Raw genomic sequence first — 144,179 nt, 5'->3', positions numbered from 1 at the left:
TCTCTCCACATCTTTTCTTACCTTCCGACTTTTTCAACGGCTTCAAGGATTATAGTAGAACCCTTTTTTTGGCCGTGGAATTGCCCATGCCATGCCTTTAGACAATTCTTCCAACTCCAATGCATGCAATCTATTGAGCCAAGCATACCAGGAAAGCCGCGAGCTTTGTTCATCTCCAATAGCCTTGCGGCGTTTCAGCATTGGGAGATCTCAAATACTCCTGGCCAAACACTTGCACAATTCCGACTGCGAAGCGCTTGACACACATGATGGCTTGGCTCTCACCCATAGCCAAGTGATCAACGACTAAATCAGCCGGGATACCGTATGCCAACATAGGCAAAGCGGTTGTCACCTTCTGAAAGGTGCTATGCCCGAGCTCTTCGGCGGTATTCCTCCTTTGTTGAAAAAGTCGGTCATGGCTCGCTAGTTTCTCTGCAATGCGCCTGAACAACTCGGTGCTCATCCTAAACCGGCGATGAAAATACGACTCGGGGTATGTGGGATTCTCCGCAAAATAATGCCTGATCAATCTGTTGTGGGCATCAATCCTATCCCTCCAAATTTTCTACCGACCCATAATCGAACCACCGTGCTTCGGTTTTTTATTGATGTGCATAGCTAGGATCATTGCAAGATCCTCCTCCTCTTCCATATCAAATTCTTCTTCGGAAGAATCATACGATGAACTCATCTACAATGTTCAATACTATGCTATAAAAACTACAATCAACATGCACCAAATTCATGAAGTTTGAGCAATACATACCTTGCAGGCGTTTTGTCGAACACCTTGCGGGCGCCGAGCGGCAGCGAGCGCCCGGGCGCTGTTCGTCGGAGGACGGACGCGCGCGAGGGGCGGCGGTGACTAGAGGGGGGCGGAGGAAGCTGCCGTGGCGCGGGGATAGGCCGGGGAAGCGCTGGAACGGTCACCGGATGGCGCGGGCGGCGGTGGCGCCACGGCTGGAGGGGGGTGAGTTGCGAGCGAGCGCGTGGGAGCGGGCGCAGCAAATAAGCGGCGTGCGATGGAGTTTCGGCCCGCACACTGAACTAGATATGCCGCGCGCACGGTTTTTGCGCGCCCGCTGGAGCCACTATACCGGTTGCGCGCGCGCTAAAATGAGCAATTTTGCGGCGCGGCGCTTGTTTGGCGGGGCTGTTGGAGATGCTCTGAGGCGGCCAAAGTATTAGAAGATGGTACCCCGAGCGGGTTTTCTATAGAAGATGGCTACAACTACAAGCCAGACAACCCAAAAAGTTATCCATGAATAGGGACATGAGATGAGAAGATAAGCTCTGCATTTTTAATCTACCGATCCAAAGGCGAAGAAGAGATAATTGAAGGCACCCTATGGTGGAAAAGCCTTCTACCCCAACCAATTTTCACAAGTCGTCTTCACCCACCATCCATAGCAGGAGGCTGGTAGTAATAGTTTGCTCCCGAATTGAATGTTTGTTTGTCGCAAGCGAGCACACGAGATTATGCAAACTATACTGTTCATGTGAAAATGGATGACTTTTCGACGGGAGTATAATCTTTTTTCGAGGGAAGACGGGAGCATAATCTGGTTGCCTTGGCTCGAAGAAACAGTCACAAATTTCGTTTAGGTCGATGCTTGCCTTGCTTTTCCATGCACTTTTTTGACAAGGCAGTGGGCCTGCTCAACCATATGTTCCTACATCCACTTTTGAGGCAGTAGTAATTCGTAAGGGCATGCAGATGCACCTGCACGGCCGCATGACTGCTTCATGATCCGCAAACTCATGAGATTCTCCGCATATTTTAAGTTTTAGGTTTTGAAACTTGATGATTCTATCGTTTGCTTCTATTGAGTTTTACCCGTCGAAACTTGATGAGGTTTTCAAAACTCGTCAAGATATATTTGAAATGGATCTTATATCAAAGCCCTCATCACAAGAAACACGAATATACATACGGAATTTAATTTGAGCTTTTGGTTCAGAAGATACAAAAGATTCAAATGTGAAAGCAAAAAAAAATTTGGGTTGGTGTCCTCGCCCCTACGTGCCATACTGCCATAATTCCCCTTTCACTATCGAAGGTCAATCTCTGAAAAAAAAGTTGAAGGGGCTGGGTCTATGCTTTGGTGGACAACCCCTTGACCTATCTCGGCCCAAATGTGAATTCATATGCACGGCAGCACGGGGTGGCGTATGTGGCTGGACTAGTGAGGGCTAGGATCTGACATGCCTTGCGGTTCTCACCTGGGCGAGGGCACCGTAGTGACGTCATACGGTTTTAACTCATATGCACATGTGGAAGTGGCCAGGGCACCTTAGTACTTGATGTAAAGCCGGACCTTTGACACACACCGCCCGCAACGTCTCCATGCTCTAAGGCCCTCTGTGGCACCAAGGATGCAAGAGTCTTTTATTGTCTTGAGGGTTTTATTTGAAATCCAAATCGAAATGCAATTTGGGGTAAAGCTAAGGAAGCATGTGTGATTAGAGGTTTGGTGCCCTATTTGGTACCGGGGAATTAGTCATTTGCAAGATGCTTCTGATGCAAAGACCGTCAAATCTCATTTATCAAAGTAGCAGCCCTTAGGGGCTGAAAAAGATCCAAGGTTTCCCACAACAAGCTTGGCCATGTAGAAGAGACGAAGGGAGAAGTTCCGCTTAGCCTTTGCTCCTCTTTGGTAGAACTACCTCTGTTGTTTGCCAGGATGGCTTGCTAGCAAAAATGCCTTCTTAGAAAGTGGCCGAGCATCACCCATCTCGGGTCCGCCGCCAAAACTAGCTGCCACCACAAGAAGATCCCCCACCCTCGTCGGGGACACCGTCTAAGGTAAAGAGAGATGATTGCGGATAGGGTTGTGTTAGCCCTCGCGAGAGCGACAGGGGGTGGGTGAGGGCAAGTTTCGGTCTGCGACTCTGGAAGGTATCTATGGAAGTCATAAAGCAAACATTTAAAAAAAGTGTCACTCACGGGATGTTATTCAAGATGATAAGCGCCTCTATTTTTATAGGGTATGTCCAATGGGTAACCTCAAATCTACATCGAAGCCTAGGGTTGCTTTCGGAAATTTACAGGGACACGTAGATATGGGGGCACCTGCCAAGCCCTGCCCGGGCGCTCGATTGACTCGCGATTCGCGAAGTAATTGAATCCCACATGAGGGCAAAATAAGTTTTAAGTTTCAACATTCAAACTTATGATTTTGCATCTAATTTTTTTGATTTTCTCACTCGCTTGTACCAAATTTCATAGATAAAACTTTAAGCGGTTTTTTTGTCAGTCGTAGGCACAAAATACGTGACTTTTATTGGTCGCTCATATTAAGTTTCAACATTGAAAGTTAATATATTTTTAAAAATCACCAAAATATATTCAAAATGGGTCTTGTATGAAAGCATTAGTCATGAGAAACACGAATATGGAACATAAATTAATTTAAACTTTTTGTTAAATACATATAGAAATTTAAAAATCGGAAGTCAAAATGAAAAGCCGGTGCGAGGGACTCACTGCCCTGCGACTTACATGCCCTAAATCCTCATCCGGGTTGTTGTATTTTTCCTTTTGTTGCTGGTCATGTCCTTATGAGTTGCAATGTTTCTTTTCTATGAATAGTAATTATTGTTGATTATTGGAACTGTGTGTGTTTGCAATCTTAGCCATATCTTGATCAGATCATGTTGGATTCAGGGCTCCGCAGACCCAAGAAGGTTCGAACTCTGGGGCATGTGCGAAGATCTCAACCAGCTCAAATCTCAAGCTCGCCATCCCACAACCTAGCCTCGTCGAGTTCGCGTGAGCGGAGAAGAAGATAAACACAGCAGTTTGCCCAGGTTCGGGCCACCTTGTGGTGTAAAACCCTACTCCTGCTTTGTGGTGGATTGGCCTCACGAGGAGGCTGAGGATGAACTAGTACAGAGGATGAGCAGTCTCGCGAGGGCTCAGGTAGTGTGGGTGGAATGAATCAGTCTCCGGCCGATCTCCCCCTCTACGGCGGTGGCTAGCCTATACTTATAGTGGCCTTGGTCCTCTTCCCCCGAAACTTAGGCGAGAAGGGATTCCACAATGCCCATTTGAAAGGGGACAAGAAGTACATCTAATCCTGACGAAAGGTAGTCTTCGCCCGCAAAGTTTCTGGTCGTGACGCAGGGGTGGGCTCGGCGATGACATCCGTCCTGCCGAGCTCGTGGTCTTGGTCTCGTTGCACCGGAATGGAAACCTTTAGGAGATTCCTTGGGAACCCGCATCTGTCCTTGCTTCCTTAGCACCGAATGGGAAACTGCCTCCTCTGTGCCCGTTGGAGCCCGCCTGGCCTTGGTCGTCATGGCTCACGTCATCGCAGCCTCGTGAGGCTGGTCCTGCATAGAAATCTCCACTCCTCGGGAGGCAGGCTCGGAAGCTGCTCCTTTGGGAGGTCTTGGTGTTGTCCACCTCGCGAGGCCGGGGCCCTCGCGAGACGGTCTTGACTTGGGGGTCCTACAGTTGGGCCGTACAGGCCGTCGATGAGCCCGCGCGCTGGGCCGTAGGCAGGCAGATCTGGGTACCCTCGACCCCAGAATGCCGATAGGAGCCCCCGGGCCCAAGGCGCGCACGAGCTGGCTTCCAGGCGAAGCCAAGGACGGAATGCCGAAGCACCGTGGGCCCCAATAGCCTGCGGGCCAGATTCGACGCGTGGCGCGCGACGGGGCGCGGATGCCTCCACTTCCCCACGTCGCCTCGGCAACTGCCCAGGCTGACAAGGGACTGGCGCACGCCTACGGGGCCATCATTGCCCGAATGCAAAGGGGCGAAGGTTGGCCTCCGCTCGCCTATAAGAGGGCGAGGAGAGCGGAGCCCTAGCCCGTCTTCATCTTCTTGCTCCTCCATTCCGCACCCTTGCTGCAGCACCCATGGTGCCGGTGAGAAGGTTCTCAGCCGCCAAGAAAGGGAAGGCTCCCCAGGAAGGACCAGGCTCGCCACCATCCAAGAGGGGGTGTCGTCGTCCCTGCAAGTCCGTCGTGATGCCGGTGGCGGTCCCTCAGGGGCGCGGGCGCACCCCCTCGGGCATCCGCATTGCCTCCAGCGGTCATGGGAAGGGTCCCTCCCACGGGACCGGCCGCGGTCGAGGTGGAGGGCTCATGGTGGCCACCCGTCAGCTGCGCCCACGATCCCACAAGGCTGACGTGGCCCGAGAGTTTCTGGTGTGGGTGGAGAGGCCGGAAGGCACCTGGATCCACTTCTCGCGCTTCTTCACGGAGGAGTTGCCGGCCGGAGGGCCCGACAGCTTGTGGCTGCAAGCCGACGGCTGTTTCAGCAAAGCCTCGTGGGTAGAGGTCGAGGTCACCCCCGCAGGCAATGTGTTTCTGAACCGTGGGTGGCAGACATTCGCCCGCACCCGTGGCCTGCGGGGGAGGTGTACCCTCCACTTCAAGTATGACAGAGCGGCCACGCTCTTCGTCAAGGTCTTCGGGTAAGAGGGCAGGATCTTGGGGCGCTGCCCAGAAGGCGATGGCAGCGACAGCAACCATCTCTCCGAGGACGACGGCCATCGCGGCGGCAGCGCCCTCCGCGGTGAACTTGCCCTTGGTGACGGCCGCGACACCTCCAGCAGTGGCGGCGCCTCCCCCGAGGGGAGCAAGAGTGACAACGACTACGACGAGCCACCACATCACCGCACCCATACCAAGGAGGAGGGTGAGGCACCACGCCGTTGGGCCCCCGTCAGGGAGGAGGAGGACTCCGACGATCGCGGGCAACGCCAGAGCCGGGCTTCGGGAACATTGTCCCTCAGGAGGCTGATCCTTTTGTTTGTTTTTTGTTTCGAGCATCCAGAACCATGAAGGGCCCCACGGGGCGTGTAATGAACCGCGGCGCTTGCACCTTTATATTATCGTTTCTTGCTCTTATTCTAGTATCTACATAGTTACTAATTGAAGGGTTCCTGCCTGGCGTGATTAGGATAACTTAGCTTGGTGTGCTTGTGACCCTTGGCAGGTCCCTGCGTCGTCGGGGCGCACCCCTCCGGAGCCTCGATCCCAGGTACACCCCTGGGGTCCCGAGGAGGCTCCCTCCTCACGGGTCGGATCGTTTCAGGGCCTTAGGAGGCTCACAGCTCGCGAGGTCCCTTGGGAGCTCATGGGGTTTCGGGGCCTCCGGAGACGCCTCCGCCAGGTGTTGGACCTCTCGTAGGTGTAGGCAGCACTTGACGTGAGGTTCCTTAAAAATGAGCCAATCCGCGGCTTCTTTTTCTTCGGACACTCTTTCTTGGCGCCCATCCTGCGTCCAGAGCCCCCGAGCGTGGGTCGATCTTCGCTGGTGTGCCAGGTCGCGATGCCTGACAAGGCCAGGAGATGGACGCTCCTGAGGCCAGGGGCCGAGAACCACACTTGTGAAGGAAATATGCCCTAGAGGAAATGATAAAGTTATTATTTATTTCCTTATTTCATGATAAATGTTTATTATTCATGCTAGAATTGCATTAACCGGAAACATAATACATGTGTGAATACATAGACAAACAGAGTGTCACTAGCATGCCTCTACTTGACTAGCTCGTTGATCAAAGATGGTTATGTTTCCTAACCATAGACATGAGTTGTCATTTGATAAACGTGATCACATCATTAGGAGAATGATGTGATTGACTTGACCCATTCAGTTAGCTTAGCACTTGATCGTTTTAGTATACTGCTATGCAACTCCCGATTACCGGAGGAACACTTTGTGTGCTACCAAACATCACAACGTAACTGGGTGATTATAAAGGTGCTCTACAGGTGTCTCCAATGGTACTTGTTGAGTTGGCATAGATTGAGATTAGGATTTGTCACTCCGATTGTCGGAGAGGTATCTCTGGGCCCTCTCGGTAATGCACATCACTATAAGCCTTGCAAGCAATGCAACTAATGAGTTAGTTGCGAGATGATGCATTACAGAACGAGTAAAGAGACTTGCGGTAACGAGATTGAGCTAGGTATTGAGATACCGACGATCGAATCTCGGGCAAGTAACATACCGATGACAAAGGGAACAACGTATGTTGTTATGCGGTTTGACCGATAAATATCTTCGTAGAATATGTAGGAACCAATATGAGCATCCAGGTTCTGCTATTGTTTATTGACTGGAGACGTGTCTCGGTCATGTCTACATAGTTCTCGAACCCGTAGGGTCTGCACGCTTAAAGTTCTGTGACGATCGGTATTATGAGTTTTTTTGTTTTGATGTACCGAAGGTAGTTCGGAGTCCCGGATATGATCACGGACATGACGAGGAGTCTCGAAATGGTCAAGATGTAAAGATCGATATATTGGAAGCCTATATTTGGACATCGAAATGGTTCCGGGTGAAATCGGGATTTTACCGGAGTACCGGGAGGTTACCGGAACCCCCCGGTAATAGTATGGGCCTTGATGGGCCATAGTGGAGAGAGAGGGAGGAGGCCAGGGCAGGCCGCGCGCCCCCTCCCCCTCTAGTCCGAATTGGACTAGGAGCGGGGGCGACGCCCCCCTTTCCTTCCTCCCTCTCTCCCCCTTCCTTGTCTCCTAGTCCAACCAGGGAAGGGGGGAGTCCTACTCCCGATGGGAGTAGGACTCCTCCAGGGCGCGCCATAGGGGCCGGCCCTCTCTCCCCTCCTCCACTCCTTTATATACGTGGCCAAGGGGCACCCCATAGACACACAAGTTGATCATTGATCTCTCTTAGCCGTGTGCGGTGCCCCCTCCACCATAATCCACCTCGGTCATATCGTAGCGGTGCTTAGGCGAAGCCCTGCGTCAGTAACTTCATCAACACCGTCATCACGCCGTCGTGCTGATGAAGCTCTACTGGATCGTGAGTTCACAGGACATCACTGAGCTGAACGTGTGCTAAACACGGAGGTGCCGTACGTTCGGTACTGAGGATCGGTCGATCGTGAAGACGTACGACTACATCAACCGCGTTGTCATAACGCTTCCGCTTTCGGTCTATGAGGGTACGTGGACACACTCTCCCCTCTCATTGCTATGCATCACCATGATCATGCATGTGCGTAGGAATTTTTTTGAAATTACTACGTTCCCCAACAGTGGCATCCGAGCCAGGTTTATGCGTAGATGTTATATGCACGAGTAGAACACAAGTGAGTTGTGGGCGATACAAGTCATACTGCTTACCAACCTGTCATACTTTGGTTCAGCGGTATTGTTGGATGAAGCGGCCTAGACCGACATTACGCGTACGCTTACGCGAGACTGGTTCTACCGACGTGCTTTGCACACAGGTGGTTGGCGGGTGTCAGTTTCTCCCAGTTTAGTTGAACCGAGTGTGACTACGCCCGGTCCTTGTTGAAGGTTAAAACAACACTAACTTGATGAAATATCGTTGTGGTTTTGATGCATAGGTAAAAACGGTTCTTGCTCAGCCCGTAGCAGCCACGTAAAACTTGCAACAACAAAGTAGAGGACGTCTAACTTGTTTTTGCAAGGCATGTTGTGATGTGATATGGTCAAGGCATGATGCTATATTTTATTGTATGAGATGATCATGTTTTGTAATAGAGTTATCGGCAACTGGCAGGAGCCATATGGTTGTCGCTTTATTGTATGCAATGCAATCGCCCTGTAACTGCTTTACTTTATCACTAAGCGGTAGCGATAGTCGTAGAAGCAATAGTTGGCGAGACGACAACGATGCTACGATGGAGATCAAGGTGTCGCGCCGGTGACGATGGTGATCATGACGGTGCTTTGGAGATGGAGATCAAAGGCACAAGATGATGATGGCCATATCATATCACTTATATTGATTGCATGTGATGTTTATCCTTTATGCATCTTATTCTGCTTTGATTGACGGTAGGATTATAAGATGATCTCTCACTAAATTTCAAGGTACAAGTGTTCCCCCTGAGTATGCACCGTTGCCAAAGTTCGTTGTGCCGAGACACCATGTGATGATCGGGTGTGATAAGCTCTACATTCACATACAACGGGTGCAAGCCAGTTTTGCACACGCAGAAATACTCGGGTTGAACGTGACGAGCCTAGCATATGCAGATATGGCCTCGGAACACTGAGACCGAAAGGTCGAGCGTGAATCATATAGTAGATATGATCAACATAGTGATGTTCACCATTGAAAACTACTCCATTTCACGTGATGATCGGACATGGTTTAGTTGATTTGGATCACGTGATCACTTAGATGATTAGAGGGATGTCTATCTAAGTGGGAGTTCTTAAATATGATTAATTGAACTTTAATTTATCATGAACTTAGTACCTGATAGTATTTTGCTTGTCTATGTTGTTGTAGATAGATGGTCCGAGCTGTTGTTCCGTTGAATTTTAATGTGTTCCTTGAGAAAGCAAAGTTGAAAGATGATGGTAGCAATTACACGGACTGGGTCCGTAACTTGAGGATTATCCTCATTGTTGCCCAGAAGAATTACGTCCTGGAAGCACCGCTAGGTGCCAAACCTGCTGCAGGAGCTGAACAAAATGTTATGAATGTCTGGCAAAGCAAAGCTGATGACTACTCGATAGTTCAGTGTGCCATGCTTTACGGCTTTGAACCGGGACTTCAACGATGTTTTGAACGTCATGGAGCATATGAGATGTTCCAGGAGTTGAAGTTAATATTTCAAGCAAATGCCCGGATTGAGAGATATGAAGTCTCCAATAAATTCTACAGCTATAAGATGGAGGAGAATTGTTCTGTTAGTGAACATATACTCAAAATGTCTGGGTATAACAATCACTTGATTCAACTGGGAGTTAATCTTCCGGATGATAGTGTCATTGATAGAATTCTTCAATCACTGCCACCAAGCTACAAGAGCTTTGTGATGAACTATAACATGCAAGGGATGGATAAGACAATTCCCGAGCTCTTCGCAATGCTAAAGGCTACGGAGGTAGAAATCAAAAAGGATCATCAAGTGTTGATGGTCAAAAAGACCACCAGTTTCAAGAAAAGGGTAAAGGGAAGAAGAAGGGGAACTTCAAGAAGAACGGCAAACAAGTTGCTGCTCAAGAGAAGAAACCCAAGTCTGGAGCTAAGCCTGAGACTGAGTGCTTCTACTTCAAAGGGACTTGTCGTGGAATTGTCACGGCAGATGTCCTCGTGCAAGGACTTAGTCGTGGAGCCATCGCAGCTAGGAAGCTTAAAGGGGTTAAACGGGACAAGGAACACGAGGGTTATACTGGTTTGGCCCCTTACGGTGAAGGTAAAAGCCTACGTCCAGTTGAGGTGGTATTACTTAGGGTTTCGATGACCAGGGAGCTTAATCGCTATGCCCGGCTCTCGATCTGTTGTCTCTCGTCCTGAACCGTCGCCGGGTCGTCCCTTTATATAGAGAGGTTGATGCCCCGCGGGTCTCAGAGTCCCGGCCGGCTTATAACAGTATCCGGCTCGGACTCTTAACTACTCTTGCCTTACATTACAAGTCTTGTCATAACGACGGTTTATCACTACGGGCCTTAAGCTGCCTCCGGGTCTTAAGCCCACTATTGATCCGCCATCCTCTAGCCTGGTACTGGGCTTCACGTGATGATCATTATAACGTAACCCGGCCCCTCCTGGGCGGGTGACTCTAATGGTTATATCCTCAACATTAGGCCCCAGATTGATTTGAACCGGTTCATGTCAATCTTCAACCCCTTTGAAAGAAAATCTTCCGACTTCTGCTTGTGCAAAGGTTATAACCCGCCGTGACATCATCTTCTGGATTCTTGGTAACCCGCCGTGACGTCATCTTCCATTAAATTCATTTTTTATTCCGTCATATCCCAACGGATCTTATCTTTAATGACCATCCCGAAAATCAAGGCGTTTCTGTGGCGAGATAATCGCGTCTTGGCCTCCTCGTTTCTCGCGCCCATTTATCAGCCGTCCCTTATAAATAGGCCCGGCCCATAAGCCTTCGTCACTCTTCTCCTCCATCGTCTTCCTCCTCTGACGCTCCAGAGCCCGAGCTCCGCCGCCGCCGCCACACCCCTGGTCTTCGTCAACCTCGGCCGCTGCATCACCCTGAACCGGTCCAGAGAAACGACGGCAACCTCCGCATCTCATCAGTGCCGGTAAGTCCTCGCCACTCCATATAGTAGATTCGCATTAGGGTTCTGTCGTTCTTCCCCTGTTCTTCGTAGTTCATCTCGAGTTCTTCACAGTTCTTCCACCGCGACCCCTTTTGATCCGGAAAACAGGGTAGAACTCCAGCGGTAGTGGTTTCGCACTCATTTTTATGCTAGTAGATCCCTTTTGTCTGCAGAAAGACCTCGTTCTGAGCTCATGAACTTCTCTGTATCAGCTTTCTAGGTCTAGAAATTTTTTATTTTTGGACGATCGTTTGATCCAAAATAATCCCTGCAACCTGTGAAACCTGTTTGTACAACACTTAGACAAAAACCTGCATCTGTTAACCATGGCGGCTCATATCTCCGGCTTAAAAGAGGCCATGCGCTGTGAAATTTCCGGCTTATTCATGATAGTGTTTTAAACAACTTGAATTACTTATGATATCCACAGCGGCTTAGATAACCCGACACACTTAGCCATATATCATTAGGCCCCTTCATAAGCCGCCATCTTGAATACTGAACTGAAACCTTCCTCCGGCTTATATTTGAACCGGACATTTTCTTTTGTCATAGGCCTTCGTCTTTCACCATGCCGCCCAAGGCTCCCAAGGCACCCATTACGTGCAACTGGATGAGATCCAATGTTACTGATAATACTTTAGATGACTTCGTGAAGACGGGTTACCTGCCTAAGAAGGAGGTCATGTCCTATCATGCCCCTGACCCGTCCGAAGAAACACCTCAACCAAGAGACGGAGAAGTTGTTATATTTGCTGATCACATGAGCCGGGGCTTTGCTCCTCCTGGCTCAAGATTCTTCAGAGATGTTCTGAACTTTTTCGATCTGCGACCTCAAGACATTGGACCCAATTCCCTGTTGAATATTTGTAACTTTCAAGTGTTCTGTGAGGTATATCTCGGAGAAGAGCCCAGCCTACTGCTCTTTAGGGAGCTGTTTTATCTGAACCGCCAGAACGAGTGTGCCAACGGGCCTAGCTTGGAACTTGGCGGAATTTCAATCCAACGACGGAGAGATTGCCTCTTTCCTTATGCTGAGCCGCCAAGCCACCCAAAGGACTGGAACCAGACATGGTTCTACTGCCAGGATACTTCTCCGGCTGATGAAAACCCTCTGCCCGGCTTTCGCGCCCTGCGTCTGGAGTCAAATCACCCCCTGCCAGACAAATTATCTCAAGCTGAGCGACAACCGCTTATCCCCACCATCAACAAGATTAAAGCTCTTCTGGGAAACGGCCATAACGGTGTTGATCTGGTCCGGGTCTGGATTGCTTGGCGGGTGATTCCCTTGAGCCGCCACCCCGGCTTAATGTGTGATTACACGGGCCGGAAGGATGATCCTCTGCGGCACAGCCCCAACGACCTACCTGAGGACGTCGTTGACGACATGACTAAGTCCCTTCTGAACGAGAGCTTAGCAGACTGCAGGAGGACAGGCTTAAGTCCCTTCTGCAAAGCTAACCCGGCTCCGGCGGTAAGCTACTGATCTGAGCACCTCACTTTCCATTTTAACAATTTTCATCTTAACCTCAAGAAACCTTTGTTGTATTTTTCAGGCTAATGATAAGTTCTGGAAGGTCAAGTATGATCATGAGGCTGCTAAAAAAGCCAGGAAGGTTAAGAAAGCCGCCAGGAGAGCCGCTCCCCGCAAGAAGGGGAGTAAGCCTAGCGCCTCAGACCTGCTTCAGCTGGATGACACCTCCGAGTCAGAGGTAACCCTTCACTCTTATGTTCTTCTCTTGTTTTTTGTTTGTTCTTAACCACCTTATTGACATTGATTATCAGCAGGAGGACACCGGAGCGAGTAACCCGGTGATTGAAGAGGTAACTATACTTTCCTCCGACTCGGACCCCTTGCCAAGGCTGAAAGTCCGAAGAGTAACCCAGAAAGTAAGATTTTCCCATCGTTTAGCTTATCAAGATCCTCAATTTCTTTTGAAGCAACAGATTCATGAGAGCCGGAGGCAAACCCGGGCCAGCAAGGATGCAGACCTCTCCTCCGGCTTACCCGAAGCATCAAGGAAGCGTTGGACCGAGGTTATCTCCAACTTATATCCTTTTCATCCTTTGGCAGGCATCACTCGCCAACCACTCAATTCTTCTGATTCAAACTATCAGGAAACTTCACCTTCCTCTGGTGACTCCATGCAATCTAACTTGCCGGCTTTCAAGACTGCACCCGGGTAATGATGATCATCTTATTTCGTGCTTATCTTACTCATGTTTTTGCACTAACCTTTTGAGTTTCAGTGCACAAGCAAAGCTCAGCAAGAGGGCAAAGAAAAGTCACCCGGTCGAAGAACCGGTCTTGACTTAACCCAACGCCTCCGCTTCTGAGCCGCCGTCTGCACCAGCTCCAGAAACCACCGCTCCAACTGAACAACAAGCCATGGAGAGTTCTGACAACCCGGAGATCCCTAGCTCAGCTCAACCGGCCGATGACCCGGATGTGGTGATTACCCAGACCGAATATGTTGAGCCGGGAAGACCCACTGTGCTGGCCGGATGCTCTGCTAAAGAAGAACTGCTGGAGCGCCGCAGGGCCAGACTGGATATCACTGACTATGCTAACTTGAGCATTGGAGACATTGTTTCTGGTTATATTGGTCAAGTGCACAACAGCCGGGACCTGGAGATTGACATGGTGAAGCAGATACAGCATGAGGTACAACTCTCTTGCTTACTCCATAGTTATCCTTACCATGCTAGCCCCCAAGTCTATTACTTATGATAGAATATGTTGTAGACTTAACTTCCGGCTTACCTTCATGAACCGGCACTTATAAATAGAATTGTTCAGCATACATTAGCCCCCAAGTGCCAAGTGTCTTTGCTTGCAAAGTGCTTGGGACTTTAATGTTGCACGATAACCACTCAAACTGTAACCCGGAATTTGTACAGGCTGCCTGCAATAAATTTGAATCGGAAATCTCTAAGCTGAAGAACCGCCTGAACACTCAGGAAACTGAGACCCGGAAGGCCAATGCCAAGTTTGAGTTCAGTGTTGCTGCACAAGAAAAACTGAAGAAAAAATTTGAAACAAAAAGAAAAACTTGGGCCGACGAGAAGACTGCCTTGCTCAGCCGGGCCGAACAAGCGGAGGCTGCTCTTACTGAAAGAACCGCCGAACTCTCCGGCTTAAAACACCATGTGTCACAGATGGTCTCCGCAATCTTCGGTAAGTTATTCTGTAGGCTTTTAACAAATTTACATTCTTCATGTCTCATAAGTCCCACCATTGCCACCGGCTCACCTGACGTTATTATGCAGGTCCCAGAAGCTCCAATCTTAATCGAAACGTGCTGACCAAGCTGAAAGCTGTTTACACTTTGGTGGAGCAACTCTACACCGGGTCACAATGTGCTTTAGCCATTCTGGCTCTGTCCAATGAGGTTCCCACCCACCTGGCAGACGTACTCAGGCGGCTTGCCGTTCTTCCTCAGCGCTTCCAAGAGCTGAGACGGGCTTCTGCAAGAGCCGGAGCTATAGCTGCTCTGAGCCGGGCCAAGGCGTTTCTCCCGGAGCTAGACCCGGCCGACGTCGCTCTTGGATACCCCAGCCTGAAGGAAGACGGTACCCCCTTTGACCAGAAAGACTTTGCCGCCTGTGTGAAGAGCATGCGCCCGGTGGCCACCTTGATTGGGAATGACACCGACCTTACCAAATATCAGCCGGGCTATGACGCGGAGAATGAGAGGGTCCCCACTCCACACTATGAAGCAATCAACCTGATCCCTCCGACTCGTAAGCATACCTTCGCTCCTGACCCGGCCAGGTTAATTGATGACGAGGCTCAATTTGAAGCTTTGAGCGGCATTGACTGGAAATCATCAACCTTCCAGGTCATGGAAACAGCCGGAGGAGCGGAGAGGGATGAGCCGGGAGCTTCAACCCAACAAGCACCTTGATTTCTTAGGCGGCTCATGGTTACACCTTAAAAACAATGCCTCACCTTTTGGACTCGGGGAGTCTTGTAATAGAGTAGGACAAACACTTAATTTTTTCGTGCCATCGTGCACGTGTAGAATGCTTAACTCCATTGAAGCTGCTCCTTTATATTCCTCCGGGTTATGTTCGATCATCTACTTTCCTTAAGTTAAAAAGCTGTCTTTAATTGTCCTGCATAGAAAACAAATCACAAGTCTCTGGGTGCTTACCGCACTGAGAGTCATATACTTTACATATAACCCGGAATATGAACCAAAGTCGCCAAAGACCGGCCCTCAATTATATCCTCGAGGTAACCATAATAGCATACTTACAAGCCTTCAAGTATACTTCCGGTTTATGTAACCCAAATAATGAGGTTGAGAACTCAACTCCGGTTCACCAGCATCGATAATGCTTATTGTGTGCTATCAACATTGTTAATCAAAGTTAAGCCGACGGAGTAAGAACCGCCCTTGCACACTGTTGATATGATCAAAACAACTTGTTGCAAACCAAAAGATCAAAACTTAGGGGCTTCTGATTCGAATACGACCAGAGAACCGTCCCAAAGGGGTTAAGCTAAGATTCGAATGCAATCATATAGCCCCAAGTGGCTTCGGCGTTGCCGATCAAGAGGGTACCGACAGCTATGTTCTCTTTGGTTCGAATACGACCTATGTTTGAACAGGAAGCCCCCAAATGACCTTGAGAGTTGTTTAACGACGCTGATTCGAATACGATCCACGTCGGTTCCCAAAGGGGGTTGAGCTATGATTCAAATATGATCAAGAAAAACTCCCCAATGAGCTCGGCAATTTGCCAATCAAGTGGGTATCGACAGCTATGTTCTCTTTGTTTCGAATACGACCTATGTTTGAACAGGAAGCCCCCAAGTGACCATATTGTTAACGGCTGGATTCGAATGCGATCATAAGCCGGATCCACCTCCAAGTGACCATGCAGTGCTGTAACACATTTACCTTTGGAGGAGAAAAGGACAGAGGTCATGCTTTATTATTTATCATAATATATACATGGCTATAGAAATATGTACATTATGAGAGCCGGTGGCTCAAGTGTAATAAGGCCGAAGCTGAGCTATGTTCCACGGCCGACGGGTCTCTTCCTCCGACTTACGTGAATCTTTGTGCTCCCAAACATCGATAAGGTAGTATGACCCGTTGTGCAAGTTCTTGCTGACCACAAAGGGCCCTTCCCAAGGCGGGGATAACTTGTGTGCATCTGTTTGACCTTGGATGAGCCGGAGCACCAGATCACCTTCCTGGAAGACTCTGGACTTAACCCGGCGGCTGTGATAGCGGCGCAGGTCTTGTTGGTAAATCGCCGAGCGAGCTGCTGCCACATCACGCTGTTCATCCAACAAGTCTAGAGCATCTTGGCGCGCCCGCTCATTATCCGCCTCAACATAAGCCGCCACTCGAGGCGAGTCATGACGGATGTCGCTAGGGAGGACCGCCTCCGCTCCATAAACCATGAAGAAAGGCGTGTAACCCGTAGACCTGTTAGGAGTAGTATAGATGCTCTATAACATGGAGGGTAACTCCTCCACCCAACAACCCGGCGTCCGTTGCAAAGGGACCAAAAGCCGGGGCTTGATGCCTTTCAAGATTTCCTGATTGGCTCTCTCAGCTTGACCATTGGATTGAGGATGAGCCATTGATGAAACATCAAGCCGAATATGCTCTCGTTGACAAAACTCCTCCATGGCGCCTTTAGACAGATTGGTACCATTGTCAGTTATAATGCTATGTGGAAAACCAAAGCGAAATATCACCCTCTTCATGAACTGAACCGCTGTGGCTGCATCACACTTACTAACCGGCTCTGCTTCAACCCACTTTGTGAACTTGTCGACTGCCACCAAGAGGTGGGTCTTCTTATCCTTGGATATTTTAAAAGGCCCAACCATATCAAGCCCCCAGACCGCAAACGGCCAAGTGATTGGAATCATCCTCAATTCCTGAGCCGGCACATGAGCCCGTCGCGAGAACCTCTGGCAACCGTCACATTTACTGACCAAATCCTCTGCATTGGCATGAGCCGTCAGCCAATAAAAACCATGACGAAAAGCCTTGGCCACAAGGGACTTTGAGCCGGCATGATGGCCACAATCCCCCTCGTGAATTTCGCATAAGATTTCTTGACCTTCCTCAGGGGAAACACAACGCTGGAAAGTTCCAGTGACACTACGACGATGCAGCTCACCATTGATAATTATCATTGACTTAGACCGCCAGGTTATTTGTCTGGCCAAAGTTTCATCCTCAGGCAATTCTCCCTAGGTCATGTAAGCCAAGTATGGTATTGTCCAGTCTGGGGTAACGTGGAGAGCCGCCACCAACTGTGCCTCCGGGTCAGGGACAGCCAAGTCGTCCTCTGTAGGCAACTTAACAGAAGGGTTATGCAAAATGTCCAAGAAAGTATTAGGCGGCACCGGCATTCGCTGAGAGCCCAGCCGGCCTAATGCATCAGCCGCCTCGTTCTTCCTGCGATCGATGTGCTCTACTTGGTAAGCCTGAAAGTGTCCAGCAATGGCATCAACTTCGCGGCGATAAGCCGCCATGAGAGGGTCCTTGGAATCCCACTTGCCTGACACTTGTTGAGCCACTAAATCTGAGTCGCCAAAGCACCTTACCCGGCTCAAGCTCATCTCCTTAGCCATCCGAAGACCATGGTGCAAGGCCTCGTACTCAGCCGCATTGTTAGTACAGGGAAACATCAACCGTAGCACATAGCAAAACTTGTCACCTCGAGGGGAAGTTAATACAACTCCAACCCCCGAGCCCTCCAATTGCCTAGACCCGTCGAAGTGAATAGTCCAGTATGTATTATCCGGTTTCTCTTCAGGCACCTGCAGCTCTGTCCAATCGTTGATGAAATCCACCAATGCTTGAGATTTGATAGCAGTGCGTGGCATGTATTTCAGACCATGAGGCCCAAGTTCTATAGCCCACTTAGCCACTCTTCCCGTGGCTTCTCTGTTTTGGATGATATCTCCTAGGGGAGCAGAACTAACCACAGTGATAGGGTGACCCTGGAAATAATGCTTAAGCTTCCGGCTTGCCATGAATACCCCATAAACAAGCTTCTGCCAGTGTGGATACCGTTGTTTGGACTCAATGAGTACTTCGCTGACATAGTAAACCGGTCGTTGAACCGGATACTCCTTACCCTCTTCCTTACGCTCCACCACCACAGCCACACTGACGGCCCGTGTGTTAGCGGCTACATACAGCAATAAGGGCTCCTTGTCAACAGGAGTAGCAAGGACTGGGGGCTCAGCTAGCTGTCTCTTCAAATCCTCAAAAGCAACATTAGCAGCATCATTCCGGATAAAGTCATCTATTTTCTTCATCAACTGGTACAGTGGCATGGCCTTTTCACCCAAACGGCTTATAAACCAGCTCAAAGCAGCGATGCGGCCCGCCAGACGCTGGACGTCGTTTATGCACGCCGGCTTAGCCAGAGAGGTGATTGCATTGATATTTTCCGGGGTAGCTTCAATGCCTCTGTGAGAAACCAGAAAACCCAAAAGCTTGCCTGCGGGTACACCAAAAACACACTTGGCCGGGTTAAGCATCATCTTGTAAACCCGGAGATTATCAAAGGTTTCTCTAAGATCATCTGCCAGGGTCTCCTTCTCCCTGGATTTAACCACGATATCATCCACATAGGCATGAACATTGCGCCCAATCTGGTTATGAAGACAATTCTGCACACAACGCTGGTAAGTCGCCTGTGCACTCTTGAGCCCAAAAGGCATAGACACATAACAGAAGGCTCCAAAGGGAGTGATGAACGCCGTCTTCTCCTGGTCCTTAACTGCCATTTTAATCTGATGGTACCCAGAATAAGCATCCAAAAAACTTAAGCGCTCACAACCCGCCGTAGCATCAATAATTTGATCAATACGGGGGAGAGCAAAAGGATCAGCCGGACAAGCTTTGTTTAAATCCGTGTAGTCCACACACATCCGCCAGGTGCCGTTTTTCTTGAGCACGAGCACCGGGTTAGCTAACCATTCTGGATGAAAAACTTCAACAATAAACCCGGCCGCCAAGAGCTGGGCCACCTCCTCACCAATGGCTTTCCGCCTCTCCTCATTAAACCGCCGAAGGAATTGCCTGACCGGCTTAAATTTCGGATCAATATGAGAGTGTGCTCAGCGAGTTCTCTAGGTACACCTGGCATGTCAGAAGGTTTCCATGCAAAAATGTCCCTGTTCTCACGGATAAACTCGATGAGCGCGCCTTCCTATTTCGGATCCAGATTGGCACTGATGCTGAACTGCTGAGATGAGTCACCTGGAACAAAGTCAACAAGTTTAGTCTCGTCAGCTGACTTAAATTTCATTGCCGGCTCATGCTCCGTGGTCGGCTTTTTCAAAGACGTCATATCTGCCGGGTCAACATTGTCCTTGTAAAACTTCAACTCCTCTGTCGCACAAACAGATTCAGCGTAAGCCGCGTCACCTTCCTCACACTCCAAGGTTATCTTTCGGCTGCCATGAACCGTAATGGTCCCATTGTGACCCGGCATCTTGAGCTGCAAATACACGTAACACGGCCGTGCCATGAACTTGGCGTAAGCCGGCCGCCCAAATAAAGCATGATACGGACTTCTTATCTTAACCACCTCAAAGGTTAATTTTTCTGCCCTGTAGTTGTACTCATCTCCAAAAGCCACTTCCATCTCGATCTTACCAACTGGATATGCCGACTTACCAGGCACCACACCATGGAAAACAGTATTGGACTGGCTGAGGTTCTTATCAATCAACCCCATACGACGGAAGGTCTCATAATAGAGGATGTTGATGCTGCTGCCTCCGTCCATGAGCACTTTAGTGAATTTATATCCCCTCACCTGAGGAGCCACCACCAGGGCCAGGTGACCCGGATTATCAACCCGGGGAGGGTAATCTTCCCTACTCCACACAATAGGCTGCTCAGACCATCTTAAATAGCGTGGAACCGCCGGCTCAACAGCATTCACAGCCCTTTTATGAAGCTTCTGGTCTCGCTTGCACAGACTGGTGGTAAACACATGATACTGTCCACCATTGAGCTGCTTTGGATTGGTCTGGTATCCCCCCTGTTGCTGCTGCTGATGACCCTGGCCGGACTGCTGATTAAAGCCCCCTTGAACATTCTAAGAATTGGAATTTGAACCGCCGCCCGGGCATGAAAGCCGCCAGCGCCTGAGCCGCCGCCCGGGCCACTGTTGCCACTGAAAGCATTGGAATTTTGAAAGGCCTTCATGATTGCGCAGTCCTTCCACAGATGAGTGGCCGGCTTTTCCCTAGAGCCATGCCTTGGACAAGGCTCATTCAACAACTGCTCAAGGGTCGGGCCTGACCCGCCGGCGCGGGGAGGTGGTCTCCCCTTGCGCCGGTGGTTGTTGCCCTGTGAACTGGCATTGGCCACAAACTCCATACTGCCATCAGCCTTACGCTTGTTACCTCCCTGGTTCGTCGGGTTATGCTGGGGGCCCTTGCCATTGCCATTCCGTTTTCCCTTCCCTGTCCTTTCATCATCCGACGCGGGATCCTTGGTACTATCAGAGTCGGCGTACTTAACCAGAGCCGCCATCAGCGTACCCATATCATTGCAATCGCGCTTGAGCCGGCCGAGCTTCATCTTCAGGGGCGCAAAACGACAATTCTGCTCTAACATTAAGACTGCAGAGCCGGCATCCATCTTATTAGATGAATGTATTATCTGTTTGACCCGGCGAACCCAATGGGTTGTAGACTCACCCTCCTGGTGCTTACAATTAGTCAAATCCACAATTGACATAGACTGCCTACAGGTATCTTTGAAGTTTTGGATGAACCGGGCTTTTAGTTCAGCCCAAGACCCGATAGAGTTCGGTGGCAGTCCTTTCAACCAAGTGCGGGCAGTCCCATCTAACATCATGGTGAAGTACTTGGCCATTGCCGCTTCGCTGACCTCCAGCCACTCCATAGCCATCTCGTAACTCTCGATCCATGCTCCGGGTTGCAAATCAGCCATGTAATTAGGTACCTTCCTAGGCCCCTTGAAATCCTTGGGCAGACGTTCATTACGGAGAGCCGGCACCAGACAAGGAACACCTCCGGTCCTCGCAGGTATACCCGCATCGATGGAAGCCGTCGGATAAGCCGGGAGTGGCATAATGACCCGTCAACTGAGCTGCCTGCTTCGCCTCTTGCCGTGCTCTGTCTGGGTCTACCGCGTTAAAGGCCCCATTATAAACCGGGCCGTGGCCAGGAGGCAAGTCACGGCGTCGGACATTGCTTGAGCCGGTCGCTGAGACCATGTGCCTGCTATAACTCGGGCTCTGGCCTGGATGAGGGGTTGAATGAATCCTGTCCCGGCTATAAGAATATGCCTCCTGTTGCGCCAGAGCCGTCTGAAAGAGCTCTCTGACCCGGCGGGTTTCAACCGCCGTTGGAGAGTTGCCCTCGATTCGGAGAGCCGCCAGTCGCGCTGCCGCGGCGACCCTGTTTTCCAACGGGTTGGCATAATGACCCGGTGGTATGGGCACGTACTGAGGCAGGGTAGTGTTCACCCGGGGAGGCCCCATCACTTGGGGCTGAATTGGCGTTCCAGCTCCGGGCGCCGTGATCTCTGGCGGGTTACTGGGCCCTGCACCAGGCGTGTTGAAGAGGTTTCGAGGATCGTAAACCGGAGGGAGTCGAGATTGAGCCTTTTGATGCCTCCTTCTCATGATCTCATTGGACGCGTTCTGATCCATCGTGAGCCGGAAAGACTGCGCTTGAATTAGCTGAGTCTGGGCGTCGAGAGCCGCCCTCTCTGCAGCCATCCTGATCCCTTCTGCCGCCAGATCCTCCTTGGCTTTTGCTAGATCGAGCTTTAACTGTGCCACCTCCGCGTCATGCTGAGCTTGATCCGCCGGGGCGACCGTAGCGGTTAACAGGACCGTCATCTTGTCTGTGAGATCCATCAGCACCTGAGCCGGTGAGGGCACAGGGCTTCCTGCCCCGATGGTGGGGTTTTGAACAGGTTGTGCGCCAGCCATGAAGATTCCAACCCGGCTCGGCGGCTCAAAGGGGTCCGGAATACCGTCGCCATCGGAACAACCCCTGAGCCTGCCATCTTGAAGTTGGTAGAACGAATCGGTCTCCTCTGTGGATGACTCACCGTCAGAGCAAGCGGCCGTCTCATCACCAGATCCGGATCCTTCAGAGAGCCCTCCATGGACGCATCCCACGAAAGCACGCTTCAAGGCAGGCAAAGTCCGGGCGGGTTGTTGTGCACGTTGAGCCGTCTCGATGAGATCGGCGCAGAGGTCCGGCTCAGGGCCCGGCTCACCAATCTTGCCAATAAAGACATGGATTCCGCCGAAGGGGACCCGGTACCCGTACTCAATTGAGCCGGCGTCGGGGCCCCAGTTTGCATCGTCGATGTAGAGCTTGCCGCGACGACTCTTGGTCATCCGGCCCACAGCATATCCCTTGAGCCCTTCGAAGCTGCCCTTCAAGAACTCAAATCCACCGTGCGCTGGCCCCACGGTGGGCGCCAACTGTCGTGGAATTATCACGGCAGATGTCCTCGTGCAAGGACTTAGTCGTGGAGCCATCGCAGCTAGGAAGCTTAAAGGGGTTAAACGGGACAAGGAACACGAGGGTTATACTGGTTCGGCCCCTTACGGTGAAGGTAAAAGCCTACGTCCAGTTGAGGTGGTATTACTTAGGGTTTCGATGACTAGGGAGCTTAATCGCTATGCCCGGCTCTCGATCTGTTGTCTCTCGTCCTAAACCGCCGCCGGGTCGTCCCTTTATATAGAGAGGTTGACGCCCCGCGGCTCTCAGAGTCCCGGCCGGCTTATAACAGTATCTGGCTCGGACTCTTAACTACACTTGCCTTACATTACAAGTCTTGTCATAACGGCGGTTTATCACTACGGGCCTTAAGCTGCCTCCGGGTCTTAAGCCCACTATTGATCCGCCATCCTCTAGCCTAGTACTGGGCTTCACGTGATGATCATTATAACGTAACCTGGCTCCTCCTGGGCGGGTGACTCTAATGGTTATATCCTCAACAGGACTGGTCACTTGAAGCGGAACTGCCCCAAGTATTTGGCGGATAAGAAGGATGGCAAGGTGAACAAAGGTATATGTGATATACATGTTATTGATGTGTACCTTACTAAAGCTCGCAGTAGCACCTGGGTATTTGATACTGGTTCTGTTGCTAATATTTGCAACTCGAAACAGGGACTACGGATTAAGCGAAGATTGGCTAAGGATGAGGTGACGATGCGCGTGGGAAATGGTTCCAAAGTAGATATGATCGCCGTCGGCACACTACCTCTACATCTACCTTCGGGATTACTTTTAGACCTGAATAATTGTTATTTGGTGCCAGCGTTAAGCATGACCATTATATCTGGATCTTGTTTGATGCGAGACGGTTATTCATTTGAATCAGAGAATAATGGATGTTCTATTTATATGAGTAATATCTTTTATGGTCATGCACCCTTGAAGAGTGGTCTATTTTTAATGAATCTCGATAGTAGTGACACACATATTCATATTGTTGAAGCCAAAAGATGCAGAGTTGATAATGATAATGCAACTTAGTTGTGGCACTGCCGTTTTGGTCATATTGGTGTAAAGCGCATGAAGAAACTCCATTCTGGTGGACTTTTGGAATCACTTGATTATGAATCACTTGGTACTTGCGAACCATGCCTCATGGGCAAGATGACTAAAACGTCGTTCTCCGGAACAATGGAGCGAGCAACAGATTTGTTGGAAATCATACATACTGATGTATGTGGTCCGATGAATATTGAGATTCGCGGCGGATATCGTTATTTTCTCACCTTCACAGATGATTTGAGCAGATATGGGTATATCTACTTAATGAAACATAAGTCTGAAACATTTGAAAAGTTCAAAGAATTTCAGAGTGAAGTGGAAAATCATCGTAACAAGAAAATAAAGTTTCTACGATCTGATCATGGAGGAGAATATTTGACTTACCAGTTTGGTCTTCATTTGAAACAATGCGCAATAGTTTCGCAACTCACGCCACCCGGAACACCACAGCGTAATGGTGTGTCCGAACGTCGTAATCATACTTTACTGGATATGGTGCGATCTATGATGTCTCTTACCGATTTACCGCTATCGTTTTGGGGTTATGCTTTAGAGACAGCTGCATTCATGTTAAATAGGGCACCATCTAAATCCGTTGAGACGACGCCTTATGAACTGTGGTTTAGCAAGAAACCAAAGTTGTCGTTTCTTAAAGTTTGGGGCTGCGATGCTTATGTGAAAAAGCTTCAACCTGATAAGCTCGAACCTAAATCGAAGAAATGTGTCTTCATAGGATACCCAAAGGAGACTGTTGGGTACACCTTCTATCACAGATCCGAAGGCAAGACATTTGTTGCTAAGAATGGATCCTTTTTAGAGAAGGAGTTTCCCTCGAAAGAAGTGAGTGAGAGGAAAGTAGAACTTGATGAGGTAACTGTACCTGCTCCCTTATTGGAAAATAGTTCATCACAGAAACCGGTTCCTGTGACACCTACACCAATTAGTGAGGAAGCTAATGATATTGATCATGAAACTTCAGATCAAGTTACTACCGAACCTCGTAGATCTACTAGAGTAAGATCCACACCAGAGTGGTACGGTAATCCTGTTCTGGAGGTCATGTTACTTGACCATGATGAATCTACGAACTATGAAGAAGCAATGGTGAGCCCAGATTCCGCAAAATGGCTTGAAGCCATGAAATCTGAGATGGGATCCATGTATGAGAACAAAGTGTGGACTTTGGTTGACTTGCCCGATGATCGGCAAGCCATAGAAAATGAATGGATCTTCAAGAAAAAGACTGACGCTGACGGTAATGTTACTATCTACAAAGCTCGACTTGTTGAGAAAGGTTTTCGACAAGTTCAAGGGGTTGACTACAATGAGACTTTCTCACCCGTAGCGATGCTTAAGTCTGTCTGAATCATGTTAGCAAATGTCGCATTTTATGATTATGAAATTTGGCAAATGGATGTCAAAACTGCATTCCTGAATGGATTTCTAGAAGAAGAGTTGTATATGATGCAACCAGAAGGTTTTGTCGATCCAAAAGGTGCTAACAAAGTGTGCAAGCTCCAGCGATCCATTTATGGACTGGTGCAAGCATCTCGGAGTTGGAACAAACGTTTTGATAGTGTGATCAAAGCATATGGTTTTATACGGACTTTTGGAGAAGCCTGTATTTACAAGAAAGTGAGTGGGAGCTCTGTAGCATTTCTAATATTATATGTGGATGACATATTGTTGATTGGAAATGATATAGAATTTCTGGATAGCATAAAAGGATACTTGAATAAGAGTTTTTCAATGAAAGACCTCGGCGAAGCTGCTTATATATTGGGTATCAAGATCTATAGAGATAGATCAAGACGCTTAATTCGACTTTCACAAAGCACCTACCTTGATAAAGTTTTGAAGAAGTTTAAAATGGATCAAGGAAAGAAAGGGTGCTTGCCTGTGTTACAAGGTGTGAAGTTGAGTAAGACTCAATGCCCGACCACTGCAGAAGATAGAGAGAAAATGAAAAGTGTTCCCTATGCTTCAGTCATAGGCTCTATCATGTATGCAATGCTGTGTACCAGACCTGATGTGTGCCTTGCTATTAGTTTAGCAGGGAGGTACCAAAGTAATCCAGGAGTGGATACTGGACAGCGGTCTAGAACATCCTGAAATACCTGAAAAGGACTAAGGATATATTTCTCGTTTATGGAGGTGATAAAGAGCTCGTCGTAAATGGTTACGTCGGTGCAAGCTTTGACACTAATCCGGACGATTCTAAATCACAAACCGGATACATATTTATATTGAACGGTGGAGCTGTCAGTTGGAGCAGTTCTAAACAAAGCGTCATGGCGGGATCTACGTGTGAAGCGGAGTACATAGCTGCTTCGGAAGCAGCAAATGAAGGAGTCTGGATGAAGGAGTTCATATCTGATCTAGGTGTTATACCTAGTGCATCGGGTCCAATGAAAATCTTTTGTGACAATACTGGTGCAATTGCCTTGGCAAAGGAATCCAGATTTCACAAGAGAACCAAAGACATCAAGAGACGCTTCAATTCCATCCGCGATCAAGTCCAGGTGGGAGACATAGAGATTTGCAAGATACATACGGATCTGAATGTTGCAGACCCGTTGACTAAGCCTCTCTCACGAGCAAAACATGATCAACACCAAGGCTCCATGGGTGTTAGAATCATTACTGTGTAATCTAGATTATTGACTGTAGTGCAAGTGGGAGACTCAAGGAAATATGCCCTAGAGGCAATGATAAAGTTATTATTTATTTCCTTTTTTCATGATAAATGTTTATTATTCATGCTAGAATTGTATTAACCGGAAACATAATACATGTGTGAATACATAGACAAACAGAGTGTCACTAGTATGCCTCTACTTGACTAGCTCGTTGATCAAAGATGGTTATGTTTCCTAACCATAGACATGAGTTGTCATTTGATAAACGTGATCACATCATTAGGAGAATGATGTGATTGACTTGACCCATTCAGTTAGCTTAGCACCTGATCGTTCTAGTTTACTGCTATTGCTTTCTTCATGACTTATACATGTTCCTATGACTATGAGATTATGCAACTCCTGATTACCGGAGGAAGACTTTGTGTGCTACCAAACATCACAACGTAACTGGGTGATTATAAAGGTGCTCTACAGGTGTCTCCAATGGTACTTGTTGAGTTGGCATAGATTGAGATTAGGATTTGTCACTCCGATTGTCGGAGAGGTATCTCTGGGCCCTCTCGGTAATGCACATCACTATAAGCCTTGCAAGCAATGCAACTAATGAGTTAGTTGCGGGATGATGCATTACAGAACGAGTAAAGAGACTTGCCGGTAACGATATTGAGCTAAGTATTGAGATACCAACGATCGAATCTCGGACAAGTAACATACCGATGACAAAGGGAACAACGTATGTTGTTATGCGGTTTGACTGATACAGATCTTCGTAGAATATGTAGGAACCAATATGAGCATCCAGGTTCCGCTATTGGTTATTGACCGGAGACGTGTCTCGGTCATGTCTACATAGTTCTCGAACCCGTAGGGTCCGCACGCTTAAAGTTCTGTGACGATCGGTATTATTAGTTTTTGTGTTTTGATGTACCAAAGGTAGTTCTGTGTCCCGGGTATGATCACGGCCATGACGAGGAGTCTCAAAATGGTCGAGACATAAGGATCGATATGTTGGAAGGCTATATTTGGACATCGGAATGGTTCCGGGTGAAATCGAGATTTTACCGGAGTACCGGGAGGTTACCGGAACCCCCCGTAATAGTATGGGCCTTAATGGGCCATACTGGGGAGAGAGAGAGAGGAGGCCAGGGCAGACCGCGTGCCCCCTCCCCCTCTGGTCCGAATTGGACTAGGTGGCGGCGCCCCCCTTTTCCTTCTTCCCTCTCTCCCCCTTCCTTCTCTCCTAGTCCAACTAGGGAAGGGGGAATCCTACTCCCGGTGGGAGTAGGACTCCTCCAGGGCACGCCATAGGGGCCGGACCTCTCCCCCCTCCTCCACTCCTTTATATACGTGGCCAGGGGGCACCCCATAGACACACAAGTTGATCATTGATCTCTCTTAGCCGTGTGCGGTGCCCCCCTCCACCATAATCCACCTCGGTCATATCGTAGCGGTGCTTAGGCGAAGCCCTGCGTCAGTAACTTCATCAACACTGTCATCACGCCGTCGTGCTGACGAAGCTCTCCCTCGAAGCTCTACTGGATCGTGAGTTCACGGGACGTCACCGAGCTGAACGTGTGCTGAACACGGAGGTGCCGTACGTTCGGTACTGAGGATCGGTCGATCGTGAAGACGTACGACTACATCAACCACGTTGTCATAACGCTTCCGCTTTCGGTCTACGAGGGTACGTGGACATACTCTCCCCTCTCGTTGCTATGCATCACCATGATCTTGCGTGTGCGTAGGATTTTTTTTAAATTACTATGTTCCCCAAGAACTTGCCTATTGGCTCGCTCAGGAGCGTCGTGCGAGGATCCGGACGCCAAGGCCTTGGCGAGGTGTGCGCGCGGGCAGACCTGCGGCCATTGTGGCCTGGGATTCCAACGTCGTCGGGTCTGGCCCGAGCGTTACACCGTGCCCAGCCCCTGCTCGCGGGACGCGTAGGAGGGAGCAATGGGCCACTGTTACTTCCTTAATAAACGAGGTTCAAGAGGGAAAACACTTCAGGAAAAATCTTGACCCCCCATTCGAATAAAGATGCGGAAACTTCAAAATTCATTCCAAGAAGTGGCAAATTTGGTTATAAGAGAAAGCAAAGAACAGTCGCGTCCGGCACCTAAGCTACTATTCCCACCAGTGTAGAGCATGGGGCCTCCACTTGGCGTGGGCGTAGTCGTTGTTTGACTGTGTCATCCGCCAGCGCGGAGCATGGGGCTTCCACTTGGGCATGGGTGGGAGTGATGTAACATCCCAAATTTTCAATTTGGAATGTTATACATAGATCATCATTTGCATATCATGTTTTGTTGCATTTTGACAAAATCCTCGATAAATCCTAAGCAACTCAAGGACCCTCGGAGAGAGAGTTGGGGATTTTCTAGAATTTTCTTATTTGATTTTTCAAACGAGATTGGATTTTTAATTATTTTTCTCTCCGGAAAAATATTTCAATATTAAATAAACGAGAGGAGATAATATGACTTCTCCAAAACATTCAAATACTGGAGGAAAAATGTTAAAAACATTATTTGGGATTTATTTGGATTTTATTTGCAATTTTATTGCATTTAAAAAAATATGCATGTTTTCAAAATATTTATTTTTGATTTTAAAAATGTTCACCCTATTCTAGATTTTCTAAATAGACGGGGACAATTTATTTCATATTTTTCTGATTTTTATTTATTTTTCTACGCAATATTTTCCGCGGAACTTATTTAAAAAAAAATACGCGCCCGCGCCGACTGGGCCGAGCCCAGCCGACGGCCCGCCCCGTCGCCTCTCCTCTTCCCGCACGCCCGCCGCCGCCGGAGTCCGAGCTCGCCACGGGAGCCGCCGCCGCCTCGGGTTTGCCCCTTCCCCAAGCCGCCCGCACCCCCCTCCATATATACCCCCCCTCCGTTTTCCTCGCCACCGCCGCCGGAGAAGCCTGCCGCCGCCGCCCGCATCTAGCCCCGCCGCCGCCGCCTTTTTGCCTCGCCGCCGCCGCCGGGAGTCGCCGGAGCCGCCGCCCCGCCCGCCGGAGCACCCCCCCCCCCCCGAGCCCCGCCGCCCCTCGCGCCCGAGCCCCGCCCGCCGGAGCCCTCGCCGAGCCCGCCGCCGAGGTACTGCCGCCGGTCGTCTCGTGTTGACCGGTTTTCTGTAAAAAAAACCTTTTGTTTAAAAAAAACCCTAGATCGGTTTTTTTTCGGTTTTCTTATTTCGCGAGCGTTCACCGAACCATTCGTTTTAACGAACGCGTTCATCGGTTTTTCTCTGTTAACGAAAGTTCATTATTTAACCGTTCGTCCGTTTTCTTTTTCGTCGGATTTTCTCGTTATTTTCTCGGATTCGATTTCCGATCGAATTTTCAAACCTGTTTAACTTTTCGCTCGTTTATCGGAATCAGGTGATTCAAGCGCCTAGAGTTTCATCTCGAAATTCTCTTTCCGTTTACCTACTCAAACAAGTTTTTGCTACAGTAAAATTTGACCTAGATCCAGATTAGCAAACAAAGTTTCTTTCCTTCGCCGTTTGACTTTCGTTGCTCTTTTTTCGAGTTGATTCTTTTTGCAAACCGGAGTTCTTAAGTTGAACTTTCTGGTTGGATCTTTCATTCGAGTTTTACCTGTGCATTAGATGAGTACTGATTGTATGCTTGTTTGTTTGCGATAGAGTACCCGGAGTGTGCCGCTTGTTACTTCGACTCGCTAGGTTTTGCGGATCATCAGCAAGGCAAGTAACACTTTGATCATACCCCGTTCATACCCAGTTTTACTGCATTAGATCTGTTTTCCTCAAACACTTGCATGATTAGGATCTAATTAAATTGTGGGTATTGGGAAGTAGTTGAGGTAGTAGCTATTACCTGTTTTTCTTATCAAACCCTTGGGAGTTACTTCTACGTTGCTTTTATATTGCCATGCTATGCTCGTAGACGTGGATTGGGTTTGAGTGATATTCACGACAGATGTGAGATTGTTAATAATGGTTCAACTTAAGGTGGCAACTAAAACTCACATCTGGGTGGATTGAGGCACCTGGAGAACCCAGTGTTGTCTGTTTGTATAAGGACCGCCACCCAGGCTCAAAGGGATCATAAGATTATTCATGCTAGAAACTTCCGTGTGCAGCCACAAGCTATTATGGGCTCTAGCATAGCTGAGTAGGTTACAGGATCTCTTGAAGAGGTGGACTAGCAGATGTAGGGGAAAGTAGGTGTACCGGTCCATCCAGAGTAGAGTGATTGTTTCTGAAAGACTGTGTCTCGGTCATCCGTTTCTCAAACATCATGCAGTGCGAGAATCAAGCGGAGGCGATCGAGTCTTGTGGGGAAAAGTGCACAAACATCTGCAGAGTGTACAAACTGATCATGATTAGCCGTGTCCCCGGTTATGGACAACTTGAGTATCTAGTATCTGGATTATCATTTGAATCTCATCACCGTGATACTTATAATTAATTTTGTTGGGTTAATGATGACACTTAATTGGGATTGAGTTGGAGGTACCTTCTCAATGTTTCAACCACCATGATAGTTAAATAAAATTTATTCCTTTGCAGTAGGATAAAATTGGCTTTTCGCAAAAACTGTAACCATAGAGCCTTTCCACCAGCCATATATGCATATAGTATAGCATTATCATTGTTCATTGCTCTCCATGTGTTGCTTTGCCAGCATATTCTATGTGCTGACCCGTTTCGGGCTGCAACGTTTCATGTTGCAGACTTTTCAGACGACGAGTAAGGTGCCTTAGGTCGTGGTCTTATACTCAGTGATGCCGCTGGAGTTGATGGACTCACTCATCTTCCAAGTCTTCCGCTGTTATCGTTATTAGATGGCCTTAAGCCATGTTTATACTTAATCTCTTCGGAGATATTCGATGTAATAAGTGTCTGATTGCTACTCTGTTATAAATCCTCCATTTGTACTGTGCGTGTCAGCATTACTGATCCAGGGATGACACTGGTGCACAGCAGCACAGGCCATTTGAGGTCTGGTCGCTACAAAGTTGGTATCAGAGCACACGCTGACTATAGGACACGACCACTAAGTTTAAGCCCTAGAAAACTTCTCTCTTCTCATTTCTGACCCCTCTCCACTTTCTACTCTTTTAGGAATGGCGAATGCAAGGAGCAATTTCATGCGACCAGATGAAGACACGCCGTTTGGACGACACTTGAAGGAAGTCACCAAGTACTTGAACATAGGAATACCAAGCATCACCGGAACCTACAACGCCACATTTCCTGAAGAAGAGAGCTGGAAGATTCAAGTTATCATTCCAGGAAGAACGTTTGTGCCAATTACGGAACCCATGAGATTGGTTTACGAAGCACCGACTTGGAGTTTAGGGAAGAGCATGGCCGCACACATCGCCATGGGACGCATTGGAGAAGTCTACCACCAGGAGCTTAAGGATACGATTTATCAAATTTGTGGACGTCGAGACGCGCAATGGGAGATGATCAGGACCAAGAAGGATGGATCAATTGCAGCTTTCATCCAGGAGCAGAACCAACATATTCGACGCCAGGAGAATCAGATATGCACGGACAAGGAAGAACTGAAGACGGCATTCACGAAGATCAAGGAACTCCAAGAAGAACTCAAGACTACATGCGAAGATTATTTGGAGGAAATCTACGCACTAGTCGGGAAGATTGACGACCTGGAGAATAAGATTGGATCATCCATGGGAAATCCAGTGCCAAAAGCAGAAGTCGACGAATGCACTTGTCCGGATAACTACATCATCATCGACGACACCGACTCGGAACCAAGTGAAGACGAATGGATTGATGAAGCTGGAGCAGACATCATGGAGTCTTCAACGGATCAGAATTTTTAGTAGACCACCATATCAGTAGTAGTTTTTCCCCCATTTAGTAGTATAGTTCAAGCACCTTGTAACGCTAGTTAGATCGATTGTTTTGCCTTGTTTGGATTGATTGAGTGATATTGATTGAATTTGTCTCATGAGCATATGGGTAGTGTTTTCCCTCTAGACCTCATTCTATTCTTAATTCTCATCTTTTCTAAACCTATCAGATGCCTCCGAGACGCGACACCGGATTTGTTTTCCCGCTAGAGATCACCCAGTTGATTCAGCAACAGAATGCCCTGATGCAAGTGTTAGTTCAGAACCAAGGCAACAACAACGACAACAACCCACCGCCACCACCACCTGTTGATCACTTAGCCCGTTTCTTAAGGCTAAACCCACCGGTGTTTTCCAGTAGCACCGAGCCGATTGTAGCAGATGATTGGCTCCGCAAAGTTGGAAGGGAGTTGACCACTGCAGGATGCACAGATGCGGAAAGAGTGCGTTTTGCCGCACATCAGCTTGATGGACCCGCAGCATCATGGTGGGAGAATTATACAGCCACGCACCCTATTGACACTGTCACATGGGACCAGTTTCAGCAAGCTTTCCGTACAGCTCATGTTTCAGCAGGAGCTATGGCTATGAAGAAGCGTGAGTTCCGCAACCTACGCCAAGGAGGACGCACCGTAGGCCAGTATGTGGAGGATTTCAGTAAGTTAGCACGTTATGCACCAGATGACGTTGCTACGGATGCTGCCAAGCAGGAGAAGTTTCTGGAAGGATTGAATGATGAGCTGAGTATGCAGTTGATGGTAGCAACTTTCAACAACTACCAGGAGCTGGTAGATAGAGCTCTCATGATTGAAGGGAAGCAACAGCAGATTGAAAACCGCAAGAGGACATATGGACAAGGGAAGTATAATTCTGGAGCCCAGCAGAAGCCACGATTTACCCCGAAGCCGGGAGAATAGTTTCAGCGTACCCATGGAGGAGGTAGTTCGCACAACCATAATGGCTCCAAGAATGGTAATGGGAATGGAGGAAACGGACAGAACCGCACCAACCCATCTACCACAACCAAGAGAGATCTAAGTCACATTACTTGTTTCAAGTGCCAGAAGACGGGACATTATGCAACTGATTGTCCCGAAGCCCAAAATGGAAATGGCAATGGAAGCTCTGGGAAGAAGCCGAACCCGTTCAACAAAGGACATGTGAACCACGTGAGCGTGGAGGAGATTGAAGCTCAGCCTGATGCAGTAATAGGTAAGTTTTTGGTTAAGTCATTTACTGCAACTGTTCTTTTCGATACGGGTGCATCGCATTCATACATATCTAGGGGATTCGTAAACAAGTTTAAGATGTCCACCCAAGTTCTCAAAAGCCCCATGTTAGTAACCTCGCCAGGAGCAGAGTATAAGGCCACCCAAGGATGTTTTCAGATACCGTTGGCCATTGGAAGGCATGTTTTCCCCTCAGACCTCATTGTTTTGGAATCACAAGGTTTGGATGTGATTTTGGGAATGGATTGGCTATCGTTGTATGGAGGAAACATCGATTGTGCCAACAAGACGATTTTTCTTACCACCCCGGAAGGAAAAAGGATCAAGTATGTATCCAGACATATGCTGAAGAGGACTCAAGTGAATTCCTTATCAGGAGTTGTACAGGAGGAAGTACGAGTGGTGAAGGACTATCCGGATGTATTTCCAGAAGAGTTGCCAGGCATGCCACCAGATAGATACATTGAGTTCTTGATTGAACTTTTGCCAGGCACAGGGCCAATATCTAAGAGACCGTACAGGATGCCCGCAAAGGATTTGGAGGAAATTAAGAAACAGATCAAGGAGTTACTGGATAAAGGCTATATTCGCCCAAGTTCGTCACCTTGGGGATCACCAGTACTTCTAGTGGAGAAGAAAGATGGATCACTAAGGATGGTTGTTGATTACCGAGGATTGAATGAAGTGACCATCAAAAACAAGTACCCACTGCCGATGATCAATGATTTGTTTGACCGCCTGCAAGGAGCTAAAGTATTTTCCAAGATCGATCTACGATCAGGATACCATCAGTTGAAGATTCGAGAGCAGGATATACCCAAGACAGCATTTACCACCAGATATGGATTGTATGAGTATACCGTTATGTCATTTGGACTGACTAACGCACCGGCCTATTTCATGAACCTGATGAACAAAGTGTTTATGGAGTTTTTGGATAAGTTCGTCGTGGTGTTCATTGATGATATTTTAATCTTTTCCAAGGATGAAGAAGAGCATGAGGAGCATTTACGATTGGTACTTGAGAAGCTCAGAGAACATCAGTTATATGCCAAGTTCAGCAAATGTGAATTTTGGTTGAAGGAATTTGGATTCCTTGGACATGTTATTTCTGGAGAAGGAATAGCAGTAGACCCTGCCAAAGTTGACACAGTGACAAGTTGGGAATCACCCACGACAGTTGGAGAAATCCGGAGTTTTCTTGGACTTGCAGGATACTACCGGAGATTTATCGAGAATTTCTCAAGGATTGCTAAGCCCATGACCGAGCTATTGAAGAGGGACACCAAATTCAATTGGACTGAGGAATGTGAAGCTAGTTTCCAGGAGTTGAAGAAACGATTGGTTACATCACCAGTGTTGATTTTGCCAGATCAACGCAAGGACTATGAAGTTTATTGCGACGCTTCTCGTCGAGGACTTGGAGCAGTGCTTATGCAGGAAGGAAGAGTTGTTTCCTATGCTTCACGACAACTTAAACCCCATGAGAAGAATTATGCTACGCATGATTTGGAATTAGCAGCCGTGGTGCATGCATTGAAGACATGGAGACATTTTCTCATCGGAAACCATTGTGAGGTGTACACGGATCACAAGAGTTTGAAGTACATTTTCACGCAGAAGGAGTTAAACCTCAGACAGAGGAGATGGTTGGAGCTCATCAAAGACTACGATATGAGATTGCATTATCACCCTGGAAAGGCTAACGTAGTAGCAGACGCGTTGAGCCGCAAGAGTCATGTCAACACCCTCATGACAGGAGAGTTACCTCAGGAGTTAGCCAAGGACCTTCGCGAGCTATGTTTGGAAATAGTCCCAAGAGGCTATTTAGCGACATTGGAGATTCAGTCTACCTTGATGGAAAGGATCAGAGAAGCTCAGAAGACAGACAAGGAGATTGAAGAGATAAAGGAGAATATGAGCAAAGGAAAAGCCAAGGGATTTCGTGAGGATGAGCACGATACCTTATGGTTCGAGGACCGTGTATATGTGCCAAATGATCCGGAGATCAGGAAGTTGATTTTGCAAGAAGCCCATGATTCACCGTACTCGATTCACCCAGGGAATACCAAGATGTATTTGGATTTGAAGAATACTTTCTGGTGGACCGGAATGAAGAAGGATATTGCGGAGTTTGTAGCAGTTTGTGATGTATGTCAGAGAGTGAAAGTAGAGCATCAGAAGCCAGCAGGATTGCTACAGCCGTTGCCGATACCCGAATGGAAGTGGGATAAAATAGGCATGGATTTTATCACAGGATTACCCAGGACTCGTTCAGGCTATGACTCGATATGGGTTGTAGTCGACCGTTTGACGAAAGTAGCTCATTTCATTCCTGTGAAGACCACTTACACCAGTGCTAAGTTGGCAAAGATATACATGACCAGGATAGTATGTTTGCATGGAGTGCCGAGGACCATTGTATCAGACAGAGGAACCCAATTTACCTCAAAGTTTTGGAAGCAGTTACATGAAACATTGGGAACCAGGCTGGAATTTAGTACAACATTTCACCCGTAGACAGATGGACAGACCGAGAGAGTCAACCAGATTTTGGAGGACATGTTGAGAGCATGTGCGCTAGATTATGGATCTAGTTGGGACGACAATTTGCCATATGCAGAGTTTTCATATAACAACAGTTATCAGACCAGTTTGAAGATGGCCCCTTTCGAAGCTTTGTACGGAAGGAGGTGTAGAACACCGTTGTTATGGGACGAAGTTGGAGACCGTCAGTTGTTTGGGCCAGATTTGATTAAGGAGTCTGAACAGAAAGTAAAGTTGATTCGCGATAGGCTCAAGGTAGCCCAGTCCAGGCAGAAGAGTTACGCTGATTCTAAACGCAAGGAGACAGTTCACGAAGTCGGAGACAGAGTGTATCTTCGAGTATCACCACTTCGAGGAGTAAAGCGTTTTGGAGTTAAGGGAAAGTTAGCGCCTCGTTTTATCGGACCATACAGAGTGTTGAAACGTATGGGAGAAGTTGCCTACAAGCTGGAATTGCCCGAAGGATTGTCTGAAGTTCATGATGTATTTCATGTTTCGCAGTTGAAGAAGTGCCACGCAGAGATGGCTGAGATACCACTGAGAGATACTGTGCCACTGGAAGCGATTCGGTTGGAAAGTGATTTGACTTATGAGGAGAAACCCGTTAAGATTCTCGAGTATGCCAGCCGAGTTACCCGCAGCAAGGTTATTAAGTTTTGCAAAGTCCAGTGGAGTCACCACACAGAAGATGAGGCCACCTGGGAGCGAGAGGAAGATCTATGGAAAAACCACTCCCACCTGTTTTCTAGCCAACCCGAATCTCGAGGGCGAGATTCATCTTAAGGGGGGTAGGTTTGTAACATCCTAAATTTTCAATTTGGAATGTTATACATAGATCATCATTTGCATATCATGTTTTGTTGCATTTTGACAAAATCCTCGATAAATCCTAAGCAACTCAAGGACCCTCGGAGAGAGAGTTGGGGATTTTCTAGAATTTTCTTATTTGATTTTTCAAACGAGGATTGGAATTTTTAATTATTTTTCTCTCCGGAAAAATATTTCAATATTAAATAAACGAGAGGAGATAATATGACTTCTCCAAAACATTGAAATACTGGAGGAAAAATGTTAAAAACATTATTTGGGATTTATTTGGATTTTATTTGCAATTTTATTGCATTTAAAAAAATATGCATGTTTTCAAAATATTTATTTTTGATTTTAAAAATGTTCACCCTATTCTAGATTTTCTAATTAGACGGGGAAAATTTATTTCATATTTTTTCTGATTTTTATTTATTTTTCTACGCAATATTTTCCGCGGAACTTATTTTAAAAAAAATACGCGCCCGCGCCGACTCGGCCGAGCCCAGCCGACGGCCCGCCCCGTCGCCTCTCCTCTTCCCGCACGCCCGCCGCCGCCGAAGTCCGAGCTCGCCACGGGAGCCGCCGCCGCCTCGGGTTTGCCCCTTCCCCAAGCCGCCCGCACCCCCCCTCCATATATACCCCCTCTCCGTTTTCCTCGCCACCGCCGCCGCCGCCCGCATCTAGCCCCGCCGCCGCCGCCTTTTTGCCTCGCCGCCGCCGCCGGGAGTCGCCGGAGCCGCCGCCCCGCCCGCCGGAGCACCCCCCCGAGCCCCGCCGCCCCTCGCGCCCGAGCCCCGCCCGCCGGAGCCCTCGCTGAGCCCGCCGCCGAGGTACTGCCGCCGGTCGTCTCGTGTTGACCGGTTTTCTGTAAAAAAAACCTTTTGTTTAAAAAAAACCCTAGATCGATTTTTTTTGGTTTTCTTATTTCGCGAGCGTTCACTGAACCGTTCGTTTTAACGAACGCGTTCATCGGTTTTTCTCTGTTAACGAACGTTCGTTATTTAACCGTTCGTCCGTTTTCTTTTTCGTCGGATTTTCTCGTTATTTTCTCGGATTCGATTTCCGATCGAATTTTCAAACCTGTTTAACTTTTCGCTCGTTTATCGGAATCAGGTGATTCAAGCGCCTAGAGTTTCATCTCGAAATTCTCTTTCCGTTTACCTACTCAAACAAGTTTTTTCTACAGTAAAATTTGACCTAGATCCAGATTAGCAAACAAAGTTTCTTTCCTTCGCCGTTTGACTTTCGTTGCTCTTTTTTCGAGTTGATTCTTTTTGCAAACCGGAGTTCTTAAGTTGAACTTTCTGGTTGGATCTTTCATTCGAGTTTTACCTGTGCATTAGATGAGTACTGATTGTATGCTTGTTTGTTTGCGATAGAGTACCCGGAGTGTGCCGCTTGTTACTTCGACTCGCTAGGTTTTGCGGATCATCAGCAAGGCAAGTAACACTTTGATCATACCCCGTTCATACCCAGTTTTACTGCATTAGATCTGTTTTCCTCAAACACTTGCATGATTAGGATCTAATTAAATTGTGGGTATTGGGAAGTAGTTGAGGTAGTAGCTATTACCTGTTTTTCTTATCAAACCCTTGGGAGTTACTTCTACGTTGCTTTTATATTGCCATGCTATGCTCGTAGACGTGGATTGGGTTTGAGTGATATTCACGACAGATGTGAGATTGTTAATAATGGTTCAACTTAAGGTGGCAACTAAAACTCACATCTGGGTGGATTGAGGCACCTGGAGAACCCAGTGTTGTCTGTTTGTATAAGGACCGCCACCCAGGCTCAAAGGGATCATAAGATTATTCATGCTAGAAACTTCCGTGTGCAGCCACAAGCTATTATGGGCTCTAGCATAGCTGAGTAGGTTACAGGATCTCTTGAAGAGGTGGACTAGCAGATGTAGGGGAAAGTAGGTGTACCGGTCCATCCAGAGTAGAGTGATTGTTTCTGAAAGACTGTGTCTCGGTCATCCGTTTCTCAAACATCATGCAGTGCGAGAATCAAGCGGAGGCGATCGAGTCTTGTGGGGAAAAGTGCACAAACATCTGCAGAGTGTACAAACTGATCATGATTAGCCGTGTCCCCGGTTATGGACAACTTGAGTATCTAGTATCTGGATTATCATTTGAATCTCATCACCGTGATACTTATAATTAATTTTGTTGGGTTAATGATGACACTTAATTGGGATTGAGTTGGAGGTACCTTCTCAATGTTTCAACCACCATGATAGTTAAATAAAATTTATTCCTTTGCAGTAGGATAAAATTGGCTTTTCGCAAAAACTGTAACCATAGAGCCTTTCCACCAGCCATATATGCATATAGTATAGCATTATCATTGTTCATTGCTCTCCATGTGTTGCTTTGCCAGCATATTCTATGTGCTGACCCGTTTCGGGCTGCAACGTTTCATGTTGCAGACTTTTCAGACGACGAGTAAGGTGCCTTAGGTCGTGGTCTTATACTCAGTGATGCCGCTGGAGTTGATGGACTCACTCATCTTCCAAGTCTTCCGCTGTTATCGTTATTAGATGGCCTTAAGCCATGTTTATACTTAATCTCTTCGGAGATATTCGATGTAATAAGTGTCTGATTGCTACTCTGTTATAAATCCTCCATTTGTACTGTGCGTGTCAGCATTACTGATCCAGGGATGACACTGGTGCACAGCAGCACAGGCCATTTGAGGTCTGGTCGCTACAAGTGATAATCCCCAAGTGCAGGGAATCATCGTAACAATTCCCAACGGTGGAGGTGATAAGTATGGAGTGTCGAACCCATAAGGAGCTAAAGGTAAGATCAATATTCTCTCAAGTCCTATCTGCCACTGATACGACTCTACGTATACCGAACGTTTGCTTCCAACTAGAAACGAGAAATAAAACTACGTTGTGGGTATGAAGAGGATAACTTTGCATGATATCGGAGATCTAAAACATAAAAGTATGTGCTATTATCATAAATTTAGCATATATTACTAAATATTATAAATTGCGAGTGTGGAATAATGATGGGTCAGTGTGCGGAATTATCCTAGGCAATTGTTAACAAGACCGGTAATCACTATTGCAATTTCATATGAGGAAGAGGCATAAGCTAACATACTTTCTCGTCTTGGATCATATGCACTTATGATTGGAACTCTAGCAAGCATCCGCAACTACTAAAGATCATTAAGGTAAAACCCAACCATAGCATTAGAGCATCAAGTCCCCTTTATCCCATACGTTGTGACCCACTTATCCGTGTTTATGCTTCTGTCACTCAAGCAACGCAGACAATAAGTAAACCATGGACATATTGCAACACCCTATAGCGGGAATCCCTCACGCTTGCGCAACACGGAGGGCACCATAGGACAGCACCAAAATAAAACATAGAACTCATACCAATCTAGATCATCAATCAACCCAAAGACAAACGATATCTACTCAAAACATCATAGGATGGCAACACATCATTGGATCATAATATGTGGCATAAAGCACCATGTTCAAGTAGGGATTACAACGGGGTGCGGGAGAGTGGACCGCGTAAAATAGATGAGGATGGTGATGTTGATGAAGACGATCACCGCGGCGATGATTCCCCTCCCGATGGCACTCCGACGCCACTGAGAGAGAGGAGGAGAGGTTCTCCCCCTTGTGCTTCCTCCTCCATGGCCTCCCCCTAGATGGGGAGAGGTTCTCCCTCTGGATCTTGGCCTTCATGGCGATGATGGCCCCTCCAGGATCCACCTCCATGGCCTCCGGTGATGATGGCCCCCTTCGGCAGGGTGCCGGAGAGGGCCTAGATTGATTTCTCGTGGCTATAGAGGCTTGCGGCGGCGGAACTTCCGATCTAGGTTAATTTCTGGAGGTTTCTGTATTTATAGGAGAGGTTGGCGTCAAGAACAAGTCAAGGGGCCCCACGGGTAGTCCATGAGGCACAGGGGCACGCCCAGGGGGGTGGGCGCGCCCCCACCCTCGTGGGGCTCCGGGACTCCCCTCCGGTAGATTTTTGTTCCAGTATTTTTTTATATTTTCCAGAAAAATTCTCCGTTGATTTTCAGCGCATTCCGAGTACTTTTATTTCTGCACAAAAACAACACCACGGTAGTTCTGCTGAAAACAGCGTCAGTCCGGGTTAGTTCTAATCAAATCATACCAAGATCATAGAAAACAATAGTAAACATGACATGAATACTTCATAAATTATCGATACGTTGGAGATGTATCAGCATCCCCAAGCTTAATTCCTGCTCGTCCTCAAGTAGGTAAATGATAAAAGAAATAATTTATGAAGTGTGAATGCTAGCAAGTGCACAAGTTTGATCAATGATAATTTCAATCACCTTTTCTAGCATCATTATATGTCATAACAGTAGCTCATCTCATAAAACTTGTCATGATCAAGTAACGAGGTATTCACATGTTAAAGTATAGATCATAAACTTTCTTGAAACTAACAAACTATACTCTCAGTCATCAAACAATTGCAATTCATCTTATTTCAAGGAAGGGTCTATGTCAGAGCTTTGATTCAGCAAACTCCACATACTCAACTATCATTTAATCTTTCACAATTGCTAACACTCACGTGATATTTATGGGTTCAAAGTTTTAATCGGACACAGAGAAAGATAGGGGCTTATAGATTCGCCTCCCAACCTTTTACCTCAAGGGTAAAGTCAACAATAATAGTTCATGATAACTTACATCCAATTGGATATATATATATATATATATATATATATATATATATATATATATATATATATATATATATCAGGATCTTTCCAACACAATGCGCTTGCCAAAGGATAAAATGTAAAAAGGAAAGGTGAAGATCACCATGACTCTTGTATAAGGTATAAGACAAGAATAAAAGATAGGCCATTCGCAGAGGGAAGCAGAGGTTGTCATGTGCTTTTAAGGTTGGATGCACAAAATCTTAATGCAAAAGAATGTCACTTTATTTTGCCTCTTGTGATAGAGACCTTTATTATGCAGTCCGTCGCTTTTATTTCTTCCCTATCACAAGTTCGTATAAAGCTTATTTTCTTCGCACTAATAGATCATACATATTTAGAGAGCAATTTTTATTGCATGCACCGATGACAACTTACTTGAAGGATATTACTCAATCCATAGGTAGTTATGGTGGACTCTCATGGCAAAACTAGTTTAAGGGATATTTGGAAGCACAAGTAGTATCTCTACTTGGTGCAAATAATTTGGCTAGCATGAGGGAAAGGCAAGCTCAGCATGTTGGATGATCCATGACAATATACTTTATTTTGGATATAAGAAAACATAACCCATTACGTTGTCTTCCTTGTCCAACATCAACGTTTTAGCATGTCATATTTTAGTGAGTGCTCACAATTACAAAAGATGTCCAAGATAGTATATTTATATGTGAAATCTCTTTTCCTTCAATATTCTTTCATGAATTGTTCAAGTGACCAATTCCGCGTTTGCTAACCTTCAATAAGTTTACTAGCTATACTTATTATGTGTGAAGTCATTACTCCCCATGTTATAAGCATATGAAACATATATAAATTCAGATTTATATTATTCAATTCATTCAACCATTTACTCATAGGATATACGTGAAGCACGTGAGTAAATGACAAACTACCTCAAAAGACATAAGTGGAGGACAAGGAGTAGTCAAATAATTAACTAGCCATGGGAGGATTCCTTTTCATTCAAGATTTCAGATCCAATGATTTTATTCAAACAGCAAGTAAAATTGAAAATACGCTCCAAGCAAAACACATATCATGTGACGAATAAAAATACAGCTCCAAGTAAGGTATACCGATAGTTTTGAAGACGAAAGAGGGGATGCCTTCCGGGGTATCCCCAAGAATAGGCGCTTGAGTCTTCCTTGAATATTACCTTGGGGTGCCTTGGGCATCACCAAGCTTAGGGTCTTTCCACTCCTTATTCTCCTCATATCGATATCTCACCCAAAGCTTGAAAACTTCAACCACACAAAACTTAACGGAACTTCGTGAGATAGGTTAGTATGATAAAGAGTAAACCATTCACTTTGGTACTGTCAAAGATAAGGTTCATAATTGTTATCACATAATGCCTACTGTACCATATCATTTCTACAATTTATATTGAGAAATATAAGCCATAGAAACTAGAAAACAAGCAAACTATGCAATGAAAACAGAATCTGTCAGAAACAGAACAGTCTGTAATGATCTGAACAACAACCATACTTATGCTACTCCAAAAATTATGAAATAAATTGTTGGACATGAGGAATTTGTCTATTAATCTTCTTCAAAAAGAATCAACTCAAAAGCACTCTTCTGTAAAAAATGACAGCTAATCTCGTGAGCGCAAAGTTTCTTTTTTTTACAGCAAGATCACATTAACTTTCACCCAAGTCTTCCCAAAGGTCTTACTTGGCATTTTATTCAAACAAAAGCTATAAAACATGATTACTAAAGTAGCTTAATCATGTAAACACACAAAAACATTAAGGGTAAATATTGGGTTGTCTCCCAACAAGCGCTTTTCTTTAGTGCCTTTTAGCTAGGCATGATGATTTCAATGATGCTCACATAAAAGATAAGAATTGAAAAATAAAGAGAGCATCATGAAGAATATGACTAGCACATTTAAATCTAACCCACTTCCTATGCCTAGGGGTTTTGTGAGCACTTAATTTATAGGAACAAGAATCAACTAGCATAGGAAGGCAAAACTAGTATAACTTCAAACCTTTAAGCATATAGAGAGGAAACTTGATATTATTGCAATTCCCACAAGCATATATTCCTCCCTCATAATAATTTTCAGTAGCATCATGAATTAATTCAACAATATAACCATCACATAAATCATTCTTTTCATGATCTACAAGCATAGAAATTTTCTACTCTCCACATAAGCAAAATTCTTCTCATTCGGAATAGTGGGATCACTAATTCCTAAACTTGACACTCTTCCAAACCCACTTTAGATCATAGTATTATTCATACTCCAAAAGATATAAGTGAAGTTCATGGAGCATTCTACAATTAATATAGACTAACCAATATCCAAGCTCAAAATATATAAGTGAAGCACACGAAGCATTCTATAAAACCATACTCGAAAGATTTAAGTGAAGCACAAAGAACATTCTATTAGGTCATACTCAAAAGATATACGTGAAGCACATAAATTATTCTATATATCAATGAAGGGCTATCTCATGCTAGCATGGTTCTTAAAGGAAAAACAAAAAAACACAAAGGACACAAATCATGTGAACAAAACAAAAACCGAGGTATACCGATATTTGTTGAAGAAGAAAGATGGGATGCCAACCGGGGCATCCCCAAGCTTAGATGCTTGAGTATCCTTTGAAATATTTACTTGGGGTGCCTTGGGCATCCGCAAGCTTGAACTCTTGGCTCTCTTTATTCTTCTCATATTGATAGCTCCTCGATCTTCGAACACTTCATCCACACAAAACTTTAACAAAAACTTTGTGAGATCCGTTAGTGTAATAAAGCAAACTGCCACTTTAAGGTACTGTAATCAACTCATTCTTTATTTATATTGGTGTTAAACCTACTGTATTCCAACTTCTCTATGGTTCATACCCCCCGATACTAGCCATAGATTCATCAAAATAAGCAAACAACACGCGAAAAAACAGAATCTGTCAAAAACAGGACAGTCTATAGTAATCTGGAAGTTTAGTAAACTTATGTAACTCCAAAAATTATGAAATAAGTTTGAACATTTGAACAATTTGTACAGAAGTAATGTGTAAAAAGTTTCAGACCCATTTGACCTTCCAGTAAAAAATGTAAAATCACGCGCTACAGCCAAAGTTTCTGTTTTTGTTCTGCACATAGTAAAAAGTAATCTAATCATCCTAAAACCAAAGCTTGGCACATTATTTTTATAATACAATGGATATACACAAGGGGATAATTATTTACAGAGAAACTTCCATGAAAAATTCTACATTTTTTCCGTGAGCATGAACACAAGTGCTCAAGGTCGACCCTCACTTCTTCAATGCATAACTTTCCAATCACTTCTCTTTTTGAAAAACTTTTTAGGCATGATAGGCAAGTAAATTTTTTTGTATTTTAATTCTTTTAATTTTTTTTGTATGTTTCACGCACAACTAAACAGAAACAAAAAGGAAAAACAAAATCTACTTAGTGAAGAAAGCAAACAAGCACACACGAGAATATCAACCCCACGCTATTGCTCCCCGGCAACGGCGCCAGAAAAGAGCTTGATAATCCCCAAGTGCACGGAATCATCGTAACAATTCCCAAAGGTGGAAGTGATAAGTATGGAGTGTCGAACCCACAAGGAGCTAAAGGTAAGATCAATATTCTCTCAAGTCCTATCTGCCACTGATACGACTCTACATATACCGAACGTTTGCTTCCAAGTAGAAACGAGAAATAAAACTACGTTGTGGGTATGACGAGGATAACTTTGCATGATATTGGAGAGCTAAAACATAAAAGTAGGTGCTATTATCATAAAGTTAGAATATATTACTAAATATTATAAATAGCGAGTGTGGAATAATGATGGTCGGTGTGCGGAATTATCCTAGGCAATTGTTAACAAGACCGGTAATCACTATTGCAATTTCATATGAGGAAGAGGCATATGCTAACATACTTTCTCGTCTTGGATCATATGCACTTATGATTGGAACTCTAGCAAGCATCCGCAACTACTAAAGATCATTAAGGTAAAACCCAACCATAGCATTAGAGCATCAAGTCCCCTTTATCCCATACGTCGTGACCCACTTATCCGTGTTTATGCTTCTGTCACTCAAGCAACGCAGACAATAAGTAAACCATGGACATATTGCAACACCCTATAGCGGGAATCCCTCACGCTTGCGCAACACGGAGGGCACCATTGGACAGCACCAAAATAAAACATACAACTCATACCAATCTAGATCATCAATCAACCCAAAGACAAAGGATATCTACTCAAAACATCATAGGATGGCAACACATCATTGGATCATAATATGTGGCATAAAGCACCATGTTCAAGTAGGGATTACAGCGGGGTGCGGGAGAGTGGACCGCATAAAATAGATGAGGATGGATATGTTGATGAAGACGATCACCGCGGCGATGATTCCCCTCCCGATGGCACTCCAGCGCCACCGAGAGAGAGGAGGAGAGGTTCTCCCCCTTGTGCTTCCTCCTCCATGGCCTCCCTCCTAGATGGGGAGAGGTTCTCCCTCTGGATCTTCGCCTGCATGGCGATGATGGCCCCTCCAGGATCCTCCTCCATGTTCTTCGGTGATGATGGCCCCCTCCGACAGGGTGCCGGAGAGGGCCTAGATTGATTTCTCGTGGCTACAGAGGCTTACGGCGGCGGAACTTCTGATCTAGGTTAATTTTTGGAGGTTTCTCTATTTATAGGAGAGGTTGGCGTCGAGAACAAGTCAGGGGGCCCCACGGGTAGTCCACGAGGCACAGGGGCGCGCCCCCCACCCTTGTGGGGCCCCCGGGACTCCCCTCCGGTAGATTTTTGTTCCAGTATTTTTTATATTTTCTTGAAAAATTCTCCGTTGATTTTCAGCGCATTCCGAGAACGTTTATTTCTGCACAAAAACAACACCACGGTAGTTCTGCTGAAAACAGCGTCAGTCCGGGTTAGTTCTAATCAAATCATACCAAGATCATATAAAACAATAGTAAACATGGCATGAATACTTCATAAATTATCGATACGTTGGAGACGTATCAAGGAGCCCCCGCGAGGCCGATGAGTGGCACTTGGGGAGACTCCAGGGCGTGTACAGCCCCACTCATTATTACGTGAGAGTGTCATGGGTAGAACTTGCGAAGATGCTGTATGTTCCAAGCATTCTGGATGGGGACCCCGTCCCGCGTCTCCAGGCGTACGACACCGGGCATGGAGATGCGGGCAATCCATAACAGGCCATCCCACATGGACGAGAGCTTGTGAAGGCCCTCCCTGGAAAGGACCCGCCTCAGGACGAGGTCTCCCACATCGAGGGTCAGGGAGCGGATGCTGCGCAGTGGTAACACCGCAGAGCCTGCTGGTACCTCGCTGCGTGGAGTGAGGCCAGGCAACGAGCCTCCTCCCCGAGCACAAGATCCATTCCCCGTGAGGCATCCTGACGTGCCTCATCGAATGCCAGGACCGGCGGGGAGAAATGCTTGTCCTCATGTGGGAGGACCGCCTCAGCCCCGTAGACAAGGAAGAACGGTGTATCGCCGGTGGGCTTAGTCACGGTGGTGCGGATGGACCACAACACGGACTGAAGCTCACCGAGTCAACCCCTGCCGCAGGCCTCAAGCTTCTTCTTGAGGCTCCTTGCCTTGAGGCCCCTTAGGACCTCCACGTTGGCGCGCTCAGCCTGGCCGTTGCTCCGTGGGTGCTCCACCGAAGCGTAGCATATCTGTGTTCCAAGATTAGCACAATATGTCCTGAAGAGGTTGCTTGTGACTTGGGAGCCATTGTCAGTAATGATACGGTTGGGGACATCGAAGCGGATCACGAGGCCCTTGATGAACTTGACGGTTGAGCCAGCGGGGATGGTGCGAACAGCCTCCAATTCCACCCACTTGGTGAACTTGTCGATGGCGACGTAGAGGTAGCGGTACCCGCCAGCTGCCCGAGGAAACGGGCCCAGGATATCCAGCCCCCAGACCGCGAAGGGCCATGAGAGCGGGATGGTCTGGAGACCTTGCGTGGGCTGGTGAATTTGCTTGGCATGGAACTGGCAGGCCTCGCAGGATCGCACCAGCTCGGTGGCGTCGTTGAGCGTCGTAGGCCAGTAGAACCCGCTGCGGAACACCTTGCCCACGAGGGTGCGCGACGAGGAGTGGTGTCCGCAATCTCCGCCATGGATGTGTGAAGGAAATATGCCCTAGAGGCAATAATAAAGTTATTATTTATTTCCTTATTTCATGATAAAATGTTTATTATTCATGCTAGAATTGTATTAACCGGAAACATAATACATGTGTGAATACATAGACAAACAGAGTGTCACTAGTATGCCTCTACTTGACTAGCTTGTTGATCAAAGATGGTTATGTTTCCTAACCATAGACATGACTTGTCATTTGATAAACGGGATCACATCATTAGGAGAATGATGTGATTGACTTGACCCATTCCGTTAGCTTAGCACTTGATCGTTTTAGTTTACTGCTATTGCTTTCTTCATGACTTATACATGTTCCTATGACTATGAGATTATGCAACTCCCGATTACCGGAGGAACACTTTGTGTGCTACCAAACATCACAACGTAACTGGGTGATTATAAAGGTGCTCTACAGGTGTGTCCAATGGTACTTGTTGAGTTGGCATAGATCGAGATTAGGATTTGTCACTCCGATTGTCGGAGAGGTATCTCTGGGCCCTCTCGGTAATGCACATCACTATAAGCCTTGCAAGCAATGCAACTAATGAGTTAGTTGCGAGATGATGCATTACAGAACGAGTAAAGAGACTTGCGGTAACGAGATTGAGCTAGGTATTGAGATACCGACGATCGAATCTCGGGCAAGTAACATACCGATGACAAAGGGAGCAACGTATGTTGTTATGCGGTTTGACCGATAAAGATCTTCGTAGAATATGTAGGAACCAATATGAGCATCCAGGTTCCGCTATTGGTTATTGACCGGAGACGTGTCTCGGTCATGTCTACATAGTTCTCGAACCCGTAGGGTCCGCACGCTTAACGTTTGGTGACGATCGGTATTATGAGTTTTAGTGTTTTGATGTACCGAAGGTAGTTCAGAGTCCCGGATATGATCACGGACATGACGAGGAGTCTTGAAATGGTCGAGACGTAAAGATCAATATATTGGACGACTATGTTCGGACACCGGAAGTGTTTCGGGAGGTTTCGGACATATACCGGAGTACCGGGGGGTTACCGGAACCCCCCAGAGAGTATATTGGGCCTAATGGGCCCTAGTGGGAGAGGAGGAGGGGCGGCCAGGGCAGCCGCGCGCCCCCTCCCCCTCTAGTCCGAATTGGACAATGAGGGGGGGGCCCCCTTTCCTTCTCTCCTTCTCTGCCTTCCTTCTCCTCTCCTACTCCTACTTGGAAGGGGGAGTCCTACTCCCAGTGGGAGTAGGAATCCTCATGGGGCGCGCCATAGGAGGCCGGCCCCCTCCCCCTCCTCCACTCCTTTATATACGGGGAGGGGGGCACCCCACGGAGACACAACAATTGATCATTGATCTCTTACACTACAAAAAAAAGACACATCCGTGACATTTTGGGCCGAACGAATTGTTTTTCTGTCATACTTATGACACTTCTATGACGATAATTGTGACAAAACACGGTATCATCATAGATGTGGTGGGCTCCTACTTCTATGACAAAAAATCATGATAGAAAATGGGCTTTTCGTCCTGGGCGGGCCGGAGGCGCAGCTGCATGATATTCTTTGGGCCGTCCATGACGGAAAAAACCGTGGTAGAAGTGAGGGCGAGGAAAATATCGGGGTGTTCCTGGTTACGATGGGTGGTCGGGGCCGAGCGATGCGCGTTTCTCTCATACACGCACGCGCGTGGGTGCGAGAGGCGTTGGGCTCTAACTGAACCCGAGTGAGGCATTGGGCTCTAACTGAACCCGAGCGATTGCACTGCAGGCTACGCGTTACTAAACCCGAGCGATCGATCGATGGCTGTTAACTGAACCCGATCGAGCGATTCCTTCGCTACTGCTGCTAACTGAAGATGATCGATGCTGCCTCTAGATGAACAGTGAGCGTTGCTGGGGGTTTGGATGAACAGTTCCCGGTGGGGGTGGATGAACAGGACCCCGTGGTGTTGCCTCTGGATGAACAGTGAGTGTTGCTGGGGGGGTGGATGAACAGTTCCCGGTGGGGGTGGATGAACAGGACCCCGTGGTGTTGCCTCTAGATGAACAGGACCCCGATCGATCGAGCCGGTTGGGGCTGGATGAACAGGACCCTGTGGAGGGCTGGATGAACAGGACCACCCCATGGAGGGCTAGATGAACAGTAGACGATGGAGGGCTGGATGAACAGTAGCCCGTGGAGGGGTGGTTGAACAGTAGCCTGTGGAGAGGGTTGGTTGAACAGTAGCTGGTGGAGTAGCGCGCGGTGGAGGCTGGATGAACAGGAGCCCGTGGATGAACAGTCGCAGGTGGAGGCTGGAGGAGGTCGACGGTGGATGAACAGTAGCCCATGGAGGCTAGAGGGGGTCGACGGTGGAGATGAATAGTATCCCGTGGAGTCCCGTTTTGCGGTACGCCACACCCCTCCCGATGAACAGGAACCCCGTTTTGACCGTAGCGCTCCAACACAAGTCCGTTTCCTCCGTTTTGCGGTACGCCACACCCCTCCCGATGAACAGGACCCCCGTTTCGACTGTAGTGCTCCAACACAAGTCTGTTTCCTCCGTTTTGTGGTACGCCACACCCCTCCCAATCAACAGGACCCCTGTTTCGATCGTAGGAGGTCCATTTCCTCTGTTTTGCGGTACGCCAAAACCCTCCCGATGAACAGGATCCCGTTTCGACCGTGGCCGGTCGAACACAAGGCCGTTTCCTCCATTCTACGATACGCCAGGCCTCGTTTCCATCGGCTGTTCCATCCAAGCCGGTTGGCTCCCACGCGTTCCGTTGCCTCCCGATGAACACGACGCATTACGTTGCCTCCCCATGAACACGACGACGACACAGTTTCTTCGTTCCGACCCAGCCATGTACATGACCCCTGGCCGTACGTATGCGCGAGTAGGCGTTCGAGACCCCGCTCGTATGTACGTATGTGGCTGTATTTTCTTTCTTGCACACTGACCGTTGTACGTACGTGTACATGCTACATGCGCGCCTCTACTACGACACATGCGTGCTCTACATCGACCAGTATGTACATACACGTTCGCGACCAGAATGACAACGCTACGTACGCTTCGACCAGGTGGGTCCCGACTGTCAGGCACTTCCTTGCGTGCGAAGATATAGCTAGTGGCTCCCAGCAGTCAGGGGGCGAATCATTTTTTTCGCCCGGACGCACTTCCTTGCGTGCGAAGATGTAGCTGGTGGGTCCCAGCAGTCTGGGGGGAAACATTTTTTTCGCGAAATACGGTGGCCCGTCCGGTGGGTCCCCGCTGTCAGGTGCAGGAATAATTATTTTGCGCCTAATAAGGAGGCACTTCCTTGAGGCTGTCATGGACCCAGCTGTCAGCCTCTCCAGGTACAGTACTCTTCCGATGGAAGTCGGTCATTGACCACGCCGCGCCGAGAGCACCAAGGCAGTGAACGACGGCGAGTCCTAGGAAGGGGATGACGCGGAGCCAGGGAAGACGCGGAAGTGGATGCCCACGCGTAGAGGAGTATGAGGGTTCACTGGTTCGCTGCGGTGTGAGGCTGCCGTCGCCGCAGAATAACAGGGGGTGTGGGTGAGTAGAGGGATGACCTGGCCAGCGGTGGGAGTAATAGGGGGCGGTGAGGCCTCTGCGGCATCGCAGCCGGCCAAGGGAGGCAGGAGCACGAGGCACGACCGGCGCTGGTTTGGGCGGCTGGAGCAAGAAGACCAGAGGTTGAAGAAGCACTACGGCCGTTGGATGGTCATCGTACGGTCACTGGAACTAGAATCGTGCATATTGACTAAGTTGACAAAGCCCTCCATCCCCGTCAACTTAGTAGGCCCACAAGTCAGCCTGCCACTATACTAGGTCCCAGCTAGCAGGGGGAGTATTCATTTTTTTGTGCGTAATAAGGAGGCACTTCCTTGTGTGCGAAGATATAGCTGGTGGGTCCGAGCTGTCAGCGGCGGTAACATTTTTTAGGCGAAATACAGAGGCCCTTTCGGTGGGTCCCAGATGTCAGGTGGAGGAATCATTATTTTGCGCGTAATAAGGAGGCACTTCCTTGCGTGCGGCCGTGGACCCAGCTGTTAGCCTCTCCACGTACAGTCCACTTCAGATGCATGTCGGTCGTTGACCACGTTGACCAGGCCGCGCCGAGAGCACCAGGGCGGTGGACGACGACGAGGCCTAGGAAGGGAACGACACGGAGGAAGGGAAGACTCGGCAGTTGTTTCCTACACGGAGGAGACTACGACTGTATGACGGTTTACTGGTTCGTCTACCGTCGTTGGAGAATAAAAGCAGGTTGAAGGAAATATGCCCTAGAGGCAATAATAAAGTATTATTTATTTCCTTATATCATGATAAATGTTTATTATTCATGCTAGAATTGTATTAACCGGAAACATAATACATGTGTGAATATATAGACAAACAGAGTGTCACTAGTATGCCTCTACTTGACTAGCTCGTTAATCAAAGATGGTTATGTTTCCTAGCCATAGACATGAGTTGTCATTTGATTAACGGGATCACGTCATTAGGAGAATGACGTGATTGACTTGACCCATTCCGTTAGCTTAGCACTCGATCGTTTAGTATGTTGCTATTGCTTTCTTCATGACTTACACATGTTCCTATGACTATGAGATTATCCAACTCCCGTTTACCAGAGGAACACTTTGTGTGCTACCAAACGTCACAACGTAACTGGGTGATTATAAAGGTGCTCTACAGGTGTCTCCAAAGGTACTTGTTGGGTTGGCGTATTTCGAGATCAGGATTTGTCACTCCGATTGTCGGAGAGGTATCTCTGGGCCCACTCGGTAATGCACATCACTATAACCCTTGCAAGCATTGTGACTAATGAGTTAGTTGCGGGATGATGTATTACGGAACGAGTAAAGAGACTTGCCGGTAACGAGATTGAACTAGGTATCGAGATACCGACGATCGAATCTCGGGCAAGTAACATACCGATGACAAAGGGAACAACGTATGTTGTTATGCGGTCTGACCGATAAAGATCTTCGTAGAATATGTAGGAACCAATATGAGCATCCAGGTTCCGCTATTGGTTATTGACCGGAGAGGTGTCTCGGTCATGTCTACATAGTTCTCGAACCCGTAGGGTCCGCACGCTTAAAGTTACGATGACAGTTATGTTATGAGTTTATATGTTTTGATGTACCGAAGGTTGTTCGGAGTCCCGGATGTGATCACGGACATGACGAGGAGTCTCGAAATGGTCGAGACATAAAGATTGATATATTGGACGACTATATTCGGACACCGGAAGTGTTCCGGAGAAGTTTCGGATAAAACCGGAGTGCCGGAGGGGTTACCGGAACCCCCCGGGGAAGTATTGGGCCTTAGTGGGCCTGAGGGGAGGGAGAGGGCAGCAGCCCAGGAGGTGGCGCGCCCCCTCCCATGAGGAGTCCGAATTGGACTAGGGGAGGGGGTGCAGCCCCTCTTTCCCTCTCCCTCTCCCTCTCTTTCCTTCCCCCTTCTCTCTTCCTAGTTGGACTAGGAAAGGGGAGTCCTACTCCTACTAGGAGGAGGACTCCCCCCCTCTTTGGCGCGCCCCAAGGGCCAGCCGGCCTCCCCTTTGCTCCTTTATATACGGGGGTAGGGGGGCACCTCTGAACACACAATTGATATACGATATTTTAGCCGTGTGCGGTGCCCCCCTCCACCATATTACACCTCGATAATATCGTTGGGGAGCTTAGGCGAAGCCCTGCGTCGGTAGAACATCATCATCGTCACCACGCCGTCGTGCTGACGAAACTCTCCCTCAACACTCGGCTGGATCAGAGTTCGAGGGACGTCATCGAGCTGAACGTGTGCTGAACTGGGAGGTGCCGTGCGTTCGGTACTTGATCGGTCGGATCGTGAAGACGTACGACTACATCAACCGCGTTGTGATAACGCTTCCGCTTTCGGTCTACGAGGGTACGTGGACACCACTCTCCCCTCTCGTTGCTATGCATCACCATGATCTTGCGTGTGCGTAGGAAATTTTTCAAATTACTACGTTCCCCAACACAGGTGTGGGTGAGTAGAGGGATGGTTAGGCCAGCGATGGGAGTACGGTGGGGCGGTGAGGCCTGCACGGCAGCACAGCCGGCCGCGGGGAGGAGGGAGCAGGCAGTCCCGCCGGCGCTTGTTTGAGCGGCTGGAGCAGGAAGAGCAAAGATTGAAGAAGCACGACGGCCGTTGGATGGACATCCAACAGTCACTGCTTGTGCGTCAACCTTTTTTTAGGAAAGCCTCAAATCTGTGGAAACAGCATACAACCCATCTGCCATTATTTCTAATAATTTATAGCCCATTTGCTAATTCTTAAGGTTTTTTTGGAGCCCATATTCTTTTTGTTAGCATTACAGCCCATATTGTGGCCACGGTTAAAAAATTATACGAAATTTTGCATATTTCGGTGCGGTCCGAACTGTTTTTAATCCTGAAATTTCAAGTCACATTCAAACTGATTTTAAAAATAAATGTATATCAATATAAAATCCAACAAATTTTCCACGCATAAAAATCAATGCAATTTAAAATCTCGAAATGAAAAAAAGAAATTTGAAACTAATTGCCGGTTTGATGTGTTTTAAAAATGTACAACCCATTTCTCATTACTGATAGGCCATTTTCTCGGCCATCCGAATGAAGCTCTCCTCGTCTTGAAATATTTACAGCCCAACTGGCCTGACAAAGCGACTTACTTGGCAAATCACAAAAAAACTGGGTTGTGGCCGTGGACCCAGCTGCGGCCATGGACCCAGCTGTCAGCCTCTCCACATATAGTACTCTTCCGATGGAAGTCGGTCATTGACCACATTGACCACGCCGCGCCGAGAGCACCAAGGCGGTGGACGACGATGAGGCCTAGGAAGGGGACGACGAGGAGCCGGGGAAGACGCGGTAGTGGATGCCCACGCGGAGAGGAGTACGAGGGTTCACTGGTTCGGCTGCGGTGTGATGACCCACAAGTATAGGGGATCTATCGTAGTCCTTTCAATAAGTAAGAGTGTCGAACCCAACGAGGAGCAGAAGGAAATGATAAGCGGTTTTCAGCAAGGTATTCTCTACAGGCACTGAAATAATAGGTAACAGATAGTTTTGTGATAAGATAATTTGTAACGAGCAACAAGTAACAAAAGTAAATAAAGTGCAGCAAGGTGTCCCAATCCTTTTTGTAGCAAAGGACAAGCCTGGACAAACTCTTATATAGAGAAAAGCGCTCCCGAGGACACATGGGAATTATCGTCAAGCTAGTTTTCATCATGTTCATATGATTCGCGTTCGGTACTTTGATAATTTGATATGTGGGTGGACCGGTGCTTGGGTGCTGTCCTTACTTGGACAAGCATCCCACTTATGATTAACCCCTATTGCAAGCATCCGCAACTACAAAAGAAGTATTAAGGTAAACCTAACCATAGGATGAAACATATGGATCCAAATCAGCCCCTTACGAAGCAACGCATAAACTAGGGTTTAAGCTTCTGTCACTCTAGCAACCCATCATCTACTTGTTACTTCTCAATGCCTTCCTCTAGGCCCAAATAAGGGTGAAGTGTCATGTAATCGACGTTCACAGAACAGGAGAGACAACATACATCTCATCAAAATATCGAACGAATACCAAATTCACATGACTACTAATAGCAAGACTTCTCCCATGTCCTCAGGAACAAACGTAACTACTCACAAAGCATATTCATGTTCATAATCAGAGGGGTATTAATATGCATATAGGATCTGAACATATGATCTTCCACCAAATAAACCAACTAGTATCAACTACAAGGAGTAATCAACACTACTAGCAACCTACAAGTGCCAATCCCAGACATAGAGACAAGAATTGGATACAAGAGATGAACTAGGGTTTGAGAGGAGATGGTGCTGGTGAAGATGTTGATGGAGATTGGCCCTCTCCCGATGAGAGGAGCGTTGGTGATGACGATGGCGATGATTTCCCCCTCCCGGAGGGAAGTGTCCCCGGCAGAACAGCTCCGCCGGAGCCCTAGATTGGTTCCGCCAAGGTTCCGCCTCGTGGCGGCGGAGTCTCGTCCCGAAAGCTTGCTTATTATTTTTCTTCGGATGAAAGACTTCATATAGCAGAAGATGGGCACCGGAGGGCCAACAGGGGGCCCACGAGGCAGGGGGCGCGCCCAGGGGGGTAGGGCGCGCCCCCACCCTCGTGGCCAGGGTGTGGGCCCCCTCTGGTATTTCTTCCGCTCAGTATTTTGTATTATTTCCAAAAATAACTTTCGTGGAATTTCAGGACTTTTGGAGTTGCGCAGAATAGGTCTCTAATATTTGCTCCTTTTCCAGCCCAGAATTCCAGCTGCCGGCATTCTCCCTCCTTATGTAAACCTTGTAAAATAAGAGAGAATAGGCATAATTATTGTGACATAATGTGTAATAACAGCCCATAATGCAATAAATATCGATATAAAAGCATGATGCAAAATGGACGTATCACGGTGTGAGGCTACCGTCGCTGCAGAATAACAGGGGGTGTGGGTGAGTGGAGGGATGGCCTGGCCGGCGGTGGGAGTAGTATGGGGGCGGTGAGGCCTCCACGGTAGCAGAGCCGGCCACGGGAGGCAGGAGCAGGCGACATGACCGGCGCTGCTTTGGACGGCTGGAGCAACAAGATCAGAGGTTGAAGAAGCACTATGGCCGTTGGATGGACATCGTACGGTCACTGGAGCTAGAATCGTTCATATTGACTAAGTTGACAAAGCCCTCCATCCCCGTCAACTTAGTAGGCCCACAAGTCAGCCACCCACTATGGGTCCTAGCTGTCGGGTGGAGGAATCATTATTTTGCGCGTAATAAGGAGGCATTTCCTTGCGTGCGGCCGTGGACCCAGCTGTCAGCCTCTCCACGTACAGTCCACTTCCGATGGATGTCGTTCCTTGACCACGTTGACCAGGCCGCGCCGAGAGCACCAGGGGCGATGGACGACGGTGAGGCCTAGGAAGGGAAGGACACGGAGCCAGGGAAGTCTCGGCAGTTGTTTCCCACGCAGAGGAGTACGAGGGTTTACTGGTACGTCTGCCGTCCCCGAAGAATAACAGCAGGTGTGGGTGAGTAGAGGGATTGCTAGGCAAGCGATGGGAGTACGGTGGGGCGGTGAGGCCTGTGCGGCAGCATAGCCGGCCGCGGGAGGAGGGAGCAGGCAGTCCCGCCGGCGCTTGTTTGAGCGGCTGGAGCAGGAAAAGCAGAGATTGAAGAAGCACGACAGCCGTTGGATGGACATCCAACAGTCACTGCTCTCGTGTGCATTATTTCTAATAATGTACAACCCATTTGCTAATTCTTAAGAATTTTTTGGAGCCCATTTTCTTTTTGTTAGCATTACACCCCATATTGTGGCCATGGTTAAAAAGTATACGAATTTTTGCATATTTCGGTGCGGTCAACTGTTTTTAATCCCGAAATATCGATTCACATTCAAACTATTTTGAAAAATAATTTATATAAATATAAAATTCAAATAATTGTCCACGCATAAAAATCAATGGAATTTAAAATCTTGTAATGAAAAAAATTGAAACTAATTCCCGGTTTGATGTGTTTTAAAAATGTACAACACATTTCTGGGCAGACCGAATGAAACTCTCCCCGTCTTGAAAGATTTGCAGCCCAGCAGGGCTGATAAAGCAAGTAGGCCTCGTTTGGGTATTTCTTAAAAAAATAGAACTGGGCTAGCCATTTTCAGCAAGAAAAAAACACAACTGGGCTCATGATGTGGTAAACATAAATAAAACCCTGGCTAGACGGGCCTCAGCCCCCGCACAACCCCGTTGTACCCTGATCCGTCGCTAAAAATAGTATAAATAAAAACTGCTTGTTCCTCAAAAAATAACTGCGCGACCTGCTGGGTATCTGGTGTCAGCCGCTCGTAGTGTAATTCTCTCGTTTGTTGACTACGTTGACAATGGCGTGAGCCCCTGGGCTTGTAATATAGAGGCACTTGCTTGCGTACTGCCATGACGCTGGTGTGTCCCTACTGTCATCCTCTCGACGTACAGTCATCTCCTTGTTCCTCTCGGTTGTTGACGACGATGACAACGCAACAGGGCGGCGCACCGCGCACGGCGAGCGAACCAAGGCCGCAAGGCGGAGGACGACGGTGAGGCCTCGGACGGAACGAACAGGAGCCGTGGAAGATGCGCCGGTCCAGTCACAGGCGGAGGGGAGTACGAGGGTTGACTGGTTCGGGTACGGGTGCGTGTTGGGGCTGACGTCGCCGGAGAATAACGGGACGTGTGGAGGAATAGAGGGAGGGACTGGCCAACATTGGAGGGTACGTACGGTAGGGCAGCGGAGGCGCAGCCAGCCATGGGAAGCGGGAGTAGGCGGAGCCGGCGGGGTGGTTTGGTTTGGGTGGCTGGAGGAAGAAGAAGACAAGAGATAGAAGATACATGACAGATGTTGGATGTCAATCCAACGACTGGTAGGCAGAATCGTTCGTTGACTGGCTAGTAAGTCGACACCACCTTGGATAGGTTATTTCCTCGCGGGTCCCAAATGTCATAATGCAAATCTGTCACGGTCATGCAGCCTTTCCTATGAAAATTTATAGCCCATTTGATGTGCTAGTTCGAAATAAGTTTGTGGGTGCTGGTGGGGGCTAATCACTTGGCTTCTGTAATGCACAGTGAGCTCAAGCAGCCGGCGAGAGTGATGTTATTTCCCTTGGTTGGGATTTGTTAGTTGTTACAATATTTCACTCTAAATTAAATGACTGGCAAGCCATTTGCCTTGCTTCAAAGAAAATATGACAGTCACAGCCGAGTTGAAAAGGGCAAGAACATCTAACTCCAGCTTACAAACTATACAAAAGCACGAGGGTTAATTGTTCATCAGGTTTACAAAAAAACCCTGGTTGAAAAGGGCAACAACATCTAACTCCAGCACTGTTTTCGGCAGTCACAGTCAAATGGATCGGTCAGCTCCATAGAATGAACATCCTAGGTCGTAAAATTTACTGGATTATGACCACAATATGTTGTAAATAGAAGCCCGGCACGTTTAGAAGCTCTTTTGCCCACCTGAAACTCCATTTTTTGCTCTTCCACATACCCATCCGTCAAAACCATGCTGCTGATAAACTTAAGCCTGATGGAAAATAGTAACCTCGCATTCAGTAGGAAGAATGTGACAAATCTAGTGTTTGCACGGTTGGCTACATATCGTTCTAGCGTTATTGTCTTCAATCGAATCTCATGAGAAGTGAGAAAATCCCTATGCTTACGAATCCACCGATTGGTTATAACTTTCTTAGCCCGTCCTATTGCCTAAATAGACATGAAGATTGAAAATATGTTGCAACAGCTGAACGGTTAATTCTAGTACACTATATGCGGGCTTCCAATGTGCGTGAAATTATCACCTTTATATACAACTTCTCCGGACATGGAAAGCATTGCAGCTGAAGGAAATATGCCCTAGAGGCAATAATAAAGTTATTGTTTATTTCCTTATTTCATGATAAATGTTTATTATTCATGCTGGAATTCTATTAACCGGAAACATAATACTTGTGTGAATACATAGACAAATAGAGTGTAACTAGTATGCCTCTACTTGACTAGCTCGTTGACCAAAGATGGTTCTGTTTCCTAGCCATAGACATGAGTTGTCATTTGATTAACGGGATCACATCATTAGGAGAATGATGTGATTGACTTGACCCATTCCGTTAGCTTAGCACACGATCGTTTAGTATTCCGCTATTGCTTTCTTCATGACTTATACATGTTCCTATGACTATGAGATTATGCAACTCCCGTTTACCGGAGGAACACTTTGTGTGCTACCAAACGTCACAACGTAACTGGGTGATTATAAAGGTGCTCTACAGGTGTCTCCAAAGGTACTTGTTGGGTTGGCGTATTTCCAGATTAGGATTTGTCACTCCGATTGTCGGAGAGGTATCTCTAGGCCCACTTGATAATGCACATCACTTAAGCCTTGCAAGCATTGCAACTAATGAGATAGTTGCGGGATGATGTATTACGGAACGAGTAAGAAGACTTGCCAGTAACGAGATTGAACTAGGTATTGAGATACCGACGATCGAATCTCGGGCAAGTAACATACCGATGACAAAGGGAACAACGTATGTTGTTATGCGGTTTGACCGATAAAGATCTTCGTAGAATATGTGGGAGCCAATATCAGCATCCAGGTTCCGCTATTGGTTATTGACCGGAGACGTGTCTCGGTCATGTCTACGTAGTTCTCCAACCCGTAGGGTCCGCACGCTTAAAGTTTCGATGACAGTTATATTATGAGTTTATATGTTTTGATGTACCGAAGGTTGTTCGGAGTCCCGGATGTGATCACAGACATAATGAGGAGTCTCGAAATGGTCGAGACATGAAGATTTATATATTGGATGACTGTATTCGGACACCGGAATGGTTCCGGGGGTTATCGGATATATACCGGAGTACCGGGGGGGTTACGGGAACCCCCCGGGGGGATTAATGGGCCTATATGGGCCTTAGTGGAGAAGAGGAGGGGCGGCCAGGGCAGGCCGCGCGCCCCCTCCCCCTCTAGTCCGAATTGGACAAGGAGGGGGGCGGCGCCTCCCTTTCCTTCTTCTCCTCCTCCTCTTTCCTCCCTTCTCCTAATCCAACAAGGAAGGGAGGGAGTCCTACTCCCGGTGGCAGTAGGACTCCTCCTGGCGCGCCCCTCTCTTGGCCGGCCGCCTCTCCCCCCTTGCTCCTTTATATACGGGGGCAGGGGCACCCCAAAGACAACAACAATTGATCTGTTGATCTTTTAGCTGTGTGCGGTGCCCCCCTCCACCATAGTCCACCTCGATAATATTGTAGCAGTGCTTAGGCGAAGCCCTGCGTCGGTAGAACATCATCTTCGTCACCACGCCATCGTGCTGACGAAACTCCCCCTCAACACTCGGCTGGATCGGAGTTCGAGGGACGTCATCGGGCTGAACGTGTGCTGTACTCGGAGGTGCCGTGCGTTCGGTACTTGATCGGTCAGATCGTGAAGATGTACGACTACATCAACCGCGTTGTGCTAACGCTTCCGCTTTCGGTCTACGAGGGTACGTGGACAACACTTTCCCCTCTCGTTGCTATGCATCACCATGATCTTGCGTGTGCGTAGGAATTTTTTTTGTAATTACTACGTTCCCCAACAGTGGCATCCGAGCCTGGTTTTATGCGTAGATGTCATATGCACGAGTAGAACACAAATGGTTTGTGGGCGATATAAGTCATACTGCTTACCAGCATGTCATACTTTGGTTTGGCGGTATTGTTGGATGAAGCGGCCCGGACCGACATTACGCGTACGCTTACGCGAGACTGGTTCTACGGACGTGCTTTGCACACAGGTGGCTGGCGGGTGTCAGTTTCTCCAACTTTAGTTGAACCGAGTGTGGCTACGCCCGGTCCTTGAGAAGGTTACAACAGCACTAACTTGACGAACTATCGTTGTGGTTTTGATGCGTAGGTAAGAACGGTTCTTGCTAAGCCCATAGCAGCCACGTAAAATTTGCAACAACAAAGACGTCTAACTTGTTTTTGCAGGGCATGTTGTGATGTGATATGGTCAAGACATGGTGCTAAATTTTATTGTATGAGATGATCATGTTTTGTAACCGAGTTATCAGCAACTGGCAGGAGCCATATGGTTGTCGCTTTATTGTATGCAATGCAATCGCCCTGTAATGCTTTACTTTATCACTAAGCGGTAGCGATAGTCGTAGCAGCATAAGATTGGCGAGACGACAACGATGCTACGATGGGGATCAAGGTGTCGCGCCGGTGACGATGGTGATCATGACGGTGCTTCGAAGATGGAGATCACAAGCACAAGATGATGATGGCCATATCATATCACTTATATTGATTGCATGTGATGTTTATCTTTTATGCATCTTGTCTTGCTTTTATTGATGGTAGCATTATAAGATGATCTCTCACTAAATTATCAAGGTATAAGTGTTCTCCCTGAGTATGCACCGTTGCGAAAGTTCTTCGTGCTGAGACACCACGTGATGATCGGGTGTGATAGGCTCTACGTTTAAATACAACGGGTGCAAAACAGTTGCACACGCGGAATACTCAGGTTAAACTTGACGAGCCTAGCATATAACATATATGGCCTCGGAACACTGAGACCGAAAGGTCGAGCGTGAATCATGTAGTAGATATGATCAACATAGTGATGTTCACCATTGAAACTACTCCATCTCACGTGATGATCGGACATGGTTTAGTTGATTTGGATCACGTGATCACTTAGAGGATTAGAGGGATGTCTATCTAAGTGGGAGTTCTTAAGTAATATGATTAATTGAAATTTAATTTATCATGAACTAGTCCTGGTAGTATTAGCATATCTATGTTGTAGATCAATAGCTTGCGTTTAGCTCCCCTGTTTTATTTTGATATGTTCCTAGAGAAAACTGAGTTGAAAGATGTTAGTAGCAATGATGCGGATTGGATCCGTGATCTGAGGATTATCCTCATTGCTGCACAGAAGAATTATGTCCTTGATGCACCGCTAGGTGACAGACCTATTGCAGGAGCAGATGCAGACGTTATGAACGTTTGGCTAGCTCAATATAATGACTACTTGATAGTTTAGTGCACCATGCTTAACGTCTTAGAATCGGGACTTCAATGACGTTTTTGAACGTCATGGACCATATGAGATGTTCCAGGAGTTGAAGTTAATATTTCAAGCAAATACCCGAGTTGAGAGATATGAAGTCTCCAACAAGTTCTATAGCTAAAAGATGGAGGAGAATAGCTCAAGCAATGAGCATGTGCTCAGATTGTCTGGGTACTACAATCGCTTGAATCAAGTGGGAGTTAATCTTCCAGATAAAATAGTGATTGACAGAATTCTCTAGTCACCATCACCAAGTTAGTAGAACTTCGTGATGAACTATAATATGCAAGGGATGACGAAAACAATTCCCAAGCTCTTCGCGATGCTAAAATCGACGAAGGTAGAAATCAAGAAAAACATCAAGTGTTGATGGTTGACAAGACCACTAGTTTCAAGAGAAAGGACAAAGGGAAGAAGGGGAACTTCAAGAAGAACGGCAAGCAAGTTGCTGCTCACGTGAAGAAGCCCAAGTCTGGACCTAAGCCTGAGACTAAGTGCTTCTACTGCAAAGGGACTGCACACTAGAAGCGGAACCACCCCAAGTATTTGGCGGATAAGAAGGATGGCAAAGTGAACAAGCTATATTTGATATACATGTTATTGATGTGTACCTGACTAGTGTTTATAGTAGCCCCTGGGTATTTGATACTTGTTCGGTTGCTAAAAATTAGTAAATCGAAACAGGAGTTATAGAATGAACAGAGACTAGTTAAGGGTGAAGTGATGATGTGTGTTGGAAGTGGTTCCAAGATTGATATGATCATCATCGCACACTCCCTATACTTTCGGGATTAGTGTTGAACCTAAATAAGTGTTATTTGGTGTTTGCGTTGAGCATAAATATGATTTGATCATGTTTATTGCAATACGGTTATTCATTCAAGTTAGAGAACAATTGTTGTTCTGTTTACATGAATAGAACCTTCTATGGTCATACACACCAACGAAAATGGTTTGTTGGATCTCGATCGTAGTGATACACATATTCATAATATTGAAGCCAAAAATATGCAAAGTTAATAATGATAGTGCAACTTATTTGTGGCACTGCCGTTTAGGTCATATTGGTGTAAAACGCATGAAGAAACTCCATGCTGATGGGCTTTTGGAATCACTTGATTATGAATCACTTGATGCTTGCGAACCATGCCTCTTGGGCAAGATGACTAAAACGCCGTTCTCCGGAACAATGGAGCAAGCAACAGATTTTTTGGAAATCATACATACTGATGTATGTGGTCCGATGAGTGTTGAGGCTCGCGGCGGATGTCGTTATTTTCTGACCTTCACAGATAATTTGAGAAGATATGGGTATATCTACTTTATGAAACATAAGTCTGAAACATTTGAAAAGTTCAAAGAATTTCAGAGTGAAGCAGAAAATCATCGTAACAAGAAAATAAAGTTTCTACGATCTGATCGTGGAGGAAAATATTTGAGTTACGAGTTTGGCCTTCAATTAAAACAATGTGGAATAGTTTCACAAACTCATGCCACCTGGAACACCACAACATAATGGTGTGTCCGAACGTCATAACCGTACTTTGTTGGATATAATGCAATCTATGATGTTTCTTACCGATTTACCACTATAGTTTTGGGGTTATGCATTAGAGACAGCTGCCTTCACGTAAAAAAAGGGGCACCATCTAAATTCGTTTGAGACGACACTGTATGAAATGTGGTTTGACAAGAAACCAAAGTTATCATTTCTTAAAGTTTGGGATTGCGATGCTTATAAGAAAAAGTTTCATCCTGGTAAGCTCAAACCCAAATCGGAGAAATGTGTATTCATAGGATACCCAAAGGAGACAGTTGGGTACACCTTCTATCACCGATCCGAAGGCAAGATATTCGTTGCTAAATTTGGATCCTTTCTAGAGAAGGAGTTTCTCTCGAAAGAAGTGAGTGGGAGGAAAGTAGAACTTGATCAGGTAACTGTACCTGCTCCCTTATTGGAAAGTAGTTCATCACAGAAACCGATTCCTGTGACACCTACACCAATTAGTGAGAAAGTTAATGATGATGATCATGAAACTTCAGATCAAGTTGTTACTGAACCTCATAGGTCAACCAGAGTAAGATCCGCACCAGAGTGGTACGGTAATCCTGTTCTGGAGGTTATGTTACTAGACCATGACGAACCTACGAACTATGAAGAAGCGATGGTGAGCCCAGATTCCGCAAAATGGCTTGAGACCATGAAATCTGAGATGGGATCCATGTATGAGAATAAAGTGTGGACTTTGGTTGACTTGCCAGATGATCGGCAAGCCATTGAGAATAAATGGATCTTCAAGAAGAAGACTAACACTGACGGTAATCTTACTGTCTATAAAGCTCGACTTGTTGTGAAAGGTTTTCGACAAGTTCAAGGGATTGACTACGATGAGACTTTCTCACCCATAGCGATGCTTAAGTCTGTCCGAATCATGTTAGCAATTGCCGCATTTTATGATTATGAAATTTGGCAAGTGGATGTAAAGACTGCATTCCTGAATGGATTTCTGGAAGAAGAGTTGTATATGATGCAACCTGAAGGTTTTATCGATCCAAAGGATGCTAACAAAGTGTGCAAGCTCCAGCGATCCATCTATGGACTGGTGCAAGCATCTCAGAGTTGGAATATACGCTTTGATGAGTTGATCAAAGCATATAGTTTTATACAGACTTGCGGTGAAGCCTGTATTTACAAGAAAGTGAGTGGGAGCACTACAACATTTCTGATAAGTATATGTGAATGACATATTGTTGATCGGAAATAATGTAGAATTATTCTGCAAAGCATAAAGGAGTGTTTGAAAGGAGTTTCTCAAAGAAAGACCTCGGTGAAGCTGCTTACATATTGAGCATCAAGATCTATAGAGATAGATCAAAACACTTGATAAGTTTTTTCAATGAGTACATACCTTGACAAGATTTTGAAGTAGTTCAAAATGGAACAGTCAAAGAAAGAGTTCTTGCCTGTGTTACAAGGTGTGAAATTGAGTAAGACTCAAAGCCCGACCACGGCAGAAGATATAAAGAAAATGAAAGTCATTCCCTATGCCTCAGCCTTAGGTTCTATAAAGTATGCCATGCTATGTACCAGATCTATTGTATACCCTACACTGATTTTTCCAAGGGAGTACAATAGTGATCTAGGAGTAGATCACTGGACAACGGTCAAAATTATCCTTAGTGGAATAAGGATATGTTTCTCGATTATGGAGGTGACAAAAGGTTCGTCGTAAAAGGGTTACGTCGATACAAGTTTTGGCACTGATCCAGATAACTCCAAGTCTTCATCTGGATACATATTGAAAGTGGGAGCAATTAGCTAAAGTAGCTCCATGCAGACCGTTGTAGACATAGAAATTTGCAAAATACATACGGATCTGAATATGGCAGACCCGTTGACTAAACTTCTCTCACAAGCAAAACATGATCACACCTTAGTTCTCTTTGGGTGTTAATCACATAGCGATGTGAACTAGATTATTGACTCTAGTAAACCCTTTGGGTGTTGGTCACATGACGATATGAACTATGGGTGTTAATCACATGGTGATGTGAACTATTGATGTTAAATCACATGGCGATGTGATCTAGATTATTGACTCTAGTGCAAGTGGGAGACTGAAGGAAATATGCCCTAGAGGCAATAATAAAGTTATTGTTTATTTCCTTATTTCATGATAAATTTTTATTATTCATGCTAGAATTGTATTAACCGGAAACATAATACTTGTGTGAATACATAGACAAACAGAGTGTCACTAGTATGCCTCTACTTGACTAGCTCGTTTATCAAAGATGGTTATGTTTCCTAGCCATAGACATGAGTTGTCATTTGATTAGTGGGATCACATCATTAGGAGAATGATGTGATTGACTTGACCCATTCCGTTAGCTTAGCACACGATCGTTTAGTATTCTGCTATTGATTTCTTCATGACTTATACATGTTCCTATGACTATGAGATTATGCAACTCCCATTTACCGGAGGAACACTTTGTGTGCTACCAATGTCACAACATAACTGGGTGATAATAAAGGTGCTCTACAGGTGTCTCCAAAGGTACTTGTTGGGTTGGCGTATTTCAAGATTAGGATTTGTCACTCCGATTGTCGGAAAGGTATCTCTAGGCCCACTCGGTAATGCACATCACTTAAGCCTTGCAAGCATTGCAACTAATGAGATAGTTGCGGGATGATGTATTACTGAACGAGTAAAGAGACTTGCCGGTAACGAGATTGAACTAGGTATTGAGATACCGACGATCGAATCTCGGGCAAGTAACATACCGATGACAAAGGGAACAACGTATGTTGTTATGCGGTTTGACCGATGAAGATCTTCGTAGAATATGTGGGAGCCAATATGAGCATCCAGGTTCCGCTATTGGTTATTGACCGGAGACGTGTCTCGGTCATGTCTACATAGTTCTCGAACCCGTAGGGTCCGCACGCTTAAAGTTTCGATGACACTTACATTATGAGTTTATATGTTTTGTTGTACCTAAGGTTGTTCGGAGTCCCGGATGTGATCACGGACATAACGAGGAGTCTCGGAATGATAGAGACATGAAGATTGATATATTGGACGACTATATTCGGACACCGGAATGGTTCCGGGGGTTATCGGATATATACCGGAGTACCGGGGGGTTACCGGAACCCCCCGGGGGATTAATGGGCCTATATGGGCCTTAGTGGAGAAGAGGAAAAGCGGCCAGGGCAGGCCGCGCGCCCCCTCTTCCTGTAGTCCAAATTGGACAAGGAGGGGGGGTGGCGCCCCCCTTTCCTTCTTCTCCTCCTCCTCTTTCCTCCCTTCTCCTAATCCAACAAGGAAGGGAGGCAGTCCTACTCCCGGTCGGAGTAGGACTCCTCCTGGCGCGCCCCTCTCTTGGCCGGCCGCCTCTCCCCCCTTGCTCCTTTATATACGGGGGTAGGGGGCACCCCAAAGACAACAACAATTGATCTGTTGATCTTTTAGCCATGTGCGGTGCCCCCCTCCACCATAGTCCACCTCCATAATACTGTAGCGGTGCTTAGGCTAAGCCCTGCGTCGGTAGAACATCATCATCGTCACCACGCCGTCGTGCTGACGAAACTCTCCCTCAACACTCGGCTGGATCGAAGTTCGAGGGACGTCATCGGGCTGAACGTGTGCTGAACTCGGAGGTGTCGTGCGTTCGGTACTTGATCGGTCGGATCGTGAAGACGTACGACTACATCAACCGCGTTGTGCTAACGCTTCCGCTTTCGGTCTACGAGGGTACGTGGACAACACTTTCCCCTCTCGTTGCTATGCATCACCATGATCTTGCGTGTGCGTAGGATTTTTTTTTGAAATTACTATGTTCCCCAACAGCAGCAAGCCAATAATCTTGTTCAGATCAAAACTATTCATTTGGATATATAAGATCTTGACAGAATCCAGCACCATTGATAGGCCATCCATGGAGAAACTCTTCATTGAGCATAGAACATAATATTAGTTCAAAATATGTACTCCAAGATGACATATAACTTATGCGCAGAAATTTAAAATGCAGCTTATGGTTACAAGTGTAGATGATAATGTAAAGTACCTGAAGAACTGTGGAGCCAAACACCATATTGAAATGAGCACAGAGATCATGTATTACACCCAAGGTCTCCAGTTTAGGCGCAGAGAGGACAGTTATTTGCAACGGTGAATAACTAGAATCAAGGATCAACCTTTGAAGTGAAGGGGCATCTTGGATGATGAGCTGCCTTCCATCAAAACAAATTCCAATTCTTACAAGGTTAGGTGACTTTATTTGGAGACAACTGATTCTAACTGTAAAAACACGCACCAAGAACTCCAGGGCAGGGCAACTAGAGTGGATGATGTTGTGCATTGAGGCCTCCGATATATGAACCCGCACAAGTGAAAGTTTCTTGAGAAATGGGAGTCGAAGGTTTAGTACCAGATTGTCTGGTAGGTCGCACAGTGCAAAGGTGGCGGTGTGGAGAGAGGAGGAAAACCGCGAGATGGACATCGGTGCTGAGGGCACAGGTAGATGGCGTTCGGTATCTGGTAGGTGATTTCCAGGGGAATAGTAGAACTCAAGCAGCTGTAGTTCTGTGAATTCAGGGGATTTCAGCCAGGCATCCACCATGCAGGGCATGATATGCTTGCTCAGGTAGCATGACGGGATGCAGAGGCTTTGAACGGAGCCCTGGTGGGAGGAGATGATGGCTCTGGGATTTCAAAATCACTGAAGAGAGATAGTTGACGACAGTCAAGATTAAGGGGCACGGCGCGCCATAGAGGGCGCCACTGAATTGAGAGGACTTGGGTGCGGCAGCAATCCTTGGTGGGGAGAAGCGAGGTGATCTCCCCAAGGACAGCATCCGGGAGATCGCTGATGCGGTCCACCCGAGATTCTACAGGTTCATGGGATCCGGTGGGGGCGGGGTCGCCGCTTCTCCCTGCGCTGCCGGGTGCGGGATCTACAACAGGCGTCGCCGCTGGTGGGAGCCTCATCTTCTTGGCGCTGGGGCCAGCCGACTCCATTTTCCTCGAGGTCGTCGTGTCGCGCTCACAGATTTGAGCAGAGTAACGAATGACGAGCCTAGTTGTAGTGCGAGTGAAGAAGAAGGGGAGCTGGGGTTTTTCTGTAGTAGTGAGGAAGAAGGGGAGCTGGGGTTTTCTGTAGGAGTGAGGTGAGAAATTTTGGGGTACGAGTGGAGCGAGCTAACGTGAGGTGGGTGGGAGTGAGGAGGAAGAAGAACACCCTGGTTTTTTGGGGGGCGGTGTGCTGGGTGTGGGTAGCGCCTCTCATTCAGTAAATATATGGACTTTTGAATTGATTTTACTATTTACTAGGGTGGATGGGCTGTTTTGTCTTGGGCCCAGAGAAACAATTACTACTAGTACAGTGGAGACACTCTACAGCTACCAAGAAAAACAATTACTACTAGTACAGTGGATACAATACCGCTTCTGGCTCCTCCTAGGTCATCGAAACGTCTCCCTCTACTGAATGCCGTTATACTTTTGTTCACCGACATACATGCCATGCAGCGCGTGGGCCCAAATGCCATCCACCAAATTAGAAGGCAGTATGCAGGCGGAGAGTCCCCCCGGTCGTAGCGCGGCAATAACGAGCCGTCGTATCACAAAACCCCACCTCCCCGCAGTCTAAGTTTGACGGAGGAAGCAACCATCATTTCACTCTTCGCTGAATCCCCTTCTCCCTCACCGTCTTCAAGAAAGGCAACACTCGCATCTGCCACTGTTCTTCTCTCCCAATGAAGGGAAGGTAAGCGGATCCGTGATGTTGGTATATTTTCGTTCAGAGAAAAAAAAGGAACTTTTGCAAAGCAGTAACCGATCCTCACTCTCTTTTTTGTTTCATTGTCATTGCGATTGTGTTTTCCTTTCAGTGGTATCCTAGTATTCGTCAGTTTCATGATGGACCAAGGAGAAGCAGGCAAAGATCTCCCGATATTGGAGCAGACGCGGGAGGCTGATCCCCACGAGACAGAGAGCTCCAAGAAGATGGAGGTAGCCACCGAGCCGACCCCAGATACGCTCACGGCCACTACTGAGATGGTCAACGCCCCGTTTGAGGTTACAGCCCCCGTGGCACTGCAGGAGCAGTTTTCCCCCTTCGAGGATGTGTCCCCCCCCCCCCCCCCCGCTGAGCTGCCCAAGGTGATTTTCTTCTTTGCCGATCTCGATTGTGGTTTTTCATCTAAGTATGTGGTGATGAATAATGCAAAATTTTATTAGCTTCGATGCCATGCTATACATAGTGGTTTAAATAACTTGTGTTTCTTATACTGGAAAGTAATTCAGAATTTGTTTCTGTTTCAATGAGAGCCCTGATGCAGACAAGGATTGTGTGGTTGTACATGTCACTCGCTATGAGGCGGATGACCTGAATATACACACTGGGAAAACAGAGTTTTTAGGCTGTTGGATCCTGGAAGCCATTTGCGCTTATACCAAGGAAGAGTTGTATTCCAGCCTTACTGTTGTCAAGCGTGTTGTCCAGGGTGTACTGAAGCACAAGAAGTTCAAGGCTACTCCTTCGTTTGTGAGGCATATTGTTCTTGTCAAGCTTACGCGTGAAGATGACGTGGCATGCCTCCACAAACAAGTTTATGAGTGGCAAGGCCACAAGGTTGTCTTCATGAAGGTTCACAGGATTGAGCTGCTGCCGGACGTCCTCGATGATGTTCATGGCAAGGTCCGTCTTGTGTCCAGCCCAAATTAGATCGAGGCATGAAATAGTTGCCCCAGCTAGTGTTTAATAGTAGTTTGGATTGTGTCTAATTATCCGAACCTTGCCTGTTATCGAGCCCTCTGGGGCTAGTACTCTGTTTGAATCCGTCTATGGGAACTGCTGCTACTTTTGTGTGCCCGTGAATCATGTGAGAACCATCGTAATTGTTGCCGAAACAGGTGCGTCCTCACTAGTTTTTTCATGAATATGGCATGGTAAGACATAAGTTGTCACGGTTTATCATACGAGCAGTGTGTGTTTTGATGCAATAGAGTACTCGTTCGAGAACTGTGCGCCGACGTATACATAAGTACTTGTAAACACTGTTGGTGCTACCCCACTTGTAAGCAGTTGTGCAAAACACGACACATTTGCTCAGCTCACTTCAACACTAGGCTATCGACCAGCTAACAATCAACAATCTGTTGTCTGACATATAAGCAACTATGTATCTTGTTACAGTGGTTCATGCAGTTAACTGAGGCCACAATGTAAATTCCAAATGTTCACACGCTAGTCCGCCATTCATGTGGAACACTCACATTAAACTCGGCTTCATAAAAAACTTGAAAAGCATGAGTTAAGTAATTTTATACATCGCAATGATTCATAGAACATAACCAACATATACTAGTTCACAGCAAAAGACAAAGTTGTGAGAAGGTTTACTGTCGGGTGGTTGGTGCGACATATGCCAAAGGATGGCTTATCATTGTGGGAGCCAATAGAACGTCGCCGGTGCCTGGAAACGGGATGAGGCGAAGACATGCACGCCGGCGAATCTTACCCAGGTTCGGGGCTCTCCGAGGAGATAACACCCCTAGTCCTGCTCTGCCGGGTCTCCGCATAATCACTAGCTCGACAAAGAGTAGCTACAAGCGCTCCTAGAGCTGTTGGGATCAAGGGAGAGGAAGAACGAGACTAGCTCTTACTTCTCTCTATCTATGGTGTGTGTGCGTGTGCTATCTTGCATGCGAACCCTTTGCATGGGTGCTCCGGGGGGTTTATATAGGCCTACCCCCCGGGGGTACAATGGTAATCCGGCTGGGATCTGGTCCTAGCCGTCAGTGCCTAGGCTCGCTGGCTTCTCCGCCGGCTACTGGGTCCCGCCGGCTGGTGGGTCCCGCCGGCTGCCGGCTACTCGGTCGACAGGCCGGCCCCACCGCCTAGGGTCTTGTCGGCGGCCGCTTACTGTAGCCGCGCCTCTGATGATGAGGGCTTTGTCAAGGTGAGCATGGCTACAGTGGGCCGCCTCGGGGGCTATTACTATAGCCTCACCTCGTCTTGTCTCCTTAATGGGGCTCCTGCTTCGAGGAAGGGAGTAGCCGGCTTCCGGAGGCCGGCTATGCTCCCGGCCGACTAGGGAAAGCCGGGCCGCCTTCACGCCTCTCTCTGGCTGAAGGGGCCCGCAGTCCTTGAGCCGCACAGGCGGGGGTCGTGGATGACGTCGTAGCTGGCGTGGCTACAATGCCGGACCGCACGGGAGACATCCCTCCCGTACGGCCCCCTGTAGCCACGCCCGCCTCGGGCTTCGGGGGTCGTGGGCCGCACTGTGGCCATGCCCCATCAGGTCGCCGTTATGTAGGAGTGGTTGTGGTCTTGGCCGGCTTCTAGGAGTCGGCGTCTCTCTTGGCCGGCTTCTTGGAGTCGGTGAGGCTGGGTCGCCTTCCGGGAGTCGGCTTTAATTTTAGTCGGCCCGGGAAGGCGGCCCAAATGCTTGGAGTGCTTGAAGGCCCAAAGGCCTGATAAATTTTCTGAAGAGCCAGGGCTAGCCGGCTTAGCTACCCGTGGCCACTTACTCCGACAGTAGTCCCCGAAGCTGATCGGGCTTCGAGGGGGAGTAGGGTCCGAGAAGCTCGATCAGCTTCCCATCGCGACAAGCCGGCAGCTGGGAGCCGGCCTTGGTCAGGCATGTCGCCTGAGCCGAAATCTTCTGGAGTCGGAGGGCGGGAGTCCGCTGGCATGCGCGCCGGGCCGCGGGCCGGCCGCGGGCCGACGGCGCGCCACGTAGCCGGAAAGCCTGCCAGTCCACGCGCGAGACGGGACGTTGCCGCAGAGAGGGGGCCCGCCACGTCCGCGCCCCGGCCCAGGCGCGGATCTTTTGTATCCCGAAACCACCCGCACGCTCCGTGCGGCAGTTTCGGCTCGCACTTATGCGTAGTAAACGCGAGACGTGGGGGGAGTGGGCGCAGTTAATCCCGCGTCTCCCCCCCCCCACGTCCGGCCTCTTCGGCCGCGTGAGGCTATAAGTAGGGGGAGGTGGAGGGCGGCAGACCCTCGCACGCTCCTCCTACTTCCTTCGTCTTCTCGCCTTGCTCGTTCTCGCAACAGCGCCTCGCCGCCGCGCTCTTCCTCCGCACGCTCCTCCGCCGCCGTGCTAGCTTCCGCCATGCCTCCCCACGTAGAGCAGCGCGCCGGGATTGGGATGGCTCCATCGTCCACAACGACCACATCGACTTCCTCCGCGACACACGGCGTCTTCCCAGTGCGGACAAAGTGGAGGTCCGCCTCGCGCCGGAGAAAGAAATCAGGCCGGTGCCGCGGGATGGCGAGCGGGTGGTCTTCCGCTCGCACTTCCTGCGCGGCTTCGGCTTGCCAGTGAGCGCCTTCTTCAGCACCTGGCTGGACTTCTATCAGCTCCAGCCGCACCACCTCACCCCCAACGCGGTGGTGCTGCTGTCGGCCTTCGTCACCCTGTGCGAGGGCTATCTCGGCGTCCTCCCCACCCTGGAGCTCTGGGGGGAGTTCTTCCAGTCGAAGCTGGGTACGCGCAGCCAGGGCGTGCCGGCCCACACTGGCGCCTTCATCGCGTCGCGGAGATCGGGCGCCGACAACCCCTTCCCCGTCATCACGCTGATCCAATCGGTGAAGAAGTGGCAGAAATCATACTTCTACGTGCGGAACATCGCTCCACGGGGCGACTACGTCAACCTGCCGGCTTACGTAGCCGGCCCGCCGGCGGGGAGGCTGCCCCAGTGGTCCTTCCGGGCGGTGACGCTGTCGCAGGGAGGAAACGCCACCATCGCCCGCCTGCGGGTGATGGTCCAGACGGAGGGCCTGACGGGGCCCGACCTCCTGGCCGCGTTCGTCACACGCCGGGTCCTTCCGCTCCAGAGCCGGCCTCATCTGATCTGTCAGATGAGCGGCCAGCTCGACCCGAGCCGGATGTGCACCATGGAGATGCCGCGGGCCGACGCGGCCGACATGGTGAACTACCTCGCCAACTGCCAGCTTCCCGACGACTGGCAATTCGGCAAGGAGCCATACAGCCGCGCCAATCCTCCGCCTACGGTACACTCCCCTTCTCTTTTTCTCTTTGTGGCCAAGTTCCTCCGGGCCGATTCTGACTTAGTCGGTTCGCTCTTTCGACAGAGTCCTCTGCTTCGGCCGGCCGGCGGGGCGGATGTGGAGCGCCGCTTCGTCCCCGACCGGACCGAGCACGACCAGGAGGACCCCGATCTGGGGGCGGTCCACATGGAGGAAGCCGCCGAGCCGGCTGGTGGCCAAGCCGGCGGCGAAGCAGGCGACGCCGGGCTCTCCGCGACCTTCGATGATTGGCCGGACGAGGACGAAGCCGAAGTCGTCCCGCCCCGCCAGCCGGCCTCCGGACGCGGCGCGGGCTCCCCCGGCGCGCAGCCTGCTCGGGGTAGAGGCCAGAAACGTCGCGCCACCCAGGGCATGTTCGGTAGCCGGACGAAGAAGCCGAGGGGTGGGGCGGCGGCCACCAGGCGGGAAGAAGCGGCCGCGAAGGCGGCTCGCTTCCACAAAGTGGTGAAGCAGCCGCAGGCTGTGTTAGCGTAAGCTTTCTTTCTTTCTGTGTATTCTCCTTCTTTCTTTTCTTGGGTGGTCTTCTGAACCTTTGTCTTCTTTTCTTTGATCAGAGCTCCACTGTCACTCGAGCGGGCGGCCGCCGGCTCCGTTGTCGAGTCGCCGGGGGGCTCTGGGAGCACCGCCCGCCGCGTGGATCCCCGCGCCGCCCTCCTGGAGGCGACGGAAAGGAACGCGCGGGAGGCGCGGGAGGAGCGGGAAGCGCGGGAGGCGGAGGCACGGAAGGCAGCCGCCGCCCAGGCAGCTCGGGACGAGGAGGCGGCGAAGGCGCTCGCCGAGGCCGCAGCCAAGGCCCAGGCAGAGGCCGAGGCCGAAGCGGCGGCAGGGGAGGCCTTGATGGTCACCCCCCTGCGCGCCATGGCGCCCGGGGACGCGGATCCCTCGCCAGGGGGAGCCAGCGGTTCCCAGCCGGGTCTGGGCGGGAGCGGTGACGACGTCATCTTCGTGAGGGAGGCGCCGGGGCCGACTCCTCCGACCAGGGCGGCCCAAGGCGGTCAGACCGAGCCTGCGCCCGCACAGTCGGTGGAAGGCGAGCCGGCCGCGGGAGCTGCGGTGGCGGTCCGGGTTCCGCCAAGCCGGCGCGCAGGGAAGGCCGCGTCGGAGCCGCAGAAGGCGGCGTCAGAGCCACGGCCGGCCGTGGGCTCCAGCTCGTCGGCCCAAGACGCGGAGGCGGCCAGCGCTACCTCCGGGTGGACGCCAGGCGGAGGGTCGGCCGTAGTGAACATCGCCGCGCAAGACGTCCGGACCCGGCTCCAGGGCCAAGCCGCGGCGCTGCGGCAGTTCACCGACGAGTTCCTCGCCACGCGGGCTGCCATCCGGGTTAGTATTCTCATTTTCTTCTTGATTTCTCTCGTGGGGGCGCGTCAGCGCACCCACTGGGTGTAGTCCCCGAGATTCGGGCCGACTGCTGAGCAGTCGGCTCGGATCTTCCTTGATGATTTCTCGTCGTTGCTTTCGTTCTCACGTCGATCTTCTGTCCATCTTGCAGGATTATCACAACCTCCGAGCGGCCGCCTTCAACTCCCAGGCTCGGGAGCTGACGCAGAAGACCGCCGATCTGGCTGAAAGCCGAGGTATGTGACTTGATCTCTATCTCATGTGGGGGCGCGTCAGCGCACCCACTGGGTGTAGTCCCCGAGATTCGGGCCGACTGCTGAGCAGTCGGCTCGGATCTTCCTTGATGTTTTCTCATCGTTCTTCTTGTTCTTCTATCTCTGCAGCGGCCAACGCCAGTCTGAGGGCACAGCTGGGGGAGTCCCAGACTGCTCTTCGTGCCAAGGACGCGGAGCTTGCCGCCTTGGTGCAGGAGCGCGATCGCCTGGTCAAGAAGCTGGCCGACCAGGAGGAAAGCCACAAGGCGGCGCTGAAGGCCGCGCAGGACCGCGAAGCCGCCCTCCAGGCCGAGTTCGAGACGGAGGCGGTCGCCTGGAACGACGCCAGGCAGACTCTGGTCTCCGGCTATGGCCAGATTGAGGATCTGGTTGACGGTAAGTCGTCTACCCCTTCGTCCTTTCTTGCCATCTGTCATTTTGACTTGTTTTTCTGACTTGGGGTTCTTCTTTTCTTTTCTGCGCAGAGTACTTCCCCGGCTATTCCACTGCCGCCAACCAGGCCATCGAAGCTTGTCGCCAGGAGAAGAGGCGAGCCGGCTTCGAGATTTCGCCGACTGCCGGCCGCTCGCTGGAGGAGCAGCTCCTGGCGATCCAGGCTCGTATCCAGCCGGCTCACAGGCTGCTCCGCCGGCTTCAGCGTGCCGGGTCGCAGGTCTTGGCCGCCCTCTGGCCCGGCCAAGCGATCCCGCGCACTCCCAGCCGGACCGCCGACTGGCTGGAGGTGGCCGTCGGGCGCTTCGAGGCTTGGAAGGCGTCAGCGGCTCGCTCCGGCGCCGGGCGGGCGCTGGAGTTCGTCAAGGCCTGGTACCCAGGCCTGAATATGGACCAGCTGGCCACCTGGCGGCAGCAGGCCGACGCGGAGCTGGAGCCGGCCCGGCCGGTCATCATTCGGCGAGCTTCGGCGATCGCCGACTACACCGACACCAACGTCTTCGCCCCCGAGGTGGACGACAATGGAGTCGCCCAGCCGGAAGATTGGTTCGGGCTGGACCCGGCGCACGGCGAGGACTCGGCGGAGGAGATCGACTCCAGCGACGAGGGCGAAGAGGAGGAGGAGGAGGGTGAAGACGTCGAGCCGGCTGATGGAGCAGCCGGCCAGCCTGACCGCGCCTCCAGCACTACGCTGCGTGCGAGCGCGTCTCCTGTTGCGGGAGGCGGTCAAGCCGGGACCAGCTAGGCGGCCACTCCTTCAGCCGGCGAGCTGCCTTCACCGACCAACTCGGCCTTCGCGCCTTTGTCTTCTTTCTTTTGTTTCCTGTGTTGTTACTCTTGAACAATGTTTTTGGTTAAGTCTGCGCAGTTCCACCCACTGGGTGTATTGAAACTCAAGTCTGTTGCCGCCTATCGGGGGCTTTTATGTATATAAGTTATGCAATCGGTCTTTCCTTGTACTTTTGCTTTTTGTCCTTCTGCTTTGTTCCTTTGCCGCCCTCCCTTGGTTGCCGTCTCCCTAGTCAAACAGTTGCTCTGCAATCTGTAGCCGGGGAGTGCCGGGCCGATTGGGGAGGGGGAAGTACTTTTAGCTCGGTCGGACTTAAGCTAAGTTTTTAGGAATCCGGCCAGCCGGCTGCTGTGACAGACGGCAGGCATATATGGTGGCCGTCTTTTTGCTATATAGGTTAGTTGTTCCTTAGCCGTTTTCGTGTGGGCGTCCTTTCTGTCTTCTCTCTTGCTAGTCGGACAGTCAGTTCTTTGAGCTGCGACTTTCAACAAGAGAGGACTGGGGAGCCGGCGCACTACTTTGCTGACTTGGGAAGAACTTGTAATATAGCTTAAGGCGGCCAGTCCCCGGGCCGACTAGTCGGACCCGGTGCCGGACAAGAATTCAAAATGTAATAAGACATTCATGGATATGACGCTCGTCATCCATAGATAAATAAAAGGCAGTCCCCGAGTACTGTTCGGGGGGCCTGTTGGTTTGTAACTTAATACAAAAAGGGGTAACGTGATACCTACTGCTTTTCAGCTGTAAAATCGTCTTAGGAGGTTTGCGTTCCATGGTCGCTCCGACTCCTTGCCGGAGTCGTCTCTCTTGCGTGCTCTTGGCTTTTGCGCGTCGATCAAGTAGTAGGAGTCGTTGCCGAGTGCCTTGCTGACGACGAAGGGGCCTTCCCAAGGGGCCGAGAGCTTGTGCTGGCCGGCTGTTCGCTGGATCAGCCGGAGCACAAGGTCGCCCTCTTGGAAGGATCTTGGCTTGACCTTGCGGTTGTAGTAGCGGCGCAGGCCTTGCTGGTAGATGGCGGACCGGCTGAGGGCTAACAGCCGGCCTTCTTCCAGTAGGTCGACGCCGTCTTCTCTTGCTTCTTTGGCTTCCTCCTCCGTGTACATGGTGATCCGAGGCGAGTCGAACTCGATGTCTGTTGGGATGACAGCCTCGGCACCGTACACGAGGAAGAATGGAGTGAAGCCGGTTGACTTGTTGGGTGTAGTGCGCAGACTCCAGAGGACAGCCGGCAGCTCTTTGAGCCAGCAGCCGGCCGATCGCTCCAGTGGTACAACCAGTCGGGGCTTGATGCCGGAGAGGATAAGTCCATTTGCTCGCTCGACCTGGCCGTTTGACTGCGGGTGGGCAACGGACCCTAAGTCCAGTCGGATGCCCTGTGTCGCGCAGAAACGTGCCAGTGCGCCTTTGGCGAAGTTCGTGCCGTTGTCGGTGATGATGCTGTGCGGCACGCCGTACCGAGTAGTGATGTCGGTGATGAATGTCACGGCAGTCGGCCCGTTCAGCGTCTTGATGGGCTTGGCTTCGATCCACTTTGTGAACTTGTCCACCGCAACGAGCAGGTGTGTCATGCCACCGCGGGCCGTCTTGAAAGGGCCCACCATGTCCAGTCCCCAGACGGCGAAAGGCCAGGTGAGGGGAATGGTCTTGAGGGCAGAAGCCGGCAGGTGTTGTTTGGAACTGAAGACTTGACATCCTCTGCAGGTCTTGACTATTTCTTTAGCATCCTCCAAGGCAGTCGGCCAGAAGAACCCATGGCGGAAAGCCTTGGCCACGAGGGATCTTGAGGCGGCGTGGTGGCCGCATTCGCCTTGGTGGATGTCTTTGAGGATTGCCACTCCTTTTTCTGGCTCGACGCAACGCTGGAAGACTCCAGTAACGCTGCGCTTCACCAGCTCCCTGTTGATTATTGTGTATGCTGCGGCTCGTCGTTGCACTAGTCTTGCTACGATCTCATCAGTCGGCAGCTCGCTGCTGACTAGGAACTTGAGGATGGGCTGGGCCCATGAGGGAGCTGTGACTTCTTCTGCTGTTATCGTGGCCACCATGACTCGGGTGGGTGGGTTGGGTGTTGTGTTGGGGTCGACCACCACTTCTTGCGTCGGTGCAGTCCCCGGGCCGACTGCTGCAGTCCCCGGGCCGGGCTCTGAGGTCCCTGGGCCGGGTGCGACTACGTCGGTTCCCGGGGCAGTCGTCGAAGTCCCCGTGCCGCCTGCGGGATTTCTTGAGCCGGATCCGGCTGTTTCTGGCGCAGGCGGTACGAAGATGGAATCCGACTCTGGAGACGGCTTGATGGACGGCTTGAGGAGGCGCTGGAGGGAGACGCCAGTCGGTATGGCCTGTCGGGTGGAGCCGATCCGTGCTAGGGCATCTGCTTGGTCGTTGTCGGCCCTTGGCACGTGAAGGAACTCGCACCCTTCGAAGTGTCCGCTCATCTGCTGGACGAGGAAGCGGTAGCTCGCCATGTTCGCGTCCTTGGCGTCCCAATCGCCAGATGATTGCTGGACTACTAAGTCGGAGTCGCCGTAGCACAGGATCCGGCGTATGCCGAGCTCTTTGGCTAGCCGGAGCCCATGTACGAGCGCCTCGTACTCGGCCACGTTGTTGGAGGCGGCGAAGTGGATCTGCAGCGTGTACTTGAGCTTGTCGCCTTTGGGAGAGGTGAGGACGATGCCGGCTCCCAAGCCGGTGCGCATCTTGGACCCGTCAAAGTGCATCCGCCAATGGGTGGAGTCGGGAGCCGGCGGTAGGTACTGGGTCTCGGCCCAGTCGACGAGGAAATCGGCCAATGCTTGCGACTTGATGGCGGTGCGGGGTTGATAGAAGATCGTGTAGGGCGCCAAGGCAATGGCCCATTTGGCCACCCGGCCAGATGCATCCCGGCTGCCTATGATCTCGGCGAGCGGGGCAGTGCACACGACCGTGATGGGCTGCTCTTGGAAGTAGGGCTTCAATTTCTTGGCAGCGAAGTACACCCCATAGCACATCTTCTGGTAGTGCGGGTAGTTTTGCTTTGAGCTGGATAGTACTTCGCTGAGATAGTAGACTGGCCTCTGGACCAGCTGGGCTCGGCCTTCCTCCGGGCGCTGGACCACAACAACAGTGCTGACGACTCGGCTTGTCGCGGCGATGTAGAGGAGCATGGGCTCCTTCTCTGTTGGCGCGGCCAGGACAGGCGGAGTGGTCAACATTTTCTTCAACTCATGGAAGGCTTGGTCGGCTTGATCATTCCACTCAAAGTGAGTGGACTTCTTCATGAGTCGGTACAGGGGGAGAGCCTTCTCTCCTAGTCGGCTGATAAAACGGTTCAGGGAGGCTAAGCAGCCAGTGAACTTCTGCACATCTCGCAGCTTGGTGGGTATCTCCATCCTCTCGATGGCCTTGATCTTGACAGGGTTGCACTCAATGCCGCGTTCGGAGACCAGGAAGCCGAGCAGCTGGCCGGCTGGCACTCCGAACACGCACTTCTCGGGGTTGAGCTTGATCTGGAATCGGCGCAAGTTGGCAAATGTTTCCTTCAGGTCTTCCAGCAAGGTACCGCGCTTCTCTGTCTTCACCACAATGTCGTCTACATAGACGTGGGCATTTCTGCCGAGTTGTTTCAAGAGACATTTCTGCATGCAACGCTGAAAAGTGGCACCGGCGTTTCTCAAGCCGAATGTCATTGTCAGGTAGCAGAAAGCTCCAAAGGGTGTGATGAAGGCAGTCTTCAGGCGGTCAGCTGGGTCCAACTTGATCTGATGATACCCTGAGTATGCATCCAAAAAACACAACAGCTCGCATCCGGCTGTAGAGTCTATTACTTGGTCAATCCGTGGCAAAGCAAACGGATCCTTTGGGCAGGCCTTGTTCAGACTTGTGTAGTCTATGCACATGCGCCACTTGTTATTCTTCTTCAAAACCAGAACTGGATTGGCAAGCCATTCTGGAAAGAACACTTCCATGATGAAGCCGGCTGCAAGGAGTCGGGCTATCTCTTCTCCCACGATTCTTCACTTCTCTTCTGATAGTCGGCGGAGGGGTTGCTTGACCGGCTTCGCATCAGATCGGACATGTAATTTGTGCTCGGCGAAATCCTTCGGGACACCCGGCATGTCCTTTGGGGACCATGCAAAGATGTCTCGATTCTCACGGAGGAAGTCGGCGAGCTCGCCTTCCTATTTACTGTCCAATTTCGCCCCAATCACGGCGAACCTCTCCGGGTGCTCTGGGTCTAGAGGTATCTTCTTCGTCTCCTTGGCAGGCTGGAAGGAGCCCTGCGCATCACAGTCCTTGGGGTTGGGGGACAAAGTCGGCTGCTTGCCGGCCATGGCCCCAACCCGTTCCAGCATCTTCTTCTCTTCCGCCACCACGAGGGACTCGGCCAGCCGGCTGCTGGCCATGGCACACTCGATGGACTTCTTGTAGTCGCCGGCTACCGTGATGATCCCCTTCGAGCTCGGCATCTTCATCTTCAGATAGGCATAATGGGGCACAGCCATGAACTTGGCCAAAGCAGGTCGGCCAAGTAGTGCATGATAGGGGCTCTCCAGGTCCACCACCTCGAACCATATTGCTTCCCGGCGGAAGTGATCTTTGTCTCCGAAGAGAACATCCATCTTGATCTTGCCGATTGGAGAGCAAGATAGGCCGGGTACGATACCATGGAAGACAGTGCGGCTTGGCATGAGCTGCTTTGCTTTGATGTTCAGCTTGTCCATGGTGTCGCGGTACAGTATGTTGATACTGCTTCCGCCGTCTATCAGGACGCGGGAAAATCTGGCAGCCCGCCTCTCCGTCGCAAGGGTGACGTCCAAGACCATAGCATAGGAGCCAGGCGAAGGCATCACCTCTGGGTGGTCGGCCTGGCTCCAGCTGATGGGCTTTTCCGACCAATGCATGAACTCGGCGGTGCTAGAGGCGGCTGTGTTTACTTCTTGGTGTTGCCGGCGTCGGCTGCGCTTGTCGTCGACTTGACTTGTGAAGACGACGTAGGCATCGTGCGCTTCAGGGAACTCGTCTTGGATGGCGCCGACTGCCGGCCGGGCCGCCGGCTGCTGGGGAGCCGGAGGCGGTGGGCCGGGAGGCGGAGGCGGCACGATCCCTTCGCCCTTGGTGATGCGGGTGAGCCAGTGGCATTTCCGTGTTGTATGGTTGGACGGCTTCGCGCCGCTGTGGAACTTGCAGGGGGCATCGAGTGCTTGTTCGTAGGAGAAGGACGGCTGCCAGGGCGGCCGGCCTCCCTTGTTCTTGCGAGCAGGCCGCTCTTCGGGCTGCTCGTCTTCAATTGTGGCCACCTGCCGACTGGAGGAAGTCGGCATGGGGCCCTTGCGCTTGTGGTCGTTCTGGTAGGGGCGCCGGTTTGAGTCGCCAGCCGGCTGCTTGGGAGCCGGAGCGACTACCTTCCCCGAGGCGTCCACTCGGAGCTCGGTCCTCATGGAGGAGTCGGCAGTGGCGTATTTGTCGGCGATGACGAGTAGCTCGTTGAGGGTGGCGGGCTCGTCGTAGAGGAGTCGGTGCTTGAGGAGGGTGCCCTCTCGGCACCCGGCAGTGAAGTACTCGATGGCCTGGACCTCATGCACTCCCTCGCAGGAGTTGCGGAGCTCGGCCCATCGCGTGAGGTAGTCGCGGGTCGACTCGTTGGGCCCTTGGACGCAGAGGGAGAGCTGTCGAGGCTTCAGAGGCCGCTTGTAGGTGCTGGTGAAGTTGCGGACGAAAGCCTCGGTGAAGTCCAGCCAACTGTTGATGCTGTAGGGCTTGAGACTGTTGAGCCATGTGCGCGCCGTGCCCTGCAGCATCAGGGGGACGTACTTCACAGCAACGCGCCGGTTGCCGTTGGCGATGCTGACGGCTGTGGAGTAGTCGATGAGCCAATCTTCCGGCTTCACCGAGCCGTTGTACTTGGGCGTGTCTCTGGGGAGCGAGAACCCTTTGGGGAAGGGCTCGTCGCGGATGCGGGGGCCAAAGCATGGCGGGCCAACATCGACTTCTTCTTCTAACGCCAGGGACCGAGCAAGGCGGTCGATCCTGTGGCGGGCGTCACTCTCGCCGATTCCTTCTCGGCGGCCGAGTCGGTCGCCAAGAGTCGGATGTGTGATGGGCGGCGGAGTGAGGCATCTTTCTCTTCGAGGCGGGGGAGGAGGCAGGCTTCCCTGATGTTCAACCGCCCGAGGGCGGCCTTCCGCGTCGCGCTCGATAGTGATGCGGGTCCGGCTGCGGCTGGCAGCCGGCTCCTTGTCTTTCTTCTGACGCGTGCCGCTCGCAGTCGGCGAGCGGGACGTCGCGGCGTGCTCCCGGCGCGGGGGATGGCTATCAGCTCGGGCGCCGGCTTCGTGCCGTTCTGCAGCCGCGTCGATCAGCTGCTGGATCCATCTTGTCATGTAGGGGAGCTCATCGGCTCCCAGCCCATTGAGCTCCTCTGCTGCCGCCTGAGCGGCTCGCAGATTCTCGAGCGGGGTGGCGTAGACGGGGCGATCTGCGCCCAGCATGCTGGCAACGGCTGCGCCGCGCTTCTGGACGAAGCCGGCTCGGCTCGGGCCGCTCGGCGGCGGCGTCCCGAAGGCGGCGCGGTCGACTTCGCGCTGGTGGGCCTCGGTGAGGCGTCTCATCGAGGCTATCTTCTTGCTCTCCGTGATGAGGGCAAGACGGCGTGCCTCCAGGGTCTCGGCGTCGGCGTCAGCCGGGAGGGGGATGGAGAGGTCGTGGATCGCTGCTTGCTGAGCGTCGCGGGCGCTCCCGCCCGAGTTGGAGACGTGGCTGACGACCAGCACTTCGGTGACAGCGCTGCTGTCGCTGTCAGCTCGAGGGAGTGGGTCGTCGAAGACCACCACGTCGGAGGGGTAGGCATCGAGCGACACGGTGTCGGAGTCGATGAGCATCGGGTTGGTGGAGCCGACAGACTCCATGTCCGCAGCAGGCTCGCTGGAGACGTGAAGTTGGTCGAGGAGGCTGACGAGGCGGCTCTCGGGGTAGTCGGTGCCTGCGTCGGACGTAGGCTCGTCGGAGATGCGAGTCTCGCCGAGCAGATCGGCGAGGCGGCTCGCTGCGCAAGCGTCGTCGACGCCTTGCAGCGCGTCGGGGCAAGCGCCATCGGGCGCAGCAGGCTGGCTGCGCTCGCGGGGAAGGAAGAAGGTTCCCGTCCAGAACAGGTCTCCGGACGACGGTGCACCTGGCCCCACGGTGGGCGCCAAATGTCGGGTGGTTGGTGCGACATATGCCAAAGGATGGCTTATCATTGTGGGAGCCAATAGAACGTCGCCGGTGCCTGGAAACGGGATGAGGCGAAGACATGCACGCCGGCGAATCTTACCCAGGTTCGGGGCTCTCCGAGGAGATAACACCCCTAGTCCTGCTCTGCGGGGTCTCCGCATAATCACTAGCTCGACAAAGAGTAGCTACAAGCGCTCCTAGAGCTGTTGGGATCAAGGGAGAGGAAGAACGAGACTAGCTCTTACTTCTCTCTATCTATGGTGTGTGTGCGTGTGCTATCTTGCATGCGAACCCTTTGCATGGGTGCTCCGGGGGGTTTATATAGGCCTACCCCCGGGGGTACAATGGTAATCCGGCTGGGATCTGGTCCCAGCCGTCAGTGCCTAGGCTCGCCGGCTTCTCCGCCGGCTACTGGGTCCCGCCGGCTGGTGGGTCCCGCCGGCTGCCGGCTACTCGGTCGACAGGCCGGCCCCACCGCCTAGGGTCTTGTCGGCGGCCGCTTACTGTAGCCGCGCCTCTGATGATGAGGGCTTTGTCGAGGTGAGCATGGCTACAGTGGGCCGCCTCGGGGGCTATTACTATAGCCTCACCTCGTCTTGTCTCCTTAATGGGGCTCCTGCTTCGAGGAAGGGAGTAGCCGGCTTCCGGAGGCCGGCTATGCTCCCGGCCGACTAGGGAAAGCCGGGCCGCCTTCACGCCTCTCTCTGGCTGAAGGGGCCCGCAGTCCTTGAGCCGCACAGGCGGGGGTCGTGGATGACGTCGTAGCTGGCGTGGCTACAGTGCCGGACCGCACGGGAGACATCCCTCCCGTACGGCCCCCTGTAGCCACGCCCGCCTCGGGCTTCGGGGGTCGTGGGCCGCACTGTGGCCATGCCCCATCAGGTCGCCGTTATGTAGGAGTGGTTGTGGTCTTGGCCGGCTTCTAGGAGTCGGCGTCTCTCTTGGCCGGCTTCTTGGAGTCGGTGAGGCTGGGTCGCCTTCCGAGAGTCGGCTTTAATGGTAGTCGGCCCGGGAAGGCGGCCCAAATGCTTGGAGTGCTTGAAGGCCCAAAGGCCTGATAAATTTTCTAAAGAGCCAGGGCTAGCCGGCTTAGCTACCCGTGGCCACTTACTCCGACATTTACAAATCAGGAAAAAAACAAGCAAGGCTTCTCTGAGCAAAGGGCCTCCCGGCAGGCTTAAATTTCCTGGAGTTCACTCTGGTTTTTTCTTGTTGCCACCATCCAGGGTTAGGTTCTCTCATTCCAGAATAACCAATTATAATTGTGTTCTCAGCTGGAATGCTGAACTGAACCATGTAGTGTACTGACCAGCTGAAATTCTTGTGCATTCCACTAAATTTAAGCACCGCTATTTGCAGAAATAAGCAGACCACAATGCCTCTTGTCCACGCACCTGTCCAAAAAAACCGCCGTGCCAGCTAGTCCTCGGTCCATGGATGAACTGGTAGAAAGTGCATTCTGGACTAGGATGCAGTTGTTTTCGCTCGTCCCTACACTGCAACCAGGAAGTAAAACGTACGAATCAACTTCTTTTATATTGCATTGGTCATTCTACCTAGTAACTACCAATGTAGGAATACCTGGAAGACGGGTGGTTAGACGACAGCAACGAGGGATAGCCATCTCATTTTGCGAAGTTCTACTAAAACTGAGGTGTGTGCTTTTGATTGTGCGGATAGAAACGATACGGAGATAGACATCCCGAAACGATATGGAGACAGACATCCCTGTTTGCGCAAATACGAAATACGGTTATTTAAAAAGTGACAGATATTTGCAGTGGCATATGATTAAGAGCAGCATCTATTGTGTTATAATTGGCATTAGATTGACAGTATGAAAGTGTCCTTAAGTAAGTAGCATCACATCACATCAACACTGCCACTAGATTAACATGTAGAACAATAGCATTAGTATTACTGTCATGAGAGTAGCACATGGTCAGTAAATGTGCAATCAAATATGTGGAGTTCCACTGGGATGAAGCAATGTTAGCAGTGTGAGATTTAAGTGTAACTGCAAAAACACAATTCATGGGAAATAAATCAAGACGGAAGCACTTCATAAAATGGTGGTGCATTGCTTCAATTTATCGACGACACTAGACCATTACTTATAGTGACATTAGGTGGCATTGCTTAATGCTTCATGTGATTTTACATTAATGGTAGCAATATGGGCATAGGGACAGCAGGGGCATAAAGTGGTGAGGCAGATGTGGTTGCCGAGAGCGGCAAACACTCAGGCAGCATGTCTGCATTTGTCCCATTTTTTATCTCCTCGGCGACATTTTCCTATGTGAGCACAGGAAATCTAGACCTACTCATTCTCATTTGCGTTGTCCCCCAACACCCGTCACTTTCTTTCCTTTTTCAACCAAGAGATAGGTCCACTTCCCCCCACCCTTCGCCATCCACCATGCTTTCTTCGTCTTTTCAACCAAGAGACCGGTTGGGTAGCCAGTATCTACTACTTTCCCCCGTTTCCTCTTTGAACCAAGTCCTAGATTCATGCTACAGCTTTCCCACTTTCTTCCCTATTTGAACCAACTCTTAGAGTCGACTGTATGAACTAGTTTTACCTCTAATAATAGTAAAAGGCTAGGTGGCTTTGGAACAGCGGACGGAAGTAGAAAAAGATCCACACGAAGCCAAGTGGGGAGCTGGGGCAGTAGAGCAAGGCAGGTTTCGAAGGAATATATACCTGAGGGTCGTCGGCATGTGGCAAAGACGGCGTCGGGAGGCCGCATCTTGGCCACAATACCGCAGGGAGGAAGAAGGGGTCGGAGGCCCTCCGGAGCCGGCGCTCTCTCAGAGAGAACGGCACGGCCGCCGATCGGGACGCGCGGGCACCCGTTGGTCCCCACCCTCGCCGCCGACGACAGCGTGAACGATGCACCTACACCCCTGCCCCGGTCGAGGTTGTCCGGCCGGATTTGTGACCAGCCGTGAGCTGAGAGAGAGTATGGCCACCTATGTCCTGCTTAGATCTGGAGAGCATGAGAGAGTGAACGAGAGGAACCCTAGTAAAGCAAGCGCTAAGGCTCCTGCTTATATATATAGTGGAGTGATTTTGTTGTACCAGCTTCAAAAAAATGCGCTCCTACGTGTACCCGCGAGTGGGTGTGAGAGAACTAGTGCGTGCGTGCACCGCTTCTCTTCGTGAGAGTACAATATACTATGCCCAAAGAACGTTCGCCACAAGAGTAATAGTATAAGTGTGTGACGTGTGAGCTAAACTAAAATGTGTGCGACGTCTTTTGTTTTTTAGAAGTTCTGAGGGTAGGGTGTGAAGAGCACATATGTGTGTAACGTCTGCCTGCAGAAAGACGGTGGGTGCGAGAGGACTCGGGAGGGTGCGTGTGCGTGAGAGAGAGGGGGGCACGTATCAATGCAATGCATGTGTCTGTAAATCATTATCCGACAAACGTTCGCCACAAGCCTTTTCCTGACGAACGTCGTAAGAACCGTTAGATCGGCATCCGACAGTGTCAGTTTTGCCATGTCATTTAACAGAACAGCCACTCCTACACACAAATCTTCCACGTGAGTGTTAGCAACTGCCGTATGCTCCCTCTGTTCCAAAATGCAGTGCATATAGCTTTAGTGAAAATTCGAACCTCGCAAACTTTTACCGAGTTTTCGTGTACCAAATTGCACATGTAGAATACCCTGTATATATCATTTCATTCATCTTCGAGAGGTAACTATAAAGATGGGGGAGGAGTCTACAAAGAAAGACCATCGTATCACCTGCGACAATTTCAACCATCCTTTGGTGTGGAGGAATATCATAGGAACTCTATATGATATGATTTTTATAGGATTTTTTCCTTTAGAGCCAATTGGTTCATAGGAATAGATTCATATACTCCACATTTCAAAGGAAATAAACATGATATCATTTCTATAGCTTTAGAGCCACTTGGTTCATATGAATGGATTCCTATACTCCCATAATTTCAAAGGAAAATAAACATTACCGTATATTCAATAGAAAAGTTCCTATGATATGAACCAAATTACATCTCTTTTCTAATCCCCCCTCATAGGAATTGAGATACATGTCATCTCTAGATTCAATAGAAAAGTTCCTATGATGTCAACCAAATGACATTCCTTTTCCAATCCCTACTCATAGGAATTGATATACTCCATGTCATCTCTTTCCCTACAACTTCCATGTATACATCTTCTATTCCTAAATACCTAGTACAACCCACTAGTAGCTTTTTTCCAAGACATGCAACTATGGCACAAGAACTATATAGTGTGCGAATAACTTGAAAGATGGTCGCTGGATGAAGCTAATCCGATAGTGCAGAGATGGCAAATCCGAGCACTACTGGCCGTTGGATATCATCAACATTCCACCAGATCTGCCACATGTACAATTTAGAAAACTCCATGGTTGAACTTAAGCATAATGCACAAACCTCAAAACACAAGCACTTCTCCTTTGTTCTAGAATCTTCCGTATCATAATTGATTTTTTTTCTAAATGAATTGCCATTGTTTGTTTTTTTACTTTATGCTTTACAATGCACAACCCCATGAATCTTAATTTTTTTATAAAACTAATTGATTTTGAATGAGATGAACTTAGAACTAAACGAACATCTACATCATGCATATATGACTCAAAGCTTTACATGCTATAGTGTGTATTTATTCATAATTTGGTTTCGAAATCTCATGCGTTCAATGCATGTGTACCTTACTAGTTTTGAGTAGAGTAGCAAATTTCACGCGGCCCCGGGTATATCAAAATGCAGGGCCCATGCATCATTGCCTTTCGGTCGAACCTACGTCCACAATTTTTTGTACGTACTCTATCTCCACTGGTCCCCGAACCCAAAATGCTGCCTCGTTCCCCTAAACCAAGCGGCCCACACATATTTAAGGCGTCGACTCAAACTCAATCCCTCTCCCTTTTACTACGACGTGGCCCCGCCGCACGCATCATCGGTTTTCTTCAAGAGGACGAGGGAGAAGCCGATTTGTAGTGGAGGCGTTTTTAAAAAATGATCTGTAGTGGAGACCCCTACCCTAGGGTACCCTAGGTAGCTGCCGCACGCATCATTGGTTTTCTCTTTTCTTTATGCTCTTGTGCCCTAGAGTGAAATGATGGTTGCTTTGTTCGTCCAGCTTAATGCGGGAAAGGTGGGGCTTTGTGATTTGACCCCTCATCCCTCATTTTCTACTACTGTGGCGCTATGACCGGGGTGCCTCCAATTCCAACCGCTGCTCCGAACTGTAATTTGGTGCATCGCACGTGGAACAAGACGGTGGATGAGCCACATGTCGGCCAAAGGGGTCCTGTTAAATGTGTCGCCATTTCGTGTGCGGACTGACCCTGCTTGAGTCGCTACGCCAACACGACAGGTGCAGCCTACCACTTGGTTTTGCTCCTTGGTGAATCCCGGCTATATTGATCTAAAAAGATACATACTGAACTACCCTCTCTGTCTCATTTTTTTAGGCGCCTCGATTTATGGGGCATGCACGTAGTTCTAGGTCATCCATTTGACTAACTAAATATGAGTTACTATGTCACAAAAAGTATATCATTGGATTATTAAGCGAATGTAGTTTCTAAACATATACTGTTCATCACATATATACCCAGTTAAATTCTCAACCTAGAACGAAGTGCATCCCATGTAAACCGATACGGAGGAAGTATAGTAGTAAAAATGAGGTGATTTTACCGAGCGATCGGCGGGGGAGCATGGCATGTCATGCGGTCCCACGTGTCATGATGTACCAAGGCGATGCGCGTGTCCCTCTTGAGGCAGAAGCAATACTACGTGGTTTGAGATGATGGCGAACCAAAGTGTGAAATAATGGTTGCTTCGTCCGTCTGGGAAGGTGCGGCATTGTGATTTGATGTCTCATTGCTCATTACTACTACTACTGGGGCGGTACGACTGGGGTGTGTCCCCCCTGCTGTTCTGCACTGTCATTTGGTGCTTGACACGTCGACCCGGTTGCTATATGTCCCACATGTCGGCAACAGGAAGTACAGAATTCATGAAAGCGAGCGTCGACGGAGGAGTACAAGACACGGCTTGGGTTTTTGTAGCTTCGCGCGATCCATCGATACAAACCCGGACTAAGAAAAGGCAAGGGCGGGTCTTTTCCCGCGCGGCAGGCAGGGGAGTTTGGCATAGTCTGTTCGAGGCAAGGAGGCAGGAAGGGAAACATGCAAATAAAGGTTGAGCGACTTAGTTTTGGGAAAATCTGATTTTATGGAGTACGTACCCACTAGGGTTTATAGGGCTCATCTAAAAAACATTCGTTTTTTCCATTTTGTAAGTCTCAATTCTACTACTAGTAGTAGTACCATCACATGTTGGATTTCGAGGTGCGTTAGATCACCCTATGCAAGCAGTGTCAAGAGAAAACTCACCAATGCATATAGAAGTTCATGGAAATTTAGTGGTCATTCATGCATTCGTTCTAATTAATGCCTCGGTAAACATAACTTGAGAAAAACAAGTGTACTAATTACTTGTGCAAACTAGGAGTACGAAATTAATTCGACCACTCACCGTCTACCTTGGTTGGAGAGATTTTGAAATTGAGCCATAAACTGGAAAGGAGGGAGTAGTAACTTTTGTCTCGATTACTATTTGTGGCCTTGTATAGATGCAAAATTTATTTTTTTTATAATGGCCTTGTATAAGTAAATGGGCGGAGTACTAAAGGACATATATATTCCAAACAATATGATAATCTCTCTAACCAAGGTAGTAGGGACGAGGAGTAAACGGAGGGAGTAGTAAAATTTTCTGCTCGTCCTGCGAGTCACCGCGTGCGTGGGCGAGGGAGCGAGCGTAAGGCGTATAGTACTACTACTAGTAAGCAAGCTTCACCTCATCCTGTGAGCCACCACGCCCATGAGCGGGGGAGACGGCGTACTAAGCAAGCTTCTCCTCGTTCTGCGAGTTGACGGAACACATCAAAAGTACTCCAGAGTATAGAGCCTTGCCTCTAAGGTAGGCCCCACATGGTTTGCCTCTTTTTTAACATAACGCGTCAAGTCGAAATTTGTTTGTTCACCCGTGGTAGACGATCCTCCCTCCACCAAGTGGACAACCAATACACGGTCAAATTACCATGTGGGCTGCCTTTTCGTGCAGAAATGAGCTCCACCGTGTACCCGCGCGGGTGTGGTTGGGAAAGAGACGGGAGTACGTGCGCCGTGCGTGCACCTCTTCTCTTCGTGTATGTCCCCCACCTACGTGGGTGTGTGTGAGAGATACAAACCTAGACAAATGGCTTGTGCGGAATAACTACTCTTCGTAAGCCATTGTAAGAGTGGACAAAATGGTGAAGGAGGAGATAGGGGAGCAGTGGGGGTGTGCGATTCTTGGCCGGCGTTTGGCCTCGTTTAAATAGGAGATTAAATAGACGGCGGACGGGAGGAGCTCGGTCGGCGTTGCATTTAATGTCGGCCCGGTCATGAACGGACGTGTGTCCAGAGTGGGTTTCTCGGCTTCCACACGGGCGGGTTTCATGGAGGCGTTTGAATGCGGCAAGGAGGCGTGTTCAGCCGGGCGTGCAGCGAGTGGCACCCTCGACTTTGACGTAGGACACCGCGCCGTTCTTCCACTGACGTGTGGGCTCTTTGGGTACATGGCCTGCATGTCAGTGACCCAACGTAGGCAGCGCATAGCAGAGGAACCTTTGGTGGGCCAGGGCGATCAGAAGCGGGCATTTCATAAACCGACGATTGTTCATTGAGTGTGACGTCATCCTTTTCATGTGGATAAGCCTACTATGTTGATAGCCCGTTCGATACGTTGTGATTTATAAAGACCGCTGCAAACATCAATGTTCTGCTTATCACAGATAAGATTGATTAATACCCATAACAATCCATGTCCTTAACAAAGGGTGCATGCACGTATAGGTTGAGCATGTGTCTTGCATCGTGTGTTGTGTGCATGCAGGCGTGGGAGTGTTGCGTGCGTGCAAGGGTACGTTTTAGTGTTGCATGCATGTATGTGTACGTGCGTGTGTTCGTGAGTGCATGTGTACATGTCAGTGTTGCACGCCTGCATGCGTGTGTGTGTTCGTTATGTGTACGTTTCAGTGTTGCACGCCTTCATGCGTGCGTGTCTTGCGTGCGTGCATGTGTACGTGCGGGGTGAGGCTACACGTCAGTCGACTGAATTTTTCATCTCTGGTAATTAAATTTTCCAGCCGTTGGATACGAAATCAAGGGCCTGCAGTTTATCATCAAACTCCACCCCCCTGAGCCGCCAGCCACCACCGGCCGAACCGCTGGCCCCCGCCGCCCGTGGCCGGCCCGCGCCGCCACACCGCCCCGCCCGCCCCGAAACCACTCCCCACCGCCGGCCTGCCGCCGCACCGGCCATCCCTCTAGGCCCCCCCCCCCCCCGCGCCGAGCTTTTTCTCCGGCGATCCCCACCCCACCGCCCAATCAACACGCCCCCCCACCACCGGCGACTGCCAACCAGAGGTCTCACGACTTCGAGTACCCACCGACCACTAATTTATTACCATTTCTGTCCTTCATATATGCGCTGACAGGTGGGCCCTATGGTAATGTGCGTTGCTGAATGTGGACCGTTTGACTGGTCAATTGATCGTGTCATCAACAAATTACGAAGTTGTATGGTGAGCCAGTGACTGTATGATCACCCTAAAATGTATTTTATTAACACAATACAGACTCAAACTACCATTTCTTTCTTTCATATACGGGCTGACAGGTGGGCCCCATGGTTACGCGCCCCGATGGTGCAACACTAGTTGCGCCACGTGGAACGTTTGACTGGTCAATTGATTGTGTCATCAACAAAATACGGAGTTGTACGGGTGAGCCAGTGACCGTATAATCATGACATGTATTTTTTTAACACGGTACAGACGCAAGGGCTCATATATACGCGCAAGCACTCACCGCTATAAGCGCACACACGCAGACCCTACCCCTATGAGCACCTTCGAGAGAGTGAGCCAGCATATGATCTTGAGATTTACGAAGTCACCATAGGTGCCTCTTAGTCGAGTGGAACGTCTCCTCCCACTGAACGCACATCACCGGAAAATACTAAAATTAACCCAAGATAAATGCGAGCACCGGGACTTTAACCCTGGTGGGCTCGAGAAACCACTGTCCTCCTAACCAACCAACCACATGTTGGTTAGCATGACAAAATGTATGTGGTGACCGTGATGAGCTTATTCTGAAGTCCAGTGACCATATCGTGCTTTCGCTTCAAATACAATGACCGTAAGTGTCATCAACAAAATACGGAGCACGCATCAAATGAAAGTCCGTCAGTGTCATCAAGAAAATACGGAGACGTATCGTGAGCTAGATACCGTATGGTCACCACGAGAATGTATACGGTGATCGTAATGAGCATATTCTGAAGTCTAGTGATCGTATAGTGCTTTAGCTTGAAATACAGTGACCGTCATGCGTGAATGTGTCGTGGGCATGCATAATTTTAGAGGGCCGAGAGATAGTTTGTGTGCGTACGTGAAAGTGGTGTAGAAAGAGGGGATGTCCGGTGGAGACAAGGAGAGATATGCCCTTCGTTTCTCTTTCCCGTGACTAATATTTTAGGAAAATATATAAACATTCACAATGCAGAACAAATATTTTTGGATGCCCCATGCAATTAACTTTCATGTATAACATTGTACTATTGTATATGCTTATTTTCTTAGTGGCCGATTGCGTGTGTGGTGTGGTGGGCACATCATTTCTAGTTGTGGTGGGTCAACATGAGGACTCATGGGTCGGTTCCATCCTGCGCCACATAGGTTGGACCGAGATGCGTTATACGAAGACCCATGTGGAGGACTCGGCGTACAACACGAAGCTAGCTACCAGCGCCACGGAGGACTCTATCCCCACTAGTGATAAGCCGACTATATATGATTTGTAACCCTAGGCCCCAGTATGTTATAGAAGCTTGGGGGCTAGTTCGTCGATAGTATACACACACGCACAATGCCTGGTATTCACGTGTACTTTGTAGACACCCCTATCACTAATATACAGTACCATGAGTAGGCTTTTTCCTCAACTGCAAGGGTCCGAACTAGGGTAAAACTTTGCCTCATATTATCATCGAGCCTAACAGTCAGGGATATCCTACCGAATGATATGATGGAATCATATCTGCCAACTACTAAGAGAGAGGTGTGTCTGGGGGGGCAATGTGTGCGACAGAGGCCTAAAGATAATGTGCGTGCGGGAGACACGTAGGCACATATATGTGCGTATAGAGGGCTAGTAGAGACCGTGCGTGTGTATATATGCATGTGAGAGAAATAGTGTTTTCCAACTGAGATTAGTGAAAAGAGTGGTACATAGTAGTCAGAAAGAGAGAGAGATACAGAGAGAGCATGTGCGTGAGACTCCCCGACACCCCGAGAGAGATTGTGAGCATGTGTGAAAGAGAAATGCCGATGCATATAAAGTGTGTGCACTTATGCGGTAGATAGAGAGATATATAGCGCATTTGTGAGAACGGGCCGAGGCATAGTGCATCTACGTGTAAAAGGCGGTTCTACGCATTAAATTAAAATATAAATGGCATTATTATTTTGGATGAGATCATGAATTTTGCAAATTGCGTATGGACGAAAATCAGTCTATCAGACGCCCATACTCTATTGAATTCTAGCATGTGCATGTGTTTATTTCATATTATCGATCCATAGAGTGAGAGCGGTTTGAAATACAGGCAATGGATGCTTTTGCAATTCATATATAAACATTAATTAGTGCACTCCATGTTGTTAGTGTGAAGCACTTTATATGTTTGTCACTTACATGGATACATTCCAAATTGCTAACTACGAAATAGAATACATGTCGAATTCAACATAAAGGGGGTTTCGAAGATTCGAATTCATAGGAAGTGCATTCATCTATTTGAACCCGAGATAACGGCATTTGTAAATCAAATGTAAAAGGGGGCATCAATCTTTGTTGTGCGTTTGAACATGCTATATATATTCATACGCATGTCTAACTTTTTTTTTGCAACCAAGAAGATTATATCTGGAACCATGCATGAACTGAGGTAAGTTGCCTATTTTTTAATATATACTCGTGTACAATGTATATTCAAATGTACCACCTCCATTCCAAAATAATCGTAGCTTTAGGATTTTCAAGAGTAAAGATTTGTGAAGTTTGACAAATCCTGAAAGTTCAATTGAAGAGAACCGAAAACGTTAATGCTTCTGCTCCCAAATATTGAATGAAGCACCAAATAGGCCTCTGGTCACCCGAAACTGCACGAGACTAATGTTTGGTGGTAGGAAATTACTGTCCTGACTCTGGCCCGTGTAGCCTATCGTCCCGATGTCCAAAGGTCTAAACCGGGGTAGGTTTGTAACTTCACCAAGACGCCAGTCTCAACCACCTCCGAGAAGCATTCATACACCATGGGCGCCTAAACACCCATGCGCTCAGCCAAAATCTATCCCGCCCACATTTGGGACACCTGAGATTACTGTCCTACCCCCAACCCGCAATATGTCCGAAATTTTAGATGGGGCAAAGTTTGTAACTTTCCCCAAATTTCAAACAAGCGCGTCCCAAACTGAAACATTGTTCCCCCTTAGTTCCCCGCCTCCCTCCGTTTCCCCATTCATGCTCCGTGGGCTCCAAAACGCCATCTCCACCAGCCGCGAAACCCCAGCCTCCCCCGTCCTCCACCCCATAGCGCCCAATCCACCGCCGCCCTCCTCCATCACGCCGGAGCCGGTACCCCGACGTCGTCGTCCAACGCAACCGCAACCGCAACGCCCTCAAGGACTTAGCATCTGAAGCCGAGGTAGAGCTGCCTCCACGACGCCGACGCCGACGTGCACCGTACCAGAACCACTCCGACCACGCCGTCTGGCGCCTCACTGCTGCCGCTCCACTGTCGCAACCGTCCACCACACCGGAGCTATTCCCGCTATGCCGTCGTTCGCCGCCTCGGATCTGGTTCCCCGCCGCCGACAAACGGCCACCGCACCACACTCAACAACTTGGCCATGGGTTCGTCCAAGGCTGCACCGTCCTCCACAACTTCTCGTTTCCAGCGAACCACAAGAAGATCGTTCGAAAAACAGAAGGAGGACACTGCACTGCTAGCAGAAAGAGGTACTCCTCTTCCCTTATTCATGCAAACCTTACGTCTCTGCTCACACCGTATTCATCCCATGAAAGAAACTAGTTGAGCGCTTCTTACTGCATCTTCTTCGTGATACTAAATGCACAAGGTTTCCTCCCTTTACTATTTCACCTTTGCTAGAGGTCAGTAGCCCGCCTAGATTTCAATTCAGGGTCAGTCGAACCGCAATTAAAAGAAGCAGCACCCGCTTAGGCGCGCGGAGCACCTAGTCCGCCTGTTCGCCGGGGAAGCGGCGCATCGGTGTCTATCATAGGGGTGTGGGGCGCAGGAGCTGCTTGCGCCCGATCTGGAGGTCGGCGGGGCTTGAATGGATGGCCAAGGGGCGGTGCCAAGTACGGCGGTGCGGTGAGGTCGAGGGGAGGGCACAGGCAGGGGACTGGGCCGGTGGTCGCTGCCGTTCCGAGGAAGATCGTCAACGCTGACTGGCTGGAGGTAGATGAAGGCGATCTGCCAGTTCTTTGTACATCGGACGATGCAGAAAAAATGGACTGACCTATTTGTTTTCAGTCGAATGTTATTTTCATAGAATCATGTAGTAATTTAGTGTGCCATGCATGTTGTAGAGCTATTATATGTCTTCCGTCATTTATTTCTCACCGACCTGCTATCTGCTACCTTTACGTTGTACTAATTGTGCACACACTTCACCCATACTCACACTATTGTTTTTTACGCATGGGTATTTTAGACTCTGATGCAGTGTTGATGAATGCTGAAAAGAAAAGACAGAAGTCGCTCCAGTGTAATTCGAAGATAAGCACTAAGCGTTTCAGCGCTCTGAAGGATGCCGTGTCAGCGGTTGGAGACAGTAAACGTAGCTCTGCAGTTGATGATCTCAATTGCCACACACAACCATCCCAGGTGCTTGCTTTAACTTCGCGCTGTCAAATGTGGTTGCATGTTGCATATGGTGTCTAGCTTGTATTGCTTCCAATTTGGTTAAATTGTATCTGCTTACTTTACACATTATACCTTTGATAATAAAATGCCTTCCTGTTTTTGATACATACTACATATGTCTATTAACCATGTTTGTACATCAAACTAATGCTCTTTTGTATCCCTCGTCAATCACCTATGATGAGACAGTCACCCGAGTGGGTTACTATGAGACGCCATACTCGTTTAAAGAGTGCAGTGTCATCCTCCCCACATGATTCTCAAGAAACAGCAAGGCTAAATGAAGATAGTCAACGTAGCTCTCTAGTTGATGACCGCAATTCCCCAATACCACCATCACAGGTGCTTGCTCTAACTTCGCAGTGTGATATGTGGTTGCATGTTGCATACGGTGTCTAGCTTGTAATGCTTCTAATTAGGGTAAATTGCATCTGCTTAGTTTACACATTATACCTGTGAATATGACATGCGTTCCTTTTTTGGTACACGCTACATCTATGTGTTAACCTTGTTCTTACATGAAACTACCTCTCTTCTGTATCCTGCATCAATCACTTATGATGAGTCACCTTTATTCGTTGCATATTGCATATTATTTCTAGCATGTTGCCATGTATTGCTTCTAATTTGGTCAAATACATTTATTAGGGCACCCTTTTAATTTGGCAGAGTGATATTGGTTTCATCTTTCATATGGTTTCTAGCTTGCATTAATTCTAACAAGTTCAAGCACCTTGTGCTTAGTTTACACTTTATACATCTTACATGTCAATATGTCACGCCGTCCTGTTTTTCATACATATTCCATCCTCCTAACATCCGGCTGCCTTACATGAAAGTAGTGTTCGTCAGTATCATGCATCAATGAGTTCTGAAGAGCAAAATTTATTCCTTTTTCTTGTGGGTTTGACTTGACAAGGCAAAATCAAGAAAGAGGAAGGAAAAGAGTAAGGAAGGCGATGATGGTGGTCCTCTGCAGCAACGTAAACGGAGCATCTGTACCGATTCTCCTTGTACTGATAGTGCATTACAAGGTCCAAGTCTCCGCTCCCCTACTCCACCATCCAACGTGCTTGCTCTAACTTGGCAGTGTGATATCTGGTTGCATGTTGCATATGGTGTCTAGCTTGTATTGCTCCTAATTAGTGTAAACTACATCTGCTTAGCTTACACATGATACGTGTGAATATGACACGCTTTCCTGTTTTTGGTACATACTATATCTGTCTATCACACCATGTTCTTACATGAAACTACTCTTCTTGTGTATCCTGCATCAGTCACTTATGATGTAACACCTTTAAGTTGGCAGTGTGATATTGGTTTGCGTCTTGAATATGATTTCTAGAATGTATTGCTTCTAGTTTGATGAACGCCACCTATGACGAGACAGTTTTAACTTGGCAGAGTGATATTGATTGCACCTTTCATATGGTGTCTAGTTTGCAGTGCTTCTAATTTGTTGAAGTGCCTTCTGCTTAGTTACCACATCATAGGTGTGAATATGTCAAGCCGTCCATTTTTTCGTACATATTCCATCCTCGTATCATGACTTTGCCTTTCATCAGAGTAGTGTTCGTCAGTATCATGCATGAATGTGTTCTGAAGAGTGAATTATATTCCTTTTTCTTGTCGGTTTGACCTCACAATGCAAAATCAATAAAGCTGAAGGAAATTGGCAAGGCATTGGATGATGGTGGTCCTTCCGAGCAACTGAAATGGAGGTTCTCTACAGATTCTACTCCGCCATCCTCCCAACAAGATTCACAAGACAACGCAAGGCTAGACAGTCAACGTAGCTGTGTAGATGATGAGCACATCTCCCCTACTCCACCATCACAGGTGCTTGCTCTAACTTGGCACTATTATATGTGGTTGCATGTTGCGTATGATGTCTAGTTTGTATTGCTTCTAACTTTGTTGAATTGCATCTGCTTACTTTACACATAATGCCTGTGAATATGACACGTGTTCCTATTTCTAGAACATACGTGTACATGATGAGCACATCTCCCCTACTCCACCATCACAGGTGCTTGCTCTAACTTGGCACTATTATATGTGGTTGCATGTTGTGTATGATGTCTAGCTTGTATTGCTTCTAACTTTGTTGAAAATTGCATCTGCTTACTTTACACATAATGCCTGTGAATATGACACGTGTTCCTGTTTCTAGAACATACGTGTACATGATGAGCACATCTCCCCTACTCCACCATCACAGGTGCTTGCTCTAACTTGGAACTGTTATATGTGGTTGCGTTTTCCGTATGATGTCTAGTTTGTATTGCTTCTGATTATGTTGAATTGCATCTGCGTAGCTTACAACTTATACCTGCAACGATCACTTACCCATAAGACACATTTAACTTGGGACTGTGATGTAGGTTGCATCTTGCATTGTCTTCTAGCTTGTACTGCTTCTAATTTCTTGAAATGGCACTTACGACGAGACACTTTTTACCTGATAGAGTGATATTGGTTGCATGTTCATATGGTGCCTAGCTTTCATTTCTTCTAATTTTGTTGAAATGCCTTCCGCTTACTGTTTTTTCATACATATTCCATCCTCCTATCGTACGTGTGAATATGAAACGCTGTCTTTTTTTTGTATATATTCCATCCTCCTATCCTGCGCTTGCCTTACATCAAAGTAGTGTTCGTCTGTATCATGCATCAACCAGTTATGTAGAGCTAATTTTATTCATCTTCTTGTGGTTTTGACTTCATAAGGCAATATCAGAAAACAGGAAGGAAAAGAGTAAGTTAGGGGATGTTGGTGGTCCTCCGCACCGACGCAAACAGAGACTCTCTAGATTTGCCACTGCTACTACTAATGAAGTTGAAGTCCCAAGTCTACATGATGAGTTCATCTCCCGTACTCCACCATCGCAGGTGCTTGCTCTAAGTTGACAGTGTGATAATTGGTTTCATGTTGCATATGTTGTCTAGCCTGTATTTCTTCTATTTTGATTAAATCGCACCTGCTGAGTTCATACGTTATACATGTGCATATGACATGGCGTTCTGTGTCTAGAATACACTGCATCTATCTATCATACCATGTTCTTACATCGAAGTACTGTTGTTGTGTATCCCGCACCAGTCACTCATGATTGGACACTTTTAACATGGCAGTTTGATAGTGGTTGCATCTTGCATTGATTTCTACGTTGTACTGATTATAATTTTTCGAATTGCCACTTATGACAAGACACTTTAACTTGGTAGAGTAACATTGGTTGCATCTTTCATATGGTGTCTAGCTTGCATTACTTCTATTTTCTTGAAAATCCTTCTGCTTAGTTTACACATCGTAGCTGTGAATATGTCATGCCGTCCTATTTTTCTTACATATTCCATCCTCATACGGTTGTCTTACATCAAAGTATTGCCTGTCTGTATCATGCATTAATGAGTTCTGAAGAGCGATTTTATTCTTTTGTGTTGTGGGTACGGCTTGACATGGCAAAGTCAAAAAAGAGCAAGGAAAATAATATAGTAGGGAGTGGTGTTACTCGTCGGGTGAAACGAAAAAGGATCTGCCATCCAGATTCTGCTGGTACTTATAGTGCAGTAGAAGGTCCAAGTCCACCGGCTAAATCTACAAACACAGTATCACCTGCTCCACCAGCTGCAGCATCCGCTTCAACCGTACCAGCATCTCAACGAGTTACTCGTTCGTTTGCTCCGGAACTGGCCAGTTCCCAAGATGCCTTCACACCTAACACTACTTCCGAAGCACTGCTGACACAACAGGACTTGGCAAGATCAGATGAACCTCATGAGCATCAACACCAAGACGGTACCTGACCGAGTCAAGTTGCAGTTGCATGCTCCTTTATATGTACTCTCACAGTTTGATGTACACTAACACTTTCCATATCGTTGTTGAACTAGCACCACGACGCAAGCAGAAATAGACATCAGGGATAATGCTTGACAGATTAACAAAATCTAAAGGAGGAAGAATGGAGATCCATTTTGAGGCAGGTTTAAAAAGGCCACGTGATGCTACAGAGTCAGCCAAGTTAGTATCAGAGGCAGCCGTTGCCGTTAGGTGTCATGCACGTATCCTCCCAACATGAATCCAGTACATGAATGAGAAAGACAATACCCAGTTTAACACCTTCCTTGACCATTTATCCGTAAGTAATGTTATTCATCACAATTAGTAATATTGTCTTGCTCCGTCCCATACTTTCTAGCTTCCTCCTAATAAGACTCACATTCTTTTTTCAACAGATGAGGTTCAAGTTGGATCCGAAAGATGATGCAACTAAACAAGCATGCACTCATGTTTTTCAGTCTGCTCTGCGACAGTATCGGTACCACCTTAGAAAATCTCACTTTGATGGCAAGGCTAACAATGAAATCGCCCAAACATCTCCAGTGGAATATATTACAGATGAAGACTAGACAACCCTCGTTAAACACTGGTCTGATCCAAAGTATCAGGTAGGCTATATGTATTTGATCAGACCACATATTGAAATTGTATTTATGTATGTTCCTTATAAGTGTATCTTCTTCTAGGCTAACTGTTTGAAGAACAAGACCAACCTTCTAAAGTGAAATTCCAACAGACAACAGGATCTCGTAGCTATATTACACACTCCGAGGCTCTTGTAAATAGCTGCTACTTCCTTCTTTTTTCTGTGCCATATTATCGTATCTATATTGACTTGTTCCAAATACAGAGGAAAGCCTGTGTGGACCAAAAAGAACCTGAACCGAATGCAGTGCAAATCTTCAAGGATTGCCACACCAGCAAGATGAAGGGCATGAGCACACCAGTTCAAGCCGTTGTTGTAAGTCCTTACTCCTCCTGCCTTTGAGCTGATTGGTACTGTGATGTGTTCATTTAACTACTTGGTTTGCAGCCAATGTCAGTTACTCTGTTCACTTTTATACACAGTTGTCTTAACATATCATTTCACCTTACATGGTTTAAAAGAGATGAAGGATATTCTTTTGGTCTTGATATGTATTCTAGTTGTTATGTTCACGTGCGCACACAATGATAAAATAGCCTGTTTGTTTTATATTTATTTGCCCATGATATGAATGATGTCATACTATGTTCATCCTACTTTAAACCATGTCTCTTTATCCTTAGATGTCAATGTATGTGAGGAAATAGACAATGCAGTAGGCATGCTACATGGACATATGTTCCGAAAGTGATTTTATTATGTAGTTGGCACTATAATACATGCTAATGTATTACAGTAGTTCACCAAAATAAGTTATGTATAAATGGGTAACCTACTTTGTTTGTTTTTGTCTCATTAGTAACTTATCTGGTACACTAATCTACAAGTTCAAACTTTCAGGAAGCTATGGAACAAATGATTGAACAGCCACAACCACCTGAAGGTGACGAGGCTACCACAGGCACAATGTCACCTCTTGCTGCAGTGCGTTAGTATCTCTCCAGTAACAGTGCAAAAAGCACCTTCCTGAGTAATTATGGGTTGGTTGTCAAGGTAACCTCGTCCAAATCGCCTACTGAACAAAATCTTCCTGCTAGACAGAGTGATGTATCTGTGCTCCAGACACAAGTCCAATCCCTAATGGACGTCGTTTTGGAAACAAGAATAGTGGTTGACAAATGTCGTCAAGATATGAATGGTTTTGAAACCAGACTATCAGACATTCGCTTCATTGTTCAAGAGCAATGGCGGAAAAAAGGTGAAGATCATGCTGCTCCATCAGATTCTGCAGCCTGAAACATTAGCACTCAGGTCAAATGATCTGTGCTTCTATACATCTGATGGTGCTTTTATCTACAAGGACTGTAAACTTTATGCCAACAGGCCATTTGTTGTATGGTTGGAATTTATTTTGTTGTGATACAGCATTTATGATGCTGCCAAAGGCTACAATAATTACGACGCTATTTTTGTATAGTGTAGGTTTATCTTAGTAATGTATTCGGCCGAAAGCTTCGTAGGAGCCCAACATGCCAACATTCGTCGGGCCCATTCCAATTGGGCTAAAAATGATTATGGGCCGAAATTTGCATGTAGCCCACTAAAAATATCTGGGCCTAAATCAGCATAAGATTTCATATTTTTCTGGTAGGCGTGTGCCCATAGTGGGCCTTTAACAGGCCTAAACATAATTTGGGCCCTCAGTAACAACAGGCCGTTTACAGGTGTAAATATCTCGAGCCCATAAAAAACATGGGCCTTTAAAAGACTGAAAGTGAGATTGGGCCCTGATTGTGCCAAATAACCCACCGGTCTTAGCAGGCCGAAATGGTGGCCCATTTACGATGCAGATCTTTCACAGGCCGAAATTCGGACGGGCCGTAAATGCGCCGACCTAATACACGGGCCTTTAACAGGCCGGAAGTTCGGTCGGGCTAGATTATCGTCATTTTTATATGGGCCATTAATGGGCCCGATGTGACGTTGGGCCACATATGGCCCATGGATTTCGCCCGACGTTAACAGGCCGAAAATCACAACAGCCCGAAAGTGGCCCAAATCTATACTCTAACAGGCCGAATGTCAGACATGGATGAATATGACCCAAATCCTTCACGGTCGTTTATGGGCCGAAAGTTTCAATGGCCTGTAAATGGGCCCAAATGAAGCAGGACCTTTAACACGCCGGAAATACACCGAGCCGTAATTCGGCCCATATACTTAGCAGACTGTTAACGGGCCAGAAGTGACCATGGGCCGCGATGATGACAAGTTTAGGACAGGCCGTTGACGGGCCGATTTGACACTAGCCGTACGGGCCTTAACTGAGAATGTTGGGCCTTTAGCTGGGCCGGCCCATTATGGTCTGCAAAATCTTGTGGGCCTTTAGCTGGGCTGGCCCATTGTGGTCCGCTAAATCTTGTGGGCCTTTAGCTGGGTCGGCCCATTATGGTCTGCAAGATCTTGTGGGCCATTAGCTGGGCCGGCCCATTATGGTCCGCTAAATCTTGTGGGCCTTTAGTTGGGCCGGCCCATTTAAACTTTATGGGACACTTTTGGGCCCTATCACGTGTCAACATATCATAGGCCCATCTCGACCATTGGATGAGTGACCCTGTGCCAACGCGGAGCTGACGCGTGGTTCCGTCGGCCAATGAGAATTTTACACGTGGAAAATCGGCATTGGTCATGGCTGTTAGCAGGTTATCGGATCCAAAACCGGACCCGATAGCTTAACGACATCCCGTTATGGTGGATGCCACGTGTCGGTCACCCTTGACGAAAGCACTTCTATGACGCGCGATTTATCGTCATGGAAGTGGACACTTCCATGATGATAATTTTGGTAATGTCATGGAACACTTCTACGACAGCACATGTATGACTATCTTCATTCTGTCATAAATTTGTCATGGATGTACATGCATGACAGAAAATGTGACCTACTGTGACAAACACGTATCATCACGGAAGTGTTTTTTTTGTAGTGTTAGCCGTGTGCGGTGCCCCCCTCCACCATAATCCACCTCGGTCATATCGTAGCGGTGCTTAGGCGAAGCCCTGCGTCGGTAGCATCATCATCACCGTCATCACGCTGTCGTGCTGACGGAACTCTCCCTCGAAGCTCTGCTGGACCGGAGTTCGTGGGACGTCATCGAGCTGAACGTGTGCTAAACTCAGAGGTGCCGCGCGTTCGGTACTTGGATCGGTCAGATCGTGAAGACGTACGACTACATCAACCGCTTTGTTCTAACGCTTCCACTTTCGGTCTACGAGGGTACGTAGATGACACTCTCCCCTCTCGTTGCTATGCATCACCATGATCTTGCGTGTGCGTAGGAAAATTTTGAAATTACTATGTTCCCCATCAGTTGCATTCGAGCCAGGTTTATGCGTAGATGTTATATGCACGAGTAGAACACAAGTGAGTTGTGGGCGATACAAGTCATACTGCTTACCAGCATGTCATACTTTGCTTCGGCGGTATTGTTGGATGAAGCGGCCCGGACCGACATTACGCGTACGCTTACGCGAAACTGGTTCTACCGACGTGCTTAGCACACAGGTGGCTGGCAGGTGTCAGTTTCTCCAACTTTAGTTGAACCGAGTGTGACTACGCCCGGTCCTTGTTGAAGGTTAAAACAGCACTAACTTGGCGAAATGTCGTTGTGGTTTTTGATGCGTAGGTAAGAATGGTTCTTGCTCAGCCCGTAGCAGCCACGTAAAACTTGCAACAACAAAGTAGAGAACGTCTAACTTGTTTTTGCAGGGCATGTTGTGATGTGATATGGTCAAGACATGATGCTATATTTTATTGTATGAGATGATCATGTTTTGTAATGGAGTTATCGGCAACTGGCAGGAGCCATATGGTTGTCGCTTTATTGTATGAAATGCAATCGCCATGTAATTGCTTTACTTTATCACTAAGTGGTAGCGATAGTCGTAGAAGCAATAGTTGGCAAGACGACAACGATGCTACGATGGAGATCAAGGTGTCGCGCCGATGACAATTGTGATCATGACGGTGCTTTGGAGATGGAGATCAAAGGCACAAGATGATGATGGCCATATCATATCACTTATATTGATTGCATGTGATGTTTATCCTTTATGCATCTTATTCTGCTTTGATTGACGGTAGCATTATAAGATGATCTCTCACTAAAAATTTCAAGGTACAAGTGTTCTCCCTGAGTATGCACCGTTACGAAAGTTCGTCGTGCCGAGACACCACGTGATGATCGGGTGTGATAAGCTCAACGTTCTTGTACAACGGGTGCAAGCCAGTTTTGCACACGCAGAATACTAGGGTTAAACTTGACGAGCCTAGCATATGCAGATATGGCCTCGGAACACTGAGACCGAAAGGTCGAGCGTGAATCATATAGTAGATATGATCAACATAGTGATGTTCACCATTGAAAACTACTCCATTTCATGTGATGATCGGTTATTGTTTAGTTGATTTGGACCACGTGATCACTTAGATGATTAGAGGGATATCTATCTAAGTGGGAGTTTTTAAGTAATATGATTAATTGAACTTAAATTTATCATGAACTTAGTACCTGATAGTATTTTGCTTGTATATGTTGTTGTAGATAGATGGCCCGTGCTATTGTTCCGTTGAATTTTAATGCGTTCCTTGAGAAAGAAAAGTTGAAAGATGATGATAGCAATTATACGGACTGGGTCCGTAACTTGAGGATTATCCTCATTGCTGCACAGAAGAATTACGTCCTGGAAGCACTGCTAGGTGCCAAACCTGCTGCAGGAGCTGAACCAGATGTTATGAACGTCTGCAAAGCAAAGCTGATGACTACTCGATAGTTCAGTGTGCCATGCTTTACGACCTAGAACCGGGACTTCAACGACGTTTTGAACATCATGGAGCATATGAGATGTTCTAGGAGTTGAAATTAATATTTCAAGCAAATGCCCGGATTGAGAGGTATGAAGTCTCCAATAAGTTCTACAGCTGTAAGATGGAGGAGAATAGTTCTGTCAGTGAACATATACTCAAAATGTCTGGGTATAACAATCACTTGATTCAACTGGGAGTTAATCTTCCGGATGATAGTGTCATTGGCAGAATTCTTCAATCACTGCCACCAAGCTACAAGAGCTTCGTGATGAACTATAATATGCAAGGGATGGATAAGACAATTCCTGAGCTCTTCGCAATGCTAAAGGCTGCGGAGGTAGATATCAAGAAGGAGCATCAAGTGTTGATGGTCAACAAGACCACCAGTTTGAAGAAAAAGGGAGAAGAAGGGGAACTTCAAAAAGAACAGCAAACAAGTTGTTGCTCAAGAGAAGAAACCCAAGTCTGGACCTAAGCCTGAGACTGAGTGCTTCTACTGCAAACAGACTGGTCACTGGAAGCGGAACTGCCCCAAGTATTTGGCGGATAAGAAGGATGGCAAGGTGAACAAAGGTATATGTGATATACATGTTATTGATGTGTACCTTACTAGAGCTCACAGTAGCACCTGGGTATTTGATACTGGTTCTCTAATATTTGCAACTCGAAACAGGGACTACGGATTGAGCGAAGATTGGCTAAGGACGAGGTGACGATGCGCGTGGGAAATGGTTCCAAAGTCGATGTGACCGCCGTCAGCATGCTACCTCTACATCTACCTTCGGGATTAATTTTAGACCTCAATAATTGTTATTTGGTGCTAGCGTTGAGCATGAACATTATATCTGGATCTTGTTTGATGCGAGACGGTTATTCATTTAAATCTGAGAATAATGGTTGTTCTATTTATATGAGTAATATCTTTTATGGTCATGCACCCTTGAAGAGTGGTCTATTTGTGTTGAATCTCGATAGTAGTAATACACATATTCATAATGTTGAAGCCAAAAGATGCAGAGTTGATAATGATATTGCAACTTATTTGTGGCACTGCCGTTTGGGTCATATTGGTGTAAAGCGCATGAAGAAACTCCATACTGATGGACTTTTGGAATCACTTGATTATGAATCACTTGGTACTTGCGAACCATGCCTCTTGGGCAAGATGACTAAAACCCCGTTCTCCGGAACAATGGAGCGAGCAGCAGATTTGTTGGAAATCATACATACTGATGTATGTGGTCCAATGAATATTGAGGCTCGCGGCGGATATCATTATTTTCTTTCCTTCACAGATGATTTGAGCAGATATGGGTATATCTACTTAATGAAACATAAGTCTGAAACATTTGAAAAGTTCAAAGAATTTCAGAGTGAAGTGGAAAATCATCGTAACAAGAAAATAAAGTTTCTACGATCTGATCGTGGAGGAGAATATTTGAGTTACGAGTTTGCTCTTCATTTGAAACAATGCGGAATAGTTTCGCAACTCACGCCACCCGGAACACCACAGCGTAATGGTGTGTCCGAACATCGTAATCGTACTTTACTGGATATGGTGCGATCTATGATGTCTCTTACCGATTTACCGCTATCATTTTGGGGTTATGCTCTAGAGACGGCTGCATTCACGTTAATAGGGCACCATCTAAATCCGTTGAGATGACACCTTATGAACTGTGGTTTGGCAAGAAACCAAAGTTGTCGTTTCTTAAGGTTTGGGGTTGCGATGCTTATGTGAAAAACCTTCAACCTGATAAGCTCGAACCCAAATCGGAGAAATGTGTCTTCATATGATACCCAAAGGAAACTATTGGGTACACCTTCTATCACAGATCCGAAGGCAAGACATTTGTTGCTAAGAATGGATCCTTTCTAGAGAAGGAGTTTCTCTCGAAAGAAGTGAGTGGGAGGAAAGTAGAACTTGATGAGGTAACTGTACCTGCTCCCTTATTGGAAAGTAGTTCATCACAGAAACCGGTTCCTGTGACACCTACACCTATTAGTGAGGAAGCTAATGATGATGATCATGAAACTTCAGATCAAGTTACTATCGAACCTCGTAGGTCAACCAGAGTGGGACGTTAATCCTGTTCTGGAGGTCATGTTACTTGACCATGACGAACCTACAAACTATGAGGAAGCGATGATGAGCCCAGATTCCGCAAAATGGCTTGAGACCATGAAATCTGAGATGAGGTCCATGTATGAGAACAAAGTGTGGACTTTGGTTGACTTCCCAACGATCGGCAAGCCATCGAGAATAAATGGATCTTCAAGAAGAAGACTGACACTGACGGTAATGTTACTGTCTACAAAGCTCGACTTGTTGCGAGAGGTTTTCGACAAGTTCAAGGCGTTGACTACGATGAGACCTTCTCACCCGTAGCGAAGCTTAAGTCCGTCTGAATCATGTTAGCAATTGCCGCATTTTATAATTATGAAATTTGGCAAATGGATGTGAAGACTGCATTCCTGAATGGATTTCTGGAAGAAGAGTTGTATATGATGCAACCTGAAGGTTTTATCAATCCAAAGGGTGCTGACAAAGTGTGCAAGCTCCAGCGATCCATTTATGGACTCGTGCAAGCATCTCAGAGTTGGAATAAACGTTTTGATAGTGTGATCAAAGCATATGGTTTTATACAGACTTTTGGGGAAGCCTGTATTTACAAGAAAGTGACTAGGAGCTCTGTAGCATTTCTAATATTATATGTGGATGACATATTGTTGATTGGAAATGATATAGAATTTCTGGATAGCATAAAAGGATACTTGAATAAGAGTTTTTCAATGAAAGACCTCGGTGAAGCTGCTTATATATTGGGCATCAAGATCTATAGAGATAGATCAAGACGCTTAATTGGACTTTCACAAAGCACATACCTTGACAAAGTTTTGAAGAAGTTCAAAATGGATCAGGCAAAGAAAGGGTTCTTACCCGTGTTACAAGGTGTGAAGTTGAGTAAGACTCAATGCCCGACCACTACAGAAGAGAGAGAGAGAGAGAGAGAGAGAGAATGAAAATTCTTCCCTATGCTGCAGCCATAGGCTCTATCATGTATGCAATGCTGTGTACCAGACGTGATGTGTGCCTTGCTATTAGTTTAGCAGGGAGGTACCAAAGTAATCCAGGAGTGGATCACTGGACAGCGGTCAAGAACATCCTGAAATACCTGAAAAGGACTAAGGATATGTTTCTCGTTTATGGAGGTGACAAAGAGCTCATCACAAATGGTTACGTCGATGCAAGCTTTGACACTGATCCGGACGATTCTAAATCGCAAACCGAATACGTGTTTATATTGAATGGTGGAGTTGTCAGTTGGAGCAGTTCTAAACAAAGCGCCGTGGCGGGATCTACGTGTGAAGCGGAGTACATAGCTGCTTCGGAAGCAGCAAATGAAGGAGTCTGGATGAAGGAGTTAATATCCGATCTAGGTGTCATACCTAGTGCATTGGGTCCAATGAAAATCTTTTGTGACAATACTGGTGCAATTGCCTTGGCAAAGGAATCCAGATTTCACAAGAGAACCAAACACATCATGAGACGCTTCAATTCCATGCGCGATCAAGTCCAGATGAGAGACATAGAGATTTGCAAGATACATACGGATCTGAATGTTGCAGAGCCGTTGACTAACCCTCTCTCACGAGCAAAACATGATCAACACCAAGGCTCCATGGGTGTTAGAATCATTACTGTGTAATCTAGATTATTGACTCTATTGCAAGTGGGAGCCTGAAGGAAATATGCCCTAGAGGCAATAATAAAGTTACTATTTATTTCCTTATTTCATGATAAATGTTTATTATTCATGCTAGAATTCTATTAACCGGAAACTTAGTACATGTGTGAATACATAGACAAACAGAGTGTCACTAGTATGCCTCTACTTGACTAGCTCGTTGAATCAAACATGGTTAAGTTTCCTAGCCATAGACATGAGTTGTCATTTGATTAACGGGATCACATCATTAGAGAATGATGTGATTGACTTGACCCATTCCGTTAGCTTAGCATTTGATCGTTTAGTATATTGCTATTGCTTTCTTCATGACTTATACATGTTCCTATGACTATGAGATTATGCAACTCCCGAATACCGGAGGAACACTTTGTGTGCTACCAAACGTCACAACGTAACTGGGTGATTACAAAGGTGCTCTACAGGTGTCTTCGATGGTACTTGTTGAGTTGGCATAGATCGAGATTAGGATTTGTCACTCCGATTGTCGGAGAGGTATCTCTGGGCCCTCTCGGTAATGCACATCACTATAAGCTTTGCAAGCAATGCAACTAATGAGTTAGTTGCGGGATGATGCATTATGGAACGAGTAAAGAGACTTGCCGGTAACGAGATTGAGCTAGGTATTGAGATACCGATGATCGAATCTCGAGCAAGTAACATACCGATGACAAAGGGAACAACGTATGTTGTTATGCGGTTTGACCGATAAAGATCTTCGTAGAATATGTAGGAACCAATATGAGCATCCAGGTTCCGCTATTGGTTATTGACCGGAGACGTGTCTCGGTCATGTCTACAAAGTTCTCGAACCCGTAGGGGCCGCACGCTTAACGTTTGGTGACGATCGGTATTATGAGTTTTAGTGTTTTGATGTACCGAAGGTAGTTCGGAGTCCCGGATATGATCACGGACATGACGAGGAGTCTCGAAATGGTCGAGACGTAAAGATCGATATATTGGACGACTATGCTCGGACACCGGAAGTGTTTCGGGAGGTTTCGGACATATACTGGAGTACCGGGGGTTACTGGAACCCCCCGGGGAGTATATTGGGCCTAATGGGCCCTAGTGGGAGAACAGGAGGGGCGGCCAGGGCAGCTGCACGCCCCCTCCTCCTCTAGTCCGAATTGGACAAGGAGGGGGGCGGCGCCCCCCTTTCCTTCTCTCCTTCTCTCCCTTCCTTCTCTCCCTTCCTTCTTCTCTCCTACTCCTACTTGGAAGGGGGAGTCCTACAGGACTCCTCATGGGGCGTGCCATAGGAGTCCGGCCCCCTCCCCCTCCTCCACTCCTTTATATACGGGGAGGGGGCACCCCTTGGAGACACAACAAATGATCATTGATCTCTTAGCCGTGTGCGGTGCCCCCCTCCACCATAATCCACCTCGGTCATATCGTAGCGGTGCTTAGGCGAAGCCCTGCGTCGGTAGCATCATCATCACCGTCATCACGCCGTCGTGCTGACGGAACTCTCCCTCGAAGCTCTGCTAGATCGGAGTTCGTGGGATGTCATCGAGCTGAACGTGTGCTGAACTCGGAGGTGCCGTGCGTTCGGTACTTGGATCGGTCGGATCATGAAGACGTACGACTACATCAACCGCGTTGTTCTAACGCTTCTGCTTTCGGTCTACGAGGGTACGTAGACGACACTCTCCCCTCTCGTTGCTGTGCATCACCATGATCTTGCGTGTGCGTAGGAAAATTTTGAAATTACTACGTTCCCCTTCAATGTCGGCCAGCAGCTCGCGCCCCTGCTCTTCAGATATGCACCTCAGCGAGACGTCGTTGGGGCGTCTCTTGTACAGCTCGCCGTCCTGCAAGCAATAAGAAGTGGCCTGGCAGACCACGCGCTCCGCGTCTTCCTCTTTCTCCGGCAGGGCGCCCCGGAGTAGCTATGCCTTGAACTCCTCGGTCCAGTAGCCTGTGTGAGGTTCCACCGCCAAGAGTTGGCGGGCTCCCGAGGTCGGGCCACGGGCCGGGGCACCTGAGGACAGGGCCGATGGCGGCTCCTCCTGGAGCAGCGCCGGACCAGCGGCTGATCGCGCCACCAACGGCTTGAAGAGCCTTTCCTCGAAGACGCCAGGCTTCTGAGGCTCGCGGCGGGACGCCCTCTTTGCGATGTCGTACGCTTCCTTGTTTGCGCCGCGCGGGACGTGCTGCAATTCCAAGCCCAGGAAGTGTTTTTCGATTTTACATACCTCTTCCAGGTAAGCCTCCATGTGCTCGTCCTTTGGTTTGTATTCCTTGTTGGAGACGTTGACGAGGAGCTGGGAGTCGCCCTTGATGGTGAGGCGCTTGACCCCCAGGGCGGCCGCGTCCCTGAGGCCAGCAATCAAGCCCTCGTATTCTGTGATGTTGTTGGAGACCTTCTCGCCATGCTGGAAGCAACGTTCTACGCCATAGTAGAGCTTGTCCTTGGTCGGCGAGATGAGTACGACTCCAGCCCCCGCGCCTTGCCGCGCGAAGGCGCCGTCGAAGTGCATGACCCGGCCGGGAGCATCGGTCCACTCCGCCATGAAATCAGCGAGGGCTGCACCCTTGTTGACCCTGGTCATGCTGAACCCGAGCCGGAAGGCCTGCAGCTCGATGTTCCACTCTGCAACCCCCACAGCAGCATTGGGGCTGCACAACACCTTCTCCAGGGGGTATGCCGAGACGACCTTGATGGGGGACCCTAGAAATTGTCGGATTTCGGGTTCCGGCAAAACCCTTGAGGTTCGAACACTGGGGTGCGCACGAAGACCTCTCCTCCCTCTAGCTCTCACCCTCACCGCGATCTCAAGGCTCAGCGCGTCGAGCCCACAGAACAAGAGACACAAGGTTTATACTGGTTCGGGCCACCGATGTGTTGTAATACCATACTCCAGTGTGGTGTGGTGGATTGCCTCTTGGGCTGAGGATGAACTAGTACAAGGGAAGAACAGCCTCCTGGGGGAGGTGCTCTTGTGCTTGGTGAGTTGTGTGGATGAGGTTGATCTGAATGATCCATCCCCAGATGAGTTCCCGGTCCGGTGAGTTCAAGGTCCGATGAGTTCAAGGTCCAACCCCCCCTACTGTGGTGGCTAGCCCTATTTATAGAGGCCCTGGTCCTCTTCCCAAATATTGAGCGGGAAGGGATGCCACAACGGCCAAATTCGAAGGGAGACAACTCCTGACTAAGGTGATCTTCGCCTGCCAAAGGCTCTGGTGGTGACGCCGTCTTGGGCTCCACAGTGACCTCCGTCCTGTCGTCCTGCTGGTCTGGTCTTGTTGCACCGATATGCAAACCTTTGCCTGATGCCTCGGGACTCCTCGCCCGCGCTTGCCTCTTTAGCACCAAAGAGGAAACAAGGACACTGCGCGCGCTGGCGCCCGCCTGGCCCTGGTCGTCATGGCTTACGCCATAGGAACCTCGCGAGGTACCCCTTGCCTTGATTTCTCCGCCCCTCGCGAGCCAGCCTGGCGAGGCCGCCCCCGAGGAGGTCTTGCATCGTCCGCCTCGCGAGGCTCGGCCCCTCGCGAGGGTCTTGAGTGTTTGCTAGTGAAGATGGGCCCCTGTCGTGGGCCGGACTGCAATAGCATAATTAACCATGTCAATACATTGAAGAGGAGAGGCTGGACATATGGGTATGCGGGAGTCATAGCACTTTCGATGCAGCTGGAGGCTTAGTGCGGGGGTGTCACCCCGGACTGCTGCCAACGTCCCACGCGGAGTTATCTGCGAAGGAGCCCTTCCCTTTCTTGGACGTCCCCGCCTCCAGGTTCGTGGAGGCTGCCCTCTTCTTCCTTCCCTCATCAGGGGGAGGGTTGTCCTCCTCCTCCTCCTCCTCATCGTCGTCATCTTCGGCGGCGGAGGAGCGGGTCTTGTCTTCGGACGTCGCGTCTGAAGCGCCCTTGCAACAGGGGCCACTCCGGACCCCCTTGGCCTTCCCCTTGGCCTTCTTCGCCGGCGCGGTATAGGGCGCTGGCACCAGCATCTTCGCTAAACGCGGAATGACTGGTTCTTCAGGTAGCGGAGCCGGACACTGGATCCGCTTCGCCCTCTCCATCCATTCCTGAAGAAACAATGACAGTAAACGTTCAGATATCCTCCTTGAAGCAAACAAGTAGAGGACGTATTGGAAACTCACCTCGCTGGCGGGGTGGTTAATGTCGTGCCCATGGTCTGAATCCGTGGCTGGCGGAATCTCGTTGCCCTTGAAGAGCAACTTCCAGGCATCTTTGTGAGTGGTCTCGAAGAGCCTCTTCAGGGTATGGTGCTTCTTTGGATTGAACTTCCATAGAGGGAGGCCTCGGCTTTGGCACGGGAGAATCCGACAAACTAGCATCACCTGGATTATATCGACAAGTTTGACATCCTTGTCCACCATGCTTTGAACGCGCGTCTGCAGCGCTATCTGCTCGTCTGGCGAACACCAGTTCGGGCTCTTCTTGACCCAGGAGGTGAGCCGCATTGGAGCACCGGAGTTGAATTCGGCAACTGCGGCCTAGTTGGCGCCGCGGGGTTCTGTAATGTAGAACCATTGTTTCTGCCATTCCTTGACAGTCTCCACGAAAGTGCCTTTCGGCAAGGAGACATTGGACAGCTTACTCACCATGGCTCCTCCGCACTCCGCGTGCTGGCCATTCACCACCTTCGGCTTCACGTTGAAGACTTTGAGCCACAGCCCGAAGTGGGGTTGGATGCGGAGGAAGGCCTCACACACGACGATGAACGCCGAGATGTTGAGGAAGGAGTTCGGGGATAGATCATGGAAGTCTATCCCGTAATAATACATCAGCCCGCGGACGAAAGGGTGGAGTGGAAACCCTAGTCGGCGGAAGAAATGAGGGATGAATACCACCCTCTCGTTGGGCTTCGGCGTGGGGACGACTTGTCCCTGGGCCGGCAGACGGTGGGTGATTTCTTTCGCCAAGTACCCGGCCGCCCGAAGCTTAGTAATGTCCTTCTCCTTGACGGAGGAGACCATCCACTTGCCTTGACCTCCGGATCCGGACATGGTTGAGTGCTAGCTTGAGTGGGAAGAAGATGAGAGCTTGGGCGCTGGAGCTCAAGATTGGAAGGGCGGAGGAAGAGAGGAGGCGTGGGAGAAGAAGGGATAATCCTTATCCCCTTATAAAGGCACTGAATATTGAACGCCTCCCCACTCGCCTCAAAACTCACCTATTCCCAAGGACTGTGTAAATGGTACGGTTGGGTTACCCACGCCCGTATTGATGAGAATCCCGCAATAAGGGGACACGATATCTGCTTTGACAAGACGTGCCAATGGCAACCGCGTCTCGAAACGTGGAGCGGCAGACGGAAAACGGTTCGAAATTATGACCGGACAGACGTGATGTCATGTTACAAAAAGTTGTCAGCGGATTGGACTCGTGTAAAATTACATTCTCGCTGCGGTTGTGTGCGGTGTGTGTGTGTGTTGCAGGTCCGGACACGTTCAATACGTCCGAAGACTATCTTGGAGTTCGGAAGGAGGAACCCGCCTTGCAATGCCGAAGACAGACCTGCGCGCCGGACACCTTGTCATTGAAGCCAGGTTCAGGGGCTACTGAGGGAGTCCTGGACTAAGGGGTCCTCGGGCGTCCGGCCTGTTAGCCATGGGCCGGACTGATGGGCTGTGAAGATACGAAGACCGAAGACTGCACCCGTGTCCGGATGGGATTCTCCTTGGCATCGAAGGCAAGCTTGGCGACAGGATATGTAGATTCCTTTCTTTGTAACTGACCTTGTGTAACCCTAGATCCTCCCGGTGTCTATATAAACCGGAGGACTTAGTCCGGAGGGAGATATACTCATTACCATAGTCATACAGGCTAGGATTTTAGGGTTTAGCCATCTCGATCTCGTGGTAGATCAACTCTTGTAATACTCATATTCATCAAGATCAATCAAGCAGGAAGTAGGGTATTACCTCCATAGAGAGGGCCCGAACCTGGGTAAACATCGTGTCCCCCGTCTCCTGTTATCATCAACCTTAGACGCACAGTTCGGGACCCCCTACCCGAGATCCGCCGGTTTTGACACCGACAGAGGGCACGCTCGCCGAGCTTGGAGATGAAGCGCCCCAAGGAGGTCACGCAACCCGCGAGCTTCTGCATCTCTTTGAGGGTCTGAGACGGGCTTATCCTCTCTATTTCCTTGATCTTCTCGGGGTTAGCCTCGATCCCTCTATGCGATACTAGGAAACCCATCAGCTTGCCGGACGGGACCCCAAACACGCACTTCTCCAGGTTGAGCTTCAGGTTTACTTTCCAGGTCTTTGATCGGGGTCCTTGCCTCCCGTGACTTGACCATGATGTCATCAACGTATGCCTTTGCATTTCTCCCTAGCTATGGCCCAAGCGCGATGTGCAACAGCCGCTGGAAGGTCGCTCTGGCATTTCGCAGCCCGAAGGGCATGCAGGTGTAGAAATACACGCCACACGGGGAGATGAAGACTGTTTTCTCGACGTCCTCTGTCGCCATCTTGATTTGATGATATCCTGAGAAGGCATCCAAAAAGCATAGCAGATCGCACTCGGTAGTGGAATCCATGATCTGGTTGATGCGCGGGAGCGGGAAAGGGTCCTGAGGGCAGGCTTTGTTGAGGCTCGTGAAGTCGACGCATATGCGCTCCTTCCTCCCTTTCTTGGGGATGATCACTGGGTTTGCTAACCAATCTGGGTGCCGTACTTCCCGAATGACACCGGCCTCTTGCAGCTTGCGGACCTCTTGGACGATGAACGCTTGCTTCTCTTTTGCTTGACACCGCACATTTTGCTTCACCGGGCACGCACCAGGCAATACCATCAAGTGGTGCTCGATCACCTCCCTCGGGACACCAACCAAGTCAGACGCTTCCCATGCAAATACGTCTTTGTTGGCCCTCAGAAAGCCAACCAACACCTCCTCCTGGTCCGGGGGGAGGCCGGCGCCTATGGTGAAGGCGGGGCCCGAGCCCCCGCTATCGACATGCACCTGCTTCGTCTCGACCCGGTCCTGAGAGAAAAACTGCCTTTTCTTTGCGCGTGCGGCCTCCTGAGCCTCCAGGGTGTCCCCGGCGTCAGGGCATGAGGCCACCGCGGCCCTGTAGGCGAGCTTGAGGGCTGGGACTGCGTCCTTCGTGTCTCTGACCACCGTGATGATGCCGTTGCTACCCGGCATCTTGATGACATTATAGCCCAGATGGGTCACCGCCATGAACTTGGCGCGACGTCGCCCAAGATGGCATTGTACGGGAGGCCGATGTGGGCGACGTCGAAGTCGACGAGCTTGGCGCGATTATTGTCACGCTTGCCAAAGGTGACGGGGAGCCGTATCTGCCCCAGAGAGGTGGTCGAGCCCTTGATCACCCCCGAGAAGGGCTTGGTGGGCGCGAGCTGGTCGTAAGACACCTGGAGCAGGTCGAAAGTCTCCACGGAGAGGACGTTAAGGCCGGCGCCGCTGTCGATGAGGGCCTTGGTGACCGCGACGTTGCTGATGGTGGGCGTGCATAGCATGGGGAGCACGCCCGCGGCAACCGTGGTCTTTGGATGATCCCTGAAGTCGAAAGTGATGTCGGCCTCAGGCGCCGCGTGGCCTCGAGAAGCCTCATGCCGCGGCCGAGTAGCACTCGCCCGATGAAAGAGCTGCTTGATGTGGCGTCCAGAAGCAGGCGCCTGCAACTCACCGATGATGCATGCGACCGCGTGGGGCGACGGAGCCACGAAGCGCGCGATGAGCTGGTCACGGAGCTCCTCCCAACAAGATATTGAGGTGTCTGGGAGGCCGCAAAGCCAAGATCGGGGGGCCTCCGTGAGGGCCAGGGGGAGCCAGTTTGCCATGGACTTGTCGTCGCCACCTGCCGCTCGGATGGCCTGCGCGTACAGCCAAAGGAACTCCTCGGGGTCCGCAACGCCGTCGTACCGCGGGGGCAGCGCCAACCTGAACCTCGCGGGGCACCCTACCCGGTGCAGGCCGAGGGTTAAGGCCGGGTAGCCCACGGCGCTCCCGTAGGCTCGGGCGGCCATGCCTGCAGGGCGTCAGCCGCCATGGGGACGACGAAACGAGGGCGGAGCATGGCTGGTGAAGAGGCGAAGCTTCGACATGCCCCTACCTGGCGCGCCAAATGTCGAATTCAGGGCTCCGCAGACACAAGAAGGTTCGAACACTGGGGTGTGTGCGAAGATCTCAACCAGCTCAAATCTCAAGCTCGCCACCCCACAACCTAGCCTCGTCGAGTTCGCGTGAACGGAGAAGAAGATAAACACAGCAGTTTACCTAGGTTTAGGCCACCTTGCGGTGTAAAACCCTACTCCTGCTTTGTGGTGGATTGGCCTCACGAGGAGGCTGAGGATGAACTAGTACAGAGGATGAGCAGTCTCGCGAGGGCTCAGGTAGTGTGGGTGGAATGAATCAGTCTTCGGCCGATCTCCCCCTCTATGGCGGTGGCTAGCCTATACTTATAGTGGCCTTGGTCCTCTTCCCCCGAAACTTAGGCGAGATGGGATTCCACAGCGCCCATTTGAAAGGGGACAGGAAGTACATCTAATCCTGACGAAAGGTAGTCTTCGCCTGCAAAGCTTCTGGTCGTGACGCAGGGGTGGGCTCGGCGATGACATCCGTCCTGCCGAGCTCGTGGTCTTGGTCTCGTTGCAGCGGAATGGAAACCTTTAGGAGATTCCTTGGGAACCCGCGTCTGTCCTTGCTTCCTTAGCACCGAAAAGGAAACTGCCTCCTCTGTGCCCGTTGGCGCCCGCCTGGCCTTGGTCGTCATGGCTCACGTCATCGCAACCTAGTGATGCTGGTACATGCATAGAAATCTCCGCTCCTCGGGAGGCAGGCTCGGAGAGCTGCTCCTTCGGGAGGTCTTGGTGTTGTCCACCTCGCGAGGCCGGGGCCCTCGCGAGAGGGACTTGACTTGGGGGGTCCTACAGCTGGGCCGTACAGGCCGTCGATGAGCCCGCGCGCTGGGCCGCACGCAGGCAGATCTGGGTACCCCCGACCCCAGAACGCCGATAGATCACATCTATTTTGCCTCCTTGCGCACAAACCTCCATTGTTCCTCTCATTACTGTTGCATCTGGCCACTCCAAGGGTGGCCTTCGAAATCTCGTCCTTTATGAACTTGCATCGGGAGATGGGCAGTCTGTCTTTGAGAAGCGCCTCAACGCGACTTCTAGCTTCTATTCACTTACGCCCACGACTTCGACTACTTCGTCGACTTCCCCAACGACACCATGGGTGAGAACTTCGACGACGCCACAAAGAAAGCCGTCGTCGACACTGCTTTGACCTATCTGACCAGAGGGTAAAATTTGTTCATGCTCTAACTGTTTCATGTGCGGTGCTTATGAATTTCATAGTATCGAATGATCTATGTCTAATACGCACTAGTATGAATACTTTGACAGTAGGGTGTTAATCTGATAATCTTGCTAACTATGTCATCATGTTTTTCAGAGATTAAGTTAGTTAGAAAATTGCTAATTTATCCAACACATGAGATGACCGATGCGCAGCGAAGAGGAGATAGTTGGAAGCACCCTTCGGTGGACAAGTCTTGTACTTCCAACCAATTGTGGGAGCCGTCTTCGTCTACCATCCACAGCAGCCTCGTGCAATCTGCTCCCAAATTGACTGTCTCTTTGTCACAATAGACTACTACCAGTCTACTATGGATGGTGGATGAAGGCGACTTGATCCGTAGTCATATAGTCTTGTCCGCTCGCTTGTGACAAAGAACCAGTCAAATTGGAAGCAAATTCCTACCACCACCGTGCTATACTGCTATGTCTGGTGGGTGAAGACGACTTTTGCGACCTTGGCAACAAGATTGTACTACTAGTAGTACTGTAGTACTGTAAGGGTATTTTTAGTCGATTTTTTATAAAATAATGAAGTATCCGGTCGAGTAAAGCTTAGTGAAGTATTTATACGTCACTAAATTTTGGTCGGTTCTTGCCGATCCTCTAAACTTAATGGAGTAAAACATAAATTTGCATAAATTCAACCTAGTTTAAACCGAAATTTGCATGCATTTAAACATAAATTCAACATAGATAATCCTGACAGCCGAACATTAAACATAAATTTGAACTTAAACTGAAGTAAACATAAACTACACTAAACTAAACTACACTAAACACTATCTACTCATCTTCATCGACCATAGTGAAGGTCGAACCAATTCTTCCTCGACAGGACACCCTCGGTAAGACATGGGTCCGGACTGGTGCCAACGTCGTTGCAGTCAGGGAATATGCTCGGCCACTCCTCGACGTCGAACTCCTCCTCCTTGCCGCCCTCCTCGCTGCCTTGCACCTCGTCGTCGGAGGTGACGATGACCTCCCTGCCATTGTCGGCGAATATCGCCCGCTCCGCCTCCACGAGCTCCGGGTGCTGGCGGCAGAGGTCCTCCATGTACGCCTCGTCGACGGCCTCCGCCACGAGGCGCTCCCTTGCCTCTTGGTTTTCCCGAGCCATCGCTGCGCTCACCACTCCCGGCTTCAGCAAGACGAGGTGGATCGGCGCCGTCCCGAAGGGGAAGTTGAGCCTTGCCTCGCGGCCATGGAACCGAACCTGCCACCGGTCGTATTCCGTGGCCGCGAGCTCCACCGTGTGGAACGACCCGACCCACTTCCTCTTGTGGGTCTCCTGGTCGGTGATCTCCACCAACCATGTCAGCGATGTCGGACGCCGAGGTAGGTCCTCCGCGACGGCCACCTGCAGCAGCGGAGGGAGCTGCGGGAAGTCGGCGAATCGGGTTGGGGTGGGCGGATCGGACGAGCGGCGGCGGCTCGAGGATGCGCCGCAAGACGACGACCCTCGAGCGTGGCGACGTGGATCCGCAGTGGGGACCTCCAGCCACCTCATCCGGCCATTGGGAAGAGAAGGGGCAGTTGGGAAGGGTAGGGGACGTGCTGGCAGCAGGGAGAGGGGAAGAAGAGGAGGCAGAGAAAGGAAGATAGGAGGAGATTTTCTTACTCGGCCGCCGAGTGATGAAATAAATATAGGAAGATTTGCGGCGGCCAAGTAAATTTTATATTCCACTATGATCTACAGCGATCGGTTAGGTTCCGGTCTCCTCTAACCGGTTATTGGAAATCAGTTAGAAATGCCCTAATCAATTTCTAACTAATCATGTTTTTGAGAAGTGTCGTAATCATGTTAATCATGTCGTCGTCATCATTGGACCGGACGCGACCTACTGCGAACGCTGTAGCATGAAAAGGATCCGGAATGGGCCCGGCAATCCACGTTCGTGCCATTAATTATGTCTCACACTCTTCATCAGCAAATCCTACTCCACTTTAAATTACTCGAGGAGACGTACCGAGTCTCAGTTGCCGCCGACGGCAGCCTACTCGCATCGGAATATTCGAGCCGTCACTGAGACGCATTGCCGTCGTGATCGCATTCTGTTCGATCATCCATGGCATAACTGAGACGCATCAATCAAGTAACTAACTAACTTCAGTCGCACCGAACCAAGAACAAGTAGAATTTCATGATCAATAGTTCCTTTTCAATTCATAATCAAGCAATACAATCAGTAATCTGTACATGTTCAAACGCGGGCGGGGTTCGCGATTCCAATTACTCGATCACGATACGCCCATATCGCGCCAAGGGGAAAAGCTAGAGCGGAAAGCAAGAAAAGAATCATCGATCAATGGGGTTCTTGCTTGCTTCCCGATGAATCTTCATGCTTCGATCGGTCCGTTCTTCCCAGCCGAACCGGAGGCAATCGCATCAATGGCGGAGGGAGGTTCTTCTATGCTAGTAGTGGTACATCGGTGGCGGAGGCGGCGGCTATCGTCGGTGGTTGCCGGAGAGGCGGTTGAGCCAGGCGTTGCGGAGCTGGAGCTCGAGGGGCTCGCCGAAGCACTGCGCGCGGGCGAGGCAGAAGTGGGTGCAGAAGCCGGAGGGCGAGCGGACGCGGCAGGTGTCGAGGACGTAGCAGGCGGCGCACTCCATCCCGCGGGCCTGCACCACCAGGCCCCACACCTGGCGCGCCGCCTCGGCACCGTCCTCCACCGCCGCGGCGGCCACCTGCTCGACCAGGATGATGCCGTCGGGCCGGCGCTGGCCGCCCGGGCCCCAGCGGCGCCGCACGTCGGGCCAGGCCTCCGCCGAGGCCGGCTCGCGCCGCACCGTGACGCCCTCCCGCCCGTCGCTGAACAGGTGCACCAGGAACGGCGCCTCCCCGACGTGCCGCACGATCTCCGCGATCGACTCCCGCATCCACCCCTCCACCCTCTCCTCCCCGACCACTTCCTCCACCTCCTCGCCGTCGCCCCCGATCACGGCCTCCAGCAGCCCCGCCTCATCCCGCCCCTCCCGCCGGAGCTCCAGCCCCCGGTACGGCGCGTCCGCGACCGCGGCCCGCAGCGGGCGCACGGACGACGCCCGCCGCGGCAGGGCCGGCAGGAAGGACGACCGCTGCACCGCCCGACGCGGCGAGAGCCCCACCGACGACGCCGACGCCGGGCCGCACCCCCGCACGGAGGTTGCCGCCGCTGCCGCCATCGACCGGCGCGCGACCTCCTCTTCGCGCGAGCGACGCCCTTCGGTCTGACGGACGGACGGCTCCGGGGATCGGTCGGTGGTAAATAGATGACGACGATGGCAGCTGCACTCGACGGGGCGGGCTCGCGCTTTGCGGCGGCGTCAAGCGTGAGTTGCGCGTACAAATAGGTCCGAGATGGAGGAAGGGGAAGCCTGCACGGTAGAGGATTCCGAGCCGTAACGACTTGCCTGCCTCGCTTCACACGCTTCCGCCCCCGTGGCGTCCGACGTGGACGCTGTTTTGGGATCCGCTGCGCCGAGATCGTGTCTGTGGGCATCCCTGCGGGGTGACACTGGTGTGTGATTGGCTGGGATCCGTGTTTGGTGTGGTGGTGGGGGATGGGAGCGTGGGGCGCGAGCCGGGGCACGCTCCGGCACGCAGCGGGCGCGAGGCGGGAAGGGGGTTTGCCCGCGGGGGTGGGGGGCCAGGTCGGCGCCGGGCGACACGTCGGATGCGCCGTGTGCGGCTGTGCGCCTCGCGACGTGCGTGACGAGGCCTCGTGGGCCTGGGAGGTCGGTGGTCGCCCGCGCGCGTCTCGTTTCCCTCGTGATTCCGGTGCCACCGCGTCGTGCTCTCTCCAGGCGTGCGCGGACCCGGCTGGCCCACGTGAGGCACGGGCTCTCTCGCGTCGCGTTTCCATTTTCCATTTTTATTGACGTGTTCATTTTGCAACCGGACGTGCGGTTTCCATGTCGATGCGCCCAGTGAAGGACTGGTGCGAAAGTTCGAGGAAGCACTTGTTTTGTATGCGTGATGGTCCAACAAACTTCTGCCAAAGACGAATTAACCAAGACCCCTATTTTGGTCATTTTGAAAGGGGGCTGCACCACGTTGAATCGACAATCCAGCCATGGACGCACGTTATTACTCCCTCTGTAGCAGTGATCTAAACGCAACGCGGAGGCTAGTATCGTGTCGCCCGTATGCAATTTTTAATCTTCCTTTTTTTGCGGGAAACAATTTTTAATCTTCAACAGACCGCTTGCAATTGAATAAAAATACTAGTACTATATTTATCAATGCGATTTTATTTTTCATAATTTGTAACCGGCGAACATTGCGACTTTAACACACCCGATGTCATCTGAAGCTTGCTATGCTTATGGTCGCCGTGCCCATTTGGTAGAAATACATGAAAATGAATTAGCTACTGTTATGTATTACTCCGTCCTAAAATTCTTGTCTTAGATTAGTCTAGATACGGATATATGTAATACTAAAACATGACTTGATACATCCGTATTTAGACAAATTTAAGACAAGAATTTTGGGACGGAGGGAGTACTTCCTTCGTCCGGAATTAGTTGTTGTTCAAAGGCTGTATCTAGACATTTTGAAGGAAGTATGATACAAATACAAGGACATGTTGCTCTCACATATGTCAGTCCTATCTTGTTTCTTTAATTCTTCTAACTACACTATAGAGGCATTGAGTCTTTCGTCAAAAAAAAACTATAGAGGCATTGAGGTTGCAGCCCGGTCGTGCTCATGATGATTTTAATTAAAGTTATTCTGTTGAGTTTGTTGCCCTTACTTATAATTATTACAAGAAAGAAAGAAATAAGTGCCCTCTCTATGTCTCTAATATGATAAGTTATAATAAACTACCTATACAATGTATTGGTCTTTACTTGCTTCTAATGATTTAATGTTGTATTTCTCGCAAAAAAATGATTTAATGTTGTATGACATGCCAACGCATTGAAAAAAGGGTTAGACTTCGGGACGTGGAGTTTCTACACCCATGAGCAAATTGTTGGGGAACGTAGTAATTTCAAAAAAATTCCTACGCACACGCAAGATCATGGTGATGCATAGCAACGAGAGGGGAGAGTGTTGTCCACGTACCCTCGTAGACCGACAGCGGAAGCGTTATCACAACGCGGTTGATGTAGTCATACGTCTTCACGATCCGACCGATCAAGTACCGAACGTACGGCACCTCCAAGTTCTACACACGTTCAGCTCGATGATGTCCCTCGAACTCCGATCCAGCCGAGTGTTGAGGGAGAGTTTCGTCAGCACGACGGCGTGGTGACGATGATGATGTTCCACCGACGCAGGGCTTCGCCTAAGCTCCGCCACGGTATTATCGAGGTGTAATATGGGGGAGGGGGGCACCGCACACGGCTAAAATATCGTATATCAAGTGTGTCTCTGGGGTGCCCCCTGCCCCCGTATATAAAGGAGCAAGGGGGAGGCAGCCGGCCAAAGGGGAGAGGCGCGCCATAGGGGGGAGTCCTACTCCCACCGGGAGTAGGACTCCTCCTTTCCTTGTGGGAGTAGGAGAAGGGAAGGGGGGAGGAGAAAGAAGGAAGGGTGCGCCCCCCTTCCCTAGTCCAATTCGGACCAGACCATGGGGAGGGGTGCGGCCACCTTTTGAGGCCTTTCTCTCCTTTCCCGTATGGCCCGTTAAGGCCCAATACGAATTCCCGTAACTCTCCGGTACTCCGAAAAATACCCGAATCACTCGGAACCTTTCCGAAGTCCGAATATAGTCGTCCAATATATCGATTTTTACGTCTCGACCATTTCGAGACTCCTCATCATATCCCCGATCTCATCCGGGACTCCGAACTCCTTCGGTACATCAAAACTCAATAAAACTGTCATCGTAACGTTAAGCGTGCGGACCCTTCGGGTTCTAGAACTATGTAGACATGACCGAGACACCTCTCCGGTCAATAACCAATAGCGGGACCTGGATGCCCATATTGGCTCCCACATATTCTACGAAGATCTTTATCGGTCAGACCGCATAACAACATACGTTGTTCCCTTTGTCATCGGTACGTTACTTGCCCGAGATTCGATCGTCGGTATCTCGATACCTAGTTCAATCTCGTTACCGGCAAGTCTCTTTACTCGTTCCGTAATACATCATCCCGCAACTAACTCATTAGTCACAATGCTTGCAAGGCTTATAGTGATGTGCATTACCGAGTGGGCCCAGAGATACCTCTCCGACAATCGGAGTGACAAATCCTAATCTCGAAATACGCCAACCCAACAAGTACCTTTGGAGACACCTGTAGAGCACCTTTATAATCACCCAGTTACGTTGTGACGTTTGGTAGCACACAAAGTGTTCCTCCGGTAAACGGGAGTTGCATAATCTCATAGTCATAGGAACATGTATAAGTCATGAAGAAAGCAATAGCAACATACTAAACGATCGGGTGCTAAGCTAACGGAATGGGTCAAGTCAATCACGTCATTCTCCTAATGAGGTGATCCCGTTAATCAAATGACAACTCATGTCTATGGCTAGGAAACATAACCATCTTTGATTAACGAGCTAGTCAAGTAGAGGCATACTAGTGACACTCTGTTTGTCTATGTATTCACACATGTATTATGTTTCCGGTTAATACAATTCTAGCATGAATAATAAACATCTATCATGATATAAGGAAATAAATAATACTTTATTATTGCCTCTAGGGCATATTTCCTTCAGTCTCCCACTTGCACTAGAGTCAATAATCTAGTTCACATCGCCATGTGATTTAACATCAAAAATTCACATCACCATGTGATTAACACCCATAGTTCACATCTCTATGTGACCAACACTCAAAGGGTTTACTAGAGTCAATAATCTAGTTCACATCGCTATGTGATTAACACCCAAAGAGTACTAAGGTGTGATCATGTTTTGATTGTGAGATAATTTTAGTCAACGGGTCTGTCACATTCAGATCCGTAAGTATTTTGCAAATTTCTATGTCTACAATGCTCTGCACGGAGCTACTCTAGCTAATTGCTCCCACTTTCAATATGTATCTAGACCGAGACTTAGAGTCATCTAGATTTAGTGTCAAAACTTGCATTGACGTAACCCTTTACGACGAACCTTTTGTCACTTCCATAATCGAGAAACATATCCTTATTCCACTAAGGATAATTTTGACCGCTGTCCAGTGATCTACTCCTAGATCAATATTGTACTCCCTTGCCAAAATCAGTGTAGGGTATATAATAGATCTGGTACACAGCATGACATACTTTATAGAACCTATGGCCAAGGCATAGGGAATGACTTTCATTCTCTTTCTATCTTCTGCCGTGGTCGGGCTTTGAGTCTTACTCAATTTCACACCATGTAACACAGGCAAGAAACTCTTTTCTTTGACTGTTCTATTTTGAACTACTTCAAAATCTTGTTAAGGTATGTACTCATTGAAAAAACTTATCAAGCGTCTTGATCTATCTCTATAGATCTTGATGCTCAATATGTAAGCAGCTTCACCGAGGTCTTTCTTTGAAAAACTCCTTTCAAACACTCCTTTATGCTTTGCAGAATAATTCTACATTATTTCCGATCAACAATATGTCATTCACATATACTTATCAGAAATGCTGTAGTGCTCCCACTCACTTTCTTGTAAATACAGGCTTCACCGCAAGTCTGTATAAAACTATATCCTTTGATCAACTTATCAAAGTGTATATTCCAACTCCGAGATGCTTGCACCAGTCCATAGATGGATCGCTGGAGCTTGCATATTTTGTTAGCACCTTTAGGATTGACAAAACCTTCTGGTTGCATCATATAAAACTCTTCTTTAATAAATCCATTAAGGAATGCAGTTTTGTTTATCCATTTGCCATATTTCATAAAATGCGGCAATTGCTAACATGATTCAGACAGACTTAAGCATAGATACGAGTGAGAAACTCTCATCGTAGTCAACACCTTGAACTTGTCGAAAAACCTTTTTTGCGACAATTCTAGCTTTGTAGATAGTAACACTACTATCAGCGTCCGTCTTCCTCTTGACAATCCATTTATTCTCAATTGCTTGCCGATCATCGGGCAAGTCAACCAAAGTCCACACTTTGTTCTCATACATGGATCTCATCTCAGATTTCATGGCCTCAAGCCATTTTGCGGAATCTGGGCTCACCATTGCTTCTTCATAGTTCGTAGGTTCGTCATGGTCTAGTAACATAACCTCCAGAACAGGATTACCGTACCACTCTGGTGCGGATCTTACTCTGGTTTACGTACGAGGTTTGGTAGTAACTTGATCTGAAGTTACATGATCATCATCATTAACTTCCTCACTAATTGGTGTAGAAGTCACAGGAACAGATTTCTGTGATCCAATAAGGGAGCAGGTACAGTTACCTCATCAAGTTATACTTTCCTCCCACTCACATCTTTCGAGAGAAACTCCTTCTCTAGAAAGGATCCATTCTTAGCAACGAATGTCTTGCCTTCGGATCTGTGATAGAAGGTGTACCCAACTGTCTCCTTTGGGTATCCTATGAAGACACATTTCTCCGATTTGGGTTTGAGCTTATCAGGATGAAACCTTTTCACATAAGCATCGCAACCCCAACCACAGTTCATAAGGCGTCGTCTCAACGGATTTCGATGGTGTCCCTTTTTTTATGTGAATGCAGCTGTCTCTAATGCATAACCCCAAAACTATAGTGGTAAATCGGTAAGAAACATCATAGATTGCACTATATCCAATAAAGTACGGTTATGACGTTCGGACACACCATTATGCTGTGGTGTTCCAGGTGGCGTGAGTAGTGAAACTATTTCACATTGTTTTAACTGAAGGCCAAACTCGTAACTTAAATACTCTTCTCCACGATCAGATCGTAGAAACTTTATTTTCTTGTTACGATGATTTTCTGCTTCACTCTGAAATTATATGAACTTTTCAAATGTTTCAGACTCTTGTTTCATTAAGTAGATATACCCATATCTGCTCAAATCATCTGTGAAGGTCAGAAAATAATGATACCTGCTACGAGCCTCAATATTCATCGGACCACATACATCTGTATGTATGATTTCCAACAAATCTGTTGCTCTCTCCATAGTTCCGGAGAACGGCGTTTTAGTCATCTTGCCCATGAGGCACGGTTCGCAAGCATCAAGTGATTCATAATCAAGTGATTCCAAAATCCCATCAGTATGGAGTTTCTTCATGCGCTTTACACCAATATGACCTAAACGGCAGTGCCACAAATAAGTTGCACTATCATTATTAACTTTGCATCTTTTGGATTCAATATTATGAATATGTGTATCACTACGATCGAGATCCAACAAACCATTTTCGTTGGTGTGTATGACCATAGAAGGTTTTATTCATGTAACCAGAACAACAATTGTTCTCTAACTTAAAAGAATAACCGTATTGCAATAAACATGGTCAAATCATATTCATGCTCAACGCAAACACCAAATAACACTTATTTAGTTTCAACACTAATCCCGAAAGTACAGGGAGTGTGCGATGATGATCATATCAATCTTGGAACTACTTCCAACACACATCGTCACCTCGCCTTTTACTAGTCTCTGTTTATTCTGCAACTCCCATTTTCGAGTTACTACTCTTTAGCAACTGAACTAGTATAAATTACCGAGGGGTTGCTATAAACACTAGTAAATTACACATCAATAATCTGTATATCAAATATACCTTTGTTCACTTTTACTAGTCTCTGTTTATTCTGCAACTCCCGTTTCGAGTTACTACTCTTAGCAACTGAACCAGTATCAATTACCGAGGGGTTGCTATAAACACTAGTAAAGTACACATCAATAATCTGTATATCAAATATACCTTTGTTCACTTTGCCATCCTTCTTATCCACCAAATAGTTGGGGTAGTTCCGCTTCCAGTGACCAGTCCCTTTGCAGTAGAAGCACTTAGTCTCAGGCTTAGGAGCAGACTTAGGCTTCTTCACTTGAGCAGCAACTTGCTTGCCGTTCTTCTTGAAGTTCCCCTTCTTCCCTTTGCCCTTTTCTTGAAACTAGTGGTCTCGTCAACCATCAACACTTGATGTTTTTCTTGATTTCTACCTTCGTCGATTTCAGCATCACGAAGAGCTCGGGAATTACTTTCGTCGTCCCTTGCATACTATAGTTCATCACGAAGTTCTACTAACTTGGTGATGGTGACTAGAGAATTCTGTCAATCACTATTTTATCTGGAAGATTAACTCCCACTTGATTCAAGCGATTGTAGTACCCAGACAATCTGAGCACATGCTCACTAGTTGAGCGATTCTCCTCCATCTTTTAGCTATAGAACTTGTTGAGACTTCATATCTCTCAACTCGGGTATTTGCTTGAAATATTAACTTCAACTCCTGGAACATCTCATATGGTCCATGACGTTCAAAACGTCTTTGAAGTCCTGATTCTAAGCCGTTAAGCATGGTGTACTAAACTATCAAGTAGTCATCATATTGAGCTAGCCAAACGTTCATAACGTCTGCATCTGCTCCAGCAATAGGTCTGTCACCTAGCGGTGCATCAAGGACATAATTTTTCTGTGCAGCAATGAGGATAATCCTCAGATCACGGATCCAATCCGCATCTTTGCTACTAACATCTTTCAACATAATTTTCTCTAGGAACATATCAAAATAAAACAGGGAAGCAACAACGCGAGCTATTGATCTACAACATAATTTGCAAAAAAACTATCAGGACTAAGTTCATGATAAATTTAAGTTCAATTAATCATATTACTTAAGAACTCCCACTTACATAGATATCCCTCTAATCATCTAAGTGATTACGTGATCCAAATCAACTAAACCATGTCCGATCATCACGTGAGATGGAGTAGTTTCAATGGTGAACATCACTATGTTGATCATATCTACTATATGATTCACGCTCGACCTTTCGGTCTCTGTGTTCCGAGGCCATATCTGTACATATGCTAGGCTCGTCAAGTTTAACCTGAGTATTCCGCGTGTGCAACTGTTTTGCACCCGCTGTATTTGAACGTAGAGCTTATCACACCCGATCATCACGTGGTGTCTCAGCACGAAGAACTTTTGCAACGGTGCATACTCAGGGAGAACACTTTTATCTTGAAATTTTAGTGAGAGATCATCTTATAATGCTACCGTCAATCAAAGTAAGATAAGATGCATAAAGGATTAACATCACATTCAATCAATATAAGTGATATGATATGGCCATCATCATCTTGTGCTTGTGATCTCCATCCCCGAAGCACCGTGCTCGTGATCTCCATCTCCGAAGCACCGTCATGATCACCATCGTCACCGGCGCGACACCTTGATCTCCATCGTAGTATCGTTGTCGTCTCGCCAACTTATTGCTTTTACGACTATCGCTACCGCTTAGTGATAAAGTATAACTATTACATGGCGATTGCATCTCATACAATAAAGCGACAACCATATGGCTCCTGCCAGTTGCCGATAACTCGGTTACAAAACATGATCATCTCATACAACAAATTATATCACATCATGTCTTGACCATATCACATCACAACATGCCCTGCAAAAACAAGTTAGACGTCCTCGCCGGAGTTCCTCCGCCTCGCCTATGCCGACCTCTGCTTCCCCTGCTTCGAGCGAGATGGGACGACGCGCCCCTGCTCCTCGCGTTGACCGCGCCTCCAGCGCCTGGGCCAGCATCCTCCAGCCCCAGGTGGCCACTTCGTCAGCCCGAGCGGCCAGGCCTGCAGCCAGCTCCACCCACGGGCCAAGGCCCATGGTGAGGCCCCCAGCGCCCTTTGTTTTTTTCCTCTGTTGGGCTTCCTATTCACTTTCGGCCCATGTGATGTTTTTTTCAGGATCTGCGAATTTCTCTATTATCCAGAGTATTACTGTTTTACAGAAAACCCCTTGCACTTCATGCATTTAATAACTCCACAACCGTGCATCGGATTAAAACAAACTAAATATGTAAAATGCTTAGAATTTTGTGTAGTTTAATAATATGCCATTTTCACCCATGTTAAAATTGTTTAAAATGTTGCTTGATTAATTTTGCTCGAATAATATGTTAAAATGATTTAATTCATAACTAATTAACCGTAGCTCGGATTTTAATAAACTTTATATGTAAATGGGGTAGAAAAATGCCTAGTTTTACTTGGTGCACTTCATTTTGCTGTTTAACAATATTAAAATTGTGTTTATGGCAGAACAGTACCAATCCCAATATATGGACATGAGGATTTTCCGGAATTGTTGTTGTTTGTTTCCGGCCTCATTCAACTTGCTTAAATAGGTAGTTTCCTTATGCTTCACCTCTTGCCATGGTTAATAACATTTAATATTGTTGGGTCCATAAACGAGAGAGAACTAAATAATTAAATGTGGTGTTTCTTCAATATGCAACTCGTTGCATATTGAGCTCCACTTAACTTGTAGTATTGTTTGTTGCACTTTGCCATGCCATGCATATTTAAACCGGACATGCATCATACTTGATTGTGCATCATGCCATGTTTATGTGGTGGTTGTTTACTATGTTGTTTGTTTCTTTCCGGGTTGCTTCTCTCGTTAGCTTCGGTTTCTTTCCGAAGTTGTGAGGATTCGTTCGACTACGTCCGTTTGTCTTCTTCATGGACTCGTTCTTCTTCTTTGCGGGATTTCAGGCAAGATGACCATACCCTCGAAATCACTTCTATCTTTGCTTGCTAGCTGTTCGCTCTATTGCTATGCCGCGCTACCTACCTCTTGCTATATCATGCCTCCCTTATTGCCATGTCAGCCCCTAACCTTGTCACCCTTCCTAGCGAACCGTTGTTTGGCTATGTTACCGCTTTTGCTCAGCCCCTCTTATAGCATTGCTAGATGCAGGTGAAGTTGAAGATTGCGCCATGTTGGATTATGTTTATGTTGGGGTATCACAGTATCTCTTATCTTAATTAATGCATCTATATACTTGGTGAAGGGTGGAAGGCTCGGCCTTATGCCTGGTGTTTTGTTCCACTCTTGCCGCCCTAGTTTTTGTTATACCGGTGTTATGTTCCTTGATTTTGCGTTCCTTACGCGGTTGGGTGATTTATGGGACCCCCTTGACAGTTCGCTTTGAATAAAACTCCTCCAGCAAGGCCCAACCTTGGTTTTACCATTTGCTACCACCTATCCCCTTTTCCCTTGGGTTCTGCAGACTCAAGGGTCATCTTTATTTTAACCCCCCCGGGCCAGTGCTCCTTCGAGTGTTGGTTCGAAACGAGTAGACTGCGGGGCCACCTCGGGGAAACTTGAGGTCTGGTTTTACTCGTAGGATGTCTCATCCGGTGTTGCCCTGAGAACGAGATATGTGCAGCTCCTATCGGGATTTGTCGGCACATCGGGCGGCTTTGCTGGTCTTGTTTTACCATTGTCGAAATGTCTTGTAAACCGGGATTCCGAGACTGATCGGGTCTTCCCGGGAGAAGGAATATCCTTCGTTGACCGTGAGAGCTTATAATGGGCTAAGTTGGGACACCCCTGCAGGGTATTATCTTTCGAAAGCCGTGCCCGCGATTATGAGGCAGATGGGAATTTGTTAATATCCGGTTGTAGAGAACTTGACACTTGACCTTAATTAAAACGCATCAACCGCGTGTGTAGCCATGATGGTCTCTTCTTGGCGGAGACCGGGAAGTGAACACGGTTTTTGGGTTATGTTTGACGTAGTAGGAGTTCAGGATCATTTCTTGATCATTGCTAGTTCACGACCGTTCCGTTGCTTCTCTTCTCGCTCTCTTTTGCGTATATTAGCCACCATATATGCTAGTGCTTGCTGCAGCTCCACCTCACTACACCATCCTTTCCTATAAGCTTAAATAGTCTTGATCTCGCGGGTGTGAGATTGCTGAGTCCTCGTGACTCACAGATACTTCCAAACAGTTGCAGGTGCCGATGATACCAGTGCAGGTGACGCAACCGAGCTCAAGTGGGAGCTCGATGAAGATCTTGTTCGTTGTGTTGTTTCTTTTCATGTTGATCAGTAGTGGAGCCCAGTTGGGACGATCGGGGATCTAGCAGTTGGGTTGTCTTCTTTTATCTTGGTTCCGTAGTCGGACCTATGTGTGTATCTTGAATGATGTATGATTTATTTATGTATTGTGTGAAGTGGCGATTGTAAGCCAACTCTTTATCCCATTCTTGTTCATTACATGGGATTGTGTGAAGATGACCCTTCTTGCGACAAAAACCACAATGCGGTTATGCCTCTAAGTCATGCCTCGACACGTGGGAGATATAGCCGCATCGTGGGCGTTACAAGTTGGTAATCAGAGCCATCCCCGACTTAGGAGCCCCCTGCTTGATCGAATCGCTGGCGTTGTTGAGTCTAGAACAAAAATGTTTTGAGTCTTAGGATTATATATATCGGAGAGTAGGATTCTTTTTACTCCTCAGTCCCTTCGTCGCTCTGGTGAGGTCTCCTGACGTAGGAATTTTGACTATTCTCTCCTCAAATTTCACTAAAAAAAAATTTAGGATCACGCGGGTATCTTGGAATCGTTCCGATGGTTTTGTGACGAGAACATTGTTCTTGGTGCCTCCTGACATTTAGGGGTTGTGGCAGTGTCCCGGGGAGTTGAGCTCCGAGGTGTTGTCGTCACAATTTTATCGTTGCAGTTTTGGAATACCTGAGTTTCGCCGACATCGAAATCTCTTTTATACAGTTGTTGGTGAGATCACCTCGACGCCACCCAGTACTGGGGCGGGAGTTCGGGAGTATTGCCATAACTCGTATAACGGATGTTTTTCGAAGGTTGAGGTAAACGATTTCCGAAGGTTTCTTGGTTATGTGTTGACGGATGGATACAGCTGGATCTAGGTATTGTTATTTTGGGTGATATATTTTGTGTCCCCTGTATCCCCAACACCAGATTGCATAACCAGAAAGTTTCGGGAGTTTATAAGTGGGAATTCAAGTAGCTCCTAGGATATCTTTCCGACAGATGCATGATATGAGATTGGGGTTCGACGTCTAGTGGTCCGCCTTTCCACGGTTGGTTTTACAGTGGTCTCGTAGTGTCTTAAAGAGTCCTTGGCTATGCCGACTCGGGGACGCTTCGTATGTCATGTGCACTGCCTTGTACATGATGGTGCTGTACGATCGAGCCCGTGTGGGCCCCACCACAAAAACTTCGGACGAAATCTCTATCATATGTTTGTTCCGGCTTATTCTGTGAGCCAATCCTTTGTTTTGTTTTTATTTGTGGTATTCGAGTTGCTTCGAAGTCAAACGTTGAATCCATACCTTTCCTAAACGGTGTTCTCATATTGCTATGTGAATACTAATCCTTCTTGATCATCGAGGTCGTCATGGTAATTTCTTTTTCTACCGGCGTGCTTCTCTTCAAGTGGATCCAATCATTTCAACATTCGCAAGATCACCTCTCAGTTTCCCAACATTGTTCGTTTCATCCGTCCCCAAGTTGCCTTTGTTTTTCCCGCCCTCCCACCCTCTTGCTTCAAGGACTCAGATTTCTTAACCAAGTATCCATTTTATTCACGTGAAGTCCCTTCATTCTTTTCAATCAATGTTCTTACCCAGTGGTTCTCATGAAGATGTTCTTCAAATGTTTTTCTCATGCCGGTGTATCTCTTAATCACTCACCTCTCGCTTTCCATGTGTTCCGGAGTGTTGAAGATATCTCAGGAGATTCGTGTTTTCATTCAAGATCCGTTCAAGCTATTTTGAGGTTGTTATCTCATTCAAGCCATTTAATTCAACCGGTGCAATCTCTCTTTTAAATCATTTCAACGGTGTTTCTCTTGAGTGGGCCCTAACCCACAGGTCTTTTCCCAGGATCTTACCTGACTCTTCTAATTTTTCTGGAGTTATTCTCAAATTCATTGCAAAGTTTGACGTAAGAATGAATTATCATCAGTCAATTGTCTTTCTCCAAGATCTTTCAAATTCTTTTCATCGTTGGTCCAACATTTCTAAATTTCATTCCGGAGTGCCTCAACAATTCATGGTGGTGTTTCTCATCGTCATTCTCAACATTTGAAGACCAAGAAGAATTTCTCTTGAATCTTGGTCCGTTCTCTTGAAGATTCATGGTTCTAGCTTATGCCATCCTCTCATAATTGTTTTTCGATTGTGAGAATTCTTTTCATACCCATCCGGAGCATTTCAGAGTTGTTTTCGCTTCTTGATCATCCAAAGGCCATCATTTCAGAAGACTTCTTCGTTCTCAGCTTTCAGCTCTCGTTCTCGAATTCTTCCGGTGCATCGTTCAAATATCCTCTAATCAGTTCACGATCTCTTCGTTCTCGTGTATCTAAATTCTGTCAAGTATCTTCATTCATTTTCTAATTCTTTCCGTTGAATTGTGCCTTTGCTACTTTCATTTCAAATTCTTACGGTGGTTCGTTCAAGATTTCAATTCCTTCGTTATCATATCAATTTATTCGTTGTTTCAATCCTACCGGTGGTTCGATGAAGACCTTCACTAGTTTGCGCTATATCTATCTTAATCCTTTCTACAAGAATAAGTAGTATGCCAATTTCGTTGCTTGTCATCAGTCTAAATTGGTGAAGGATACGCATAACGTAATTCTTATTCTTGTTTCATCCAAGTGTTTAATCCTTTCTTTTGGAGTTCGTTCATGATATCAAATTCTCGGTTCCAAGTTGTTCATCTTTTCTTTCCGGAGCTTCAAGTCATTTCAATTATATCATTTCAAAGCTCCATCTAAATCATTGCAAGGCTTCTCCCGGAGTTCTTTTCAATTTTCCCTTTCGTTTGATCATTCTTTTATTATCGGAGTTCTTCATGGAGGATCAACATGGTGGCTCATCAAGGATTCCTTTCATTCTTCAATTGTTCTTCAAGATTTCTCTCGGAGTCAAGATCCGCCAAGTTATACTCTAAAAAGAACATGGTGCTCAACACATGTTTTGTTTTTGCGGAGTTCAAGCATTTTTCATCTTGCATTCCGAAGTGTAATTCTTCCTAACTTATCTTTTGAGGTGGTGTTATGTCATTCTCGATAATTCTCCTTCGGGTTTCATGATTCACAAAGTTTTCAAGAGTGACATATTTAAATCCATCATTTTATCTTTGTTCAAGGGATTTTTTTTCAACCAATCAATCTTTTTGTTGGAGTTATCTTGTGTCATGTTTCACCTAAAGCCTTCCCTAAGGAATGTTGCTAATTTTGGTGCTTATCAATGATCCAAGTTTTCTCCTATCCTCTCGACGAGAGAAGATTTCATCTCTTCGTTGATCTCAAGCAAGCAATTGTTTTCGTTAGTGGCCGGTTGTCACCTCACAGTTTTGAGATGTTTTTCCATAAGCCCACAACAAACTTATTCGTTTCGTTGTTGGTTTTCCAACAACTCCATTATAACCTTCTTGGAAGGGTGCTTTCCAAGCTCATTTGTGGCAGAAGTTGGCATTTTCTTCTTCATTCTGTTATTCCAATGATCTATCTTCTACTCTTTCTTCCAGAGGCATTGTGATGTTGCTCTCTTCACTCATCATCTCGAATTGTGAGGATCATGTTCTTTTCGTGCTTATCCATTTCCAACCGGAGTGTCGTGCCCTCTTTTCAAGTTCTTCCCATTCTTATCAAGTTTTGTGTCCTTCCTCAACCGGAGTGCTGTCTGCAATCTTTCTTACCCCTTGTGCCATTTTTTTCATTAGTTCCGGAGGCAATGTGTTGTTAATTTCATCGAGTATCCTCTCATCTTGTCAAGATCATGTTCAATTCCTTCCATTTACAGTCGGAGTGCTGCCCAAATTATATCATTCTTATTCCTTCTCTATCTCGTTTTAACCGGAGTGGTTTAAATATCTATCGTGTCAATTAACCTCAAGGTTCACATGGTGTTCCTTGTTTCTCTTTTCTACCGGTGTGCTTTCTTATTCCTTTTGATCCGTTAAGCTCTTGTTTCATATTCATCAACCTGCAAAGGTTCTCGCAATGTTCCTTGTTCCTCTTGCTGTACGGAGTGTTTTAAATTTTGTTCACCTCCGTCGTGTCATTTCTTCAAGCTTTGCAACCTCTCAAGGTTCTTTGGTTTCACTCGTTTGTCAAAGAAGAAATTTGTTTTTACCTCTTCCCCTTCCGTTTCTCTCTGGCGCCGTCCTAGATCTCGGGACGAGATCCTCTTGTAGTGGTGGAGTGTTGTAACGCCCCGAGACCGACGCTCCGTCTGCCTTCCTTGTTTTGCGAGTCAGCTGTGTTTTATTTGTTTGTTGCATTCGTCATCGCATCATTTGCATTGCATCGGCACTTTGTTGCCGCCATGTTTTAAAACTTGCATCCGCTCGTAGTTGCCGCGCCCCCCTTGCTTCCGCTGACCCTTCCGAGACCAACCTCGTTCTTCGTTTTCCCTCTTGCTTAAACCGGAGTCCCTCTTTGCACAGTGCTTCGCCCCCTCGCGCGCGTCCGAAATTTGTCCCGAACCCGAACCGGACTTTCGTTACCATTGGGTCCGGATCATCCCCTAACATCTACAAAACATCACCGTTTCTTTGTCGGACGCTCTAGCCTACTTATTCTCGACCGCCCGATTATAATCGGAGGGCCCGAGTAGCCCCTAAACTCATCTACCTGCTATATAATCAGACCAAACCCTATTTTCTAGGGATCCTCCCCTGTCCCATCCATATCACCGCCGCCGCCACTGTTCTCTCGGGATCCATCCCGAGCCAACCACCGCCCTCCTACCCGATCCATCCATCCAGCGCTCCCCACTGCTCCTCCTCGATCTAGGTGCCCGTGCCCCCGATCCAAACTCCCCCTCGAGCTCTCCCCGCCAACTAGTGCCTCCCCTGGATCCCGTCGTCTTCGCGTGCCACGCCGGAGTTCCACCTCGCCGGAGCACAGGACCCCCTCTGCCGCCGGTGAGATGCCCTGCTGCTGCTCCTCCGTTTTCCCCTGCACCTCCCGTGCCTCACATCTCCCTCTCGACCTCCTAATGCAGCGCCATGGATGGCTGCAGCCCAAGCCGCGTCCTCGCCCGGCCTCTCGCGCGCCCGAGCTCCACCTTGCGTGCCCGCCTCCTCGCCCTCGTGGCCGAAGCAGCCGAACAGGAACCGAGCGCCCCCGAGCCCAGTCCCCGTGCTGCCTCTCCAGCCGCCGCCGACCTCCTTCGCCTCGTCCGCGGCGCCCGAGCACCGCCTGGAGCCGCGACTCCCGTCGGACCTCCTCACTGCCCGAGGCTGCTGCCTCCCCGTCGTCTTCCTCGAGCAGGAGCTCACGCCCGAGCTCCATCGCCACCCGTTGCCCTCGCCGGAGCAACACCAGCAGGACCCTGTGGTCTCCTCTGCCCTCTCCTCGAGCCGGCCGCAAGCTGCTCCATCACCAGGCTGGCTCCATCGCGCCTTCTCCTTGGGTCCCTCCTCCTTGCTCTCTCTCTCTCACATCTCTCTCTCTGTACTTGCCGCAGCAAGGAACCGCCGCCGCCAAGGACTTGCCGGGAGCGGCGCCATGGCCTCGGATCTAGCCGGTTCCCGCGGTCCCTCGCCCCGCCAAGTCCCTCGCCGTCTCCGCCGCCTCTGCCTCGCCGGAGTTCCTCCGCCTCGCCTATGCCGACCTCTGCTTCCCCTGCTTCGAGCGAGATGGGACGACGCGCCCCTGCTCCTCGCGTTGACCGCGCCTCCAGCGCCTGGGCCAGCATCCTCCAGCCCCAGGTGGCCACTTCGTCAGCCCGAGCGGCCAGGCCTGCAGCCAGCTCCACCCACGGGCCAAGGCCCATGGTGAGGCCCCCAGCGCCCTTTGTTTTTTTCCTCTGTTGGGCTTCCTATTCACTTTCGGCCCATGTGATGTTTTTTTCAGGATCTGCGAATTTCTCTATTATCCAGAGTATTACTGTTTTACAGAAAACCCCTTGCACTTCATGCATTTAATAACTCCACAACCGTGCATCGGATTAAAACAAACTAAATATGTAAAATGCTTAGAATTTTGTGTAGTTTAATAATATGCCATTTTCACCCATGTTAAAATTGTTTAAAATGTTGCTTGATTAATTTTGCTCGAATAATATGTTAAAATGATTTAATTCATAACTAATTAACCGTAGCTCGGATTTTAATAAACTTTATATGTAAATGGGGTAGAAAAATGCCTAGTTTTACTTGGTGCACTTCATTTTGCTGTTTAACAATATTAAAATTGTGTTTATGGCAGAACAGTACCAATCCCAATATATGGACATGAGGATTTTCCGGAATTGTTGTTGTTTGTTTCCGGCCTCATTCAACTTGCTTAAATAGGTAGTTTCCTTATGCTTCACCTCTTGCCATGGTTAATAACATTTAATATTGTTGGGTCCATAAACGAGAGAGAACTAAATAATTAAATGTGGTGTTTCTTCAATATGCAACTCGTTGCATATTGAGCTCCACTTAACTTGTAGTATTGTTTGTTGCACTTTGCCATGCCATGCATATTTAAACCGGACATGCATCATACTTGATTGTGCATCATGCCATGTTTATGTGGTGGTTGTTTACTATGTTGTTTGTTTCTTTCCGGGTTGCTTCTCTCGTTAGCTTCGGTTTCTTTCCGGAGTTGTGAGGATTCGTTCGACTACGTCCGTTTGTCTTCTTCATGGACTCGTTCTTCTTCTTTGCGGGATTTCAGGCAAGATGACCATACCCTCGAAATCACTTCTATCTTTGCTTGCTAGCTGTTCGCTCTATTGCTATGCCGCGCTACCTACCTCTTGCTATATCATGCCTCCCTTATTGCCATGTCAGCCCCTAACCTTGTCACCCTTCCTAGCGAACCGTTGTTTGGCTATGTTACCGCTTTTGCTCAGCCCCTCTTATAGCATTGCTAGATGCAGGTGAACTTGAAGATTGCTCCATGTTGGATTATGTTTATGTTGGGGTATCACAGTATCTCTTATCTTAATTAATGCATCTATATACTTGGTGAAGGGTGGAAGGCTCGGCCTTATGCCTGGTGTTTTGTTCCACTCTTGCCGCCCTAGTTTTCGTTATACCGGTGTTATGTTCCTTGATTTTGCGTTCCTTACGCGGTTGGGTGATTTATGGGACCCCCTTGACAGTTCGCTTTGAATAAAACTCCTCCAGCAAGGCCCAACCTTGGTTTTACCATTTGCTACCACCTATCCCCTTTTCCCTTGGGTTCTGCAGACTCAAGGGTCATCTTTATTTTAACCCCCCCGGGCCAGTGCTCCTTCGAGTGTTGGTTCGAAACGAGTAGACTGCGGGGCCACCTCGGGGAAACTTGAGGTCTGGTTTTACTCGTAGGATGTCTCATCCGGTGTTGCCCTGAGAACGAGATATGTGCAGCTCCTATCGGGATTTGTCGGCACATCGGGCGGCTTTGCTGGTCTTGTTTTACCATTGTCGAAATGTCTTGTAAACCGGGATTCCGAGACTGATCGGGTCTTCCCGGGAGAAGGAATATCCTTCGTTGACCGTGAGAGCTTATAATGGGCTAAGTTGGGACACCCCTGCAGGGTATTATCTTTCGAAAGCCGTGCCCGCGGTTATGAGGCAGATGGGAATTTGTTAATATCCGGTTGTAGAGAACTTGACACTTGACCTTAATTAAAACGCATCAACCGCGTGTGTAGCCATGATGGTCTCTTCTCGGCGGAGACCGGGAAGTGAACACGGTTTTTGGGTTATGTTTGACGTAGTAGGAGTTCAGGATCATTTCTTGATCATTGCTAGTTCACGACCGTTCCGTTGCTTCTCTTCTCGCTCTCTTTTGCGTATATTAGCCACCATATATGCTAGTGCTTGCTGCAGCTCCACCTCACTACACCATCCTTTCCTATAAGCTTAAATAGTCTTGATCTCGCGGGTGTGAGATTGCTGAGTCCTCGTGACTCACAGATACTTCCAAACAGTTGCAGGTGCCGATGATACCAGTGCAGGTGACGCAACCGAGCTCAAGTGAGAGCTCGATGAAGATCTTGTTCGTTGTGTTGTTTCTTTTCATGTTGATCAGTAGTGGAGCCCAGTTGGGACGATCGGGGATCTAGCAGTTGGGTTGTCTTCTTTTATCTTGGTTCCGTAGTCGGACCTATGTGTGTATCTTGAATGATGTATGATTTATTTATGTATTGTGTGAAGTGGCGATTGTAAGCCAACTCTTTATCCCATTCTTGTTCATTACATGGGATTGTGTGAAGATGACCTTCTTGCGACAAAAACCACAATGCGGTTATGCCTCTAAGTCGTGCCTCGACACGTGGGAGATATAGCCGCATCGTGGGCGTTACATGTCTCTAGGGCATATTTCCTTCACAAATGCTCCTTGTGTGAACAGTACAATAAAACAATAGAAAAAAGGTTCAAAAAATTCAGAATTTTCTTTGTGGCATACTTTCACAAATTTTTGTTGTGTATGTAAAATTTCGTCTCCAAATCACATTGGTGCAAGGCGTGGTAAAAAAACAAAATCGATGCTCTAAAAATGTTACTTACATAAGCTTTTTGGAGCTCTAATTTTGTTTTTTTGGCACGACTTCCACGAATGTGATTTCGTAATGAAATTTTGCATGCACAACAAACATTTGTGAAAGTATGTCACTAAAAAATCAGGATTTTTTAAACTTTTTTCTATTTGTTATACTCTTCACACCATGCTCCTGGGTGTAGAAAGGTACTTTCGTAGACTTCGTTGTTATATGATCTATGTTACCTTGTGCTCTCTACTTACATCCATGCCTTTAATGCTTAAAACTGGGATCGATATACCTTGGGATCTAGGTGAAATAATTAAATGAGGACTTTAAGCCCAACTATATGGCTTTGAAAAAGCGTTGACTCAGAAGCAACCCTGAAGTTTTAGAGAGCCATTTTATTCTGTTTTGTGTCTTTAAACTTTTCAAATAAAATAAAATAACAAGGGAACTTATTTTTTCTAAAAATAAATGTGAAAGGGAGAAAGATTGGCATCGTAGAAGTGAATGTCCTTGAACTTTTGTTCATGCCCATGAAAACTTTGTGAATCTTGAATTATAGAAGATTTTGAACAAAAATAACTATCCCCTTGTATAAACGATTGTGTTATAGAAGTAATGTGCCAAGAATTACCTTTAGTATGTCTAATTTTCAAGTAACTGTTGTGTTGTGCTGAAACTGTAGTTTTGCTGTCACTAAAAAATCATAATAAATTCTCAAAAAATCATAAAAAATAGACATAGCTTGCAAATATGAGTAACTTTTGTGTTACGTGGTAATTTTTCAAATTTTGTTGAGTTACAAAAGTTCCCTGTTCTATTTTTATGGGCCGACCTACTCATAAACCTATTAACTTTTGTCTTAATAAAGTGAATAAGATTGTGGGAGTCACGACGATGAGAAGAAGTGGGAGACTAGCAAGAAAGTTTCAAAGGAGTTTGAAGGTTTAAGCTTGGTGTCAAGCATCCTCACTATTCTTCAACTATTCAGTAAGACTTTCTTGAACTTTTTATTTTGTCTTCATGATACGTTTAATTTCATGGAGCATCATTTTTTTTATCCTTAGTTATTTCATGATTTAGAAGAATAAAGTTTTAGTATGATTTAGTTTTGAGTGCTTGTTTTGTGATCTATCTATTTATGTGATCGTGTGTGTGAGTTATATAATAAAGAGTAGTTTGAATTTTGTTGGTTTCCTTTCTTGATCCAATCTTAGCAAGAAAGAGTATAGGAATAAAGGATCATATGCTAATCCCATGGGGAGTGATAACTTCACATATAAGAAGTATGATGAATAAAATTTATTGGGATCTAACAAAGATAACATTGGTCATTGAGGCGATTCATGAAAAAGTAATAAAGGAAGAGAGGTCTCATATATAAATATACTTTCTTAGACATCTTTTATGATTGCGAGCCCCCATCAAATATTCTTTGCGTGATCAAATAGTTGATATTGGACAAGGAAGACCACATAATGGGTTATGTTCGCTTATATTCACATAGAACTTATATTGTAATGGATCCTCTAACATGTGGTGCTTGCTCATAATCTTTTGCTAGCCAAAACCTCGTACTAAGTAGAATACTACTTGTAGATCCAAAAACTCTTGAACCCAATTTCTTGCCATAGGAGTCCACCGTATCTACATATGGATTGAATAAGATCCTTCAAGTAAGTTATCATTAGTGCAAAAAGGCAATAAAAATTGCTCCTGAATATGTATGATCTTTTATCGTAAGGGACATAATCTTTGTATGAACTTGTAATGGTATAGAAATAAAAGCGGCGGACTGCATAATAAAGGTTGCTATCACAAGGGGCAATATAAAGTGACGGTCCTTTTCATTAAGAGTTTGTACATCCAAATAAAAAAGTGCATGACAACACATGCTTCCCTCTGCGAAGGGTCTATCTTTTACTTTTGAGTTTTTACTTTTATGCAAGAGTGAATAATGTTCACCCCTATTCCATTCTTGATTATTCTCCACTTGGCAAGCATCATCTGGTAGGGAAAGATCCAGTCAGATGTAGGTAATCATGAGTTATTATTGTTAACATTATCCTCGTGGTAAATAAGTTGGGAGGTGAAAACAATAAACTTCCATCTTCCTATGTGTCTGATTGAAACTTTTGTTTCAAAAATATGCCATGAGTGTCAGCAATCATAGAAGAATATATGATGGTTGAGTATGTGGAAGTTGCTAAACCAAAAGGCTCTTATATAGATCCTTCCTGAAATATGATGAATAGTAATATCTTTTATGACTGAAAGCATGATACGTCTCCGCCGTATCTACTTTCCCACCCACCTTTGCTCTTTTCTAACATGGACTGGCGTTATTTTCAGCAGAACTACCATGGTCTTGTTTTTTGTGCAAAAAATAGAAGTTCTTGGAATTGAATAGAACTTTTTGGAGATTTTTTATGGAATATATAAAAAATACTGGATCCAGGACCCACCAGAGGGGGCGCCTGTTTGCCACAAGGCAATAGGGCGCGTCCACCCCCAGGCGTGCCAGGTTGCCTTATGGGGCCCACTAGGCTCCGTTGA

General features: G+C 48.3%; 2 protein-coding genes across 2 annotated transcripts; both read right to left on the bottom strand.

The window, feature by feature from the left end:
* Positions 1-47,004: 47,004 nt before the first annotated feature.
* On the bottom strand, positions 47,005-117,075 carry LOC141021643 (uncharacterized). Its single transcript, XM_073497493.1, has 6 exons — positions 116,352-117,075; positions 112,436-112,623; positions 112,148-112,327; positions 111,848-112,105; positions 111,667-111,763; positions 47,005-47,342 (listed from the first exon to the last, which is right to left on the bottom strand). The coding sequence occupies exons 1-6, from the start codon at positions 117,073-117,075 to the stop codon at positions 47,005-47,007; spliced, it is 1,785 nt and encodes a 594-aa protein (XP_073353594.1).
* A 4,320-nt stretch (positions 117,076-121,395) lies between these two features.
* LOC109781184 (uncharacterized) lies at positions 121,396-122,599 on the bottom strand. Its single transcript, XM_020339785.4, has one exon. It carries the CDS (start codon positions 122,419-122,421, stop codon positions 121,705-121,707), a length of 717 nt encoding a protein of 238 aa, XP_020195374.1. The 5' UTR covers positions 122,422-122,599; the 3' UTR covers positions 121,396-121,704.
* Positions 122,600-144,179: the final 21,580 nt, after the last annotated feature.

Source organism: Aegilops tauschii, chromosome 4, assembly GCF_002575655.3.
Source record: "Aegilops tauschii subsp. strangulata cultivar AL8/78 chromosome 4, Aet v6.0, whole genome shotgun sequence".
NCBI lineage: Eukaryota > Viridiplantae > Streptophyta > Magnoliopsida > Poales > Poaceae > Aegilops > Aegilops tauschii.
The sequence above is the reverse complement of the archived record's forward strand: the minus strand, read 5'-3'. Positions and strand labels throughout refer to the sequence as shown.

What these genes read in the sequence shown, in the direction of transcription:
- LOC109781184 (XM_020339785.4), bottom strand. Translation starts at nt 122,421, where the DNA reads ATGGCGGCAGCGGCGGCAACCTCCGTGCGGGGGTGCGGCCCGGCGTCG.
- LOC141021643 (XM_073497493.1), bottom strand. Translation starts at nt 117,075, where the DNA reads ATGCCGGGTAGCAACGGCATCATCACGGTGGTCAGAGACACGAAGGAC. An exon ending in AGTCTTCATCTCCCCGTGTG is followed by an intron (nt 112,624 to 116,351) that starts GCGTGTATTTCT and finishes GACAATTTCTAG; the next exon opens with GGTCCCCCATCAAGGTCGTC. An exon ending in GGCCGACATTGAAGGGGAAC is followed by an intron (nt 47,343 to 111,666) that starts GTAGTAATTTCA and finishes TTCCTCGGGCAG; the next exon opens with CTGGCGGGTACCGCTACCTC.